This window comes from Trichomycterus rosablanca, chromosome 1, assembly GCF_030014385.1.
Source record: "Trichomycterus rosablanca isolate fTriRos1 chromosome 1, fTriRos1.hap1, whole genome shotgun sequence".
NCBI lineage: Eukaryota > Metazoa > Chordata > Actinopteri > Siluriformes > Trichomycteridae > Trichomycterus > Trichomycterus rosablanca.
In genome coordinates, this window is record NC_085988.1 from 18,038,707 (window position 1) to 18,142,787 (window position 104,081).

Below are 104,081 nucleotides of genomic sequence, written 5' to 3' on the forward strand. Positions count from 1 at the left end.
TTGGCTGGTCGGGCATTTATATACAGACTTGATTTCTGCTTGAGGAAGGGGGAGTTTTTGGATCACTGATCTCATGCTTTAACCTTTGTCTCTGCTTGCAGAATCCTAACAACTCTGAAAATCCTGCTTCTGGTGATGGTTTACAGTCAACTTCATCAGAAGAAACCTCTGATAGATTGAATCAGAACTCAGGCCTTAGCTATAATCACCTGCCATCACCTGGGTACATAAAACCTATTTTTATTTCAGTAAAAAATGTAGCTAGTGTAGGCATGTGATGTATGTACACGATATGGCAAAAAGTATTTGGACACCTGAGCATGAGCTTGTTGGACATTCCATTTCAAAAACAAGTGGTATTAAACAAGAGTGACCTCTATGTGATCTTATCAGCTATAACATAGCCAAACTTCTGAAAAGGCTTCTCACAAGACTTTATGAGTGTATCTTTGGGAACTAGTGCTTATTCAGTTAAAAGAGTATTTGTATGGCTGAGCACTGATGTTGGTCAAGAAAGCCTCAATTGATGTTCCAGTTCATTCCAAAGCTGTCCAGTGGGACTAAGGTCAGAGCTCAGTGCAGGTCACTTGTGTTTCTTTAAACTAAGCTATTTGTCATGTCTTTATAGACCATGCTTTGTGCACAGGGGCACAACCATGCTGGAACAGTAAAGGAACTGAACTATTGCTGCAAAGATACAGGGACATAATTTCCTTTATAGAATTGGTTTATTAAACCTGTTAGAAATAGTTATGGCATGAATTCAGTACTTGGAAGGGGTGTCTGAATAGTTTTGTCCATATGGTGTATTTACATTTTTATATTATTAAAATGCTTTAACCATCACAGTGTTTTATTATTGTCTAGTCATGTTAAATGACAACAGTTATTTTCAGTATACATTGTAATGGTCAGTAAAATATTTGTATATCGATGAGTGTTAGACCACTTATAACTGTTCAGTGGGGGGAAAAAAAATCCTGGAGCTTAGCATGTCTCTCCGTATGTGATACAGCTCTGTGTGGGAACCTAACACTGACAGGTGATAAGAAGCGGCCACAGTTTGGACAGGTGTTGTGTGCGTGAGTGGGGGGGGGGGGGGGGTGATTTGGCTCTCCTTGATCAGATCAGGGGTTAAACATAATTAAAAGTGAAATTAAATGTGTACATTTGCAATGTAATCTGTAACAAAAGCATGGGTCTTTTGTGACAAAAGTTAAAATCTGTTTAAACCAGCTATTTGTCATAAAAGTACAAGGCTGACTCTGATTTGCAGTACATAGTCAGAGTTTTAATTGCTCGGTAAATAGTGCACTAATTAGATATAAAGCAGAGGTGTATGTGGTATAAGATCCAAATCTTTGGGCTGGTTTAATATTATGGGATAGTAGAAGGATTTGAGGGCATTTTTTAAATCGTGGTATTTAAATGAGGGTCAGGGCGGCACAGTGGCTCGGTGGGTAGCACTGTCGCCACACAACAAGAAGGTCCTGGGTTCAATTCCCAGGTGGAACAGTCCGGATCCTTTTTGTGTGGAGTTTGCATGTTCTCCCTGTGTCTGCGTGGGTTTCCTTCGGGAGTTCCGGTTTCCTCCCACAGCCCAAAGACATGCAATTCAATTGAGGTGAATTGGAGATACAATATTGTCCATGACTGTGTTTGACATTAAAACTTGAACTGATGAATCTTGTGTAACCAGTAACTACCTGTCCCGTCATGAATGTAACCAAAGTGTGTAAAACATGATGTTAAAATCCTAATAAAATAAAATTATATATAATAAATAAATAAATAAATAAATAAATAAATAAAAAAAGATGAAGAGTTTCTGGCCGCTAAGGTGGCGCAGCGGTAAAACCACATACTGGAACCAAAGCTGGGATCTCGAATACATCGTATCGAATCTCAGCTCTGCCTGCCGGCTAGGCTGAGCGGCCACATGAACAACGATTGGCCTGTTGTTAAGATATGGGCGGGACTAGGCCGGATGGGGTCTCTCTCTCTCTCATGACTGGTGCAATTACGACCTCTGCTGGCTGATTGATGGCGCCTGCACAGAGATGAGAAAAGAGTGCTCTCAGGGTGTGTCTCTCCGTACACAGTGCTGAGCTGCACTGCACTCGTCAATGTGTAGGTGATAAGATGCATACGGCTGCTGCCCACATGTCGGAGGGGGCGTGGGTTAGCTTCGTTCTCCTCAATCAGAGCAGGGATCGGCATTGTTGGAGAGGAAGCATGATGCAATCGGGCAATTGGACGTGCTAAAAGGGAGAAAAAGGGGAGAAAATATTAAAAAATAAAAAAAATTAATGAAGCGGTTCATATTGAATGCTTAATTTCTGACATAAACAAACATTAATACTAAACTTCAAAATAAGTGTGCACATGCTTCCCACTTGCTTTCATTAATTCAGAGGTAATTACAATAACCTAATGCATTTCCAATAGCACGTTATAAAGCCTTAACCTGACTCCCTTAAGATTTCGTTTAGCCCCTTTTGTTCTTAACAAGCCTAAACTGCTAATTGCTGTAAAAGGCCTTGCTAGGAAAAGCCATGTGATATTTTCTCCACCTATGAAGTGTTTGTTGTACTAGTTCTGTGTTTGGTTTTGCAGGTCTGCATGGGCTCAATGGTTTGATCAGCACAGACGCAACACCACTATGCCACACTACCCTATGTACAACCCTTGGACTCTGCTCTGGTGGCAGCAGGTCTATGCCTGGCATTGCCATGTCAACTAGTAAGACTGTCACACACACCACTGTATTATACACCAATGAGGCATAACATTATGACCACCTCCTTGCTTCCACTTACCATATAGAAGCACTTTGTAGTTCTACAATTACTGACTGTAGTCCATCTGTTTCTCTGCATGCTTTGATAGTTACCTTTCATGCTGTTCTTCAATGGTCAGGACCCCCACAGGACCACCACACAGTAGGTATTATTTAGGTGGTGGATCATTCTCAGCACTGCAGTGACACTGACATGGTGGTGGTGTGTTAGTGTGTGTTGTGCTGGTATGAGTGGATAAGACACAGCAGTGCTGCTGGAGTTTTTAAACACCTCACTGTCACTGCAGGACTGAGAATAGTCCACCAACCAAAAATTATCCAGCCAACAGCACCCCATGGGCAGCGTTTTGTGTCCACTGATGAAAGTCTAGAAGATGCAGCAATAGATGAGCGATCGTCTTTGACATCTACAAGGTGAACCAACTAGGTAGGAGTGTCTAATAGAGTGGACAGTGAGTGGACACGGTATTTAAAAACTCCAGCAGCGCTGCTGTGTCTGATCCACTTATACCAGCACAACACACACTAACACACCACCACCATGTCAGTGTCACTGCAGTGCGGAGAATGACCCACCACCCAAATAATACCTGCTCTGTAGTGGTCCTCAGTAATTGTAGAACTACAAAGTGCTTCTATATGGTAAGTGGAGCTGATAAAATGGACAGTGAGTGTAGAAACAAGGAGGTGGTTTTAATGTTATGGCTGATCGGTGTATATTAATACTACAGATGTATAGATAGATATTTTTAAATATGGCCAAAAGTATGTGTGCGCGTCATATTACTGACATCATATGTAGTAGTCACACATATTGCTAACAGGTGTATTTAGTAAATTATATGCTTTCAACCTTGTGGCAACAGTTTGGGAAAGGCCCTTTCCTGTTTCTGGCTTATAAAGGCATGGTTCAACAGGTTTGGTCTAGAGAAACTCCAGTGGCCTGCACAAAGCCCTGACTTCAACCCCACTAAACATTTTGGGGATAAATGCCACGCCTTTTAATGCAATTTTAGTGACTTAACCTCAAATTCTCATTAATAAACACCAAAACCCCAAAACCAAAAATAGTCATGGTTTCGGAATGGGATGACCAATAAGGTCATGGTCAGGTGTCCACATAGTTTTGGCTATGCAGTGTGTCTTCTGCTAGATGTTCATACTTTTTCTTTCTTTCTTTCCACAGTCAAACATGGGTCGCCTCTCTCAGGTCTCAGGAGTCTCAGCAGTCGGCCGCTCCCTCGGAGGAACCCGCTGTTGCTCGTGAGAACCCCCAAAATGTTCGAGTAGACGAGCGACTGAACGAGGAGGATCTGAACCGTGATTGGTTGGACTGGGTATACGCTGCATCTCGAGCCGTCGTTCTCCTCAGCCTCATTTATTTTTATTCCTCCTTCAATCGGTTCGTCATGGTAATGGGAGCCATGCTGCTGCTGTACCTGTAAGTCGAGGCCCACGTAGTTTATGTGTTTGTGTAACATTCGCTGACAGTCCACAAGTATCAGTGTGTGTATAAGATGTGCTGCATGATTTCTCTCTGGAACTGATTTTTAGGCATCAGGCTGGATGGTTACCTTTCAACCTGGATAACGATCGACAGGACCTTGCAGGACCAGCCAATCAGGATGAGCCCAATGCACAGAATCACAACGACTTGCAAGAAACGGTATGTGATTCGAACCATCCGTGTGTAGTGACGCTCTAATCCCATAAAAAGTATAGTTTTAGAGGTCTGGTGTTAAACAAAAAAAGTGGGTGAGGTCTTCAACGCTGGACCCTGGTTTGTAGGGTGTACTGAGGCGCCTGTATAGGAAGTGGAGGAGCCCGAAAATCAGGGAATGGCTCTCCGTGCACAAATTCTGGGCTCACGCGTGAATTTACCAAAGGTGTGGGCGAAAAAGAAGGGTTTGTGGACTGCACACGCTTTAAAGAGAGCATGAGGCAGGTAAAATTACCCTCCTCGGACACGACCTCCAGCAGCTAAAATGCTAAAATTAGGAGAAAAAGAGAAAATATAAATAGAATAGCAAAAAAAAAAACACTATATGGACAAAAGTATGTGGACATCATACCTGATGATTGAGTTCAGGTGTTTCAGCCACATACATTGCTGACAAGTGTATGAAATGGGCGGCATGGTGGCTCGGTGGGTAGCACTGTCGCCTCACAGCAAGAAGGTCCCGGGTTCGATTCCCAGGTGGGGCGGTCCGGGTCCTTTCTGTGTGGAGTTTGCATGTTCTCCCCGTGTCTGTGTGGGTTTCCTCCGGGAGCTCCGGTTTCCTCCCACGGTCCAAAAACATGCAAGTGAGGTGAATTGGAGATACAAAATTGTCCATGACTGTGTTTGATATTAAAACTTGTGAACTGATGAATCTTGTGTAATGAGTAACTACCGTTTCTGTCATGATCATAATAAACAAGTATGAAATACTATATTTTATAAATATATAAATATTTTAAATAAATGATATGCCTTTAACAAGTTTGTTTTGGAAAAACTCCAGCTGTCTGCAAATAACCCTGAGTTGAACTCCAATAAGAATTAACTGGGATATCAATTGCAATCCAGACCTTCGGTACAACATCAGTGCCTGACCTTACAAGTGCTATTTTGACTTAACGGACACTAATTCACACACCAGACTAAATGGCCTATACCTGACATCAACGGTTGTGGCTGTGGACAGCAGATGTATACACTAAGGGTCTGTTTGAAAACCAAATGATCTCTATACATAGACGCGTTTTACATCATCCTACACTCTCCCGAGAAGAAGGCTGTCTGAATTCTTAGATGCGTTAAAATGCTGCCTTATGAGGTGCCTTAATTGTAAGTGATAAACTGACTGAATAACAAGGGAGCATCCGATGTTTTCTTAGCAGTGAAGGCAAACCCAGCATTCAGTGCGGCACAACTTTTCTTACAAACAAAAATATTACAGATATGGCGGATGAATGCGGAGCAACCATCTGAGTTGTTTTCAAATGTTAATAAATTCTCATAGATTTTTAATTGGTGTAAAGATGCACAAGTGTCATTTATTTGCAAATTCGGGCTTGTCGGGGACAGTTTAACTTAGCTGCCATGCTAACAGGTTGTGTCACCTCAGCCCATTGGTTTTAATGGCCTGGGGCTAACTGTGTTAGCTTAGTAAGCTAAACTGCAGTGGCGTAATTGCGGTAATCGCTGTATAAGTAGTGCGTCTGAGTAATCTGCCTTATAAGTTTGATGTCTTATTAGAATCCTTTCTATTTAGGCAGCCTCCCAGGTATGTAATAGACAGCAAGGCAGCTCACTATGTTTTCGAACAGACCCTATATTATCTGAAGTATGGGGATATCCCTTCTAATTATTGAATTTACATGTTTCAGCCACAACAGTGGCTAAATAGATGTAATAATGATATAAAGGAAATTCTCCAACTTTGCAGCAACAGTTAAGAAAAGGTCCATTACTGTTCCAACATGACCGTGCCTCTGTGCATAAAGCAAGCTCTATAAAGACATGAAGAAAAGCTTGGTTTAAAGAAACTCCAGTGGCCTGCACAGAACCCTGACCTCAACCCCACTGAACACCTTTGGGATGAATGTGATTCAAGGCTTTTCAGTGACTTAACCCCAAATTCCCACAAACACCAAAACCCCACTGAACAGCTTTGAAATGAACTGGAGCATCAGTTGAGGCTTTCTTGACCAACATCAGTGCCCATTCATACAAATGCTCTTTTGACTGAATCGGCTTGTGTCTTGCGAGTTTTGTGAGATGCTTTCTCACAAAGAGTGGCTGTTGTTACAGCTGAAAAGATCGCATAGTGTTCATTTCATATTAATACCATTTGTTTTTGAACAATTTGGTCAAAATAATTTTGGCTATATAGTGAATATATAATTTTGGCTATATATATTTTTCCTCTCAGAAATCCTCTCAGCTTTTATCCTGCTGTAATTTGGACGTCTGTCTTACATCTCTCTTCTTTGTTAGGAGCAGCTGGCAGATGAGGACGAGGAAGAAGAGGAGGAGCAGAGAGGAGACATACCAGACAATGATGAAGGATGGGTGAACATGGGCTTCATCTCCTCTATATGGTCTTTTATAACCACGTTTTTCGCCTCGCTCATTCCTGAGGCTGTTCCAAATGCTGTGAACTGACCCGGTATTTTATTTCAGATCTAGCACAGCGTCGTTCACCGTTAATCTTTTGCACGATCATTTACAAACGACTTGTAGATACTTCAGTGGAGAAAAACAAATCTGGAAAAAAACCCTTAGTGAATAGGATGGTGTGCATGAACAAACCAGTACAGATTACAGAGTTGTGTGTGCGAAATAACCATGAAAACAAAATGTTTCTACACCACCTCTGCTGCCAAAACACTTGATTATGTTTTTACATCAGTGCTCTGACTATAGTCTCTTTTTGTCCAATTTTATTTCAACAAGTCTATGAGTTTTTTTTATCAATTGATCAAATTCATAATAAAATCGTTTGGATGACGCATCAGTATGCTATGCTGGGTGGGAGTCTACAGTCGACATGACTGGCTATGTCTTGGGGAATGAACAAAGCCCTGTGATGGATTGGCATACTATCCAGGGTATTCATGCCTTTCGTCCAGTTTATCCCAGTAAAACTGGACCTGCTGTGACCCTGGCCAGGTTGGTGGATGTTGAAAATGATATGAAAATCATAAAGTTTTATTTAAAAATTATAATAATAATAATAATAAAAAACCTAATATAACTCCAAAATGCAAGAGGGCTTGCATATAAAAACACATGTAATAAGTAACATTTTGGTAAATTATGTTAGCCCACTACAGCTGGAATTCAGGGTATGAATCCCTTGCAGTGCTATTGGCTAGTCGGGCATCTATTTACAGACATGATTGACTATGTCTGAGTGGGATGGCCAAGACTATAGTCTCTTTTGTCCAGTTTTATTGCAACAAGTCTATAAGTTCTTTAACAATTGATCAAAGTAATAATAAAAATATTATTAGTAATAATAACAATAATTAAGTGTTTGGGTCTATTATGCTAGCTCACCACTGGCCAGGTTGGTGGATGTTAAAAACGAAATGAAAAAAAAGTCATAACTTTTAATTTAAAAATAATATTAATAAGCCGCTCAGGTGGCGCAGCGGTAAAAACACACTCTAGAACACCAGAGCTGGGATCTCGAATACATCGCATCGAGTCTCAGCTATGCCTACCGGCTGGGCTGTGAAACCATATGAACAACGATTGGCCTGTTGTTCAGATAGGGGTGGGATATTAAAAAGCCTGATAGGGACTCTCTCATAACTGATGCAATTACGACCTCTGCTGGCTGATTGATGGCGCCTGCACATAGATGGGAAAAGAGTGCTGTCAGGGTGTGTCTCTCTGTACACAACGCTGATCCGCATTGCACTCGTAAAAGTGTAGGTGACAAAATGCATACGGCTGCTGCCCACGTGTAGGAGGGGGAGTGGGTTAGCTTTGTATATATATATATATAATACACCTAATACTACACCGAAATGCAAGAGGGTTTGCATATAATAAAATACATGTAATAAGTTACATTTTGGTGCTCGGGTGGCACAGTGGTAAATTATGTTAGCCCACTACCACTGGAATTCAGGGTTTGAATTCTTTGCAGTGCTATCGGCTAGTCGGGCGTCTATTTACAGACATGATTGACTACGTCTGAGTGTAATGGTCGTGGCCCCGAGATGTATGTATTGGTGTTTTGTACAGGGTGTGTGTACTGTAACATACCAAGAGATTCTGGGAAAATTGGACCCACCATGACCCTGACCAAGACAATTTTGCGGTAAAACACGAAAATGAAATGAAAGTTTACACTAATATTTTGGTGAATGATTACATTATACATCTATAAAACAAATCTTGAAGGTATTAATAATAAGATAATGTTAATCAGATAGAAGTTCCAGGATTTATAACTAGGTCAGGTTATCTGAGTAAGGGTTTTTTATTTGGATTAAAAACACCTATAGAGCCAGTGTTTCTAATGTTGTTATGAATACTCATATAGAATTAAGGGCTATTTACAAAAATCAGATGCACCATAATGATTAACAGAAGTCTTGCATTGGCTGAACAAAGGAATCAGGATGGGCTATATTGCTTTAGGAGATGAGTAGGATTTGCAGACCAATATGTAAATCAATATGTCAGTAACATGACCTTGTTGTCAACATGTAATAAAAATATATTTACTAAAAAAAATCTCTTTCTCTAGCTAACAGGTATATGTCCACTTACTAAGTGCTTTGTCTGGTGGGTTTTTTCTTTCTTCTCTTTATACCCCATCAAACATCTGTTAACGGTTTACAAATACTCACTATCCAATTTAATCGAGCTTGAGAGGATCTGCATTGAAGAATAGGATAAACTGCCCAAATCCAGATGTGTAAAGCTTGTCGAGATGTATCCGAGAAGACTTTTGTGATTGCTACCAAAAAAGCTTCAACAAAGTTTTTAATAATGGGTCCAAAAATGTTTGTGAATTATAGATTTTAGTGTTTTATTATTTTTTTTTAATTAGTTTTTCACAAACTATTTAAATAGTATACCACAGACTCACTCCAGAATGGGGTCTGTGGGTTTTTACTTTGTCATAATGGGTGACTGAGTGTAGATTGATGTGTAAAATGGCATTTATATTCATTTAAAATCAAATCAAGTATTTTTTTAAAGCTCTATTTATACTAAAATGCTGTGCATAAATCCATCATGTGGGATCACCACTGTGCAAATGTACAAGGTGGCCCGAACAGAAAAGGAGCTACTGAACCACATTAAATTCCGCAAGTTACGTTATTTTGGACATTTGATGCAGCACCCACATAATCGCAATGAAAGCAGTGACAGGACTTGTGAAAGGACCCAGAGGATAAAAAAGACCAAGAGTATGCTGGATTGACATCATGACGACGGTGTTGGAGAAAGATGACCCTAGGGAGGGTAAAATGTTGTGGTCCTATTTCTTGGTGCACTGGTTAGATGTACAGCTGCATATTGTACTAGCTGTAAACAGGTCAGTGAAAACGTACTGACATACTTGTACAAAGCACTACAATAATCTGAATAAAATTAGAACCATATAAAGAAATCAATGACCTCCATATCACGAAAAGAAAAAACAATGACTTCATCTTTGCAATGAGTTCGAAGAGGCTACTTTTTTAGGGTCATTGTCAAAAGTCACCTTAATTTTTTTTACCTGTGGTTTCATATATTGTGACAATCCCACTATGTTAATTGTTAGATTTGTAGTAGATTTGAAGGGACCACGGTAAATAACCTCAGATTTGTTTTCATTAAAATGAAAAAAACGATGTCATCCAAAGTTTTACAGAATTGAGATTCATGTGTTTTAGCCCCAACAATTGGTAACGTGTAAAATAAACCTAAATAATACCTACTCTGTGGTGGTCCTGACCATTGAAGAACAGGGTGAAAGTAGGCTAAAAAGGTATGTAGAGAAGCAGACCTTCTATAGGGTGAGTGGAGCTGATAAAATGGACAGAGTGTAGAAACAAGGAGGTGGTTTTAATGTTAAGGCTGATCAGTATATATATATATATATATATATATATACTGATCAGCCATAACATTAAAACCACCTCCTTGTACCATACATATATATATATATATATATATATATATATATATATATATATATATATATATATATGCTCACTTATCTAACTACAATTGTTTGGGTTTGCTTTGCATAAAACAAAAAATCATGACACCAGTTCACTCAAAACATCTTTTATTGCTTTCTTTGAATTTTTTTACAAAACGTATTGTTGAATTACACAAATATATGTAGTCTATTACTTTTTCTGCACATTAAAACACATAACATTAGAAAAAAACAGCTTTATTACTGTACCTCACACGGGACACCAATAATAAGGTCCAAACATATTAAATAACAAATTAATTCACCTTTATTACATTTTAATTAAAATACCAATTCTTAAATTCATGTTTTAACTACACAGTGGATTTTGGTGTCCCCACAGAGCAAGTGGCACTGACATTCGCAATATCAAAATAATATACTCAGTAAAACAACAGTCATGGGTGTCCAGTGACAAATATTTAACCAACATTTATAAAATGACTTGGTGATCAGTGAAACACTTACACAGAGTACACAAACACTGGTGTCTGAATACACAAAAGCACAACTACAAATTATGTTGAGACAGATATTTAATGGGACATGATAGAACATTACATCTGCATGACGATCTTTGGAATAAATATACAGTGTATCACAAAAGTGAGTACACCCCTCACATTTCTGCAGATATTTAAGTATATCTTTTCATGGGACAACACTGACAAAATGACACTTTGACACAATGAAAAGTAGTCTGTGTGCAGCTTATATAACAGTGTAAATTTATTCTTCCCTCAAAATAACTCAATATACAGCCATTAATGTCTAAACCACCGGCAACAAAAGTGAGTACACCCCTTAGTGAAAGTTCCTGAAGTGTCAATATTTTGTGTGGCCACCATTATTTCCCAGAACTGCCTTAACTCTCCTGGGCATGGAGTTTACCAGAGCTTCACAGGTTGCCACTGGAATGCTTTTCCACTCCTCCATGACGACATCACGGAGCTGGCGGATATTCGAGACTTTGCGCTCCTCCACCTTCCGCTTGAGGATGCCCCAAAGATGTTCTATTGGGTTTAGGTCTGGAGACATGCTTGGCCAGTCCATCACCTTTACCCTCAGCCTCTTCAATAAAGCAGTGGTCGTCTTAGAGGTGTGTTTGGGGTCATTATCATGCTGGAACACTGCCCTGCGACCCAGTTTCCGGAGGGAGGGGATCATGCTCTGCTTCAGTATTTCACAGTACATATTGGAGTTCATGTGTCCCTCAATGAAATGTAACTCCCCAACACCTGCTGCACTCATGCAGCCCCAGACCATGGCATTCCCACCACCATGCTTGACTGTAGGCATGACACACTTATCTTTGTACTCCTCACCTGATTGCCGCCACACATGCTTGAGACCATCTGAACCAAACAAATTAATCTTGATCTCATCAGACCATAGGACATGGTTCCAGTAATCCATGTCCTTTGTTGACATGTCTTCAGCAAACTGTTTGCAGGCTTTCTTGTGTAGAGACTTCAGAAGAGGCTTCCTTCTGGGGTGACAGCCATGCAGACCAATTTGATGTAGTGTGCGGCGTATGGTCTGAGCACTGACAGGCTGACCCCCCACCTTTTCAATCTCTGCAGCAATGCTGACAGCACTCCTGCGCCTATCTTTCAAAGACAGCAGTTGGATGTGACGCTGAGCACGTGCACTCAGCTTCTTTGGACGACCAACGCGAGGTCTGTTCGCGAGTGGATCCTGCTCTTTTAAAACGCTGGATGATCTTGGCCACTGTGCTGCAGCTCAGTTTCAGGGTGTTGGCAATCTTCTTGTAGCCTTGGCCATCTTCATGTAGCGCAACAATTCGTCTTTTAAGATCCTCAGAGAGTTCTTTGCCATGAGGTGCCATGTTGGAACTTTCAGTGACCAGTATGAGAGAGTGTGAGAGCTGTACTACTAAATTGAACACACCTGCTCCCTATGCACACCTGAGACCTAGTAACACTAACGAGTCACATGACATTTGGAGGGAAAATGACAAGCAGTGCTCAATTTGGACATTTAGGGGTGTAGTCTCTTAGGGGTGTACTCACTTTTGTTGCCGGTGGTTTAGACATTAATGGCTGTATATTGAGTTATTTTGAGGGAAGAATAAATTTACACTGTTATATAAGCTGCACACAGACTACTTTTCATTGTGTCAAAGTGTCATTTTGTCAGTGTTGTCTCATGAAAAGATATACTTAAATATCTGCAGAAATGTGAGGGGTGTACTCACTTTTGTGATACACTGTATATGGTAAATTATTATATAATGATCTCCCTATCCATTCACCATCCATTTCTGCCATTGTTCAAGGCACACAATTAAAACCTGAATTGAAGCTGGTACATTTTAAAGGGTGTCCCATGTAAAAGAGTATGTATGATTGCAAAGTAACCACTGTTGGTTTACACTCCCTTTATTTTATTATAAAAGGAAAACTCTAAGTGACAGTACTGGCTATGCTTACATATTCACTTTTCCAAATCAATTCCAATTAGAATTTACTGATTAAACTGTTAAACACAGACACACTTCAGAATATTTTGGAAGGCCTTACTAAAACAACTGAAGTCGCAAAGTCAAGTGTTTACAGCCGCAGCTATATGTTAATACTCATGGTTTTACAGTGGGCTGTCTTAACAAGCTCGGGTCAGGTGTCCACATTTTTGGCCATATTTTGTATAAACAGAACTGAAAATAAGCATTTGTGTATTTGCCATTCCATCATTTCACTTTAAAAGGTTGGTTAAATATCCCCTGTCATTATTAATAATTATGTAAACAAAGGTTTACATGGTTATTATTATTATTATTATTATTATATTCACCAGATTACCTAATGATTACCCACCTTATTCAGTTAGATACATATTTTACTCAGATTGGATTATTCAGACCATTAGATTTTTTTTTTAAACTTTATTGTTAGAATTTAATCAGTATAACTGCTATTTTTAAAAGGTTGGTTAAATGTCCCCTGTCATTATTAGTATTATGTAGAAATGAAAAAATAAAAAGAAATAAATTAAAAAAGAAAGAAAAGAAATTTGGCATACTGTATTTTTGTGGGGGTGTTTATTAATGCAGATTTATGCACTAAATGCATGTCTCAGTGAATAAGTATTTTTATCAGTGGCTTGATCTGGGTGCAGCACACACGTTATTGTTAGGATTTGATTAAAATAACCACTATTTTTAACCAACAATCTACAATTAACTACCCATAATGACAAATGTTTTTTGTTCTCATTTCTCATTCTTTAAAGTATTCAAACCCATTTGCTGCAGCACTCCAAATTGTTGGTTTTTGGCTTTAGTTATATTTGAGATATATTAGTATATGGAACTCAACTGGAGTTTAACTGTTGCAATTTTATTAGACTGAACATGGCTTGGAAAGTAACACACTTGGGTCTATAAGAACCCACAATTTACACTGCATTGTGAGAAAAAAACCCAAGCTATAAAGTCAGAGGAACTGACTGTAGATATTCACGATCAAATTCTGACAAGGTATAGATCAGGGCAAGGATATTAAACATTATCTAAGGCTTTGGGTGTTTCCAAGACCACAGTGGCCTCAATAATCATACTGACCAGGGAGGTAAAAAAAAAAAAAAAAGTGAACAAAAAGTCAAGGGGTCTGAATACTTTCTAAATTCACTATATAATGTTTTCTGTTCTGATTGATCAACAGATTATTATAATTCATCTAAACATATCTAGTGTTAGGAAGAATTTTTTTATACAGATTTCCTGGCCAATACTGTTCCCACAATAAAACATTTTACTTCATTATGGGTGATCAGTTGGGGATTGATGGGTTAAAATGGCAATTACAATTCAAAATAACATCTACAAAACCATTTTATGATGCATGGAAAGTCTGGTCCCCAAATACCTGTGCCATCAACTGCTGAAATGTACCTGGGGCATCGCATAAACCAAAGGGCATCCTAATAAATTCAAATAGCCCAAAAGGCATGACAAATGCCAACTTCTCTGCATCTTGCTTAGCCACTGGGACTTACTTGTACCTGCTAGTTAGATACAAGGTGCTAAACCACTTTGCATCACTCAAAGCTTCTAACTTTGTTCTGTTCTATGCAGGTGGAATACACATCCACTATGCAGGCAAGGGACTTGTACCACAGTAAAGTGTACAAAAAGTCAAGGGTCTGAATGCTTTCTAAATCTACTATATACATGTTTTCTATTCTGATTAAGTTGTCAGTTCCACCATCAACAGATTATTGTGATGCATGTAAACATATGAGTGTTTATTTTGAATATGTCTCCACCCACTCTTACTTATTTAGATTTCCTGGCAAATCAGTGTAGATGTTGGTTTTGGTTTATCTGTTTTAAAATGCGAGTTTTGTGCCTTGTTCTTGCCCATCTGAATTGCATATCTGACCAGCTAAGGGGTTTGATGTTTTAGATTTAGAAAATTATTATTAGAAAATTTATCCAGACTGTTTAAAATAAATACAATTGTTGCATTTAAATACATACATTTTGATGTAGGTTTTCCCTTTTTAATGATTTTTGCATATTATTTCCCTTTAACAATTTACCCATTTTTGGACAGGTACTTTTTGATCATTTTCCCGTAATTAAAATTAGATAATATAACTAGTATAAAGTTTACTTTTATAAAATAATTAAAAAAAAAAGTAAAACAGATTTATTGGATGCTAGATGCTGTTAGATGGCACATCCAAGAAATTAGCTTTAAGGAAATAAAAATGATCCAAAATCTTCTAAACTGGGAGGTAGAAAGGTACAACAGTACAAGAAATGTTCTCTTTTTGAACAAAATGAAACTGTGTATGAAGCAAAATAAAAATAAGCATATGAATTAGGAAATCTATTGTGTAGTTACAGTCTGTTCTGTGGCTGGTTGTTTAGTATTAATGAGTACATTCATGTACACCTGTGCTTTCGGTCAGTATTCAGTACTCTGTACTACAATACAGCAGGGGGCTCCGGTGACCCAGAGTCGAGTGGCTGACGTTTCCTGCTATGCTCCAGCGTTGACTTTGGGAAGTGCTTCATAAAGAAGGAAGGAAGGAATGCTGTCTCTACAGGGCCGTCTCAACGTTCGCCTCTCCTCGCCCACCCTGGGCTCCTTCCACGTTCAGCCTAACACATGCCACCTTCTCCTGACTGGTACAGAGAGAAAAAGAGGGATGGGGTTGAATAAGATCGTTAAATCAGAGAAAGGAAACACTTTTTGTAGGTTTTTATGCATGCGGAGCATTGGTGCATCTCATCAGCCAGCAGTGGGGGCAAGCAAGTATTCAACCATGTTTGTTTTTTGACCAGACATACTTTCAAATGTTTGGTCAACTTTATATCATTTGTTAATAAACATCCATTCCTGCATTTCATTCCTGCAACACATTCTAAAAAATGTTGGGACGGTAAAGAATTTACCATTTTGTAACATTGCCATTCAGTCTCACAACATTTAAAAGACGTTTTGACACCGAGGAGACCAAGTGATGAAATGTTTCAGGTTTTATTTTGCCCCATTCTTCCTGCAAACACTTCTTAAGGTGTGCAACAGTACGGGGTCGTCGTTTTAAAATTCTCCACACATTCTCTGTTGGGGACAGGTCAGGACTGCAGGCAGGCCAGTCCAGTACCCGTATCCTCTTCTTCTGCCACCATGCCCTTGTAATGTGTGTAACTGAAAAATGCATGGACATTAAAACTGCCATCACAGAAGTCTAAATTACCTTTTCCAGGTCCACTGACACACATTTCAATGTACAACTGCTGCTAACATTTGTACAAATGACAAATAAACTTGAAACTTGAACACCTCATACCATGACAGACTCTGACTTTTGGACTGGATGGTCCATATGGCGTCTGTTTCTGAAATACTGATTAGTCTGACCACAATACACATTTCCACTGTGTGATGGTCCATCCCAGATGCCTCTGAGTCCAGAGAACTTGACGCCACTTCTGGACATGGTTAATATAAGGCTTCTTTTTTTGCACAGTAAAGTTTTAAGTTGTATTTTTTAATGTAACTCCGTATTGTAGCACTTGACTGTTACGGTGAGTGGGTGAGGTGGTGGACCCAAGCGCAGAATGTCTTTTAATGTGTGTGGTTATTTCAGCAAAATACAGAGTAATCAATATAAGTTTATGGTTGGATATGTGTTAAAAAGTACAATAAATATATAATTTGATTTTAGAACACTCGTTGTGTTTTTTGGCTTTTGTCGGATTCGAACCTCCGATTTCTAGCGCTATAGCGCTGTGCTTTCTCAACGTGCCACTGAGTGGGACACAGAGGAGACGGATAAACCGCTATAAAAGGCGGTGAGAAAATAAAGGCGCGAAACGACAAACAAAGGAGACGCCGGTATCGTGTACTCAAACAAAGGAAAGTTTTTTTCAAAACTTAAACAAAAGTACTCAAACTCTTCCCCACGCTCCCGTGAAGAAACGTCTTTTTTCTCTTTCGAAAAATATATTGTGCTTGTGAAACATGAAACAAACGTAACGAAAGTGGAGGACTGAGCTTCACTCTTGTGCAGCTCAATAACCTCCCTTTACTTTTCTATTAATCTCCTTTCTGTGCTTTTCTTTTCCTTTCTTTCCCTTTCCTTTCTTTTCTTTTGCCTCTCTGTTCTTTCCCTTTCTCCTCTTTTCCTTTCTTTTTCTTTGTTTTTGTTTTCTTTCTTTTCTACTTTTCTCTCTTCTATTCTTTTCTGTTTTACAAATACCCTTTTTACCGGTAGCACTGATTTAACGGTGCGACGCCGGCTGCTGTTTGACGCCGGGTTTAAATGCAGTGCCGCACAGCTGAGCCTGGTTGGCACTGATTGTCGTTGGGGATTCTGGGGGTTGGAGTTCTGAAGCTCCACTCCACCAGTTCTTCCCCTGCGCCGCCCAGGCCCCCTGCTGGCGGCTGAATGTACTGGCGGAACCGTTATAGTACCTCCTCCCCTAGGGGCGGCTCCTGACGTCCCCAGACCAGCTGCCCTGTCACGCCGGAATTCCCGGATTAATTCTGGATCCAGGATTTGGCGCGCCGGGACCCATGTTCGCTCCTCAGGTCCGTATCCCTCCCAGTCTACTAAATACTGGGTGCTCCCCCTGACCTGGCGAGAGTCCAGTAACCGGCGGACCGTGTACGCTGGAGCGCCATCTACAAGGCGTGGTCCAGGAGGGGCGGTGGCCGGTGCTGGGGCACCACATACAAATGGCCTGAGGTGCGACACATGGAATGTGGGGTGGACCCTCATGCTTGGAGGTAGGCGCAGGCGGTACGACACTGGGTTGATGCGCCGCTCCACCTTGAAGGGCCCCACAAAGCGGGGCGCCAGTTTGCGGGACTCCCCCCGAAGTGGCAGGTCGCGGGTGGAGAGCCAGACACGCTGGCCAATGCGGAAGGTCGGGGCATCACGCCGTTTGCGATCTGCGACCCGTTTCCTGGCTGCAGTGGCCGCTTGCAGGGATGCTCGTGCCTTCTGCCATGCCCGGCGGCAACGGCGAACATATTGATCAGCCGCCGGGACCCCTACTTCCGTTTCTTGTTCTGCAAACAAGGGCGGCGGATATCCAAATTGGCACTCGAAGGGCGACATGCCTAGGGAAGAGTGCCACAGGGTGTTATGGGCATATTCTGCCCATGGCAGTTGGTCCGCCCAGGAGGCAGGGTTATGTGTCGTTAGACAGCGCAACATCTGGCCAAGGTCCTGGTTCACCCTTTCCGTCTGGCCGTTGGATTCTGGGTGGAAGCCAGAGGCAAGACTTACAGTGGCCCCCATTCGTTGGCAGAAGGCTTTCCAAAACCGACTGGCAAACTGGGGTCCCCTGTCAGACACCAGGTCACTGGGCATCCCGTGTACCCTGACCACATGCTGCAGAAGTAAATCGGCGGTCTCCTTGGCGGTTGGAAGCTTGGGCAGAGCCACAAACTTGCACGCCTTGGAGAATCGGTCCACAATCACCAGGATCACCGTTTTGCCCCTAGATGGTGGCAGGCCCGTCACGAAGTCCAAAGAGATGTGAGACCATGGCCGTGCGGGGATAGGCAACGGTTGCAGAAGCCCTGGGGGTCGAGACCTAGGTGATTTGCTTCTTGCGCACACCTCGCAAGAAGCTATATATGCACGGACATCTTTCTCTATCCCTGGCCAACAGAAGCGTCTCCGGAGGAACTCCAGTGACCGGTTGACACCCGGATGTCCGGAGAAAGGGGAGGAGTGTCCCCACTGCATGACCTGCTGGCGGGCCGATGTGGGGACATACTGCCGTCCGTGGGGTCCACCTCCAGGATCTGGCTCCTGACGAAGAGCCTGCCTGATGGTGTCTTCTATCGCCCAGCGGAGGGGGGCCAGGATTTGAGCAGTGGGTATGATGGGCTCTGGTGAGGGGTCAGGTTCAGAAGGAGCCCATTGTCTGGACAGAGCATCGGGTTTGGTGTTTTTGGACCCTGGTCTATAAGACAACACAAACCGAAAGCGACCAAAAAACAAAGCCCATCGGGCTTGTCGAGGATTTAGTCGCTTTGCCTGCTGTATGTAGGCCAAGTTCTTGTGGTCTGTCCAGACCACAAAAGGGTGTTTGGCTCCCTCCAGCCAGTGCCTCCACTCCTCTAATGCGAGCTTGACAGCTAGGAGTTCCCTGTCCCCAATGCTGTAGTTGTGCTCTGCTAGAGATAGTCTATGTGAGTAAAATGCACATGGATGAAGTTTCTTGTTTGGCCCTAGGCGCTGGGAGAGTACCGCTCCCACACCTATGTCAGAGGCATCCACCTCAACGATAAAGGGCTCTTCAGGATCAGGCAACTGAAGAACCGGGGGTGATGTTAGTTGCACCTTGATCTCCTCAAAGGAATTTTGTGCTTCCATGGTCCAGCGAAAGGGCCCTGGGGTCTTCCGGGTAAGGGCGGTAAGGGGTGCCGCCATCGTGCTGAAGTTGCGCACAAACCGTCGGAAGAAGTTGGCAAACCCCAGAAAAGACTGGACCTGCCGAAGAGAGGCGGGGCGGGGCCAGTCTACTACAGCTTTAAATTTCGCTGGGTCCATTCGGAGTGTGCCTTTTGATACCACGAAGCCCAGAAATGATACAGTCTCGGTGTGGAACAAAGATTTCTCGAGTTTAACATAAAGGCGGTTCTCCAAGAGTAATTGGAGAACCCGCCTCACATGTCCTTCATGTTCCTCAAGGGATCGGCTGTATATGAGGATGTCATCAAGATATACGTATACGTACCTGTCCAGGGCCTCTCTCAACACTTCATTAATGAAGCGTTGGAAGACTGCAGGTGCGTTCATAAGGCCAAAGGGCATTACTCGGTACTCGTAATGCCCTGAGGGGGTGATGAAGGCCGTCTTCCATTCGTCACCTTGCCTTATGCGGATTAAATTGTATGCGCTGCGCAAGTCCAGTTTAGTAAAGATTGAGGCTTGCTGCAGTGCTTCAAAGGCCGTCTGCATGAGGGGTAAGGGATATCGGTCCTTAACGGTGATGGCGTTGAGCCCCCGATAGTCTATGCAGGGCCGGAGCCCCCCATCCTTTTTGCCCACAAAAAAAAATCCTGCACCCGCAGGCGAGGAAGAGGGTTGTATAAACCCAGAATTAAGGGCCTCCTGAATATATGCTTCCATGGCTGTACGCTCTGGGGAAGAGAGTGAAAATAATCGTCCTCTCGGTGGTGTGGTGCCAAGGAGGAGATTAATTGCACAGTCATAGGCCCTGTGGGGGGGAAGCACTTGCGCTTTGGCCTTGCTGAAAACCTCTTTAAGGTCCCAGTAGACACTGGGAACCTCAGATAGGTTGAGCATCTGAAATGCCTGAGACTTTGATACTTCGCGGGCTACCCCTGGAGGCCGCAAACAGGTCCCCTGGCATTGAGGCCCCCATGCATACACGGACTGTGTCACCCAATCAATTCGAGGGTTGTGGAGCTTAAGCCACGGGTATCCCAGCACCAACTGTAGGTGGGGGGCCTGGGTCAGGTATAATTCTACCTGTTCTACATGGGAGTCCACCTGCATCGCCAGGGGTTTGGTGCGATGGGTTACTAGGCCAGAGCCAACAGCTCGGCCATCAATGGCAAGTATGGGCAGTGGGTGGTCCAGGGGCTCTACTGGGAGTCCCAGGGATAAAGCTAGAGAGGAGTCAATGAAACTGCCGGCAGCCCCAGAGTCCACGAATGCCATTAATTTAGTGTGCTGTCGAGGGGCCCACGACAGAGTGATAGGGAGAAGGAGGCCAGAATTGGGGGAAACTGTGCGGTCTAAACTCGACCCCCCTGATCGGGGTAGACCCTTCCATTTCCCGACTTATGTATGGTGGAGGAGCGGCCATGCTGCGGACTGGGCAGACGGGTACCTCCCAGCTGCATGGGCTCCGGTACCTCTTGTGGGGGTAACGATCTCTCTGGAGTGCCCTGCCAAAATCGGCTAGACCCAGGGGCGTGGGCACTTCTGGCCCGATCCTGGGCTCTCTGGCGCATGCGGTTGTCCAGCCGAATGCATACCTCATACAGTGCGAGCAGGGTGGAGGGCAAGTCACGAGTGGCTAGCTCATCTTTAATCCTGCCATTAAGCCCTCGCTGAAATATTGCTAGCAGTGCCTCCTCGTTCCACCCACATTCTGCTGCCAGAGTGCGGAATTCAATTACGTAATCGGCTACTGGGCGCGCGCCCTGTGAAAGTTCGAGAAGGCGTGGCCCAGCCTCCTTTCCACCGACAGGTTGATAAAAGGTTTGGCGTAGCGCCTCAGTAAACGCCTGGCTGGTGGCGCAGTCTGGGGAGTTCTGCTCCCAGAGAGAGGTGGCCCAGGTCAGCGCTCTATCAGTAAGAAGGGACACCATAAAAGCCACCTTCGATCTCTCAGTGGGGAACCGGGATGGTTGCTGCTCAAACACCAGTGAGCACTGTAGCAAAAATCCGCTACACTTTTCAGGTTCCCCTGCATAGCGCTCAGGAGTGGCTACTTGAGAGTCCTCTCTGAGTGGGGCTTGGGCTAAAGTGTAAGTGGACATATGAGGGGGGCGCTGTTCAGCAGCTTCAGCAGCGGCCTGGGCTGTTTCAGTGTGACTCTTAACCAACAGCGTCAACTGCTGCATCATCTCCTGCAGCAGTTGTTCATGACGGCCTATGGCGGAGCCCTGATGTTGTAGGGCTTCCTTAAGGGGCGTTAACTCTGCTGGGTCCATGGTGGTCGCACCGTTCTGTTACGGTGAGTGGGTGAGGTGGTGGACCCAAGCGCAGAATGTCTTTTAATGTGTGTGGTTATTTCAACAAAATACAGAGTAATCAATATAAGTTTATGGTTGGATATGTGTTAAAAAGTACAATAAATATATAATTTGATTTTAGAACACTCGTTGTGTGTTTTGGCTTTTGTCGGATTCGAACCTCCGACTTCTAGCGCTATAGCGCTGTGCTTTCTCAACGTGCCACTGAGTGGGACACAGAGGAGACGGATAAACCGCTATAAAAGGCGGTGAGAAAATAAAGGCGCGAAACGACAAACAAAGGAGACGCCGGTATCGTGTACTCAAACAAAGGAAAGTTTTTTTCAAAACTTAAACAAAAGTACTCAAACTCTTCCCCACGCTCCCGTGAAGAAACGTCTTTTTTCTCTTTCGAAAAATATATTGTGCTTGTGAAACATGAAACAAACGTAACGAAAGTGGAGGACTGAGCTTCACTCTTGTGCAGCTCAATAACCTCCCTTTACTTTTCTATTAATCTCCTTTCTGTGCTTTTCTTTTCCTTTCTTTCCCTTTCCTTTCTTTTCTTTTGCCTCTCTGTTCTTTCCCTTTCTCCTCTTTTCCTTTCTTTTTCTTTGTTTTTGTTTTCTTTCTTTTCTACTTTTCTCTCTTCTATTCTTTTCTGTTTTACAAATACCCTTTTTACCGGTAGCACTGATTTAACGGTGCGACGCCGGCTGCTGTTTGACGCCGGGTTTAAATGCAGTGCCGCACAGCTGAGCCTGGTTGGCACTGATTGTCGTTGGGGATTCTGGGGGTTGGAGTTCTGAAGCTCCACTCCACCAGTTCTTCCCCTGCGCCGCCCAGGCCCCCTGCTGGCGGCTGACTGTACTGGCGGAACCGTTATATTGACAATAGTTTTCTTCAGTAATCTCTCACCCATGTGGTTATATCAGCTATTGTTGAGTGGCGGTTCTTGATGCAGTGCCGTCTGATGGATCGAAGATCACGGGCGTTCAGCTTAAGCTTGCGCCCTTGCCCTTCACACACTGAAGTTTCTCAGATTCCTTGAATCGTTTAATGATATTATGCACTGTAGAGGGAGAAATATGCTTTCTCCTTTCCAATTTTTTTTTTTTTTTTGAGGTACATTGTTTTTAAACATTTTAATATTTGTTCATGAATTTGTTGACAAACTTGAGATCATCTGCCCATCTTCACTGCACAGAGACTCCAAACCATGATTACAATCACATATTGACATCGCCTGTTTAAAATCACATCATTATTAAGTCATTTAACCTCATTACTAGCTTTAAATTGCCACATCACAGTTTTTTGTGGAATGTGTTGCAGGCCTAAATTGCAGGAATGGAGGTTTATTAACAAATAAAATGAAGTTGTTGTTTTTTTTATTATTTAATTTTGCATTAGATAGATGTAATGTGGATGTAAAGTCTAAAATCAGTATACCCCAACACAGGAGCACACAGTAACCTAACCTAACCTAACCTAACCTATCCAAGGCAATAAACTTACTTCACAAGCTTCATCCCAGCACTGATTTATGGTGCCAGGCATTCCAGGCCAAGGTCACTTCCAAGAACCCTGTAAAATCCATCCACAAACCATCTATAATATGATACAAACTAAAAAGGACTTCTGCTCTTTCACAGTAAAAGGTTGCTTCCATTTGGCAACTGCTCAAATCTTTTCTGGGTCGATGGACATGCCTGCGACAGAAATAACATTCCCTAGAACACTTACTTCCTTCTAAAAGAAATAACATTGTTTTAGTTTCAAATGATGCTGTTGCAGACGACTCAGCACCATATCTGGATGTTTGAGATGTTGGAAAGCCTGTGAGAAAATGACTGTATCATTCATATATAGCAGCTCCACAAATCCACAAACACCTGTTCTATTAACTGCTAGAACATAGCTGGGGCATTGCATGCACTAAAGGGCATTCTATTATATTCGGTCTTTGGGACTTGATCCGCTAGTTCGATCCAAGGTGCTAAATCACTTTCCACCACTCAAAGCATACAGCGATTCTTCTGTTTTTGACATGGGGACTGTATCTGTATCAGTCTTAGTATTGAGTTAGTGATATTCAACACAAACATATGAACACATACTTCTTTTGGATGACCACTATAGGGGATGCATAAGGACTAGTGATACCAGGGCTCACTACTTTATGTATGTATGAGTCCCCTGAAAATCTTGGACCCTTCTTTCCTGGGCATATACACATTTTGTTCTATGACCCCATTAAAACAGGTGAACTCCCTTGATCAGGACCAGGTTTGAGAGACTGTACCAATGGAATATCTTCCACTGGATTATATATTAAGATATTAAGATATACCAATCAGGCATAACATTATGACCGCCTCCTTGTTTCTACACTTACTGTCCATTTTATCAGCTCCACTTATCATATAGAAGCACTTTGTAGTTCTACAATTACTGACTGTAGTCCATCTGTTTCTCTGCATGCTTTGTTAGCCCCCTTTCATGCTGTTCCTCAATGCTCAGGACCCCCACAGGACCACTACAGAGTAGGTATTAGAGTAGGTATTATTTGGGTGGTGGGTCATTCTCAGCATTGCAGTGACACTGACATGGTGGTGGTGTGTTAGTGTGTGTTGTGCTGACCAAAAAATATCCAGCCAACACACACTAACACACCACCACCATTTCAGTGTTACTGCAGTGCTGAGAATGATTCACAACCTAAATAATACCTGCTCTGTGGTGGTCCTATGGGGGTCCTAACCATTGAAGAACAAGGTGAAAGCTGGCTAAAAAAGTATGTAGAGAAACAGATGGACTACAGTCAGTAATTATACAACTACAAAATGCTTCTATATGGTAAGTGGAGCTGATAAAACTGACAGTGAGTGTAGAAACAAGGAGGTGGTTTTAATGTTATGACTGATCAGTATATATATATATATACGTATAGTATATATATATATATATATTAGCCTAGCATTTAAGGTATCGGACTAGCATTTAAGGTATCGGACTAGTAATCAAAAGGTTGCTAGTTTAAGCCCCACCACTGCCAGGTTGCCACTGTTGAGCCCTTGAGCAAGGCCCTTAACCCTCAATTGCTTGAACAATATATACTCTCACACTACTGTAAGTTGTTTTGGGTGAGGGCGTCTGCTAAATGCCAAAAATGTAAATGTAAAATGTAAAAACCTTTCTTTGTTTGCTAAAGGCTTCCCAACCAGACATACCACCCTGATTACAAACTAGAGCATTAATGAATAGATATGAGCGCTAATAACTAAACCTCTTCATACAAAGAAATTAAATAAACAATATGCACCAGAAAGCTATTATTTGTGGAGTTAGCTTAAAGCTTGCACCATCCTCTCAGTTCCACTAGATGGCAGAAATGACTCCATTTTATTCTCTCCACCAGCCCTACCACATATGTACGTTAACTGTAAAATATTTAAGCTAGAAAAACAATTGACATTAGTATTTTGCAAAGCTTTGAAAGCTTTGTAATAATTAATTAGCTTTTTGTGGCACTGTGGCTCTATTTGGGTAAATTTTCCAACCAAAATGTATTCATTACACACTCCAGACTATGTAGGTCACTCTTAAGGACACACAGTCTCGGAATCTCGAAAAGGAAAAGAAAAGAAAGAATGGCTTTTTAATTTTTTTTTAATACACCAATCAGACATAACATTATGACCACCTTCTTAACTGACTGGTCTGGGGTTATGTAGCCCCATATGCAACAAACTGTGATGCACTGTGTATTCAATAAGCCTTGGCCGCCCATGACCCTGTCACCGGTTTACCACTGTTTCTTCCTTGGACCACTTTTAATAGATACTGACCACTGCAGACCGGGAACACCCCACAAGAGCTGCAGTTTTGGAGATGCTCTGACCCAATCGTCTAGCCATCACAATCTGGCCCTTGTCCAACTCACTCAAATCGTCCATTTTTCCTGCTTCTAACACATCAACTTTGAGGAGAAAATGTTCACTGGCTGTCATATATATCCCACCCACTAACAGGTGCCGTGATGAAGAGATAATCAGTGTTATTCACTTCACCTGTCATAATGTTATGCCTCGTCGGTGTCCTTTAATTTCTCTATTGTTACTTACTGAAATCTTCCTCAAAAAAGCACTGACATTTCATGTAGGAACCAGGTGCAATCGCATGTAAACATTTATTTGCAACATTAATATGAAGAACTCAAATATCAAGAAGCACTCAGGTAGCGCAGTGGTCTACTGCACTAGCCCACCACTGCTAAATATCTGCTCAAATATCAGCTGTGCTATCGACCTGGCAGATCCATATAGGCACAATTGGCTGTCCCTGAAGAAAGAAACCGTCAAATGGGTTCCTAATTGCGGCTTCTGCTGGTTGGTCAAGGAGCCTATATGAGGGATGGTTGATTTACAGATAGTAGTGCTTGATAGATTACAGATAGTAATCTCTGTGAGACCCAGACTGGCAGGTGAAAAGAAGTGGCCTAAGGCTACACATGCGACTGAGAGGCTGAGGGTCTGCAGCACTGGAGAAAGTTAGTGAATTGGACATGACTAGACTGTTCATTGATACACATTCTGTATAATTGAGTATATTAAACAAAACTGGTTGATACTTTGCATGATCAGGACTTTACGCCACACATACATGCTGAAAAACATAACCCACAGACTGGTTAAACTGGGTTATAAAAGGGTTAAAGCAGTAATATGCTCATATTACAAATTCATGCCATTATTAAGCTAAACTAGGCATCTAAAGTCCAGCTGTTCCTTTTCCATGCAGGTTTAGTTTAAACTAGGAATTTGGGGGTAAAACCATGACTTCATTTTTGTCATACACTAAACTCTGACTCCTCTTCATCTTTGCAGGAGAAGGGTGCTGCTGATCTGTGTGACCTGTGTAAATACAGCATGATGTACGACAGGTACAATACGAGATATCTACTGTTTACAAAAAATTATAGAGCCCTCACGACCTTAAATTTACTATATAATAATATCTATTAACTTTTACTATGATTTTTTCTGTAAAGATTACAGTCAGCCCTCTTTATATGTTTTTTTCTAAATCTCAGATGGTGTAGCATTTTTTTGTTCAGCCAGGATGAGTGAATGGCCCGAAGGCAGCATGACGGCCCTTATCCAGAGTGCCTGTGAGGTGAGCTGCAACTCATTCACTTCCATCCCCGGCTTGTTCTGGGTTTCCTTTCTTTTATCTTTTCTGAGAACTTGTTTATCAGAATGTTCTCATAGTTCAATGTGTACAGCTCAGCTAGTGAATACAGTGACGTCATATTGAGCTTTTATGCAACACATCTGAAACCAACTCCCAGTAGATCTTAGATCTGCCCCAAATTTTTAATCCAGGTTAATACCATGTGACTATATTTGAGATTTTAAATCTAACACACCATATTTTAGCACTGCATTACTGTAGACCACTATCTATAGGATCCAGGGTTCCAAACCCCAGCGGTGCTACTGGCCTGTTGGGCGTCTACAAACAGACATGATTGGCTTTGTCTAAGGGAGGTATGGCCGTGGCCCCAAGATGGATTGGCGTTCTGTCTGGGCTGTGATTCCAGAAAAGCCAGATCCACTGTGACACTAACCAGGATAATTTGTTGGTAAAACGAAAATGAATATACTGAACAATGAAGAACTCCAATTTTTTTTTTTTGCTAGTTATAACTTTCAGTTTAATTTAATTTTGTGTGTGTATGATTTGTGTAAATCCTATTTATTTAAAGTATCCTCCAGGCCACCCAAAGAGGATGGAGGTCCCTGCTGAGTCTGGTTCCTCTCAAGGTTTCTTTCTGTATTTTTCAGGGAGTTTTTCCTTGCCACTGTCACCCTTGGCTTGCTCAACAGGGGTTTTTGGTCTGTTGGTCCTGGATTCTGTAAAGTTGCTTTGAGACAATCTATTGTAAAAAGGCTATATAAATAAGTTTGACTTGACTTGACTTGACTTGAATATACTGTACAGTATATTTTACTTGACAATGACTTCTGTTTTGCCACTTTGCCAGAACGGCCGGATTTATATAATGTTATAGAGATGGTTGTCCATCCAACAAGTTCTCAAATCTCTGCAAAGGACACATGAGCTCTTTTAGACTGATTATTGGTTTTTTTCTTACCTCCATAACCAATGCCCTTTTTGCCTGGTAGCTGAATTAGGACAATCCAAGATTGTGCTAATTTTTACTTTATCCTTATGGGTAATTAAATGTAGATTGAGATAAATGTAGCCTATAGATAGGCACTTTAGATTATGCAAAATCAAATCCACAACAAAATAAAGTGTGCAAAAAGGTCAAGGGGTCTAATTGCTTTCTGAATCCACTGGAATTGAATAAAAAAATTTAAAAAAGGACAATTACATTTTGATTGTAATGATTTCATTACATTACTTGGTGGTGCTTTTCACCTCGATGGCATCTAACTTGCTAATGTTTATGAGCTGAAGTATGAGTGATGTACTGTAGTTGAGACCAACCTGCCACTGTGTGAGTGCAGAGGGATCTTCAGTGTGTTCCTTCCTCCTTCTTCTGTGTATGCCAGTGCTGTCTCATCTTCTTCCTCTGTCGTCTGCTCAGCTTCCTGTGGAGGGAAAAGAAACTTAAAGGCTCATTCTAATCTAGGGTCATGGGAGCACAAGTTTATAGAAACTTTTTTCTTCCTCCCTTCCACATCTAATATATTCGCTAGAAATGTTTTACACTATACCTATAATAATTTAATAGATCATCTCGGTGTATATGAGTCAGTGGAAACAAATAGACGAAGTAACACACACTGTAGCATCACTGCACTACAAAGGCAAAAGTCATAGTCATTTATACACCAGAAGGTTCAGAGACTCTTTTTTGTACCTGTTTAGCATTCTTTTTCTTTTTATCATCTTCTGTCTTCTTCTTGCTTTCAGGCATTAAATCATCCAGCCAACTCAGCTCTCTTTTAGTGAAGCAGAAATCCAGAAGCTTACGAACGAACACCAGCGCCAGCACCTGAGACAAGAAGCAGTTAAAACGTTTTTAGAAATTTCTCCACTACTGTTAGACAAAAGCACCTTCATGCTACATTTAGGAAACCTGTATTACACTTTTATTTATGACATGCTTATTACAGTGTTATGTGCCATGGCCAAAAAGTTCTAACTGGTTTAAAAGCTTCTGTTAGTCTTCTGTTAATCAATCACCCTAAAGGTCTTAAACGTTGTTATTTATGTAACAATGTTCAAATGTAATCATGACGAGTATAAATGATGGTGCTCGTCCTTTTAACACAAAGAAATATATATTTATAATCACTGAATGGAAACTGTTTAGATAAAAGTGACCAGAGGCAGATTTCTTTTCTAACCTAGCTGAATACAGGCTAGTGCACACCTTGTTTGACAGATGTACAATTACTGGCCACTTCTTTTCACCAGGCAGAAGTACTTTCCTGTAGAGAGCTTTAACACACACCAAGGATCATGCTATAGGCATTAGCAGACATTACCATCAAGAGCCAAATAAGACTGCTCGCACCACCATGATTTGAACCTAGGTCTTAAAAGCAGTGGGCTGGTACATAACCACCCCCAGCATAAGACTGCTGTTGTAATTTTCAGATATTCTAATAGTTTTCCAAAATACAGACAGGTGGGTGTATTGCTGCTCACGCCTCCTCCGACCCGCACGCAGCCCTTAACGGAACCTTTTTTCACCCATGCATTCTGCACAGGTGCCTCTCTATCTGCTAATCAGGGTCCTTACAAAGTATTTGAAGACCCCACCCACATAGTCATCCCGCCCTAGCAGAAACGTGTCTGCTGCAGGCACGGCCAATTATGCTCGCTAGATGTTGCCCAGCCGACCGGTGGCAACGCCGAGTTTCAAACCGAGGAGTTCAGAATCTCTGCGCTAGTGTGTTTCTCCCAACTTTTAGTGTATCCAATTACCAAATTGCATAATGCTTCCTCTTTACTGATGCCGATCCCCACCCTGATTGAGCAGAGCTTTGTGTACGGAGAGCTGCACCCTGATCAACGCATTATTCCTTGACTTGACTTCGCCATCAATCAGCCAGCAGAGGTCATAATTGCCTCAGTTATGAGAGAGTTCCTGTCCGGCTCCCACCCTGTATAAACAACAGCCAATCTTTTTTCATGTAGGCGCCCAGCCCAAAAAAGTTTCAAACCGACAAGTTCGAAATGTCAGCTCTGGTGTGCTAGCGTTTTTTTCCGCTACACCACCTAAGCGCCCAACATGTGGTATTCTTTGCCTCTTTCTGACCATTTTATTTTTTGATACAGCACTGTGTGGCTATTTATATTTCAATAGCATGACGGTTAAAGCAAATTTAATAATGAATATGCTTGTTATACCATCATGGGGAAGATGACACGAGCAGAAGACGCTTTGATGATCCACAGCAGCACGAGGCAGGTGAGCTGCACCAACGTGAACACATGAACCTTCCACAACGGCACGTAACGCAGGTAGATCAGATCCGGCTGATGCTTGGTCGGCATGCCAAACAGCTTTATCCTGTCAAAGAACTGACAAAGAGAGTTTAAATAAATGAAGATATTCCTGATATAATTATTATAGCCGAAATAAACAATACAGCTCACGCAAAAAATCACATTATGCGTGTTTAAGTTGTTGGGATTTTTTTTGTTGTTGTTTATGCATTTTCTCCCCTTTTTATCTCAATTTTTGCGCGTCCAACTGCCCGATTGCATCATGCTTCCTCTCCATCAATGTCAATCTCTGCTCTGATTGAGGAGAACGAAGCTAACCCACGCCCCCTCCGACACGTGGGCAGTGGCCATATGCATCTTATCACCTACACTTTGACGAGTGCAGTGCAGCTCAGCATTGTGTACGGAGAGACACACCCTGAGAGCACTCTTTTCTCATCTCTGTGCAGGTGCCATTAATCAGCCAGCAGAGGTCGTAATTGCACCAGTCATGAGAGAGAGACCATATCCAGCTTAGTCCCACCCATATGAACAACAGGCCAATCGTTATTCATGTGGCCACTCAGCCTAGCCGGCAGGCAGAGCTGAGATTCGATACGATGTATTCGAGATCCCAGCTCTGGTTCCAGCGTGTGTTTATACCGCTGCGCCACCTGAGTGGCCGTTGTTGGGATTTATTGGAGGAGAATTGTACTTAACCAAAACTACATAGCCAAAAGCATCCTCTGATCATACATTGTCTGCTGACTGAAGACTAGATGAGGAATAATACATATTGTGCATGAAAAAGTAGTTTTAGTCTCTAAAAGTAAAAGGTTAACACTAGAAATATGTATCATATATCATCTAACTATCTAAATTTCAATTGTTTTAAGTTTTAAGTTTATACAATACGTAATCAAAAGTATGAGGAGGACACTTGACCATAAATCAATTCTACACCATTTGCACCTATAACAGCCTTACACACAGTCAAAAGATCATTTGAGAGGTCAGGGACTGATATTGGACAATAAGCCCTGACTTGGTTTTATTCTTTTTTTATTCTATTACATTTTTATTAACCGCTTTATCCTGGTCAGGGTTGTAGCAGGTCTTATTCCACCGGGAAACACTGACAGCAGGGCAATGCTAATCCATTACAGGGCTTTGGCCACTGACCCCCCATCCACCCTTTTCATAGAAATAGCCGACCAATAGCACTGCTGAGATTCAAACTCAGATCTCAGTGGTGGTGGGGTGGCGTAATATTTCAATAACCCCTGAACCATCCAAACGCTCTGGCTTGTGACATTCCAGTTCCACTGGGTTGAGTTCAGAGCTCTGTGCAGGCCACTAGGGCTGGGCGATATGAAAAACTTCTATCTCGATATGCTTTGGGAATTTGCGATATTTGATCAAATATAATGTAAACTTAACAAAGTACAATCGCAGGTCACTGTCATTTTACTTCAAATAAATGAACATAAAAAAAATCTAATGTTTGTAGAAGCAGTCTGCATGCCTAGGTGCTAGGTTTAATACACCTGTGACCATGGAAGTGATTGGAACACCTGAATTCAATGATTTGGATGGGTGAGTGAATACTTTTGGCAATATAGTGTATGTCCACATACTTTCGGTCATTAAGTGTATGTGTAAAATCAGGTAAAAACAATAATGACTTTTTTCATTGTAATGAAGTGTTCTCACCTGTATGCCTTTCAAAGAGGAGGCACCCATATAGAGGAAAACTCCATACAGCACTGGCATTGGAATGAACTGCACACACACACACACACATTCATCATAACATAAATACAGATCAACTTATTTAAAAGAAAAATGATCTCAGTATTTCAATCATTTGAACTCAAGTGATTTGGAATGGTGTATTATGATCATTTAAACCCTTTCACACTACATCAGGTGAAAACCAGGAGAGTTGCTGGGGAAAAGGGCACAGTGGTGTCTCAGGCAAAGGCCAAAACATTTTGTGTAATTACTAGATGACTTCATTTTAATACAGTCCAGTTAATTACCAGGTAATGTGCATGCTGAGGTCACACATTCTATCAGTGCACATCAAGCAGACCACCAGTTCTGGAATATTAGTGGTTACTCTGTTGGCTGAAATTAAGAGGACTTTCACCACTTTGATTTGTACATGATGTTGTTGCATAGCAACAAGCCACTTGTGGAACTGCATTTCTGACAGGAAAAAAATGTTCAGCCACCAGTGATGTAGTAACAATTTATAGTATGTCAAAATAATAATGATACCATTGATAGATACTAACTAACGTAAGGTACCCACCTGCCATACTCAATTTGGCCTGGCTGGTAGAGGAGGCACAGTTAGACAGATAATGTGGGTCTATTTGAAACACACTTCAAAGCATTCCCTGCACCCAATCAAATGTTACTTGCTACACCAGGAGACACAGCTATATAAGCATGTCTGGAACTTAGTTTGGGTCTGAGTCCTCTCCTTATTATTCCTGTTTGATAGTCCTCTGTTTGAAAGCTCCTAGTTGCCCCCCCCCCCCCCCCCCCCCCCCCATTTCCTCCCAATCTAGTTGTATCCAATTACCCGATTGCATTCCGCTTCCCCTTTACTGATTCCAACCTCCACTCCTGACTGAGGAGAGCCGCAACTGACACACCCCCCCAGTATGCAGTAGCGACTGCATCTCTTCACCTGCACTAGGTGAGTTCATATGTGGAACAGATTTGTGTACTGAGAGTCACACCCTGATCACATTATCCCTCGTCTCTGTGCAATCAGCCAGCAGAGGTTGTAATTGCATCAGTTATGAGGATTTTTCTCCGGGAACCCTTCCCTGGAACAACAAGACAATCGTTGTTCGTGTGGGCGCCCAGCCTGCCGGTAGCAGAGCTAAGATCACGTTGGTTTATTGTTTGACTGTTGGACAGTTGTAGCCTAGTGGTTAAGGTACTGGACTAGTAATCCAAAGGTCGCTGCTTCAAGCCCCACCACTGCCAGGTTGCCACTGTTGGGCCCTTGAGCAAAGTCCTTTACCCTCAATTGCTTAGACAGTATACTGTCGCAGTACTGTAAGTCGCTTTGGATAAAAGCATCTACTAAATGCAGAAAATGTAAATGACTGTCCTTTTTTTTTTGTTATGGTTTCCAGGGGTCCAGTGAACAGTAATTGTTACTGCCATTCCTTTGCTGTGGAAGCTTTCTGTGTTTTTTGCTGATTTTTTTTTTTTTTTTTTTTTTTTTTGCTGACTGCTTGGTTCTCTGGTGAGAGTTTGGATTGTAATTCACTGGTGGATTAAGTAGCTGGCGGAGTTGCACCTAAAGCTCTCTGTGGTTTCTTCTTGAGTCTATATGTGTGTGTAGTGATGTAGATTTTGCTACGGTTACCCTAAAATGTTAAAAATCCAACAGTGAGAAATGGGAATTTGGTTCTGAAACCCCACCTCCGTGTACCAAATGAACATTTACATGCTTTATTAGAAGTAAGCTAGCTTGGTCTGATACAATTAAATGGCAAAGAGCATTTTCATATTCACAATCCTGGTATTTTTTTAAATAGCTGAATTTGTGATATCTTACCTTCAGTGCAGAGGTCATGAAGACGGAGCAGCCCATGAGGGTGAAGATGAGCACCCCTGTGAGCCGCTGTTCCCTAATACCCAGAAATTTGGGCTGTTCCCCTGGCGCCGAGCAGCTTGACTCCTGCTTCAGGCTGTTTACATGTGATATGGAGAGCACAGTGGCTGCCACAAACCATGGCAACCCCATCACCGAACATACGCCCAACATTATAGACACCACCAGCAGGTCTAGATGATAACCACATCCTTTCTACAACAAGAGAGAGAGAGAGTGTAAGGATGTAAACATGCATTTATCTTCTCCTACTTGGAGCTGAGGCACATGAGAGTATGTGGAGTTTTACCTTGAGTTTGTGCTCCTTGCGGTTGATGATGACGGCAGTGATCTGCTGATCCATGAATATGAGGATGGTGCAGAGGAGAGCAGGAACCACAGATATCAATGCCGTCCACCAGGGGTTATCACCCAGAGGAGAGATCAGCCAGCCACGGTGCTTAGATGTGGGCTACACACACAAAAATAATAATAAATTTAGGGCTACAGTGGTTAACTTTGCTAGAGTACCACCGTGAAAACCTCAGTTAATGTCTTAGTAGTGCCAGCATCCTGGTCAGGCGCTTAACAGACGCAACTGGCTATGTCCTAGGGAGGTAAGGGCTTTGATTCTACTCCTTGCCACTGCAACAGTATCTAGGTGTGTGGTCAAGGCCGACTCACTCTTATACTCTCATAAGCAGTGAAGAAATAAGCATGTTCCTCCACACATGCTGAGTTTCTCTGTAAGAATCTGGCACTGGCCAGTATAAAGGGTTGCGCTGGCTTGTGGAGGTGATGATTTTACACGTTGGAGAAGGCTCGTGCTAGCTTGTGGCTTTCCTCAGCCAGCAAGTGGCACAGGTGCAAAGCACAGGAAAATTGAATATACTGTACACTACAGGATAATGCAATAACACTTCAAAGTACACTATATGGCCAATAGTATTTGGACACCTGACTATGAATTTCTTGGACATCCCATTTCAAAAACCAGTGGTATTAAAATAGAGTGACCTCTTTGTGGTCTTTTTTAGCGTTAACAACAAACAAACTTCTGAAAAGGCTTTTCACGTGGCTGTGGGAATTTTTGCCCATTCAGTCAAAAGACATCTGTGTGGCTGGGCATTGATGTTGGTCAAGAAAGCTTCAATTGATGTTCCAGTTCATTCAAAAGCTCTTCAGATCATTATCATGTTGAAAAGTAAACTGTCACCCCAGAAGCATGATGCTACCACCATCATGTTTCACTGAAGGGATAATATTAGCCATTTCTGTATATTATATTAGTAATTTCTGTAGCTTAAATCATATCTGTAGTGTGTGTGTGTGTATGTGTGTGTATGTGGGTGTGTTGGGGCAGGGGTATACCTCAAAGCGATCAGGCACGTTGAGCTTTGGAGATGGAATTCCCACTAGATAATCCACCAAAACCATCACCATTATAGTCAAAAATACTGCAAAGTCACTTATAGTGGACCGCACCTACACAAACGCACACACATTTGCATTCACATTTACATTTTCAGCATTTAGCAGACACTCTTATCTAGAGCAATTTACAGAAGTGCTTCAGTCTATCTAACGCCTTTATTTGTGAGTAATTATTGGATCTGTTTTTTGGGAGCAAGTGTAAGCAGAGCTGATGTGTGTGTACCTTGGTGGGGAAGTATCTCTCTGTTTTGAATTGCTTGAGCAAGGAGGAGAGAAAGAATGTGGTAAAAAAGAGGATGACGGACCAGAAAAGCACATCAGGGATGAAGGGTCCATGGCTTCCACATGCTGGGCCTACAAACTCACCATGCAGGAAGTTACACATCTACAAATACACAGAAAACAAGTAGTTAGTTCTACATCCTAACTGTGATGAAGGGCCTGTAATAAAAATTGTGATGCCAGGCCTTAGCCAGGAGGATCACATCATTCATAGTACCACTGACCCCAAACACCAAAGACTCTCAACACCTACTCAATGCTTAAAGTGGACAGAGACCACTAGGTTGTCTCCTTCCCAAGTTAACCTCTACCCTATTCCCCATCTGAATTAGAAAGCCTTAGATTTTTACCTACCCCATGCCCCAAGTGGACAAATATTCCATGAACTAGGGGAAACAGAGACATTTAGTTTTATACATTTCCATACTAATGCAGTAATAATAATCTGGGACAGATGCAATGCCTTTATTTCTCATACATACATATATAGTACAATTAATTATTTTACCACAAATCCCACTTTGTTTAGAAGCTGGGGTCAAGTGCAGGGTCTGCCATTGTACTGCATCCCTGGAGCTGAGAGGCTTAGGGGTCTTGGTCAATAGACAGTATTCAAACATAGTGAAAAATGTATTGAAGAAATACTCTCCACTGCGGATCTGGTCTGAGATCTGGTAAAGTTTTTACCTCAGATACCCTTCCTGACTTAACCTTCCTACTTTTATTCAGGCTTTAAGATCAGTGCACCTCCAAATGGCTAGGTTTTTTGGCCAATCCCCTTGGACATTAGCCAATCATTCAGCATTCGTGCAAAAGGCTAACCGGTTGGTAGCACCACTGAGATTAAAACCTGGATTCTCGGCTCTCAGTGATAGTAGGCTAGCGTTCTTTATCGCTGTGCCACCCGAGCACCTCAGAGTCTGTGCTGCTGCCAAGCCATAGAAACCTCATACAGGAAGCTCCAAACAAGCAGTTTTTTATGCTGATATTGCTTTTAAAGACTCTTTGGAACTCTGTAGTGACTACTAAAACTGAATGCTCGTTGTTTCTATGTATGTTTTTTACTTTGTGTGTTTTAGTCTGATCAATAGCTTAAAATTCTACCAACAAGGCTACCACTGTCCCTTTAATTCATGCTGAATGGGGTGAATCATGAGGTTGATGCAAATACAATTCAGATGTGAACTACACTTTAAAGCATTACCTGCATTTTATTTAGTGTAATCAACTACACCTTGGAGAACCCTTTATAAGCATACAGGTGACCCCACTCAAGACTGAGTCTACTCTCTCTCTCTCTCTCTCTCTCTCTCTCTGTCACCTTTTTCTGATTCATTTACATTTACATTTTTGGGTAAGTGGAGGATCAAGTCAAGCGAGACTAGTGGCTCGGAGGTTGCGTGGTACAGAGTGGGGTTTTATTAGACCACAAAGGTAGCTTGGGGCTGGTCCATTTTTGGCTTTGTAGGCAAGCATCAGTGTTTTAAACTGAATGTGTGCAGCTACAGGAAGCCAGTGAAGAGAACTCAGCAGTGGGGTGATGTGGCAGTGTTTAGGTTGACTGGACAAGTAGCTTCAATGGAGAGAAATGGCAGAAACTTCTTGTTGTTGTAGAGGAGGAACCGGCACGATCTTGTCATGTTGGCTACATTAGAAGAGAAGGTCAGCTGGTTATCCAGGACAACACTAAAGCTTCTTACATTATCAGATGGTCTGATCTGGGAGTAATACACCAAAATCTTTCCCTCAATCCAAATCTTTCCCCTTTTCTCTTATGAACTTTTAGGTTTTAATCCACTGGTGGATTAAGTAGCTCATTTAGGATCATTTAAGTTATGTTGTACCTAAATGCAAATTAATTTTCTTCACATGCTTTACTCCTGGTCTTTTGTCTCCTTTATTCCAAAGATTTTTCCCTTTGATTTTTCGGGAGCCATTACACTCCCCTATTTGTGTCCTGGTTCGATTGTTTTATTGTTGTTCAGTGGTATTGTACCCACACTCGGTCAATCAGTTTTTGCTTCAAAGAATTTTTATATGAAGTAGACATTCCTGGAAGAAACTGAATGTCACTGCGACCCTTCGTTTTCTAATCCTGGCATCATTTGTAGCTATTTATTAAGATTTAATGCACCCTTTCATTGAAGCAACAGGGCTTCATGAACACCGTCCCTTTTTTTCCTCTCAAGTCTTCCTTGTATGAATTAAAATACATGTCATACAAAACTGTATGCAAATAAACTGTCAGCACTATCAGTTAATATTGTGTATTGTTTTCATGCTTGGCACTTAGCGGCACAGCCAGCAGAAAGCGTTTTTTCCACTTATCGTATGAAAGGCATAAATGTCGCAGTAAGTGGCAACATGCGTCCTCCCCCGTAGTGAACAAAATGCAAAATGCTTATCATGTAAATGCAGCCTTACTTTAATTAAATGGCATTCCCTTTTACAGATAAAGCTGCTGTTTGTGCCTCTGAAATTTGTATTTGGTGTATCGCTCTGGCTCACACTGGTGGAAGAGCAGGGTAAACGCAACACTGAAGCAATGTCTAGGATTTTTAATTGTGTCTAGTAAATGCTGTCATTTCCAAGATCTAGTCAGTCTAAAATTGAACAACATGTTTGCTGACTGACTGGCATTGGCCAACTTCTACCTTTCATCATACAGGTGGTTAGCCCACCTGTACCCAATTGACTTATGGGGGTCTGGACTCCTGACAATGGCCTGTGAACATCACCCCACTAACACTTAATCTTATTTGTATCTTTTCGAAAGGTCTATAGGAACTCTTTTTGACTGATCTCTCCCCTTAGACCCATGTATCATGATGAACATTTACCCTTACAGTTCCAGTCCCAGTCCACAAATAGCTTTTTTCAACTGACGTGAAACGGGCTCAGTTACGGTTCACGAACTTGATTTTGAGTCGATTTAGTGCTTTTCCACCAAAAAAGTAGGATTTAAAAGTAAGCTTAAAAGTGAAACCATCACTATAGTATATATGTGGAAGCTTTTAGAGTGGATTTGATGGTTATTTCACACAGATGGATGTTTGTGTCCTTGGAACACTTTGGTGATGTTTTACTGCACCACTCAAGCCAAGCATTGAGCAAACCGGCAATGTGCGCAGAGGCTTACATTTATGTTTCCAATGTGAATGCACTAGAGAAAGCAACAATGGCGGCAAACACGAGGAACAAAGTCGCCTTCTACGTCTTCTCATCACCAATAGTTGACCGATGCTTTTTGCATAAAAACAAACTATTACCACAGCACAAATGCTTGCAGGTAATCTACATGCTCCGTCACCTTGTTACTACTCTTTACTGCCGTTGCGAAACACCCACGGAATGGTTCTCTAAAAAAAATAAATATAGAGGTTTAAAAAAACCCGAACAGAGTTCTTCTGGTCGAAAAGCACTATAAAGGTATTTACTGGGCAGACCCAGGACCTGCTGATAAGATAAGATTCCTTTTATGATCCCAATGGGGAAAATTTAAGTGTTACTGAAGCTCCAGCATAGAGTAAATACAGTTAGAGAAGATAAAAAAGAGCAAAATAAAATAAGAATATTGACTATGTAGTGACAATAACTATTATACAGTAATATAACAAATTGCAACTACACAGGAAGACACTATGTTTACACCAATCAACAATAACATTAAAACCACCTCCTTGTTTCTACACTTACTGTCCATGTTATAAGCTCCAATTACTATATAGGAGAACTTTGTAGTTCTACAATTACTGACTGTAGTCCATCTGTTTCTCTTTATGCTTTGTTAGCCCCCTTTCATGCTGTTCTTCAATGGTCAGGACCACCACAGGACCACCACAGAGCAGGTATTATTTGGGTGGCGGATCATTCTCAGCACTGCAGTGACACTGACATGGTGGTGGTGTGTTAGTGTGTGTTGTACTGGTATAAGTGGATCAGACACAGCAGCACTGCTGGAGTTTTTAAACACCTCACTGTCACTGCTGAACTAAGAATAGTCCACCAATCGAAAATATCCAGCCAACAGCACCCTGTGGGCAGCATCCTGTGACCACTGATGAAGGTCTAGAAGATGACCAACTCAAACAGCAGCAGTAGATGAGTGATCGTCTCTGACTTTACATCTACAAGGTGGACCAACTAGGTAGGAGTGTCTAATACCTGGAGTGTTCAGTGAGTGGACACGGTATTTAAAAACTCCAGCAGGGCTGCTGTGTCTGATCCACTCATACCAGCACAACACACACTAACACACCACCACCATGTCAGTGTCACTGCAGTGCTGAGAATGATCCACCACCTAAATAATACCTGCTCTGTGGTGGTCCTGTGGGGGTCCTGACCATTGAAGAACAGCATGAAAGGGGGATAACAAAGCATAAATAGAAACAGATGGACTACAGTCAGTAATTGTAGAACTACAAAGTGCTTTTATATGATAAGTGGTGCTGATAAAATGGACAGTGAGTGTAGAAACAAGGAGGTGGTTTTAATGTTATGGCTGACCAGGAGTAAAAATAATGCCATTGTAGTAATGTAAAATGTTGAAGTAAAAGCTTATATTATATTATAAAAGATTAAAATCTGAGTACTGACCGAAACATTGAGCTGATTCCATGGTACTGAATCTGAGGTGTACCCTGTGGAGTTCCAAACCTGCAGGGTCTCATTGGGAGCTTGACTGGGAGCTGAGCACTGACAACTACATGAGACGGTAAAAGAAAAATATAGAGTCAGGACGCTTCAATACAACTTCTCTTTACAACGCTTGTGTTTGTTTATCTCTGTGTGAGTGTGTGTGTACCTGTAGAGTGTGAGGTTATCCAGTTCGATGTGTGAGTTGATGGGATACGTGTGTCCCAAGTGCAGTAGTTTCTCCAGAGCTTCATAGATGAAAATGATGCAGATGAGCGCGGCGAACGCTTCCTCTGTGAACCGTGTGATGTAACACACCAGTGAGCTGGCATCTGTAGCAACCAGAACAATACAGAGGAACGCCGTCCACAGACCAATACAGGCTCGTAGAGACAGATAGGACATCTCATAATCCCTACAGCAGGACACAAGAAATAGAATTAGCAATATTTATTTCTCTCTGTCACTCATGATACTACATACACAAACAGCTGTACCATCCTTAATCTTTTGGAAATGCTCTTCACCAAAATTTGAAACATGACTGTATGGATTTCATTTAGTGAAAACCATTAAATGAAGTTGACATTCCAGTTTTAATTTGTAAGTTCAACACCTGGGGCCCTTCAAACACTGCCAGAATGTGGATGCGACTCCAGAGAATGAGTTTGAACAGCTTAAAAGTCCAGTCGTGGTGTTCTTTACCACATTCAAGTAGACATTTGGTACTGTGTGTGCAGACCTCTGAAATCAGTGCTGCTGCTTTATTTTTTCTTTCGGGTGCTTCCGTATTTAGGGGTCTGGTCCACATTTGAGTCTTGGCACAGTTTTTACCCTGGATGCCCTTCCTGACTCAACCCTCCTATTTTTATTCAGGCTTTGGGACAAGTGCACCTCCAAACACCTAGGTTGACTACTGAGATTTAAACCCCAGAACCTTTTAGAGATAGTGGGCTAGCATACTTTATCAATGTACGAGGTGAGAGCGTCTGAGTTTGTGCTTCTGCTAAATGGAAACCTGATACAGCTCCAAACAAAAACATTTTTATGCTGATGTTTCTTTTAGAGGCTGTTTGCAACTCTGTAGTGACTGCTGTAACTATGGGCTGGATGTCCCTGTGTACTTTTTACTGTGTGCCTTTTAGCTAACCTCCTTGTGGCCAAGAAGTTGTTGCTCCTAGACATTTTCATGTAACAATAACTGTTCCTACAGGGGACCAGAATAGGACTAAAAAGGTAACTAACAGACCTGTTAGTTATATACAATATATGGTATGCAAAATTAAAAGAAATAGAATAAAATAGTAATAATACATTTAAAATAGTGCAATTTGTGCATTTGACAGTATAGCATGGATGAACTGAAACTAAAAATAATAATAACAGAAGTAGTATATACACCAATCAGCTCCTTGTTTCTATACTCACTGTCCATTTCATCAGCTCCACTTACCATATAGAAGCACTTCGTAGTTCTACAATTACTGACTGTAGTCCATCTGTTTCTCTACATACCATTTTAGCCTGCTTTCACCCTGTTCTTCAATGGTCAGGGCCCCCACAGCACCACCACAGAGCAGGTATTATTTGGGTGGTGGATCATTCTCAGCACTGCAGTGACACTGACATGGTGGTGGTGTGTTAGTGTGTGTTGTGCTGGTATGAGTGGATAAGACACAGCAGCGCTGATGGAGTTTTTAAGCACCTCACTGTCACTGCTGGACTGAGAATAGTCCACCAACCAAAAATATCCAGCCAACAGCACCCTGTGACCACTGATGAAGGTCTAGAAGATGACCAACTCAAACAGCAGCAATAGATGGGCGATCGTCTCTGACTTTACATCTACAAGGTGGACCAACTAGGTAGGAGTGGACAGTGAGTGGACACGGTATTTAAAAACTCCAGCAGCACTGCTGTGTCTGATCCACTCATACCAGCACAACACACACTAACACACCACCACCATGTCAGTGTCACTGCAGTGCTGAGAATGATCCACCACCTAAACAATACCTAATCTGTGGTGGTCCTGACCATTGAAGAACAGGGTGAAAATGTATTTAGAGAAATAGATGGACTACAGTCAGTAATTGTAGAACTACAAAGTGATTCTATATGGTAAGTGGAGCTGATAAAATGGCAATGGCAAAAGCTATAGCATAGATTATAACTGATATATACATATACTTATAAATATAAAAATAAAAGAAAGAAGAATATGTAGGACAATGTGTGCACAAGTTTAAGTCTGATTTAACTCTATGAAGACTGCATGAAAATATGTTAATATTCTTAAATATTTGGGAATAAACTGTGTGTAATATTATGTGACACTGGTTTAATACTGGAACCAGGAATTTCTAGATCAAATATTGGATGGTTTGTACTGGCATGTGGTGTTAGAGTTGGTAACCCCAACCCTACCACCACTTAGGTGCGCTTAAATTAACGAGTGCATGTGATGGACATACTTATTTAGCTTAGGACAAAAATAATACAAAGTCAAAAATAAATAGAAGTGACTCACTCGCAGAACTTGAAGAGAATCTTTTCAAAGACGAGTACAGGTCCTGTACTGCCCAGGATTGTGAGGGGCTGCCCAGCAAAAAGAGAGAATGCCACGCCTGTCAGAGATGCTCCGAACAACGATTCAATAGCACTCTGAGAGAAAAACAGGAAGAGAGAAAACAAACACATTATCTTTTGCAAACACACAAAAAAGAGGTTGTGCTAAGGGTTAGAGGTCATGTTTTTCTCTAGCACCCCGACTGTCACATCTCATAAGTCACCTGATGAAATGTCGGCTAGGTTTGTTCACCCAAACACACATTGTGTTTTGAGTCTCCACAGATTATCAGTATTTTTGGGTGCATGTGTGGGTACACAGTTTTTGTCTACATCAAATACACACATTCAATAATTCATGCACAGATTTACTAGCTTCATTACTTTGGACACAAATTAATAACTTGCTACTGTGTATCACTCACAATGTTGCTCTTGGTGGCTTCTCCCAGCAGTCCTCCAAACGTGATAACAGGAGACATGCAGGCGCAGTAGAGGAACAGTACAGACGCCACACACTGCAGACTGAACCCGTCCACCACATCACTCAAGTAGAACGGAGCTTTACGCTTTATATCTTCTACCAGCCCACCAAAGATCCTGCACACCACAGAGCAGAGGAGAGAGAGAGAGAGAGTATTACTTCTGCACTACCCACCTGGACATGTTTCATTTATTTCTTTATTTATTTTGGATGCTTCTGTATTTTAGGGGGCCGGGCTTGGGACCAGCACTAAGAGTCCACTGACAAGTGCACCTCCCAATGGCTAAGCTGTTTTGGTCACCCGCTTCTGACACTAGCCAGTCATGCCCATGCAGACACCAGACCAGGTGAACAAAGCTGTTACGTACTGTAAGTAAAAGTACACACACTCATCCAAAAATGTTTTTTTTTACTTAAGTATAGATCTAAATGTTGACACATTTCACATCTGTTTCAGGTTAAAAAGTTTCTTTATTTCTTTATTGTGCAGAGAAAGACAGTAACAGACAAATCACTCACTGTTTTGTTGCAAAATAAATATGAAAATGTAGTAGCTGGTTTCAACAATGTAGTTTGTTAATTAACTCTGTAACTTGTTAACAACTAGCTGGTTCTAACAATGTACTTTGTTAATTTTCTCTAGTAACATGTTAGCAAACTAGCTGATTCTAACACTACAGTTTGTTCATTTCCTCTGTAACTTGTTAACAACTAGCTGGTTCTAACAATGTACTTTGTTAATTTTCTCTAGTAACGTGTTAGCAAACTAGCTGATTCTAACACTGCAGTTTGTTCATTTTCTCTGATAACTCGTTAGTAAACGAATTGGTTATAACAATGTAGTGTTCATTTTCTATTCCAGTAATTTGTTAGCAAACTAGCTGGTTCTGACAATGTAGTTTTATACATTAACCTGTTATTATTTGTTATTATTATTAAATTATTTGTTTTTGACATTTTGTAATTAATTTACTATGGCAACTAGTCAGAAATCTAGCTTTGACAATGCAGCTTAAACTAAACTACAACTAGTTACATAAATCAAATTTTTATCATGTACAGTTGAGGTGAAAAGCTCATAATCCATATGATTTTACATACAGTATATACTGTATTCATTTCATGGTACTTTTAAGATTTAAATTTTTTTTTTTTATGTAGCCTTGCTACTTTTATTTTATTTATTTTTTTTTTCAGCTAGCGTTTTATGCTGCTCAGGGTTGTGGCAGGTCAGGTTTCACCTAGAAACACTGGGCACAAGGCAGAAGGAACTTGGTTGGGACGCGAGTGTTGCTCAAGTGTTAATTAGCAACAAGTGTTGCTAATTAAATGTGGTTGAGCTAGAGGTTATTTTATTAGCACTGACAAGACAAGTCTGTGGAGCCAGGTTTCTTCTTTTACAAAACAGAGGAAGTGTTATTAGCTTAGTGCTATACAGCTCAGAAAAAGAAGCCAGTACCAATAGCAAATGCGAGCATATAAACCTGATGTAGTACATAATGGAAGACCATATCAATGCAATGTGTGTGTGTGTGTGTGTGTGTGTGTGTGTGTGTGTGAGTGCACTATCTTTCCCCAGCAGACCTTTACAATGCTAAAGTAAGACAAATCTGTATGAAAGGGCTTATCAGAGTCTGCTGAATTCAGACAGTGCTCGCAGTAAATAGTGGAGGAGATGAAAGGTTGGCTGTGCATATTCATTTGGTTCAATTCTCACCCTCTTTCAGTTATATAACGTGTTTTTTAAAGATATATATATATATATATATATATATATATATATATATGTATATTCTTTATGCATTTTCTCCCCTTTTCTCTCTTTTTAGCGCATCCAATTGCCCGATTGCGTCATGCTTCCTCTCCACCAATGCTCTGATTGAGGAGAACTAAGCTAACTCACGCCCCCTCCGACATGTGGGCAGCATGCCGTATGCACTTTATCACCTGCACTTTGACGAGTGCAGTGCAGCTCAGCGTTGTGTACGGAGAGGCACACCCTAAGAGCACTCTTTTCTCATCTCTGTGCAGGCGCCATCAATCAGCCAGCAGAGGTCATAATTGCACCAGTCATAATAGAGAGACCATCTCCAGCTTAGTCCTGCCCATATCTGAACAACAGGCCAATCGTTGTTCACGTGGTCACTCAGCCTTAGCCGATAGGCAGAGCTGAGGTTCGATATGATGTATTCGAGATCCCAGCTCTGGTTCCAGAGTGTGTTTTTACCGCTGCGCCACCTGAGCGGCCCAGACTGATCATAATTAAAACATTCCACACAACAAGCATCTAATCCTGTCTGGCAAGAAGCAAAAATAGCAATTTCGTGTTTAAATCATTATATCAACATTTAAACACGTTGGTTGTTTATTAGTGTGGAAGTGCTTTGCTGAACCAAAACCTAGACAACTCAGTAATAAGGACAAATTAATTTATGTTAAAAAATACACATGATCATCTGTCAATGAGCTAAGGCATAAATTAAATCATAATTTGGTTATGTAGCAGAACAATTGCCCAGAATACAAGAGAAAGTTAACTTAGTTGAAGTTGACTTGAACCCAACAGAGATGGTGTGGATAGACTTGAAATAATAATTTTTATTTTTAAAAAGATAGCAGTGTGTTTGGCCTACATCAGTTCAACAATTTTTAAGTGCTCCTAAAGTTCTACCTACTTTGCTGGTTGGTTTTCATGCAGTCTCACCTTCCAGTACTCTGAGGCTCTTTCTAATACATATTGTTATACACATGTGTTTGTCTGCATGTGTTTTTTGGTCATGTGTGGTAGTGTGTGTTTGTATATGTGTCTATGTGTATGTGTGAGTTGTGTATAGCCTCACCGTCCAGTCCTCTGTAGCTCAGGTCCAGTGTGGTGTTCCTCCTCTTGGTTCAGCTCAGTAGGAGTCACTGTGCCGTTGGGCTGTGACGGCCTCTTTCTCTTAATCTGCAACATATAGATGGCAGCTCAACAGCAACATACAATGGTACCTTGAAACTCAACGCCAGTTGGTTCTGGGAGTGGCATTGAGTTTAAAAGACGTTGAGTTTCAGGTATTTTTTTCCATAAGGATGTATGGAAAACCAGTTAACGCGTCCCATTGTCCCATGGAACTGCATATATTTTAGGGTAATGTATAATATTGGGGTTGTTTTTGACACATATTCACTGAAAATACCACAAATGTAGTATAAAAAACACTGAAATACAATTGAAAAACAGTTAGAAAATCAGTATAAAAATACAATAAAACCTGCACTTTACCTGTACTTCTTTATTTAAGTATTTGCAGTATATTGCAGAACAAATATGTAAGATTAATTATTTGTACTTTATAGTGTCATTAATCAACACATTTGTGCCTTTTTGGCTCTAAAGCTTTGTCAGACTCTGTCCATACACATGAAATTTACCCTCCCCCATTTCTACACCTCAGTCTGTGAAAAAGCAAACTGAATCACTGAGTAAACTGAATCACTCTGAAACGACTCCTTTCAAACAAATTATTAATTGGAATAGAATCGGGAGCTGTGCTCTTGTCTATTGTAAAGATTAATTTGTTTTGCTCACTCTATTTCATTATGGTGTCGTGTGTAAACAACTCCATGAATCAGTTCATTTGTTTGGTTTCCGTTAGTTAGATAGACAAACACGGTTGAATATGGATTTATATGTACTGGAATTATTCTGAAAATATTCTGAACACATACAAGATGGCCACCAAGAAGAAAAACGAGTGGATTATATCCCTAATGGAACAACACATGGATTTAGATCTGGTCTCAATTTGAAGAAGAGAAGCTCAGGTAAGCAGTGGTAATTATTTTATGCTGGGTCGCGGTGCTGCTGTTTACCATGCGCTTTCATTTTGCAATGATAGCAAAGCATTATCATAGCATAAATCTGCACCGCTCAAGCCAATCACTGAACAAAGTGACAGTCGCACACACGTCCAGTTTAAGGGAAACATCGAGTTTAAGGGTACAAATTTCTCGATGAAGGGCGTCAAGTTTTAAAGATTTCAAGTTTGGGGGACGTTGACTTACAAGGTACCACTGTACACACTTTTCATTAATAGTAGACAGAAACTTACTAGCATGTAACACTAAAGACAGCCACAACTTACCATTATTGATTAGCACCATGACCCTTATAAACTCTGTTTAGATGTAATTAGACATCTACATTAAATTAAATTAGAATTTATTTATGCTGATTTTCCATTGCTTGCCTAAATAATTCCAAGTATGTTCAGAAAACATTTTAGTTGAAGTGAATGTGTGAATGACCTGTAGAAACATTTTTAATGCTTATTAATTTGCATTTAAGTCCAATCATCAATTCAATGTAAAATAAAATTGTATCATTTTAAATCTGTAGTCTGTATATTCTGTTTCGCAAATGAGCATTTTTTTTTTCTGAAACAAACAACTACGTGCAACTGCATTTAAGACGAAACATTCACAATTCCAAATTTCTACAGATTTGTTGCAATAAGCCGCCAACAAAAGAAAATCCAAGAACTGTCGAAACTCACTGCAACATTAAGCATTGACAGACAAATGCCATTAAATCCAGACCGGCAGCCTAAAAACCTTGAGTGGTTATTAACCTGGGTTTATATATGTATAAGTTTCAGCAGGCCTATAAAATTGTATCAAATACTAACATTTAGCATACACACAGATTTGGGCAAGCTCACAATGACCTCTGACCTGTGACGGGACATTCTTGGGGGGTTCGATGCGGATGGTGGGGTCCCACTCTCCCGGAGGTAAAACAGTCACCTGGTCTAAAAACTCATCGATACCAGAAAGCAGATCCACCCGGTCCCGAGCTTTGTACGCCACGTCATGGAATATCTGTCAGCGTAGGACAGAGACAAACAGTAACATTAAAACTACTCATTATTTTATTGAATTCTGTGTTAATTAGACATTCAGCTAATCAGTAAAATTCTCAGTGTCACTTGCATTTATGAATCCAGTTTTATATGCAGTGTAAATATATTTTCATTTAATGTGTAATTTAATTATGTTGACATGTATAACACATCTGAATTACAAAAAGTAAATACTGAATTACTCAAAAAGTGCTTTAAAAATAATAAACTTGCATTACAGTGCAAACAGACTGAAGGTCAATTGAATAACAAAAGGTACAATATAAAAAAAGTACAAGAAATAACTATTCACACAAAATAATGCAGTTCAGTCACAGCCATAAGCCTAAGACAAGATTTAAATGATCAGTAGTTGATGCAATCTAAATTTGAGAAGTGTTTTACAGCCTGGAGGGCAACTACTAAAAATACACAATCCCATTTGTATTCTAGTCCAAAGAGTGAAATATAACATAATAATTTGTTAGCAGTTTAAAGACGTTTGCCAGAGGATGGATGGATGGATGGATGGATGGATGGATGGATGGATGGATGGATGGATGGATGGATGGATAGATGGATAGATAGATAGATAGATAGATAGATAGATAGATAGATAGATAGATAGATAGATAGATAGATAGATAGATAGATAGATAGATAGATCACATCACTTTATTAATCCCACAGGGAAGTTTCGTTATTACAACAGCTCAAGATACATTAAAGCAAAAAATATGCCTAATGGTATGAAACTATGAGTTACATAACATAATATTTTTTTCTTTTAGCTGCTCCTGTATTTTAAGGGTCGCTACAGCGCATCTGGTCTGCATATCAGACTTGGGACAGTTGTTACACTGGATGCCCTTCCTGACACAACCCTTATTTTTTATCTGTGTCTGGTGCTAGCACTGAAAGTGCGCTGACAAGTGCACCTCCTAATGGCTAGGCAGTTTTGGCCATCTACCCCATTCAGACATTAGCCAGTCTTATCTGTGCAGTCACCTGACCGGCCGATAGCACAAGTGAGATACAGACCATGGATCCTGAAATCTCAGTGGTAGTGGGCTTGTTTACTTTAGTATGGCAACACCCGAGTACCTACATAATATCTTATCATATATCATATCGTACCAAATATAATACTTTTTTGTAAAAGCTTTCCATAAGACTTTGCATCATTTTTTCAGCTATGTAGTTTTCCTTCTGTACTCTTAGATTTGTAATGGGGTGGGTAGGCAAAGCCCAGCACCTACAAAAATGAATAAATCCCAAGTGCAAATGCTTCAAAAGGATAAAATAAAGCCACTCAGGTGGCGCAGCGGTAAAAACACACCTGAGAGGGGACAGCTCGACACTATAACCCTATCTCTAACCCAAGCCTAAACCATAAACCTATAGTATTATGGGTATTACATTTAAAGTCAAAACTTTACATTTACTTTAAGACAAATTTCAGCAGTCCTGACATTTTATTGTTTTCTACAGTTGTGTCTACAAGAATGAATTGAAAACATACTAGTGTGTCTATATAAATACAGCCAATTTGGTATTTTGCCACAGACAGCTAAAAACCTAGAACTTATTCTAAGTGTAGCTAACAGGGGGCGCAGATTGCAGTATCATGCTCACCAGACTTGCCATTAATGGCCAGCAGGGGGGCATGGAAGTGCAGATGACTCACTGTCTCTGAAAACATGTTAAAGGATCATCCTAAATCCATTATCAAATTAAGTATTTTGCATTTTGTCATCTGTGTACTTAGCATGGTTTTAATATAAACCTAAATTAAGTTTAGCAAGCTTATTGAAGATTGCCCTCTGTATTGTGTGTGAATTAGTTATGTTCCATTAGTAAATCTCACCTCATCTGTCATCAGCGTAGCCATGGAGCGCCCAATCTCGTGGTACTGAGCTCCTTTTCCATGTGGCCCCAGCAACAGAAACAAGAACCTGGCAGGCACATAGAAAATCAGTGATTTAACAAAAGCAAATGTGATCTAACAAAAACGTTCATATTTATACTGGGTGAAATTAAAAAAAAAAGTGTTAGTTGGACATTTCATGTCTGCTTCAGTCTAAAAGTTTATTTATTAAGACATAATCAGGTGCTTGGGTGGCACAGCACCCTGTGATTCGCAAGCAATCTGTTATTCGAGTCTGGTCTGTGTCACCGGCCTGGCCAGGCATTCAACAGACACAGCTGGCATTCTTGCTGAAACTCTTTTTAAAAATTTGGCACAGCCCATTATACAAATGTGGCTGGTGGCTTCACATGTGCAAGCCTGCTAGGGTGCTGGTCAGCTGACAGAGGTGGCCTGAGTACACATTGAAATTAAGTACAGTCGACCCTTGACTTACGAATTTAATTGGTTCCAAAGGGCTGTTCTTAAGTCAAAATGTTGGTTAGTTAAACCTATTTTTCTCATAAGAAATCATGTAAATAGAATTAATCCGTGCCAGACCTCCCAACCCCCCCCCCCCTTACCTAACCTTTCTAATGTCTTAAATGGTGTTTTTTTGTTATAAATACAAGTATATTTTCCCTTAAATTATAGAATAGACATTACTGTAATAAACAATAATAAACAATAATACATAGTAGTACTGTACATAAAAAACACACATTCAGTACAGTACGTGTGCTGTACCATACACCATAATACATCTACCAGAAACAACAATAACTCTTATATTTCTCTATTTTTTCCTTCTTTATTTCAAAGGTATTGTATTTTGTATGTGTAATTGCACGAAAGAAAGAATACTTTACGAATATGATTTCCTTCTTCTCTCTCACTCACTGTCCCCTCTGTCTGATACACAGTGACAGCTACTGTGTAAAATGCCATTTCTATACCATGGGCACTAATATGAAGTTGCCTGCCCTCTTTGAGGCTTGAGGATTGGTATCAAGGCTCTGTGTAGGCCCCCCACTGATGTCAGCAAACCTGTGTACAATTTGTATGCTGGAGCCTTGATCCCTACACTTTTCAGCACTTTTGGGATATATTTGTAATGCCTTGACAAAAGAGCGGAGGCTGTTACAGCCTCAAAGAGGGCAGGCAACTTCAAATTAGTGCCAATGGTATAGGAATGACATTTTAACTAGCACATTGTAATGGACTACACATCTCAGGGGTTACATTTGTGGTCATTTACTTCAGCTGACACTCAGCCTTGACGCTCTACAGTTTTTTTAGGTTCTCCAATCGTTTTGCACTTGGGTACAGAACCAGCGTGGTAGCGATCACCTCTGTAGTCTTCACCACTGACCTCCTTCAGACTCATCCACATATTTTTGCATAAAGTGCAGTCAAAGAGTCAAATCTTAATGTGGTTTGTGTGTTTGTGTCTAACCTGGTTGGCACAGGCACTTCTGTGAGTCCTGTGAGCAGTACAGCGGGCGAGAGACGAACAAAGGCTACGATGGGCCGCTCCAGAAAATCCACTTCACCAACCAGCACGTTGGAAGCCTCGGCGTTTGGAGGAATCTTCTTCATAAAGTTCATATCCACCTAAAAGGGATTGATAAGCAAAGTGTGCATGTGTGGGAGCTCAGAACCAAGATAAAGAGACAATGAGAGACTCTGTCGGGAAGCTTGCAGACCAAGAAGTCAAGTGTTTCCCTGGTGGAAAATTACAGAGTGTGATCTGGAAAATAAACACACTCTGTGCAATGATTATATTTACCCACAGCTTCAAAATCACACATCACATGATTACGATTCTGGTTGTGGTGTGTATAGAGACAATTGAACTATGACCGTTGTTGTTTCTTTTCCCTCTATCATGAACATTTACCACACAGGCTGCATCTGACCCCACCGACCACTCACACAAGCATTTTTCCCATCCTGCTGCCATCCAGAACATCCAGGTTGTCAATGCCAGACACTAACTGGTACCACCTCCGCCTTGCATCTTTGTGAAGAATTTTCTGCACGTTTTTGCTGCATCATATATTTAACCAATAATATAATTATCATTTTGTCCATCATCACTACTAATATAACTGAAATGTTTATCCACAGTATACTATAAGCTCATTCCCTGATTACCTTATACACTATAGTGTGTTACATATCATTGAATATACAGTATTCTTATTCTGGACAGTGTACTGTACGTGCCTCCTTCACAGTTCTGTTATTGTATTGTGTCTATTGTCCTGGTTGCATATTTTTAAATCATTTGTACTTGTGTTTGCACATCTGCACTTCATGTACTCTTGTGTAGTACTCTGTTCTTTTATGATGCACTATAGTCCTAGAGGAGCTTAAAGGGGTTAGACTTTTGCACAGCAGGTGGTGGTTTACGGCTACGATGTGGACAAACAATCCATTAACAACCCCCTACACACACACAATTTTCTGCACATTCTTGCTGCATCTTATATTTAACTAATAATATACTCATCATTTTGTCCATCTTTACTACCTATATAACTGCAATGTTTATCCACAGTATACTATAAGCTCGTTTGCTGAGTACCTTATACACTACAGTATGTTTCATATCTTCCAGTATACTGTGGTGTCAGCGAGACGTAAGGAAACATAATGCTCTTTTATTTAGGAGAATAGCTCTTGTGTAAATTACAAGATCGTGGAAAAAGAGCCCAGATCTGATATACGGCAGATCCCTCCCACTCGTTGAAAGTCATCTCATTACAACTCGAACACAAAATGCACTATGCGCTACATTACTCAAACACATCTCACTGTATACAAACACTGCTAAAACTAATAATCCCCTTTTCAACCTTATTAATGTTTCGGTCGTGAGATCATGGGATACAGGCGCTCCCATGGCCAGTGACGTAAGCAGATGAAAGGTCCCTGGGGAACCCAAGATGGTCATCTGCTTACCTTTCTATTACGGGGAGCCGGCCACTCGTCACAATGCAGTATGCATATTCTGTGTAGTACATGCCTTCACTGTTCTGTTAGTTTTGTGTCTATCATCCTGGTTGTATGTTGTGCACTTTTTATCATTTGTACTGTGCATGTTTGCATTTCATGTTGTTTTGTGTAATGTTCTTTTATCATCCACCATGGTCCTAGAGGAGTTTAAAAGGGTCAGACTTTTGCACAGCAGGTGGTGATATACGCCTACAATGTGGACAAACAATCCATCAATAAAATCAGAAAAGAGATGCGAGGAACTACTCATATATTTTTTTTTTTAATTCCACTTTTTAAATGATGGATTTTCCACAACCTGTGCTTGGATTAGCTAACATTAGCATACAATTAGCTTACAAGCAGCAACTCTTGTCACAACAAAAACGTCCTGTTTGTTTTGCTTCCTGAAGAACGTGTCAAAGTGAGACTGGGAGATTGTTGCTAAAAACAGTTCACTATTGTAGTTCAGTTAGCAGTGTAGCTGTGATTTAGCGTTTTAGCTAAACCATATTTAAGAACTTAAAATATGATAATTTTGGAATTTATTATTGTTTTACAAGATTTATCAATAAAATAAACAATTTTACATCCACCAAATACATTTAAAAAAAACAACAACAACAAATTACTACAAGAACTAGTTTGGGAGTTTGTTGTTCTGCCTAGCATCTCCGAATTCTGTTAACTGTTAATAAGCTAAGCTAACAGTTCCATAATACATAAAATACATACAAGCAATAATACATTTACACTTTCTAATCTGCTTTATTAAGCCTTCTGGTTGGTTAAATCATGTGGAACTTTTGTAATCATTTATAATTAAGTTTAATTGTATTGATAAATCGTAGAAGGAACACTTTTATAGTAAGCGCTTTTGATTAACTGTATATCAACATAAAGTCCTGCCCCTAAAGAAGTTAACACAACAGATCCATTGTTTAAATGAAATACTGTTTCTTATTTCGTAACATCCTATGATCACTATTTATCTTGTACCTAGTCATAAATAATTACTGTATGTAATTAGGCCAGCAAAATCACATTGGACACGATTTATAAAGTGGCACCATGCTAGCAAACTATAGGTTTTTGTTAAACACCACTACTTGGAGTATATGCTTGTGTTACCTTGCTAAGATCTATAATGCTGCCATCTCTGCTATTGCTTGATTTGACTGTTCTGTTTTCACTCAGTCTGCCTGGATCCACAGATCCAGGAGATGAAGCAGACATCAATGGACCTACACAAAAGAAAGATTCATAAAAATAAGACAAAGAAACAGAAGAAAATGACAAACACAGAGACTGAGAAGATAAGCAGCAGAAGAGGTGAGTATGAGCAGAAGTGCACTTCATACAGGTGGCCATATCATACTGACCTGAGACCAGTATTACCAGCTTTATTATAATAGATACTGTATAATAAGGTCAAGTATCAGCATTCCAAAGTATCCTCAGTCGACAGATCAAAATAATTAAATGAAGTCAATGTTTAAAAAGTGTAATGAATTGATAGATGAAAAACAAACATATGAGTAGTTTGAATAAAGTAATTCATTTATAAACCCTTGTCGTAAATAAAGTACCCCTGTTCAGGGTATTCCAACCTTGCCAGACTAGTCTAGTCGTGTCCAATTACCCTGATTGCATCCTCCACTGATTCAACCCTCCACTTTTGACTGAGGACGCTTCTTACCTGACACACAGTACAGACTGCATTTTTTACCCGCACGAGTCGAGTTCATATATACCGATCGGCATTGTGCACAGAGAGCCACACCCCGATCAGCATTATTCCTCAGCCCTGTGCAGGCACCATCAATCAGCCAGCAGGGGTCGTAATTGCACCAGTTATAAGGACCCATGATCCGACTTGCCCCTAACCCTATGAACAACAGCTGCCCAACCCAGCCGGATGGCAGAGCTGAGATTCGATACGATGTATTCGAAAACCCAGCTCTGGTGTGCTACAGTATTTTACCGCTGCGCCACATGAGCAGCCAATCGATTCACTTTTTCAATTTGATGTACAATAAGATAAGATAAGAGAAGATAATCCTTTATTAGTCCCACAATGGGGAAATTCACATCGTTAAACAAGAAATGCTTATTGCAATCTTTTTGGGAGGAAATGTATTTTGACACAGAAAGAACATACCAAACCTCTCACAGTCCAGACCTCACAGGTCTCCAGACCACAGAGGTAGAGACTAACCATTATACAGTATGTGCCAAAAGCAGGTGTGCCTTATCTGTATGTGTGTAGTGTCGTTAAGCTATCCACAGTTCATTAATTTGTTGTTTTTACTACCTACTTGATCCTAGTCAGGGTAATGGTGGTTCCAGTGCTACCCAAAGACATTTGGTGCAAGGCAGATAATGGCTAATGGCTAACACCTCACAAACTCAAGTTCCCAGAGCCATATTGCTGAATGGCACCCACTCTACCAGCTGTGCCATCATGCTGCTCCCTACACAGCTCACACTCTAACAACCTGAACAAAATACACTAAGCCAGAAATGGTCTGTTATTGTGGAAAATGGGGAAATAAGCTGTATAGCTTTAAATTAGCATTTGTAGCTATAGCTAATTTGCATGTTAGAATTAGGTCTGGTTCTATCAGCTTTGTGAATGCAATTTCACTTAATTGGGGGATTAAATCAGGTCTTATATGTATACCAGACACAAAAATGGGTATATTTTGTAGGTGTATGTCAGACATCCCAAGTCTCCCGGAAGTTCCGGTAGTCTCCCGCATATACATAGCGGCTCCCTGATGCCCGCAAGTCAGATAAAATCTCCCGGAATCTAGAACGAGCGGCCAAGAGCACGCGCACACACACACACACACACACACACACGCAGGCGACACAGACTTTTTTCCCGATCGCGTATTAAATCCGTTATCTGATTATCTGATATACAATCTAGTGCACTGTGTAGGGACCATAAATCAATTGTCTAATATACTGTCTAGTGCACTAAGTTGGGAACATAAATCTATGATCAAATATCCAATACAGTGCACTATGTAGGGAACATAATTAATTATGTAAAACACTATCTAGTGCACTATGTAAGGAACACAAATCATCATCTAGTTATGTTTTCTAGTGCACTATGTAGTGAACACGAATGCGTTATCTAATACACTATCTAGTGCACTATGTAGGGAACATAAATCCGTGCTCTGATATACAATCTAGTGCACTGTGTAGGGAACATAAACCAACTGTTTAATTCACTATCTAGTGCACTACGTAGGGAACATAAATTTATATCTAAAATACTATCTAGTGCACTATGTAGGGAACATAAATCCGTTATCTGATATACATTTTAGTGCACTATGTAGGGAACTGAAATCCGTTAACTAATACGCTACCTAAAGCATTATGTAAGAAACATAAGTCTATTATCTAGTACACTATCTAGTGCACTAAGTAAGGAACATAAATTCATTTCTAATATACAATCTAGTGCGCTATGTAGGGAACATAAATCTATTATCTTTCACACTATCTAGTGCACTATGCAGTACACATTAATGTGTTTGTGACGCGAACAGTTAGCTCAGTTAGCAGCTCCTAAAAGGGGTGGATGGGGTCGGGGTCTGGGTTCGGGGGTACCTCCCTGAAATGAGTTTTTGCAACTTGGGATGTCTGGTATGTTTAGGGTGTTTAGCAACTACTTGTCAGTGAGCTTTATTTTGTGAATCTGGTTTGTCTTTGCCATTACTTGTCGTTTTTAGCTACTTCATGCCTGGAAATTTCATATAAAAGCACATAGCACAGTGGTTTTTCTATCTAGTATACATGCCATTAATGCAAGAAAACTTGTACTATTGTGGCCAGTAATCCACACTGACTCAAGCTCAATAGATTTTACATTGTATTTTATTGTAAGCAATAGAGTGACCGGCTTGTAAAGACACAATGTTCACCTCAGCTGGACTGTGAAGATAAACAGAGGCAGAAATAGAAGCAGTGGTCTGCTTTACATCAATGACAGTGAGTGTCCTTGTTGTATCATCTCAATAAACACACATGGATCTCTTTTGATTGTGTATACTCCATCACACACCCACACACACACAAACAATTTTCTTGGCTGGTACTCAAGGTGGCACCCATAAGCACCTAATGAGGTTGGTCTTTATCGGTTTAGCCCTCCACAACATGATATTAGTCTCGGATTAGCCTGACTGGAACACGTGCCAGAGAAACCAGCACCGAGATTAACTTAAGAATGCACACAAGCACACATATTTGCATACCACACTGCTGCTGTTTACTTGCAGTCATATACTGATTTACAGCCAAATATCAAATACATACGGGTCATTCTATAATTTGGGGTACATTTCACATCTCCAAAAAAGTACAAAAACAATGTTCTCTCTCAATAGAACAATCAGTGGTTCAAGTTAATATATTCCTTTAGTGTAACATATCCACTACTTGCAAAGCTTAAACATTAATTTTTATTTTTTTTATTTTAAAGAGACAGTAGATGTAGACTACTAGGTAACTTAGTTGACAGGTAACATAGTTGACAATTTTCCTATTTTGACCCATAACTTCAGGGGTAGACCTTGCCTGGCTGACCACATGTCATTTCTTGAACAGAGTAATGTCTAATTTGAACATACATTTGAATTAAAATTATAAAAAAAATTGTAACCATAACAATGTATGTAACATAGTTGACGGTCAATTAATATACTCATTGACAATGTTCTATTATAGATAAAATATTTTAAAAAATAAGAGAACATTCACCACAAATTGTTCAATATGCCCTCTACAGAGAAAAATGATATCTTATAAAACGGATAGTTCCGGTCCTAAAATCTGATTGGCTGAGCCGCGTTCGAAGCCGTTGTAAAATCCCCGATAAACGCACACCCAGGACCACCTCACATCATTCCATATTAATACGCCACTGAAAAGAAAAAGTTAATGTTATTTTCGCCCTCATGTTGCCTAGCAACACTGTTAATCGAACTACCTGGCGTCGCGGAAGAATGCTTTTTTGTAAGTTTATACACAATAAATAAATTTATGAATTAAACATTGTTGTATTTGTTGTATTTTATGTTGACCGCCGTTTTATAAAAGCAATAAGCCACTCGAGACCGTGCGTTACTGCTGTGATTTTAGCACGGGGAAAGAAGTTTTAGGCACTCCGCTTCGCGTCGTGCCAAAAACGTCATTCCCGTGCTAAAATCACAGTAACGTACGGCCTCTCGTGGCTTATTGCTTTAATGTAATGCTGGTCACATAGTTTTAGAACAAACCATTTTTGAGTTGCTGAGTGGAGTTCTGTTAGTAACATAGTTGACAGAACTTTTGCGGACAATAATAAATAAATATATTTAAATTATTTAAAAGAGAAACTCAATTTAAAAAATATTATTTTTCTTTAGTATTTAAACTATTGAAATAAATAAAAAAATAGATGTTGATGCCCTTAATAATTTTATTCATTATTTTGAAACCAAGGCACCCTCAACTTAAAAAACAGACACAGCAAAAACTGTTCATTTAGGAACATCATGACAAATTTCAAGCTAAATGAAGCATAGGATGCACATAATGTTTTTGTGATATTACAACATGTTTTCCATTAATAGGTAAAATATGACATTTTTAAAGAAAATAGTTAGAATAAATATAATTATTATCACTGGACATGGAATGTACCCCAAATTATAGAATGACACACACCAGTACGGGTTCTTATTTCCAGTGTGGAACAGGGACTGCACTTACACTTAGCTAATACCTGCTAATTAGCACATACAGACAGAAGGTCTAAGCTAAACATAGAGGGTCGATTGAAAGATGATCTAATACATTCACATCTATTTAAATACTTTTATTAAGAACTCCACAGACACCAGCAATCCATGATTATGTTTATCCATGATTATTATTATACATGGTTATGTTTACCTAGCTGCCACTTTATTATGTATATGCACCTTGAACAAATATTCAATGAACTGTCTGTGGGAACTGTCTTTGGGGACTGTCTGTGGGAACTGTCTTTGGAAACTGTCTTTGGGAACTGTTTGTAAGAACTGTCTGTAGGAACTGTCTGTAGGAACTGTCATTGGGAACTGTCTGTTGGAACTGTCTTTGGGACCTGTATTTGGGGACTGTCTGTGGGAACTGTCTGTGGAAACTGTCTTTAGGAACTGTCTGCGGGAACTGTCTTTGGAAACTGTCTTTGGGAACTGTTTGTGGGAACTGTCTGTTGGAACTGTCTTTGGGACCTGTCTTTGGGGACTGTCTGTGGGAACTGTTTTTGGTAACTGTCTTTGGGAACTGTCTGTGGGAACTGTCTTTGGGGACTGTCTGTGGGAACAGACTGTGGGAACTGTCTTTGGTAACTGTTTGTGGGAAATGTCTGTGGGAACAAACTGTGGGAACTGTCTTTGGGAAGTGTCTGTGGAAATTGTCTGTGGGACCTGTCTTTGGAAACTGTCTGTGGGAACTATCCGTAGGAACTGTCATTGGGAACTGTCTTTGGGAACTGTTTGTGAGAACTGTCTGTTGGAACTGTCTTTGGGAACTGTCTGTAGGAACTGTCTTTGGGAACTGTTTGTGAGAACTGTCTGTTGGAACTGTCTTTGGAAACTGTCTTTGGGAACTGTTTGTGAGAACTGTCTGTTGGAACTGTCTTTGGGACCTGTCTTTGGGGACTGTCTGTGGAAACTGTCTGTGGGAACTGTTTTTGGTAACTGTCTTTGGGAACTGTCTGTAGGAACTGTCTTTGGAAACTGTCTTTGGGAACTGTTTGTGAGAACTGTCTGTTGGAACTGTCTTTGGGACCTGTCTTTGGGGACTGTCTGTGGGAACTGTCTGTGGGAACTGTCTGTGGGAACTGTTTTTGGTAACTGTCTTTGGGAACTGTTTGTGGGAACTGTCTGTGGGAACAGACTGTGGGAACTGACTTTGGTAACTGTTTGTGGGAAATGTCTGTGGGAACAGACTGTGGGAACTGTCTTTGGGATCTGTCTTTGGGAAGTGTCTGTGGAAATTGTCTGTGGGACCTGTCTTTGGGTACTGTCTGTGGGAACTATCTGTAGGAACTGTCATTGGGAACTGTCTTTGAGAACGGTTTGTGGAAACTGTCTGTTGGAACTTTTCATGGAAACTGTCTATGGAGACTGTCCATGGGAATTGTCTGAGGGAACTGTCTGTAAGAACTGTCTTTGTGAACTGTGGGAACTGTCTGTGGGAACTGTCTTTGGGAACTGTCTGTGGGAACTGTCCATGGGAACTGTCTGTGGAAACTGCCTGTGGGAACTGTCTGAGGGAACTGTCTGTGAGAACTGTCTTTGGGAACTGTCCGTAGGAACTGTCTGTAGGAACTGTCTGTGGGAACTGTCTGTAGGAGCTGTCTGTGGGAACTGTCTGTGGGAACTGTCTTTGGAAACTGTGGGAGCTGTCGTGGAAGCTGTCTATGGAAACTGCCTGTGGAAACTGTCTTTGGGAACTGTCTTTGGGAACTGCCTGTAGGTACTGTCTGAGGGAACTGTATGAGAACTGTCTTTGGGAACTGTGGGAACTGTCGTGGAAACTGTCTATGGAAACTGTCTGTGGGAACTGTCTTTGGGAACTGTCTGTGGGAACTGTCTGTGGAAACTGCCTGTGGGAACTGTCTGAGGGAACTGTCTGTGAGAACTGTCTTTTGGAACTGTGGAAACTGTCGTGGAAACTGTCTATGGGAACTGTCTGTGGGAACTGTCTGTGGGAACTGTCTGTGGGAACTGTCTGTGGGAACTATCTGTGGAAACTGTCTGTGGGAACTGTCTGTGGGAACTATCTGTGGGAACTGTCGTGGAAACTGTCTGTGGGAACTGTCTGTGGAAACTGTCTGTGGGAACTGTCTGTGGGAACTGTCTGTGGGAACTATCTGTGGGAACTGTCTGTGGATCTTTTAGAGTGTGCCTGTAAGCATTGCACTTAGACTTAGCTAATACATGCTAATTAACACATACAGACATAGAAGTCCACTATAGCATACTAAAGGACAAAGCGACTTAAGTGTGCTACTTGCAGCTTAAAACTAAACATAGAGGGTCGAATGAAAGACGATCTAATACATGCACACCTATTTAAATACTTTTATTGGGAACTCCACGGCCACCAGTAAATCATGATCCAACATGGGTATGACCAGTTGACCACTAAAGAAATGATCTGCTCGGCACCTACCAGCTACTTTATTATATATGTGTACCTTGTAAAAAATATTCAATGACTACAACTACACTATATGGCCAGATGTGGACACCTGAACATGAGTTTTAGGCATTACTATAGAGTTGACCAGTACTTTGTTTCTAATCCTCTATTAATGTAGAAATGCTTTCCTTAAGCTTTTAGAGTGTGCCTGTACGCATATGTGCCTGTTCTATCCCAATAACAGTTCCCATTGCTGTCATTTTTATATAATTAACAACAGAAAGGCCAAGAAATGCATTTAACATATTTATAGCAAATGTCTGAAAACGACATCCTACAGTATTTGGTTTTCTGGGAGGTCTGGGACCGGAACACCAAATAAAATCGTCTAAAAGGCCTCTTGTGCACTTGTGTACTTTAAATGAAAACAAAAATAAAATTTGAGAACGCTACATTATGCCCAGAGAAGTGAACATTTCTGTCTCAGACACTCCTGGGAATATAGACACTGTCTGAAATTCAAGAACAGCAAGTATAGACATAAATAAAGCTTTGCAGTGGGAAAGTGATCTCTAGAAATACCATGTGATAATGGGAAAGTTTACTTACAAATGTATACAAAATAAATGACAACATTACATAATCACTTAATGATTAATCACTTAAAGGATATAGAATGGGTCTAGTTTTTCAGCTTGTCAAGATAAATGGATAGATGGACGGACGGACGGACAAATGGATGGATGGAGAAGAATAGAAAAATGGATGAATGCATAGATGGAGAGAGATAGATGGATGGATGGATGGATGGGTGGAGAGAGATAGATAAATGGATGGATGGATGGATAGATGAATGGATGAAGAAGAATGGATAAATAGATGGATGATGGATGGATGGATGGAGAAGGATGGATAAATGGATGGAGAAGGATAGATAGATAGATGGATGGATGGATGGAGAAGGATAGATAAATGGATGGATGGATGGATGGATAGATAGAGAAGGATAGAAAAATGGATGGATGGATTGATGGATAGATAGATAAATGGATGGATGGAGAAGGATAGATAAATGGATGGATGGAGAAGGATGGATAAATGGATGGAGAAGGATAGATAGATGGATAGATGGATGGATGGATGGAGAAGGATAGATAAATGGATGGATGGATAGAGAGAGAAGGATGGATGGATGGATGGATGGATGGAGAAGGGTAAATGGATGGATGGATGGATAGAGAGAGAAGGATGGACGGATGGATGGATGGATAGATAAATGGATGGATGGAGAAGGATAGATAAATGAATGAATGGAGAAGGATAGATAAATGGATGGATGGATGGATAGATAAATGGATGGATGGATAGATGGAGAAGGATAGATAAATGGATAGATGGAGAAGGATAGATAAATGGATGGATGGAGAAGGATAGATAAATGGATGGGTGGATGGATAGATAAATAGATGGATGGATAGATGGAGAAGGATAGATAAATGGATGGATGGAGAAGGATAGATAAATGGATGGATGGATGGATGGATGGATGGATGGATGGATAGATGGATAGATGAATGGATGAAGAAGAATGGATAAATTGATGGATGGATGGATGGATAGATGGAGAAGGATAGATAAATGGATGGATGGAGAAGGATAGATAAATGGATGGATGGATGGATGGAGAAGAATAGATACATGGATGGATGGATGGATGGATAGATAAATGGATGGATGAATAGATGGAGAAGGATGGATAAATGGATGGATGGATGGAGAAGGATAGATAAATGGAAGGATGGATGGATGAAGAAAGATAGATAAATGGATGGATGGAGAAGGATAGGTAAATGGATGGATGGATGGATAAATGGATGGATAGATAGATGGAGAAGGATAGATGGATGGATGGATGGATGGATAAATGGAGAAGGATAGATAAATGGATGGATGGATAGACAGATCGAGAAGGATAGAAAGATGGATGGATGATGGACGGATGGACAGAGACAGATGGATGGATAAATGGATGGCTGGTATGGGTGGGTGGATGGATAAATGGAATGGTGGGTGGATGGATGGATGGAGAAGGATAGATAAATGGATAGATGGATGGATGGATGGATGGATTGATGGAGAAGGATAGATAAATGGATAGATAGGTGGGTGGATGGATGGATGGATGGATGGAGAAGGATAGATAAATGGATAGATAGGTGGGTGAATGGATGGATGGATGGATGGATGGAGAAGGATAGATAAATGGATAGATGGATGGTTGGATGGATGGATGAATAGTCGGACAGACGGATGGAGAAGGATATAAAAATGGGATGGATGGATGGATGAGTGACCAAATGCATGGGCAGATCATGTAGTTGAGTGAATACACTGTTGTCAACAAATCAGAAACAATAATCAGATGTGTGGTATGTATGGTAAAATAATGTATGGTTAAGTTGAATAGATGAGTAACATGTTTGTAAGTGTTTCTATTTTTGTAATCACTCAGACACTGACCTTCATGAGCTCTGTGATTGACGTCTTCCTCTGCAGACTCTTCATCATCCTCGGGCGGTGACACCACAACCTCAGGGATATCCAGATGGACTGGGGCGGCTCTGTGGGTGGATTCGGAGTGGTGGAGTGGTGGGGTGCTCTGTGGGGTGGAACTGAGAAAGGACTCCTGGGCAGGACCAGGTATCAGGTGGTTTAGAAGCATGGAGACACGTGACTCGCTTCTCTGGGACAGGTTGGAAATGGAGCCGCCCAGTTTCAGAAGGGAGTTACGGGAGGCAGACAGGCCATCACCTAGCAGGGGAAGAAATTATAACCAGGAGAGGGAAGGGGTAAGTAAGGATGGAGGGGGGAAAGAGAGAGAGAAAAAAAAGGGAGATGAGAAAGGAACTGATCCAGGGAAAGAGAGAAGAAAATTCTTGGGGACATGCAGGGGATTGTAGATCACGATGGTGGTCTGTGTATAAAAAAGAGAAAGTAAAGTAAGCAAAAATGAGAAAGATCCAAAATGTCTCTCTTAGGGATGGAAAATATGCCATGCAGAAAACTTAGCTCGTCCTTTTAATATGACAAACATGCTGATGGCAAAATGCATCGTGCCAAGGGAAACTCACTGGCTGTTATGCGGATAAAGATGGTACTATACACCGATCAGCCATAACATTAAAACCACCTCCTTGTTTCTACACTTCTGTCCATTTTATTAGCATTACTTACCATATAGAAGCACTTTGTAGTTCTACAATCACTGACTGTAGTCCATCTGTTTCTCTGCATGCTTTGTTATCCCCCTTTCATGCTGTTCTTCAATGGCCAGGACCCCCACAGGACCACCACAGAGCAGGTATTATTTGGGTGGTGGACGATTCTCAGCACTGCAGTGACACTGACATGGTGGTGGTGTGTTAGTGTGTGTTGTGCTGGTATGAGTGGATACGACACAGCAATGCTGACCAAATATATACAGCCAACAGCGCCTTGTAGGCAGCGTCCTGTGACCACTGATGAAGGTCTAGAAGATGACCAACTCAAACAGCAGCAACAGATAAGCGATCGTCTCTGACTTTACATCTACAAGGTGGACCAACCAGGTAGGAGTGTCTAATAGAGTGGACAGTGAGTGGACACGGTATTTACCAGCACAACACACACTAACACACCACCACCATGTCAGTGTAACTGCAGTGCTGAGAATGATCCACCACCTAAATAATACCTGCTCTGTGGTGGTCCTGTAGGGGTCCTGACCATTAAAGAACAGGGTGAAAGCAGGCTAAAAAGGTGTGTAGAGAAACAGATGGACTACAGTCAGTAATTGTAGAACTACAAAGTGCTTCTATATGGTAAGTGGAGCTGATAAAATAGACAGTGAGTGTAGATACAAGGAGGTGGTTTTAATGTTATGGCTGATCAGTGTATATTGATAGTGTTTATAAAGTGCCCATTGTTAATTAAATAGTGATACAATGATAAACAATATACATTTAATTGGCAGTTTATTAATTACCTACAATTAAAGTCAAATATTATGCCTCTCTGCCATAACGGTCTGATTTATGGAATACATAAGAGAGTACAGCAAAGTCTGCACAGGACTTTTGAAGCCATTGGGTCATTTCTTACTTATCTGACCAAGGCCCTTCTTGCCCAGATGCCTAATTTTCTGGACGCCCACTCTAGGAATGTTCAAATGTGTGCCAAACTTCTTCCATTTCAAACATTTGAGGCCACTGAGGTCCTGGAAACACTGCCAAAACAGCCCTGACCCATTAAGGCATGAACTCTAGACCCCTGAACGTGTGCTGTGGTATCTGGCACCAAGATGTTGGCAGCAGATCTTTTAACTCCTGTAAGTTGTGAGGTGGAGCCTCCATGGATCGGACTTGTTTGTTCAGCACATCCCACAGATGCTTGATTGGATTGAGATCTGGGGAATTTGGAGGCTCATAGTCGTTGTTGTGCTCCTCAAACCATTCCTGAAGCATTTGTGCTTTGTGGCAGGGCGCATTATCCTGCTGAAAGAGGCCACAGCCATCAGGGAATAGTGTTTCCATGAAAGGGTGTACATAGAATGCAACAATGCTTAGGTAGGTGGTACGTGTCAAAGTAACATCCACATGGATGGCAGGACCCAAGGTTTCCCAGCAGAACATTGCCCAAAGCATCACACACAGCTAGCTTGCCTTCTTCCCATAGTGCATCCTGGTGCCATGTGTTCCCCAGGTAAGCGACGCACACACACCCGGCCATCCACATGACGTAAAAGAAAACGTGATTCATCAGACCATGCCACCTTCTTCCATTGCTCCGTGGTCAAGTTCCGATGCTCACATGCCCATTGTTGGCGCTTTCGGTGGTGGACAGGGGTCAGCATGGGCAACCTGACTGGGCTGCGGCTATGCAGCCCGATACACAACAAACTGTGATGAACTGTGTATTCTGACACCTTTCTATCAGAACCAGCATTAACTTCTTCAGCAGTTTGAGCTACAGTAGCTCATCTGTTATCGGATCCGTGAGCCTTGGCCGCCCATGACCCTGTCGCTGGTTTACCACTGTTCCTTCCTAGAACCACTTTTAATAAATACTGACCACTGAAGAACACCCCACAAGAGCTGCAGTTTTGGAGATGCTCTGACCCAGTCGTCTAGCCATCACAATTTGGCTCTCGTCAAACTCGCTCAAATCCTTACTTTCGCCCATTTTTCAGTGTTTTTTTTTAAAGACTGAATCAAAAACATAATCACTAACATTATACTGTCAGTCACCATTATTTTTAGAATGGTCCGATACCTAATACTATCTAGCTAGTGGTAATTATAGTGTTTAAAGAAACAGCTGGAAGCTACAGAGTGCACCCATATAGAAGGCAACCGCGACAATGAGTGTACAACCCCTGGCAAAAATTATGGAATCACCACTCTTGGAAGATGTTCTGTCAATTGTTTAATTTAGTAGAAAAAAAATAAATCACAGACATGCCACAAAACTATCATTTTTCAAAATGTCAACCTTCTGGCATTAAGAAACAATAAAAAAAAGAAACAAATATAATAGTTGTGGTCAGTCACAATTGCTTTTTTTAGGTCTAGTAGAGGAAAAAAATATGGAATCACTCAAATCTGAGGAAAAAATTATGGAATCACTCTGTAATTTGCAGTTTAAAAACAAAACATCTGCAGCAGATTAGATTTGCTAATTATTCTTCAGTTTAAAAAGAGTGCTTACACCTCGGAGAGCTGTTGCACAAAGCAGATTGTCATGAATCATGGTTCCAACACAAGATATGTCAGTTGAAACAAATGAGAGGATTATAAAACTCCTTCAAGAAGATAAATCATTGTGGAATGTCGCAAAAGATGTTGGTTGTTCCCAGTAAGCTGTGTTTAAAATCTGGACCAAGTACAAACAAAATGGGAAGGTTGTAAAAGGGAAGCATACTGGTAGACCAAGTAAGACATCAAAGCATCAAGATAGAAAACTTAAAGCAATATGTCTTGAAAACAGAAAATGCACAACAAAACAAATGAGAACCAAGTGGCCGGAAAGTGGAGTCAATGTCTGTGACTGAACTGTAAGAAATCACCTAAAAGAAATGGGATTTACATACAGAAAAGCCAAACAAAAGCCATCATTAACACCTAAAAAGAAAAGAACAAGGTTAAAGTAGGCTAAAGAAAAGCAATCGTGGACTGTGGGTGACTGGATAAAAGTGATCTTCAGTGATGAATCGCGAATCTGCATTGGGCAAGGTGATGATGCTGGAACTTTTGTTTGGTGTCTGTCCAATGAAATTTATGAAGATAACTGCCTAAAGAAAACATGTTAATTTCCACAGTTGTTGATGATATGGGCCTGCATGTCGGGTAAAGGCACAGGGGAGATGGTCTTCAATAAATGCCAAAGTCCACATTGAAATTTTGGACGCTTTTCTTATTCCATCAGTTGAAAGGATGTTTGGTGATGATGACTTCATTTTTCAAGATGATAATGCATCTTGCCATAGGGCAAAGGATGTGAAAACTTTCCTTCAAGAAAACATATAATGTCAATGGCATGGCCTGCAAATAGTCCGGATCTCAATCCATTTGAAAATCTCTGGTGGAAATTGAAGAAAATGGTCAATGACAAGGTTCCAACCTGCAAAGCTGATCTGGCAACAGCAAGAGACAGTTGAAGGCAGATTGATGAAGAATACTGTTTGTCATTAGTTAACTCCATGCCTCAGAGAGTTTAAACCATTATAAAAGCCAGAGGTGGTGCAACAAAGTAATAATGGTGCAGTGTTTTCTAATGATTCCATAATTTTTTCCTCAGATTTGAGTGATTCCATATTTTTTTCCTCTACTTGATCTAAAAAAAAGCAATTGTGACTGACCACAACTATTATATTTGTTTCTTTTTTTATTGTTTCTTAATGCCAGAGGGTTGACAGTTTGAGAAATGATAGTTTTGTGGCATGTCTGTGATTTATTTTTTTTCTACAACATTAAACATTTGAAAGAACATCTTCCAAGAGTGGTGATTCCATAATTTTTGCCAGGGGTTGTAGTTACAGCTTAGATGTACTAACTGGTAACCTAGGTAGGTACAAACTGTCAACTAAGTGTATATTGTACAGGTGTAAACTCCATGCACCATGATCATATCACAATGAGCATTGTCTATTAAAACAACAATGCAATCTGAAGCATCATGCACTGTTCTAATTTTACATCAATTTAATATAAAAGTGTTGCATAAAATAAAGGATCATCCACCAGTACGCTTGCAGTGCTTTTTCAAGCAAACAGCAGAAATCTGTATAGAGCAGCCCTATCCGCACCCAGTACCAACACGTGCCTAATCCAGTCCATGAAAACTTACCCCTAAGTTTAACTTACCTTTGCTAAAAGAGTTCTTACACTCTTTTAATGGCTACCCAAAGGTGCCAAAATACAAAACAAACAAAGAAGTGATAGTTAAATTAAAACAAATAACATAGTAGTCTAGGAGAATGAAACACAATGGGTGATCTCAGTGAAGAAACAACGGCACCACAAAATAGGAGACCACCGTTTTGTAACATTTCATATTGTATTTAATCATTACTTAGTTCTAAGCTTTTATTGAACATATGGCTATGTTGACATTACAAAGTTAAACTGACCCAATTAAAGGTCCAGCCATAGTAGCTTTTTGTCAACAAAATTCAAAGCAAATTTACTTGTTTAAGAATGAACTTAGCCACAATTACATTTTATGTTTTATACATTTTGTTCTATTCAATTTTTTCACTTGGCTGCATAAATCTCTGGATAAGGTTCACTGAATTGCAGCACGCTAGATCCAAAACAAGCCAGCATGATATTTCACATTATATTTTCAGGTGGAACCAATGTATTCTATAAAAAAGATCCACCAAAGTATTGCATAGAATCTTATAAAGTGATAAGACAGTGTAACAAGTCCACCCGGCATGAAGACTGGTGGTGTGTCTCAGAAATCAGGTTCCTAAGCCTGAGCATAATAGGTTTCACTAACAAACACTCATGCCTTATTGAGCATTATTTTGCTCCAGGTGGAAGAGTTTCTATTTATCATGGTTTCTCCCTAAAAGATTTGCCAGCTTCTCTGTTGGCAACCTGCTTTTCTCTGAAACTGTGATGGTCCAGATTGGTTTTCTGTTGGTGTGGGATGCCAGCATACTTTTATTTTTTTCAGGGAACTAAGTCAGCATTTCAGCATATTTGTTTTCCAGAGCAGACATGGGGTTACAGAACCACGCTGTTCACAGGCTGCACCAGTTAATAGTGTGAAGGTCCGGCTTATATTTTGACATCTCAGGCCTGATTTGATGATTTCCTGTCTTTATTTATTTTTGTGTCTTCCATTTGTTACTATATACATATATATATATATATATATATATATATATATATATATATATTATATTATATTATATAATAATTTGTTTATGCATTTTCTCCCCTTTTTCTCCCTTTTAGAGCGTTCAATTGCCCGATTGCATCATGCTTCCTCTCCACCATTGCCAATCTCCGCTCCGATTGAGGAGAACGAAGCTAACCCATCCCCCTCCGACACGTGGGCAGCAGCCGTATGCATTTTGTCACCTACACTTTGACGAGTGCAATGCGGATCAGCACTGTGTACTGAGAGACACACCCTGACAGCACTCTTTTCCTGTCTCTGTGCAGGCGGTATCAATCCGCCAGCAGAGGTCGTAATAGCATTAGTTATGAGAGAGTCCCTATCTGGCTGTAATATCCCACCCCCATCTGAACAACAGGTCAATCGTTGTTCATGTGGTCGCTCAGCCCAGCCGGGAGGCAGAGCTGAGACTCAACACAATGTATTCAAGAATCCAGCTCTGATGTTCCAGCGTGTGTTTTTACCGCTGCGCCACCTGAGTGGTGTTACTTTGTTTCTTTAATTTTTTCCATCATATGTATTTATTCTTTATCCCACTTTTGTTTGTGCCTTTTTAACAAGCTGCGACTCTACCCATTACAGGTAGGATATTATCTTTTGTGCTTTTTACCATTTATTGAATGCTGAGTTAAATACTTGTTGGTATGCTGTTATCAACAAATGATCCAACATAAAAAATAATAAGTTTAATTTAAGATTGTTTTTCACTACCAATATGTTTTACATAGTGAAACAGGTAATAAGTCTCATTTTATTGCTTCTGACATGGATTGTTTTGCAAATATGGCTTTTAATAATGCACATGATGTTAAAGAATACACAAAACTGTGTATTCAGGTAAGTTTAAGCAGGGTTTTGTTTAATATAATGTTTGACAGTGCTTTGAACATAAATTTGATCTGACTAGGCAACCATTTGTGTCTAAAGATAATCAATATTAGAAAAACTCATGCAGGTTTGTAATGTAAACTAAGCCATCATTTTTGAACATTCTTTGATCTAGTTAACATTTTGACTGTGACTGCATGACAATGTGATGGGTGCAGTATGGTATCGGGAATTGCGGAGAAAGCCCTCACCACTGCGCTCCAGTAACAGTGGCTCTGAGTGTTTCTTGCCTATATCAGCAAGCGAGCGCACAGCCAGGGGAAAACGATTACTGAGCCTTCTCTCATTCTGGTGATGATGGCGTTTCAGCATGGCTTCTCGCACCATTGGCCTCAGAGATTCATCCAGCTGCTCTGACGCCACCATGCTGTCTATCACCATGTCTACAGAAAGAGATCGATAAGTGGTTAAAGAGAAATGCAATACACAGTACAATACATCTGTAATTAATGTAACTCTATGTTCACATTAGAAAGTAAGAAGTCTCATTAATTGCTTTTGTTAGTAAGCAATGTTTTGCAAATATGGCTTTTTTTTGTTGTTTAGGATTAATGAAGATCATGAGAACATTACAGAATTACACAAAACTGTGCATTCAGGTAATTTAAGGCAACGTTATGTTTAAAATAATTACGAACATAAATTTGATCTGACGGTGATTAGCACTGGGCTTGTTAAGTGGCACTTGTACAAGCTGCATAATAGTTTTCTCATAATTAAGGCCCTACCTAATTCACAGCTACAAAAATCACATCACAGACCGTGAAATGAGCCTCTTCCCATTTGCTGTGAAATTCAAAATGTAGGGTTTGTGTTTAGTGCTTTAACACTTTTCATTTGCGTAGCATATGAAATATGAGGTGCAATATGCCATATGAGGCGGTCCTAGCAATCATACGGCAATTAAGTTAGTGTAACTGATTTTCTGTGGTGTAGTGTGCTAACGATGTTTGATGTATGTGTTTATGTATTGAGTGCATTTTGTTCCTTTGGGGATTCCATAATCAATGGAAAAGTGTGATTCTCTACATACATGATCATCTCTCTGTACTCTGTGCTCAAAAGAACAAGCCAGTAAAGTATTCTGCTCCCGATAGTTTGTCTATGTACAGTTTATAAGTAAGTAAGTAAGTGCTATGTGTGGTAAACCGGTGACAGGGTCATGGGCGGCCAAGTCTCTTTGATGCACGTGGGTAGAGAAGGCTGGCCCATGTGGTCCAATCCAACAGACGAGCTACTGTAGCTCAAATTGCTGAAGAAGTTAATGCTGGTTCTGATAGAAAGGTGTCAGAATACACAGTGCATCGCAGTTGCAGGGCTGTTATGGCAGCAAACTGAGTGCCTTGCTATCCCTTCACTGCTGTAACACTGTGAATTTCCCCACTGTGGGACTAATAAAGGATTATCTTATCTTGAAAGGGGGACCAACACAATATTAGGAAGGTGGTCATAATGTTATGCCTAATCTGTGTATATTTTTAAATGAATAAGCTTGTTTATTTTATGTTATTTTTCTTCTATTTTTATTACCCTACCCCCCATTGTATCCTCTACTTTTCTCTTTTGTTTGCATATTTGTAGAGTTCCCAGGCCTCCCAACACACATTTTGATGTGCAATTGCTGTCAACCCTTGTACAAATTACTAATACACGTGAAACCTGAACTTGAAACTTGAATCTACTAAATTAATTGGAAAAAGAAAGTGAAAGGACTGATTGGAATAAAACACGCTGTGATTTACTTGTGACCTTGTGAAGGTCTGAGGAATTCAATTCAATGAGCTACAGAAAACAAAATAAACTGCAGTAACAGACACACACACATACACACACACCTGCAATGTCCTCGATGGAGTCGGCCCTCATGTCCAGCATCACAGTTCCATTTAGGATGCAGCTGCGCAGCTCAAACAGACTGTGCAGAGACAGCGTAGCTACGTAGGGTTTACTCCATCTCTCCCCTCCATCTTCCACATCCTCCTCAAACTTCAACCATCTGCAGACGACACAGTGAGAGACAGAGACACAGAAAGCTTGATTTGCTATAGAGTACTGATCATACAATGCTAATATAGGCACATGTCAACACTGGGCGCTCGGGTGTTGCAGCCTTTGTAATGCTGTTGACATGGTGGCTGGGGGATTCTCCTCACTGCAACTGCAGAAATGCAACTGCAGAAATGCGGAGGGCATAGCACGACTCTTTGCTTGCGACTGGTCTCTCTTGGAGAGTTTGCCACTAGCAGGGGAAAAGAAGCAGCCAGGAACTACATGCTTGAGGGGGCTGTGGCTCTCCTCAGTCAAAACAGGGGTAATGTAAGGGGCAGAGGAACAGCAGTCAGAAATTGGAAATAACTAAATTGTGAGAAAGGGATAAAAGATCAAAAACACTTGGGGTAGGGCATCTTAATCTATTGTAATTTTTTACAATTGACTATAGTTGATGACTATTTCATTCTCACATAAATAGGACAAGTTTTACTATACTTTTATGAAACTAAATGGAACAGTGGTCTTACAGCCAAGGCTGGTCAAGTGTTATCCAGAAACCACACAAACAGTTCTTCCATATTTAGAAGCTTGTAAAACATATATGATGCTGTTCACAAGTAAGCAACCTTTAAAATAAACATTGACTTTCCAGGAAAGGACATCACCTTTTTGGCATTATCCCAATTTAAGTTAATGGTATCTTTATCTTTATCTTTATCTTTAAGTAAATCACCCATGCCGTAGCCACTGAATCACCCTCATGCCATGACAGATGTTGACACAGATGTTGGCTTTTGTATCTTCCACTGATAACAGTCTGGATGGTCTTTTTTGTCTTTGGCACAGAGAACCTGATGTATATTTCTCCTGAAAACAAGCTGAAACATGGACTCAGCTGACAACATCACATGTTTCCACTATCTTTGGTTGATCTGAGATGAGCTCAGGCAGCTTTCTCTTTGTGTAATACAGTTTCAGGTCACATTTCTTAATGCAGCGGCGGAATGTGTTAAGTGACAATGTTTTTCTGAAATACTCCCAAGCCCATGTGGCTGTATCTATCATATTAGTTAGAAGATTTCCACTGCAGTACCATCTGAGGACTTAAAGGTCATGCACAGTTAAAAGTAATTTCAGGCCTTGCCCTAAACAGACTGAGATTTCTCTAGATTCCCTGAATCTTTCACAATATTATATACAGTAGATGGTATAATACCTAAATTATGTGCATTCTTGCATTGAGAAATGATCTTTTTATACTGATTGACAATTCTCTCATTAAATTTGGTACAAAGTGGTGAGCCACAACCCATCATTTAGTGAATCCTCTTTTTATACCCAGTAATGATTCCCTCACCTGTTACCAATTCACTTGCTTATTGTGTAATGTTTCAAAACACTGGGAATCAAATTCCAAATGAGTTATTATTTTATTAAAACATTATAGTTGATCAGTAGAACAGTGAAAATCATTTCTTTCTACTTGTGTGACTTGAATAAATATTCAAGAAAATTAACAAACCCATTTTACTCCCATTTAACGTCCCAACTTTTCTGGAAATGGGATTTGTTTGTACATCTTCCGTTCCTCTCCAAATTGGTTCTATTTGTGTCTGTTTTAGCCTTTAAACCTTCACAGCATTAGTAATTAGCTCACATCAAAGGTTCTTTTGCAGTGGACCATCCCACCTACTTACGAGTGAATTATGTGAGCTTGAGGCTGCCCAGCTTCAAAGCTGTTCTTGCTGAACTGTTGGATGTCATGGGAATCTGCTACTGGACTTTGATCTATCGTAGGCTAAATAGAGCTATTATTTCATGAATTAATCATGCTTCTAATTTGCCAATTTTTCTTTTAGTTTTTACTTCAAATGCTGTCTAGGCCACTCTGAAAGGAACCCTGCTGTAGAGATTGAAGGTTTATTTTCTTGTCACTGTTACCTAAGGCTTGTTAGTTAGGGGATAAGGACCTTGCTATCTTTAAAGCTACTTTGTGATGATGTTCCATTAACAACACTATAAAAACAAATATGGCTTGATTGACATTAATACACAAATCACACACACACAAACCTGGCAGTCTCTCTCCACTCTGAGTTGCCGTTTCGAACAGAAAGTTCATCCAGCTCAGTGAAGAGATCATGAGGAATGTGTTCCAAATCATCATCTTCAGTACCCAGAATACACTGCACCCGCTGAGATGGTGTGTCTGCATTAAAAAAGCAGAAAGTCTTGTGGTTAAGGTACTGGACTTGTAATCGGTGGGCTGTGGGTTCAAACCCCACCCCTGCCAGATTGTCACTGTTGTGTTGTTGAGCATGACTCTTAACCCTCAATTGCTCAGATTGTATACTGTCCCACTACTCCAAGTCATTTTGAATAAAAGTGTCTAAATATAAAGCCAAAAATGTCCATACAGGGCTTACCATTTGTGAGATATTCTCTCTCACCGCCCACATGATCAGAGTCTCTGTCTTTGTTCCTTCTGCGATGATGTCGGTGTCCTCGGTGTCGGCGTCTATGTCTGTTCTCCTTTCCTAAAGGGACGTGCACCCCTACATACACTGCCCTGTGACCTGAAACAGAAAGTGCAGGCAGGTTTTATCATTTTAAAGTTCTCACTAAACCTTAGTGTGGTGGTACAGTGGTCTAATGCACTAACCCACCACTGATAATATCAGCTGTGCTATGGACTAGCTGGGCGACCACACTGGCACACTTGGCTGTGTCTGCAGGAAGAATCCACTATTAAACCCTTACAACTCATCCAAAATGCAGCTGGATGAGTTGTAACCTCAGCCTAAACACCCCACTGCTGCGTTATCTTCACTGGCTTAAAGTAGCTACCCTCATTCAGTTTAAAACACTGATGCTCGCCTACGTAAGTTATGTTGAAGAGAAAACGTAAGTTATGTTGAAGAGAAAACATCATAATTCACTGTTATGTAACTGTTCAGCCTTGGACAGGAACATGTGTCTCTATATGTATTTTATGTGTATGTATTTAGGTTTTTGATATCTGTACTTCTCATCTGTACGCACTGCATTCCAGCAGTGTTTTTTTTTTATCACTCTTTTTTATCACTCCGACTGCTAAATAAGTCCCTTCCTGTATATCTCTAGAGGGGTCATAGGTGGGATAATAAATAGGGGAATTAATAGATTAAAATAAGGCAATGGTTGGATGGACGGATAGAAAGATGGATGGCTGGATAGATAGATGGATGGCTGGATAGATAGATAGATGGATGGATGGATGGATGGATAGATGGATGGATTGATGGATAGATGGATGGATGGATGGATAGATGGATGGATGGATGGATGGATAGATGGATGGCTGGATAGATAGATGGATGGATGGGTGGATAGATGGATGGATGGATGGATTATATAATGTACTTTACCTACCCTCTAGTTCTTCAGTCTCAAAGTTGGTGTGTAGGGCTGATCTTGTCTTGCCATGGTCAACAATAGCCTCATCACTGTGACTCTGCAAAACACAAACACACACACACATTAAAATTAGATTAGATTTAGAACTAGATTGTGCACTGTTCAGTGCCAGAGTTTACTAAGGTTTTATTATTATCACACTGGTACACATAGAAATACATACAGTACATACTTATATAGTAATATTCACTCCACACTGGATAATGAATACTGAGCAGGTCGAAATGATGGAACTATTACGATTAAAGCGGTACTGTATAGTTCATCCATTCATCCCACAATCTAAAATTAAGTTACACAACTATCCATTGGCAGCACATCTGGAACGTGTCTGGTTTCCTCCAGAAGCTCCGGTTTCCTCCCACAGTACAAAGACGTGCAAGTGAGGTGAATTGGAGATACAAAATATCCATCACTGTGTGTGATAATAAACTTGAACTGATGAATCTTGTATAACCAGTAACTACCTGTCCTGTCATGAATGTAACCAAATTTTGTAAAACATGACTTTAAAATCCTAATAAATAAATAATTAACAACTATCCATTAACCCATTATATCATATACCATTTATCCATATGTTAATCTAACTGTTAATCAGGTCCAGTAAATGATCCAACCATCAGTCTTCTCATCTATCCAACCATCTATAACATTTAAGATTTATACACCATACATTCATTAACTACATTTAGAATTCATTCATTGTTCAATTTATCTATCCATATACCTAACCAACCAACAATCTTAACTAGTTATTTTACAAACAAATCTATATATATTGTCCATATAAAGCCCACATATTCACCCACCTATCTATTCCATCTCTCTAGATTCCATCCATCCATCTATTAGTCTATCTCATCCAGTCAAACCAAACATCCACCTAAACCTCCATCTCATTACTCTACATGAAATAATACAGTATATATAATCCATAAAACCATATATCCCTTCAATCCTTCATCCAACATTCAATTTACCCACCAAGCCAGCCATCCATCCATCCATTTATTCATCCATCCATCTATTCATCCAACCATCTATCCATCCATCTATTCAGTAACAAATAACATCAGTCCATCTTGTTCAGTCAGTCATTAACAAATAACATCCACCTGAACCTCCATCTCGTCTAGCCATTCTACATTAAATAACATTTATAATCCATAAAACCATTCACCCCTTCAATCATTCATCCATCCTTCATCCAACCATCCACTCTGCCACTGCCAAGGATTATAAACTACAAGTAAATACAATCTGTTGACATTTTGCACTCTGTCTACCCAAAAGCTCGTCTTTAAAAAATTATACAGTAACTGACACCTGGATTCTGCTCAAAAGATTTAACACTTTCAATAGAATTATTCAGCATTTGGATCTTTCAGTGCCTCTCTCTCATGCCCACACAGACACACATCTCTTGCCCTTTATACACCCACATGGCATTTTGAATATCTGAAAACAACAGGAAGCTCATAATAATTGTGCTCAAATCCAAAAATACCAAATGCCCGACTCCCACCCCAGCACAACCAGGAACACCAACTCTTTTTATAGTGACAGGATACGATATATTCTACTGATTAAGCGACATCTTGGAATCAGGTTTCAAACAACACACTCACTCTTTACATAATCTGACATGAATTAATTCAATCCTATTGCTCATCACACACTCACACACACCTGCAGCAGATTTAATCCTACATGATCAGACCCTGGCATCAGGAGGTCTGTTATATCAGCAGTAATTAAACATGCCAGAATGAGTAAAGCTCTTATTAAATCTAGGTGTAGCTCAAACCTTGAATACTCTCAGTTTGTAAAATTTAGGTGGATCAGCTTTTTGCTACCTGGCCTTCTTTTTGGACTGTGGGAGGAAACCAGAGTTCCCAGAGAATACCCACACAGAAAGGACCCGGACCGCCCCACCTGGGGATCGAACGCAGGACCTGCTTGCTGTGAGGCAACAATGCTACCCACCGAGCCACCATGCCGCACCAACCCAGAAACAAGATGACCAGTTGCTGGCCAGATTCTGAGGTACAGTATGTAAAGAAAGTGAAGATGGTGTTTTCTTATTTTAATGAATAAAAGAACAATGGACGTGGAATACAAAGAATGTAGACGTATCCTGCAAATTAACCCAACAAAATTATTACTGTGGTACCTTGTAACTCGACCTCCCCTAAACTCAAAATCTTTTAAATCTTTTACCCTTCGTAGAGAAATTTGCACCCTTAAACTCTACATTTACCTTAAACTTGACATGTGTGTGACCACAGCTTTGTTCAGCGCTTGGATTGAGCGATGCAGTAAAACATCATCAAAGTGTGAATATGAGACAAATCTGCATTTGTGTGGAATAACCATCAAATTCACTCTGAAAGCTCCACATGTATCTGTGTTTAGCTGGATTTTTCTCCTTTTTCACTTGTGTTATAGCTCGGGGAAATTGTGAGAATCAGCTTTTCCAAGAGAGTCTAAAATGCTTATCGTAAAAAAAGTTAAATGTGACTTAATGTATTAAAAGAACGACACAGAACACTAAACTTCTCTTAATTATTACTGCTCATAAGTTCTCTCCACCTATGAAATTCCTCGCTCTTTGTTTTAGTACAATAAGTCACATTAAGCTTTGTGCACCGGCACACTCCATAGGAAATAACGCCTTAACTTTTACATCTCCACGATAAAAAAGCATAAGGAAACAATAAGCAAGTAAAGGTAAAGTGCAGGTTTTATTGTATTTAACTGTTTTTCAATTGTATTTCAGTGTTTTTATCTAATATTTGTGTTATTTTCAGTGTATAAGTGTCAAAAACAACCCCATTATTTTACATTAGACAAAAATATATGCAGTTTTATGAGACCATGGAATGCATTAACAGGTTTTCCACACATCCTTATGGGAAAAAAACCTTAAAACTCAACGTCTTATAAACTTTTTTTTATATTTTGTTTATGCATTTTCTCCCCTTTTTCTCCCTTTCAGCGTGTCCATTTGGCCAACTGCATCATGCTTCCTCTCCACCAAAGCCGATCCCCACTCTGATTGAGGAGAACAAAGCTAACCCACGCCCCCTCCGACACGTGGGCAGCAGCCGTATGCATTTTGTCACCTATACTTTGAAAAGTGCAACTGGCAAATTAATAGAACTCATTTGTGTGTGCCCGCTATTCCAGGTCTCTCAGATTTGAAGGTGCTATCCAGCAACCTCTAACACCTCTCAACAGGTGTTTGATGGGATTTAGATCTACAGTGTATCACAAAAGTGAGTACACCCCTCACATTTCTGCAGATATTTAAGTATATCTTTTCATGGGACAACACTGACAAAATGACACTTTGACACAATGAAAAGTAGTCTGTGTGCAGCTTATATAACAGTGTAAATTTATTCTTCCCTCAAAATAACTCAATATACAGCCATTAATGTCTAAACCACCGGCAACAAAAGTGAGTACACCCCTAAGAGACTACACCCCTAAATGTCCAAATTGAGCATTTTCCCTCCAAAATGTCATGTGATTTGTTAGTGTTACTAGGTCTCAGGTGTGCATAGGGAGCAGGTGTGTTCAATTTAGTAGTACAGCTCTCACACACTCTCATACTGGTCACTGAAAGTTCCAACATGGCACCTCATGGCAAAGAACTCTCTGAGGATCTTAAAAGACGAATTGTTGCGCTACATGAAGATGGCCAAGGCTACAAGAAGATTGCCAACACCCTGAAACTGAGCTGCAGCACAGTGGCCAAGATCATCCAGCGTTTTAAAAGAGCAGGGTCCACTCAGAACAGACCTCGCGTTGGTCATCCAAAGAAGCTGAGTGCACGTGCTCAGCGTCACATCCAACTGCTGTCTTTGAAAGATAGGCGCAGGAGTGCTGTCAGCATTGCTGCAGAGATTGAAAAGGTGGGGGGTCAGCCTGTCAGTGCTCAGACCATACGCCGCACACTACATCAAATTGGTCTGCATGGCTGTCACCCCAGAAGGAAGCCTCTTCTGAAGTCTCTACACAAGAAAGCCCGCAAACAGTTTGCTGAAGACATGTCAACAAAGGACATGGATTACTGGAACCATGTCCTATGGTCTGATGAGACCAAGATTAATTTGTTTGGTTCAGATGGTCTCAAGCATGTGTGGCGGCAATCAGGTGAGGAGTACAAAGATAAGTGTGTCATGCCTACAGTCAAGCATGGTGGTGGGAATGCCATGGTCTGGGGCTGCATGAGTGCAGCAGGTGTTGGGGAGTTACATTTCATTGAGGGACACATGAACTCCAATATGTACTGTGAAATACTGAAGCAGAGCATGATCCCCTCCCTCCGGAAACTGGGTCGCAGGGCAGTGTTCCAGCATGATAATGACCCCAAACACACCTCTAAGACGACCACTGCTTTATTGAAGAGGCTGAGGGTAAAGGTGATGGACTGGCCAAGCATGTCTCCAGACCTAAACCCAATAGAACATCTTTGGGGCATCCTCAAGCGGAAGGTGGAGGAGCGCAAAGTCTCGAATATCCGCCAGCTCCGTGATGTCGTCATGGAGGAGTGGAAAAGCATTCCAGTGGCAACCTGTGAAGCTCTGGTAAACTCCATGCCCAGGAGAGTTAAGGCAGTTCTGGGAAATAATGGTGGCCACACAAAATATTGACACTTCAGGAACTTTCACTAAGGGGTGTACTCACTTTTGTTGCCGGTGGTTTAGACATTAATGGCTGTATATTGAGTTATTTTGAGGGAAGAATAAATTTACACTGTTATATAAGCTGCACACAGACTACTTTTCATTGTGTCAAAGTGTCATTTTGTCAGTGTTGTCCCATGAAAAGATATACTTAAATATCTGCAGAAATGTGAGGGGTGTACTCACTTTTGTGATACACTGTATACTTATAGCTGACTACTTCAAAACTCTCAGAAGCTTTATCTTAATCCATTTCTGCCCTGCTCCAGGTGGAAGTGTTTTTATCGATCACAGTTTCTTCCTTACAGATTTGCCACCTCCTTTGTTGGAAATTAGTTGTGACACTAACCCTAACCCCCCCCCCCCCCCCCCCGTGTTTGGTCTGTGCCAGTTGGTCGGGTGGGGTGCCGCTCATGTGTTTCTATCTGTTTCTTTCTTTCTTCTTTTTCTGCTCTGTCTCTTTTCTTTCCACTTTCTCTAATGTAGACCACAGATATATTTTTTTCATTTCATTCATTAGTTACTTTTTGTTTCTGTTGTTTTGACCACATCTTTATAACCCATTACCCTTTTTTTTTGTTGTATTTTAGCCACAGTATTGCTCTACCTTAGTTAAGCATCCTGCATCCTCCCTAGCACCCTTAGTGGCAATACATGATCCACCTCTTTACAAGTCTTCAGATCTCCTGATGGTATGCACATAGTCAAGGCATCCAGTGCCAGAAGCAGCAAAGCAACCCCAAAACATCTGTGAACCTCCACCATGTTTAACTGTAGGGGGTGTATTGTTTTCTTTGAAAGGCCTCTGAAGTGCTTTACCCAAAAACCTATTTTAGACTCATTTGTCCAGAGGAGTCCTGGGTCTCCTACCACAACGTCCCATTTAATTCAGATGGTAACATTCAGATGACACTAGGCATAACATTATGATCACCTCCTCATTTCTACACTCACTATCCATTTTATCAGCTCCACTTACCATATAGAAGCACTTTGTAGTTCTATGATTACTGACTGTAGTCCATCTATTTATCTACATACTTTTTTAGCCTGCTTTCACCCTGTTCTTTAATTGTCAGGACCACCACAGAGTAGGTATTATTTGGGTGGTGCTTGATTCTCAGCACTGCAGTGACACTGACATGGTGGTGGTGTGTTAGTGTGTGGTGTGTTAGTGTATTGCTGCTGTTTGAGTTGGTCATCTTCTAGACCTTCATCAGTGGTCACAGGATGCTGCCCACGGGGCGCTGTTGGCTAGATATTTTTGGTTGGTGGACTATTCTCAGTCCAGCAGTGACAGTGAGGTGTTTAAAGACTCCAGCAGCATTGCTGTGTCTGATCCACTCATACCAGCTCAACACACACTAACACAGCACCACCATGTCATTGTCACCACCCAAATAATACCTGCTCTGTGGTGGTCCTGACCATTGAAGAACAGCATGAAAGGGGACTAACAAAGCATGCAGAGAAACAGATAGACTACAGTCAGTAGTTGTAGAACTACAAAGTGCTTCAATATGGTAAGTAGAGCTGATAAAATGGACAGTGAGTGTAGAAACAAGGAGGTGGTTTTAATGTTATGGCTGATCAGCATATATGAAGTCAAGGGCCTCTGCTGGACAATTTTGGAACTTGCTGGCTGAGGCAAAATATCCAAACATAAAAATGTGCCACATATTTGACAGCATTTTTGGATCAACCTACTTGTGTGAAACAACCTTTTCCAACATAAAAAATTAAGTCTAAATATTGGTCCACTGTTACCAATGATCACTTGAAAGCCTGCTTGCGAATTGGCATCAGCAGCTATCGTCCACACTACATAAACCTAGCTGACACCATTCAGTGCAAATCATCAGAAGGTTAGTGTGATTTTTCAGTGGTACCTGAAGCACATTTAAACAAAGCTACAAAGCTTTTTTGAAAAATGATAAGGCCACCTTTTTAAAAAGTAGATCTTGATGACCTGTCGACTGAAATAGTAGATCTCAAACCACAAAAGTATTGGCACCCCTGCGCTACATCATTTTGTTTATACAAACGCTCCTTAAACAATTCAACCATTAATCCAGTTTTAACCCTTACTACTGTTTGAGCCATAGGCGCACAGCATCATGGAAATACAGTGCTCCCACGATCTCTGACGTTGGCAGGCAGGGCGTCCCGGGGGGAACCCCAGACGGCAGCTCACCAGAATATTATTTCATTTAATTAGGATCTATGTGGACTTTTTATCAGCATTGTGTGCTGTTCCAATGCAAGCCAAAGAAATAAACATGAATAATAAAGCTATTTGTTGCAGCACTTTTTTGATAGTGCAGTAGTGGTGCATTTCATCCAGGAATGGTTTAACCTCCGTGTTAAGGGACAAGCATATATTAGGACTGGGAGTTATGTTTAAATAAGACAACAGTTGCGGTCTTATTTGGGTGGTGGATCATTCTCAGCACTGCAGCAATAGATGAGCGATCGTCTCTGACTTTACATCTACAAGGTGGACCAACTGTAGGAGTGTCTAATAGAGTGGACAGTGAGTGGACACGGTATTTAAAAACTCCAGCAGTGCTGCTTTGTCTGATCCACTCATACCAGCACAACACACACTAACACACCACCACCATGTCAGTGTCACTGCGGGGCTGAGAATGATCCACCACCTAAATAATACCTGCTCTGTGGTGGTCCTGGGAGAGTCCTGACCATTGAAGAACAGCATGAAAGGGGGCTAACAAAGCATGCAGAGAAACAGATGGACTACAGTCAGTAATTGAAGTACTACAAAATGCTTCTATATGGTAAGTGGAGCTGATTAAATGGACAATGAGTGTAGAAACAAACTCCATCTGTGTCCAATCTGTGGCCTCTTCTTATCACCTGCCAGTGTTGGGTTCCAACAGAGAGCTGCATCATGTACTGAGAGTTCATGCAGGCGCCTGAACCAGTCCCAGAGTTCACATGTTCCACAGTGGTGTGCTAGTACGTTAGACCGCTGCGACATCCGGGTGCCCTTTAAATGCTCGTTAGGCTGAATGGAAACCAATTCCCATAGACACACTGCAAAACCCTGTGGAAAGCTTTCTAGTATGACGGTTGCACACAAATGTTGACTCTAAATAAATGCTCCTGATTTGAAATTGGATGTCTAACAGGCTAATGGTCAGTTATCCACCACATATAGGCACGTCGTGTAAGCAAATTAATGCACATAAGCTGTAGCTTGCTTTCTGCAATGGGACTGCTATCAGGAATCTGTGACGCAACAGATGCACCATGTTGTTTCGCCACCAAAGCACACCACAGGTGTCTGAAAATAGCATCTGTGTGTGTGTGTGTGTGTGTGTGTGTAAGAGAGAATGTGAAGAGCTGCTAATAGTAAGGTCACCCCGATTGCTACTCGATTCACACACAGTAACTCGCACCCCTTTCCAAGAGATAAGTAGATCAGAATCAGGAATACGCAGTGGAACATTTTAGCGGGTGTATGTCATGGTTCACCTGCACCATAAAACGGTAGCAGCATTAAAGAGGAGCACCCCTCCCCCCATCACGTTCTCCACAGCACTGTCTGTGGCCATGCCAATGCTACTCTGGCACTGCCAAATAACACGGCCCTCGGGGATACGTGTTCGGGTGGTGGACAAAATAATGGAAATAGCATATAAAACAGGAAGCACAAGAATATACACAGATCAGCCATAACATTAAAACCACCTCCTTGTTTCTACACTCACTGTCCATTTTATCAGCTCCACTTAACATATAAGAGCACTTTGTAGTTCTACAATTACTGACTGTAGTCCATCTGTTTCTCTACATACTTTTTAACCTGCTTTTACTCTGTTCTTCAATGGTCAGGACCCCCACAGGACCACCACAGAGCAAGTATTATTTAGGTGGTGGATCATTCTCAGCACTGCAGTGACACTGACAGGGTGCTGGTGTGTTAATGTGTGTATGAGTGGATCAGACACAGCAGCGCTGCTGGAGTTTTTAAATACAGTGTCCACTCACTGTCCACTCTATTAGACAATCCTACCTAGTTGGTCCACCTTGTAGATGTAAAGTCAAAGACGATCGCTCATCTATTGCTGCTGTTTGAGTTGGTCATCTTCTAGACCTTCATAATAGGTCACAGGACGCTGCCCACGGGGAGCTTTTGGCTGGATATTTTGGTTGGTGGACTATTCTCAGTCCAGCAGTGACAGTGAGGTGTTTAAAAACTCCAGCAGCGCTGCTGTGTTTTATCCACTCATACCAGCACAACACACACTAACACACCACCACCATGTCAGTGTCACTGCAGTGCTGAGAATGATCCACCACCCAAATAAGACCTACTCTGTAGTGGTCCTGTGGGGGTCCTGACCATTGAAGAACAGCATGAAAGGGGGCTAACAATAACAAAGCATGCAGAGAAACAGATGGACTACAGTCAGTAATTGTAGAACTACAAAGCCAGTGAGTGTAGAAACAAGGAGGTGGTTTTAATGTTATGGCTGATCATTGTATTTGGTAATCATTTAAAACAGCTGATAAATTATTAATCTCCCTTTAAATCTGTTATTTATAAAAGTATTCAGACCCTACACCCCGACTTGTGGTCAGCAGCATCCTGTTAGCTTTTTATCCTTGAGATCCCTGACTGTCTCAGCTTGTTGCAATTTATATTGATTGGACATGGAAAAACACATTGCCTGGAAAAACACACACATGGGTCTATGGGGACAATTTACACTGCTTTGTCAGAACAAACACTGCACCATGACATCCAAGGAACTGTCTGTCGATCTGTGCAATCAAATAGCAGTAAGGCATGAATCAGGGCAAGAATATAAAATAATATATAGGGCTTTGTGTTTTCCAGGACCATGGTGGCCTCAATCATTCTTAAATGGAAGAAGATTGGCAGTTTTTCTCATCTGTGATTAACAGGGATTACTATTTTCTAAGAACTAGCAATATTTTAAAAATAATTCCTTGTCTTGTATTCCTTGTCTCCCCATGTGCATCAATGAGCCTTGGCCGCCCATGACCCTGTCGCCGGTTTTACCACTGTTACTTCCTTGGACCACTTTTGATAGATACTGACCACTGTAGACCGGGAACACACCACAAGTGCTGCAGTTTTGGAGATGCTCTGACCCAGTCGTCTAGCCATCACAATTTGGTGCTTGTCAAACTCGCTCAAATCCTTACACTTGCTCATTTTTCCTGCTTCTAACATCAACTTTGAGGATAAAATGTTCACTTGCTGCCTAATATATCCCACCCACTAACAGGTGCCGTGATGAAGAGATAATCAGTGTTATTCACTTCACCTGTCAGTGGTCATAATGTTAAGCCTGCTCGGTGTAAAATAATATCTAAGGCTTTGTGTTTTTTTTCCAGGACCATAGTAGCCTCAATAATTCTCAAGTGGAAGAAGATTGGCAGTCTTAAATCCTCTTAGAGTTAGCCGTCTAATTAAATCGGGCATCCAGGCAACAAGGACCTTGTTCAGAGAGGTAAGAAAGAGCTACAAAGACTCTAGAGAACCTGTTTAAGACCATTCCTGTTCTACTCCATAAATCAGGCCTTTACAAAACAAACAGTTTAAAAAACAAGTAAGGGGGATATTCCGCTAGCACACCAGAACCGAGATTCTGAACTCCTCAGTTTGAAACTTGGCGTTGCCACCGGTCGGCTGGGCGCCATCTGGCGGGCATAATTGGCAGTGCCTGCAGTAAATACTAATTGGCCACTGTATCTGCAGGGTGGGGGGTTGTCTATGTGTGGGTGGGTGGGTCTGATTTTGGTCTGATAAACAGAAAACTGAACTATAGGAATGACAACAGGGCAGCTGTAGCCTAGCAATTAAGGTACTGGGCTAGTAATCAAAAGGTTGCTGGTTCAAGCCCCACCACTGCCAGAAATACAAACAACTACAGGACATTTTTGAAGAAATCCTTCCCCAGAGTACACTCAGAGTTCATCTTTCAACACAACAATGACCTAAAGCATACAGCCAAAACAACACTAAATAAGCCCAGGCCTAAACCCAGTTGTAGGGCAGTTGTAGCCTAGTGGTTAAGGTACTGGACTAACAATCGAAAGGTCCCTGGTTCAAGCCCCACCACTGCCAGGTTGCCGCTGTTGGGCCCTTAAGCAAGGCCCTTAACCCTCAATTGCTTAGACAGTATGCTGTCACAGTACTGTAAGTGGCTTTGGATAAAAGCGTCTGCTAAATGCTGAAAATGTAAATGTAAATGTAAACCCCATTAAACATCTGTGGAAAGACCTAAAGATGTCGGTTCACAGATGCTCATAATGCAATCTAACCATGCAGACCTTAAGAGAATCTGCCATGAAGAATGGGATAAACTGTCCAAACACAGGTGTGCAAAGCCTGTAGAGACTTAATAACAAAGACCAGAAGTAGGCACTTGGATAGCGCAGGGGTAAATTGCTTTGGCCCACTATAGCTGGGATCCAGGGTTTGAATTCACATGGTGCTCTCAGGCAGTTGGGTGTCTATGTCCTGATATGACTGGCTATGTCTGGAGAGTGGCTAGAGCCCTGCGATAGACTGGCGTCCAGTCTAGGGTGTGTTATTCTATTGCGTCCTTCGCAACCCTGACAACGATAAAGCGGTAAAACCGCAAATACATTTTTTACTTTGTCATTATAGGTAATTAAATTTAAAACAATGGATAAAATCATCATTTATACACTATATAAACAATAATATTGGGACACCCCTACTAATTATTAAATTCATGTGTTTCAGCCACAACAGTTGCTAACAATGAATTATATGAAGGGCATTATGTGCTACCAACTTTGTAGCAACAGTTTAGGGAAGGCCCTTTCCTGTTCCAGCATAACGGTGACCCTTTGCACAAAGCAAGCTTCAGTGGTCTGCACAGAGCCCTAAACTCATCCCCAGGAACATTAATTGAGGATTTCTTGACCAACATCATTGTCCAGCCATGTAAATGCTCTTCTGACTGAATGGGCACAAATTCCCACATACATGCTACATCAACAAGTCTTGTGATAAGCATTCTAAGAAGACTGGCTGTTGGTATAGCTGAAAAGATAACACAGAGGTCACTCTATTTTAATACCATTTGTTTTTGAAATGGGGTGCCAACAAGCTCATGATGAGGTGTCCAAATATTTTTGGCCATATAATGCAACCCATATCTTGTGGCTATAGTAGTTTCCATTTTCCACAAGCTTTTGCAGTGTGTCTTTGGGAATGAGTGCTCATTCATTTGTGAATTAATTGGTTAAAGCTAGGGCTCTATAGTACTCCAGGTACTGGTTCTTCTTTGTATGATTAATTAATGGGAGTTAATCACATCTTAAAGAAAATCCATTATTCATTTTGATTTAGGGCTATTATGTGTGATATTATACATAATAGCTATTAAATAGCTAGCTACTTATACACACTATAAATGGTAAAATACAGGTCGTCACAAAAAAAAATCACAATCTTTTGGTCCCCTACTGCTCAGCTAGCACAGCTCCACTTTATATTTAGAAATAACCAAGGAACATGTAACAGCTTGAGACGGGCAACCCAAAGCTTTCAGGTCACGACAATGAATGACCTGTCAGAGAAGACAAACCTGAACCAAAATAGAACATTTTCCAAGCACTCGGTCCTGCTGTCACTGGTTGAAGGTTGCCAGATCCTTTATTATTTTTTGTGACTCAGGAAGCGGTGCTTTGTTTGACAGTTAGAATAAGTTAATAGGAGGAAGAGAGGAACATTCCTGCATATAGATGTAACACAACCACACACACACAAACACACACACATAGCAACAAGTCGAGCCAAGGAAATGTACACCGAGGTTTCTCACTATCTATTCTTATACACATGTAGTGTCTCTCAGTTTGGCTCGGCGTGTCCTACTTTCCTGAGGAGACATGTCACACTCCTACTGTATCCACAGCTCTAAGCTTCAAAGGTAGAGAGACATTTCCTTTTCTCTCTCTCTCTGTCTCTTTCTACATTACAAAAGTATTACGTTTAGATGTTAAAACCACACCCATTGTTAACAAGTGCATAAAATAAAATGTATTATTATATAACATGAATTGTTATTTTAATTCTTTCACCTCTGTGGAAATAGTTTTGGGAAGAACCTTTTCTGTTTTAGAATGACCGGGAATGACCTTTACGTTTCCCATGAAGAGTGAGATCCAGAAAGACATGATTGGCAACTATGGTGTGGAACAGTTTCAGTATTCAGAACAGAGCACTGACCCCCAGCCCTAATTGTGCACCTTTGTGAGAGTTGTAATGCTGATAGCAAGTCAGGTCTTCTTAACCAACACCAGTGCCTGGACGCACAAACTCTCTTTTAATTGGATGGGCACAATTTAATGCAGATTTGTTTTAAATATTATGTCCAACAAGCTCGTGATGAGGTGTCCGCATTATTATGTATTTATTTAATTAGGTTTTTAACGTCATGTTTTACACACTTTGATTACATTTATGACAGGACAGGTAGTTACAGGTCAAGTTTTTAATATCATGGACAATTTTGTATCTCCAATACACCTCACTTGCATGTCTTTGGACTGTTGGAGGAAACCGGAGCTCCCGGAGGACACAGACAGGCACAGAGAGAACATGCAAACTCTACACAGAAAGGACCCGGACCGCTTCAACTGGGAATCAAACCCAGGACCTTCTTGCTGTGAGGTGACAGTGCCACCTTGCCGTCCCTCAGAGGTATCTGCATATTTTTGGCTATAGGTACATAATCCACATTTACATATACATTTGCGACTGTACAAGTATATATACACCGATCAGGCATAACATTCTGACCACTGACAGGTGAAGTGAATAACACTGATTATCTCTTTATCACGACACCTTTTAGTGGGTGGGATATATTAGGCAGCAAGTGAACATTTGATCCTCAAAGTTGATGTGTTAGAACCAGGAAAAATGAGCGAGTTTGGGTCAAATTGTGATGGCTAGACGACTGGATCAGAGCATCTCCAAAACTGCAGCTCTTGTGGGGTGTTCCCGGTCTGCAGTGGTCAGTGTATATTAAAAGTTGTCCAGGAAGGAACAGTGGTAAACCGGCGACAGGGTCATGGGCGGCCAAGGCTCATTGATGCTTGTGGGGAGTGAAGGCCCGTGTGGTCCGATCCAACAGACGAGCTGGTATCAGGGTATCCAGTTGCAGGGCTGTTTTGGCAGCAACAGGGGGGCCAACACAATATTAGGAATGTTATGCCTGATTGGTGTAGAGTACAAGTCTGAGGAAAAATCATTGCCCCATTTCTGATTGTCTCTTATATTGCATATATGTTAAAATAATTCGACATAACATTAAATTAACATCTATCTTACCTATATAAAAAGAAAACTGCTAATTTAATTTAATAACATGTTGTAACACCATTAACAGCAATGCTTGCAACTGAGCACATTGTATTATTTGAAACATCTGTCACATCTGTGTGAAAAACTGCTTCACTTCAGACACACTGATAGATTTTCAAGCATGAACTGCATCTTTCAAGTCTCAGATCAGCACTTCTGTGTGTTTATTTTTAGCCATCCAGAATTATTGTCCTGCTGCAAAGCCCCTCCTGATCATCATAATACCTCCATCATGTTTGACTGATTGAAATCCTACAGTGGACTCTGTATATTTAGACCCCTTGACCTTTTAGATAAAACACTATAGGAGTGGCTTAGGGGCAAGTGTCCTTGAATGGCCCTACCAAACCCCATCAAACAACTGTGGAGGAACAAATCTATAAGACATTAGAGCTGTAATTCCTCCCAAAGAGGCTACTACAAAGAATTAAATAAAGGATCTGAATACTATTCTGAATAATATATTTTAGTTTTGGATTTTCTCTGAAAACATGGGTGATTAAGTATAGATTGAAAAGTAAACATGGCAGTTTTATCCATTCAACACAATAAAGTGTGCAAAACATCAAGGGGGTCTGAATGCTTTCTAAATCCAGTGTCTATTCATTTTACCAGACATAATGACACCCTTGAAGCTTCTCCTGGTGGGTTTTGGGTAGATCAGCATCCTTAAAAAATAAGGCTGGGATTGGATAGCTTGATTGACAAAAATCCCATAACTCCCACCAAAAGAGCTGAGCAATCAGTTACTGGCCAAGACAAAAACGTTCCATTTCATTATCAAGGCTATCATTATCATAACAAGTCTTAAAAAGTCTCTTGGAACCTATTGAAACCGATTATGGCAACATCCTGACAGCTAAAACACAAACAATGGTTTATTGGGTATTCAAATTGCAATTCTGTAAATGTGATACTTTTTAAATGGTATTTAAAATATCCTACAGGAGACAAAAGCCCTATAGTTAGTTTCCTGTAGAATATTTTAAATACCATTTTAGCTTATTGAGACCTGCAAAAAGTTACATTATCATAGACTTATCAGGGTCTCAGAGCTGGGGTCTCAATTTTATGTTTGGTCACCAGAGGATATCCTCCTCTTCTTCTCTGAGAAGCTTCATCTTGGATATTATAATATTTTATAACCTTTTCTGTGTCTAAATGTCCGGGCTGGATGCTAAATAAAATGTGTTCATCCGGGCATTTGCTAGAAACTGAAGAACATCACAGAGTTAACTAAACTAAACAATAGAACTAGGATACTGCTTGTGCAGTGTAGGATTCATGTAGAAATAACTGTACTTAAATAAATGTACATTAGTTGTCAAAAACAAACAAACTAAAACGGTTGTCAAAAACAAACAAACTAAAACGGTTTAAAATGTGTTACGTGATTAAATTTTGAATGGCCAGTCAATGATGCAGCAATAAATCTTGTGTTCTGAAATGTGTAATGCCCCTTAACCAGGGGCAGTGGTAGCTCAGTAGTTAAAGTACTGGACTAGTAATTAGAAGGTTGCTGTTCAGGCCCCACCACCACCAAGTTGCCATTATTGGGCTCCTGAGCAAGGCCCTTCACACTTTAAACTGTATTCAGTCATAATTGTAAGTCACTTTGGATAAAATCATTCGCTAAATGCCACAAATGTAATGTGTAAGAACTGTTATTTATTTAATCATTTTTACACTAGCTACTCACTTCCATACTGCATCTAGAAGCAACTTGAGTGAAAACAGTTAGACAGTAGCTTCATGGATTATGGGAGAAAAGCAGCCAAAACAACCCTAAGATCACCATGCACAATGACAAGAATCAGCTGGTGTGGAGTAAAACGCTACTATTTGACCTTTTATTAGCACTGGATACACTACTAGGTGCAGTGAATTACACTTAACCATTTGCTTCACTTGCCAGTTAAACACTGCTGTCAGATCTCAGTTGGCCTACGTAGTGCCACCTGTGAAGTATGGTGGAGGATGAATGATCATTTAGGCTTTATGTTTAGTCTTTAGTTCCAATAAAGGGGATTTGTAATCCAGGAGTATGCACCAGCATTGTAGATACTGTTAGGAAATGACTTTTTTTTGTTTTTGCAGGACAATGCGCTTACACAAAATGAGTTTCATAAAGAAAGATTCATGTGGAAGAACTCGACTAGCCTGCACTAAGCCCTAACCTTAGACCTTATTCAATATCTTTGAGATGAATTGGATTGATAACAACAAACCTCATTGCCCAACATCAAACCTCAGTGCTGACCTCACAAATGTTTCTTTAGCTAAATAATAATAATAATAATAATAGGTAGATAGATAGATTCAATTATTGTCATTGCTCAGTACTAGTACAAGGCAACAAAATGCAGTTAGCATCTACCAAAAGTGCAAATAGTAGCATTGTACAAGAAAACAGAGATATGAGTACACTTATATATCTATAATTAATATAATAATTATAACTACAGCTATTTACATGTATGGTATTACGTCTATATACATAGTACTATATACATAATAGTAACAATAATAATAAGCATAAGAATAAGACTGGAATTAGCTAGGTATGTATTATATTAGTGGTAATATTAGTAGTAGTAGTAGTAGTAGTAGTAGTAATAATAATAATAATAAAAGTAATAACAAAAACAACAATAATAATAATAATAATAATAATAATAATAATAATAGTAATAGTAATAATAACAATAATAGTAATAATAATAATAATAATAATAGTAATAGTAATAATAATAGTAGTAGTAGTAGTAGTAGTAGTAGTTATAATAATAATAAAAGTAATAACAATAATAATAATAATAGTAATAATAATAATAATAATAATAATAGTAATAATAATAATAATAAAAGTAAAAACAATAATAATAAAAGTAAAAACAATAATAATAATAATAGTAATAATAATAAAAATAGTAATAATAATAATAGTAATAATAATAATAGTAGTAGTAGTAGTTATAATAATAATAAAAGTAATAACAATAATAATAATAATAATAGTAATAATAGTAGTAATATTAATAATAATAATAGTAATAATAATAATAATAGTAATAATAATAATAATAAGAAGAAAAATAATAGTAATAATAATAATAGTAATAAGAAAAAAAAAATAGTAATAATAAGAATAAGAATGGGATTAGCTAGGTATGTATTATAATAAAAGTGGTAATAATAATAATAATAATAATAGTAGTAGTAATAATAATAATAATAATAGTAATAATAATAATAATAATAAGAAGAAGAAGAAGAAGAAGAAAAATAATAATAGTAATAATAAGAATAAGAATGGGATTAGCTAGGTATGTTATATAATAAAAGTAGTAATAGTAGTAGTAGTAGTAATAATAATAATAATAATAATAATAATAGTAATAATAATGGTAATAATAATAGTAGTAATAATAATAATAATAATAAAAATAATGGTAATAATAATAGTAATAATAATAATAATAATAACAGTAGTAGTAGTAATAATAATAATAATAATAATAATAATAATAATGGTAATAATAATAAAAGTAATAATAATAATAGTATTAATAATGGTAATAATAATAGTAATAATAATAATAATAATAATAATAGTAATATAATAATAATAATAGTGGTAGTAGTAATAAATAATAATAAAAGTAATAACAATAATAATAATAATAGTAATACTACTAATAATAATAGTAATTATAATAATAAGAATAAGAATGGGTTTAGCTAGGTATGTATTATAATTATAGTGGTAATACCACTACTACTACTAATAATATAGATGTGTAAAATAAACCACTATACAACTATAGCAATAACTATATAAAGACACTGCTAAATGACTATACATATGTGGGTAAATAATTGTGCAGATATGTATATGTATGACAGTTTGTGTAAAATGTAGACAAATAAAGCTCTGCAGTCATGTTCCAGAATCTAATTAAAAGATATAAAAGAAAAGTAGAGGCTGTTATAGAAGCAAAATGTGTCAGTGTGCTATTCAAAACAAAAGGGGGACGGCACAGTGGCTCAGTGAGTAGCACTGTTGCCTCACAGCAGGAAGGTCCTGGGTTCGATCTCCAGGTGGGGCGGTCTGGGTTCTCTCTGTGTGGAGTTTGCATGTTCTCCCCGTGTCTGTGTGGGTGTCCTCCGGGAGCTCCGGTGTCCTCCCACAGTCCAAAAACATGGAAGTGAGGTGAATTGGAGATACTAAATGAACTGATGAATCTTGTGTAATGAGTAACTACCGTTCTGTCATGAATGTAACCAAAGTGTAAAACATGATGTTAAAATCCTAATAAATAAATAACATTCTAAGGCATTCTGAGAGCTGCACCAAGTGTGATTGAGTGTGTTTACCCCCGTTCTGTCATAGCATAGCAGTTTAATGAAAAGACCCAGAGAGAGGGCTAATTCAGGAATACAAACATTCACTTGCTCAGTTGTACATTCCCTCTGACATGCTGCTGAATGAAAGTGGAAACAGCTTCAGGCTTGATTTGCTGCGGAGTCAATCACCCCCATGAAAACTGATGTGTACAACCTCCACAGTAATGTACGAATGCACAGGGGCAATTTAGTCCCACCAGTTCTCCTGCTGCATGTTTTGGAAGGTGAGAACAAAATCAGAGTATCTTAAGGTAACCTATGCACACACAAGGAGAACATGCAAACCTCATCATAAATAATTGAACCCAGGAGCCCTTAATAATACGAATGTTAAGCCAGGAGTTGAAGGGGTTAAACACACCATCACATACACAGACTCGTACAGTCCTACCCTGAGCATATGATCTCCTCGCAGTGACTCATCCATGTCAATTAAAACACCTCCGATCCGACCTCTGTCTGTAGTGCCGGCTCTGTCCGTGACCTCGTAGTCCTAGCGTATTAATGTGAGAAGCAGGCGCATAGAGAGTTGCTGTGTGTGTGTGTGTGTGTGTGTGTTGGAGCAGTAAGGCAGAAAACTGAGGAGTGTGTACGAGTGTGTAAGTCTCTGTGGGACTGTGGAACATCTCTAGTCAGATGGTCTGTGTTTATACACTCTCATATCCTTTACCTCTCTCTCTCTCTCTCTCCCTCTCTCACATCTCAACCCCCCCTCTCGTTTTTCACCGACCAATCATTGTATTTGTGCCTATTTTATTTTGTGCCTAAAGCAACACAGAGAAAGACATGAGTGCACAAAAATAGAAGTGCTATCAGTGTTAATATCCTTTGTGAATTTTGATCAGTTTATTGTGTCCCAGGATCCCCTGAATGACAGAATTTTCAGGCAGGATTTGCATTTCCCAGAGCACCCCCTACATGGACATGTGGACACCCCAACATTTAATTCGATTGTATCCAGTTTGGTTTATAAAGAGCTTTCACAGTAGACGTTATGAGAACTGAGCCTGAGGCAACAGTGGTAAGAAAAACTTAAATGAAATGACTAAGAAGAAACCTTAAGAGAAATCTGGCTCAAAATAGAAACCCATCCTCCTAGCATTGGGTAAAATGCTACATGTGAACGGGATGTCCAAAGTTGCACACTATTCCGAAGCTACACCACCTGTATATGATTAAAACAAGGTGTTTTGCCCATGTAGTGTTACTGTGTTACACCGCAGACTAGAAAATATGAAACAAGAACATAGTGAACTTAAAATACAAAAAAACAAGAAAATTGTATTGTTTATTATAATGCTCAGGTGGCGCAGCGGGATATTCCTCTAGCACACCAGCACCGAGATTCTGAACTCTTCGGTTTGAAACTCGCGTAGCCACTGGTCGGCTGGGGGCCATCTAGCGGGCATAATTGACAGTGCCCGCAGCAGACACGGTTCTGCTAGGTCGGGATGACCGGACTACGGGGGTGGAGTCTTTAAATTGCTGTGTAAGGACTCTAATTGGCAGATAGAGAGGCGCAAGTGCAGAGTGCATAGGTGAAAAATGGTTCCGCTAAGGGCTGCATGCGGGTCGAAGGAGGCGCGAGCAGCAATATACCCACCTCGACTGCAATCGGGGATCCCCCAGCAGTGGAAGACAAATTGACTGCACTGAATAAAAAAAAAATTGCTTGTTAAGCTTTAACAGTTTAAAATCAGGCCAGTTTTTCTAGGGTAATAAACTAATAATAATAGTAATAATGATAATAATGGGTAGCACTGTTGCCTCACAGCAAGAAGGTCCTGGGTTCGATTCCCAGGTGGAGCGGTCCGGGTCCTTTCTGTGTGGAGTTTGCATGTTCTCCCCGTGTCTGCATGGGTTTCCTCGGAAAATTCTGATATCCTCCCACAGTCCAAAGACAGTCAGGTCACATAAAGATACAAGGGCACCCAGGTGGTGCAGCGGGATAATCCGCTAGCACACCAGCACTGGGATTCTGAACTCCTGAGTTTGTCTGTTCTGCTACCGGTCAGCTGGGCGCCCTCTAGCAGGCATAATTGGCAGTACCTGCAGCAAACAAAATTGGTCATTATGTCTGCTGGGCTGTAAGGGGGCAGGGTCTTTGCCGCTGTGTAAGGACCTTGGTTAGTAGTCCAAGGCGCCTGTACAGAACGTGGTGGAGCGCGGAGATTGGTGCGGGGCTCTCCGCATGCAAATACTGGCCTCATGTGCAAATTCACCGTATGTGTGGGCGAATAAGAAGGGGTTGTGGTCTGGATTCTCCAGCAGCATTGGACAAATTGACTACACTAAGAGAAAATGCATAAATATAATAAATATAATAAAAAAATTTGACATTTAAAATTGGTGTGTGTGTGTGTGTGTGTGTGTGTTTACCTTGTGATGGACTGGAGACCTGTCCAGGATGTTTCCTATTTTATGCCAAGGTAATTGTACCCATCCAGGATGTGCTAAAACAGACAATGAATTAATGAATTCGTTAAGTAATATCTAAATAATAATAATAATCTTTATTTAATAAGCCCCTGATCCAACATAATGATCCAACATCATTCTGATCGTGTCATTTTCTGCTCTATAATAACGCTCCGGCCGTCTTAACCCGCAACACACGCAATGGCTAAATGTTCAAGCCAGCTTCCGGCGTAGTGATGAAGCATCGCTCCCTACTCCATACTTTGAATTCAAATCTCACTTAAAATGGTGGAATACCCCACGTAGTGCACTTCACAGTAACAGATAATGGAACGCTCCTACAGAATTGCCGCTAATGATTGAAAAAAACAGACATTCTGATTTTAATTGTTAGTAAGAAATGCTGTTATTTGCATGTATTCAGTTTGCAGCATCACACAGATGACGTGTTAATGAAACGGCTTTCTACTGAGTTCGTGTTTTACTTCACAACCGGGAAAAGTTTGGAGGTTTTTAATTATAAGCACATTTACAAAATAACAGATTTTATTCCTAATGGGACACACGGTTATAAATTGAATAGCATCTGGAAGAACAAAAGCTAAGGTAAGCAGTGGTTATGGATTTTTTGCTGTTTTGGATTTTGGCCGCTGTGCCGTAATTTACAATGAAAACAAAACGTCAGTTTAAGCTTTTAACTGGTACCCAGGAAAGTAAAGGCACGAAGTAAAACGTCAAAATACAGTCGCTAATCTGTTGTTGTTTTTTATCTAAACTCACATATTATTTGTTTATTTCTACGCTACATTTACAATATATGTTTTGTGTATATTATATTGACTCGTGACCTGACTTGGACTCTAGCCTAAAGACTCGTGACTTGACTCGGACTCTAGCCTAAAGACTCGTGACTCGACTTAGACTCGTATTTGTGACTTGTGAACATCTCTGATCTTAACTCTGGCTCACCCAAAAGCCGGCTGAAAAAGATGGGTTTTAAGACTAGCTTTGAACACAGCCACAGACGATCAAGCATTCAACTTAAAAGGAAGACCGTTTCACAGCTTGGGGCCAGCAACACTGAGTGCTCTGTCACCGAGTGTACACAGCTTAGAGGGAGAAACTCTATGCGAATGTGAGCCAGAGGAGCGAAGAGTGTACGCTGGACAGTATAACTGAAGCAGACTACCAGGGTAAGACAGGGTGAGGACATGCAAAACCAGAGGATATGAAACTGGTCCATGGTGCAAAAAAGGTTGGGGACCACTGCGATATATGTTTAAATAGTTTTGTCCATATAGTGTTACTGTGTTACACTGCAGACTAGAAAATATAAAACTAGAAATTTAAATAATTAATTATTGTGAACTTTTAACAAAAAAAAAAATCAAATCATAAAAAAAAATCACATTTCACAATTTCACATTTTATTATAGTCAAAATACAGGGGCGTAACTACCGGGGGGGCAGAGGGGGCAGGTGCACTGCGGCCCATGGGGGAGGGGGGCCTTCCACGACATGAACTCAGCCCCCGTACCGCACTGCCCCCCCATTGCTGCACATTGCTTTTATATATATGAAATTTGTTGAGGGGGCCCAAAATTTTTTTTGCACTGGGGCCCATGAGCTCCTAGTTACGCCACTGTCAAAATATGAAAATTATAGTCAAAATGCTTGTTAAGCTTCAACAATTTCAAATCAGACCAGTTTTTTTTTTAGGGTAATAAACTAATAATAATAATTTTAATAATAATAATGGGTGGAACAGTGGCTCGGTGGATAGCACTGTTGCCTCACAGCAAGAAGAACCTAGGTTTGAGTTTGAATGTTCTCAGAAGCAGACTACAAGTAAGACAGGGTGAGGACATGAAAAATGTAAAAACAGCACAAGCATTTTATATTGTACACGATACTGTACTGGGAGCCAGTTAAGATTTTTGGAGTTGAGTTGGACTGATGTGGGTTAAAACCCTCGCAGCTGAATTTTGCACGTACTGTAGCCTGTCCATCCAGTAGTCAAATCTAGATGTTAGAAAAGCATGAATAATAGTCTAAGCATATATACTCTGCTCAAAAAAATAAAGGAAACACTAAAATAACACATCCTACATCTCAATGTATGAAATATTCCAGTTGAAAATCTTTATTCATCACATAGTGGAATGCGTTGAGAACAAAATAACATAAAAATGATCAATGTAAATAAAATTATTATCCCATGGAGGTCTGGATTTGGAATCATACTCAAAATCAAAGTGGAAAATCCAATTACAGGCTGATCCAACTTCAGTGGAAATTCCTCAAGACAAGTTAAAATGAGGCTACTATCTCAGAAAATTAGAATATTGTGACAAGGTACAATATTGAAGACACCTGGTGCCACACTCTAATTAGCTAATTAACTCAAAACACCTGCAAAGGCCTTTAAATGGTCTCTCAGTCTAGTTCTGTAGGCTACACAATCATGGGGAAGACTGCTGACTTGACAGTTGTCCAAAAGACGACCATTGACACCTTGCACAAGGAGGGCAAGACACAAAAGGTCATTGCTAAAGAGGCTAGCTGTTCACAGAGCTCTGTGTCCAAGCACATTAATAGAGAGGCGAAGGGAAGGAAAAGATGTGGTAGAAAAAAGTGTACACGCAATAGGGATAACCGCACCCTGGAGAGGATTGTGAAACAAAACCCATTCAAAAATGTGGGGGAGATTCACAAAGAGTGGACTGCAGCTGGAGTCAGTGCTTCAAGAACCACCACGCACAGACGTATGCAAGACATGGGTTTCAGCTGTCGCATTCCTTGTGTCAAGCCACTCTTGAACAAGAGACGGCATCAGAAGCGTCTCGCCTGGGCTAAAGACAAAAAGGACTGCTGAGTGGTCCAAAGTTATGTTCTCTGATGAAAGTATATTTTGCATTACCTTTGGAAATCAAGGTCCCAGAGTCTGGAGGAAGAGAGGAGAGGCACAGAATCCACGTTGCTTGAGGTCCAGTGTAAAGTTTCCACAGTCAGTGATGGTTTGGAGTGCCATGTCATCTGCTGGTGTCGGTCCACTGTGTTTTCTGAGGTCCAAGGTCAACGCAGCCGTCTACCAGGAAGTTTTAGAGCACTTCATGCTTCCTGCTGCTGACCAACTTTATGGAGATGCAGATTTCATTTTCCAACAGGACTTGGCACCTGCACACAGTGCCAAAGCTACCAGTACCTGGTTTAAGGACCATGGTATCCCTGTTCTTAATTGGCCAGCAAACTCGCCTGACCTTAACCCCATAGAAAATCTCTGGGGTATTGTGAAGAGGAAGATGCGATACGACAGACCCAACAATTCAGAAGAGCTGAAGGCCACTATCAGAGCAACCTGGGCTCTCATAACACCTGAGCAGTGCCACAGACTGATGGACTCCATGCCACGCCGCATTGCTGCAGTAATCCAGGCAAAAGGAGCCCCAACTAAGTATTGAGTGCTGTACATGCTCATACTTTTCATCTTCATACTTTTCAGTTGGCCAACATTTCTAAAAATCCTTTTTTTGTATTGGTCTTAAGTAATATTCTAATTTTCTGAGATACTGAATTTGGGGTTTTCATTAGTTGTCAGTTATAATCATCAACATTAAAAGAAATAAATATTTGAAATATATCAGTCTGTGTGTAATGAATGAATATAATATACAAGTTTCACTTTTTGAATGGAATTACTGAAATAAATCAACTTTTTCATGATATTCTAATTTTATGACCAGCACCAGTATATGATCCGACATCATTCTGATTGTGTCATTTTCTGCTCTCTAATAACGCTCCGGCCGTCTTAACTCGCAACGCATGCAATGGCTAAATGTTCCAGCCAGTTTCCGGCGTAGTAATGAAGCGTCGCTCCCTGCTTAAAATGGGGGAATACCCTACGTAGTGCACTTCACAGTAACAGAGAATGTGAATGGAACGCTCCTACAGAATTGCCGCTAATGATTTTAAGAACCGCGTCAGACCTTCTGATTAAAATTCATTTCATTAAGAAATGCTGTTATTTGCATGTATTTAGTTTGCAGCGTCACACAGATGAAACACGTCGATTATATTGACTCGTGACTTGACTCGGACTCTAGCCTAAAGACTTTGTGACTTGATTCGGACTCTAGCCTAAAGACTCGTGACTTGACTCGGACTCTAGCGTAAAGACTTGTGACTCGACTCGGACTCTAGCCTAAAGACTCGTGACTCGACTCAGACTCTAGCCTTAACTCTTGTGACCTGACTTGGACTCTAGCCTAAAGACTCGTGACTCGACTCGGACTCGTATTTTGTGACTTGTGAACATCTCTGATACATATACACGTCTACAGTACAATGATGTTTTTCTCATATATTGTATTCCAGTTTGTTTGGAAGCTGGGGTTAGAGCACAGGGTCAGCTATTGCATGGCGCCTCTAAAGCAACAACCTTTTGATTGATGACTCAAAGCTCTACCCATTAAGCTACCACTGTACCCAGTATTAACCTCCCCCGATGACTAGGTTCGTGTAATGCCACACGCCTTCTGTATTTGTGAACCCTGTACCAGATTTGTAATCTCAGCAGCAAGGCTCTTACCACTGCGACCCATGAAATCACAACTTTGTTTTATTTATTTATCTAACAAATGGATTCAAATGGCGGACACGTATTTACACAGTTTTAACAGCTCATGTCGCCAGGCTCATCAAGAACCATCTGACTGCCTGGCTCCATCTGTTGGTGGAAAATGGAATCAAAAAATTTTCCAAGTAATTCTGCAGTATCGTGTGCAAAATGTCTATCATGTAGTAGACCAGCGGTCGCCAACCTTTTTTGCACCACGGACCGGTTTCATATAAGATATAATTTCACAGACCGATGGGGCGGGAGAATTTAAAATTGTATAACAATACTACTCACCAGTAACTGAAAATCAGTGGGAACCCTGAGCTTTTATCGCTGCAACGAGATGCTCCCACCTAGGGGTGATAGGAGACAATAACAACCAAGGTGTGTTCCTTATGTCCAGTCTACTCTGTAACTTTCTTTTGGTTGCCGTCACTGCAGAAAATCCCGCTTCACAAAGATGTTGGAAATGGAAGCAGTGTTTTCATTGCTTTTGTAGCAATGTCTAATTATTTATTCTTTCTGTGTGGCCCAGTTATAAATGTGCGGCCGGTTGGGGACCACTGTTGTAGACCATTGGTTCTGTAATAAACTCTTGACTCTTTAAAAAAACTGTAAAGTGCCATGTCCCTATTTGCTGATGCTGTTTGCTTATTCCAAGGAAGCTGCCATTACTTTTGATTCTGTTCCCCTAAAATCATCAAGTCATTGGTCAGATGTTGTAACTGATACAACTTACAACAGTCAAAACAGGAAGAACAGGTAAAACAAAATGCTAACATACTGATAGCATCCAGATGCATAATGCCCTTCAAATACACCGATCAGCCATAACATTAAAACCACCTCCTTGTTTCTACACTCACTGTCCATTTTATCAGCTCCACCTACCATATAGTATTTTGTAGTTCTACAATTACTGACTGTAGTCCATCTGTTTCTCGGACCACTACAGAGTAGGTATTATTTGGGTGGTGGATCATTCTCATCACTGCAGTGACACTGACATGGTGGTGGTGTGTTAGTTTGTGTTGTGCTGGTATGAGTGGATAAGACACAGCAGCGCTGCTGGAGTTTTTAAACACCTCACTCTCCCTGCTGGACTGAGAATAGTCCACCAACCAAAAATATCCAGCCAACAGCGCCCCGTGGGCATTATTCTGTGACCACTGATGAAGGTTTAGAAGATGACCAACTCAAACAGCAGCGATAGATGAGCGATCGTCTCTGACTTTACATCTACAAGGTGGACCAACTAGGTAGAAGTGTCTAATAGAATGGACAGTGCGTGGACACGGTGTTTAAAAACTCCAGCAGCGCTGCTGTGTCACACTAACTAAATAATACCTGCTCTGTGGTGGTCCTGTGGGGGTCCTGACCATTAAAGAACAGGGTAAAAGCAGGCTAAAAAGGTATGCAGAGAAACAGATGGACTACAGTCAGTAATTGTAGAACTACAAAGTGCTTCTATATGGTAAGTGGAGCTGATAAAATGGACAGTGAGTGTAGAAACAAGGAGGTGTTGATCTGTAAAAATCTTTTCTTACTACTTTTATGAGTTGAATAAAGATTCAAGAGAATTCACAAATCACATATTCATCTTTTTATCACATTTTACGTCCCACATTATTTGGAAACGGGTAGAATGTGTGACAGCACCCGAATTGACAACAGTGCCAAGACCAGATGTTATCTCAGACAGAGAGGTGGAAAAATAATGACATACAAAAGTAGAGGGTGTGATGTGATGTTATAGAGGGATACTGAGTAAGGGAATGAGAAAATGAATGTGAGAGAATGAACAGAAGCCTGGCTCTGCTTCAGTGACTCAGAGTGATGACTCATTGTTGAATCCCAGCAGGGAGAAGATTACGATGGCATACAGCTGCACATAATCACATCCTCTATACATAGAGACATTGGGTGTTCATCCAGCTTTCCCTCCAGATATTAGTATTCTGAAGTATTCTGCGTTTGCTAATCCACATGTACAAGGAAGAGGATTTTATAGCATATTGACACATTGTCACTGTAACAACAATTTAATATGAAGAAATAAACAGCATGTCAAGACATGAGCTTGGTAGATAGCTTATTCCAGAAACATCTAGCTTCTGAAAAGGCTTCCCACTAGTGGTGGGCAGATCGATCCAAATATCGATATTATCGATACCAACGTTGGTATTGGTATCGGATCGATACTAGTGTGATGGGATTGATACGTTAGTTTTACTTTTTCTCCACTACATTCAGCACGTTTCACCCATTTCATCAGAAAGTAAAGATCATGTCTGTACAGACTCCTCCGCTCCTCTCACATCTTACATGCACACCTCGCTCCTCCCCTCCTGCTCTGCTGTGTTTTGTTGTAGTATCGTCACGTTGTTATGTTGTTATAATCCTTACAGACATCAGTACAGTGGTAGGCATTGAAAGATTGTAAGTTTTTGAATACTTTGCTATGCAGATAGAGAAATAGGGGCGATTTTATGGAAATAATAGTGTAAACTATACGTACGTAAAGTACGTACACACCTTACGCACTTAGTGCACCAT

General features: G+C 40.5%; 2 protein-coding genes across 3 annotated transcripts in view; one reads left to right on the top strand and one right to left on the bottom strand.

Annotated features, from left to right (window-relative positions):
* The window catches only part of LOC134302900 (homocysteine-responsive endoplasmic reticulum-resident ubiquitin-like domain member 2 protein), a 16,975-nt gene extending 7,937 nt beyond the window's left edge, over positions 1–9,038 (top strand). The window contains exons 5-9 of one of the 2 annotated variants that reach the window (XM_062988189.1): positions 102–223; positions 2,617–2,742; positions 3,987–4,241; positions 4,355–4,466; positions 6,783–9,038. In XM_062988189.1, coding sequence (XP_062844259.1) covers positions 102–223; positions 2,617–2,742; positions 3,987–4,241; positions 4,355–4,466; positions 6,783–6,950 — 783 coding nt within the window. In that variant the 3' untranslated portion in view covers positions 6,951–9,038. The remainder of the gene's footprint in view (positions 1–101; positions 224–2,616; positions 2,743–3,986; positions 4,242–4,354; positions 4,467–6,782) is intronic. The other variant, XM_062988236.1, reaches the window with a different exon arrangement.
* Positions 9,039–15,326: 6,288 nt separating this feature from the next.
* On the bottom strand, positions 15,327–95,012 carry LOC134303058 (sodium bicarbonate cotransporter 3-like). Its single transcript, XM_062988355.1, has 25 exons — positions 94,878–95,012; positions 75,935–76,016; positions 74,950–75,099; positions 74,597–74,732; positions 72,367–72,527; positions 70,723–70,914; positions 63,716–64,006; positions 54,125–54,237; positions 51,450–51,607; positions 49,955–50,042; positions 47,921–48,067; positions 46,048–46,151; positions 43,149–43,323; positions 42,686–42,819; positions 40,325–40,570; positions 40,117–40,222; positions 35,459–35,620; positions 35,173–35,286; positions 34,112–34,273; positions 33,766–34,017; positions 31,893–31,961; positions 30,102–30,275; positions 28,603–28,737; positions 28,227–28,330; positions 15,327–15,658 (listed from the first exon to the last, which is right to left on the bottom strand). Exons 1-25 carry the CDS (start codon positions 94,911–94,913, stop codon positions 15,574–15,576), a joined length of 3,576 nt encoding a protein of 1,191 aa, XP_062844425.1. The 5' UTR covers positions 94,914–95,012; the 3' UTR covers positions 15,327–15,573.
* Positions 95,013–104,081: the final 9,069 nt, after the last annotated feature.

What these genes read in the sequence shown, in the direction of transcription:
- LOC134303058 (XM_062988355.1), bottom strand. Translation starts at nt 94,913, where the DNA reads ATGGATGAGTCACTGCGAGGAGATCATATGCTCAGG. An exon ending in TGAGACTGAAGAACTAGAGG is followed by an intron (nt 75,100 to 75,934) that starts GTAGGTAAAGTA and finishes TTTCTGTTTCAG; the next exon opens with GTCACAGGGCAGTGTATGTA. An exon ending in CCTCTTTGAAAGGCATACAG is followed by an intron (nt 30,276 to 31,892) that starts GTGAGAACACTT and finishes TCTCTTTGTCAG; the next exon opens with TTCTTTGACAGGATAAAGCT.